The sequence below is a fragment of the Lytechinus pictus genome, chromosome 14 (assembly GCF_037042905.1).
Source record: "Lytechinus pictus isolate F3 Inbred chromosome 14, Lp3.0, whole genome shotgun sequence".
Taxonomy (NCBI): domain Eukaryota; kingdom Metazoa; phylum Echinodermata; class Echinoidea; order Temnopleuroida; family Toxopneustidae; genus Lytechinus; species Lytechinus pictus.
Window position 1 is genome coordinate 19,582,376 of NC_087258.1, and position 113,799 is coordinate 19,696,174.

Sequence of the window (113,799 nt, forward strand, 5' to 3'; positions counted from 1 at the left end):
ATTTGCCATATTGTAATTTTTATCTAAAGGCAACTTTTATTACTTCTGTTTAGGTTGTTATCAGAGTAATTGAAAATAAAAAGGGAAATAAAAATTCAACAAAAATAATCTTTAAAAAGTGGTTAAAATATATACCAGTGGACAACATGAAACTAATGTTCACAAGGGTTAAGTCCTGTACTATTTAAGAAACGAGACTTGCAGGTATATCGATTTCTTAGAGCAATCTAAAGAAAACTTTCTTAAATAATTAAATTCAAAGAAAAGCATTCCAGACAAATTATGACTAGACCATAATACATGGAGGACATTAAAACATATATTCATTTTCGAAATTCAGAAACAGCCTTTTTGCTCATGAACACGGTGAATGTACTGTGGAGTATAAAGGGGGAATCTCACTGAGAGGCGAATGATTGCAAAGGTAGTGAATTTGAGATTAGAGTTCGTAAAAGGTTGCAAAAGTTTCGTAAAATGTTGCAAGGAAGTTCGTTCAGTTTTCCTTCATTCCAAAAAAAAAATTCTTGTCGCAAAGAAATGTTGAACGTGTTCATTTATTTGCGAATGTATACTGAAGCCTCAATTTTAAGTTTTTTTAACGACCTTTCCCTTTAAACTGATATCCCATTTTGGGACCAGCATTTTATCAAGGTCTATAACAAAGAAAGTCGACCATGAAAACCTTTAAAAACGAATATTAAAACTATCTTGGAAATGTATCTGTAAGATGTTGAGTAATACGTATAACGGTGCGAAAACTTGATGGTATTTAAAAAATACTATTCGTAACATGAGCATTGTCGAAATGGTGCATACGACTCAACCAAATGCTACTGTCACATGAACGATACCGACTAAAAAACTTTTGCATTAGTATCAGTTGCAAACTATTGGTCAGTTTGGAGTCTGCTTCGTTGGTGTGATAGATCCATATCGAAGAAACTGAAAAGGAAAAAAAAAAATCAACAAACAAAGAAACAAAAAACAAACAAACAAACAAATAAATAAAGTGGAAAGCGATAGGGCGCCACCAGCTACCAGTATTCATTGGCATTGTTATTACGCAATCCTCTTGGTTTAAAATAGAGAAGCGAATGAAAAGGAAAAGACAGGAATTGCAAAATGTTAAAAGTTTGAAAGAAATTAGACAAGGAATAAGAAAAGTTATGACTTTTTGAAAGATGAGGTCATTAAGACGTAAATGTCAAATTTGCAATATTTCATATTTTGGGACTGTGAGTCAATTGTCCCGTTCTTGATAATATTAAGGAGTTTGTGGATATATTCCCCCAAGGTGATAAGGAAATTTACCATACATAGCATAGTGGTCCTTAAATAAAATAAGTATAACATTTTGAGTGATAGTTTGATAAAGATTTCGTTTTATTTTAATTCCCCATAGACTAAGAGAAAACAATTTGGTAAAACTTATAAAAAATATGACTTTTCGTATAGTTTGTCAAATTTTGTTCAAACATTCATGTAAGCCGTTTTTCTGATTTTGTGTAAAAAAACAAACTTTGCATTTTATGATTAATTACCTTTTTATATATTTAAGATATCCATGTATCTATAAGGCTACGTTAATAAGATAACTGTACAGTATAGTCAGCTGTATGCCATCATGAAGCAAATGGTCACGGAAACCTCACAGGTGGATCCAGAAAGAGGACATACTTTTATGTTTAACTGAAGATTTATTTCAAGTTAAAGGTATCCGTAGATAGTAGACGAGTCTAATGATATCGGAAGAAAGTATCAATTTGGTGGCGTTCCCTCCCCCCCTTCACCGATACAATCCATGCACCCTTTTCCCCGGATGCTTTCAAGTATCGGAAGGGTTGCCATGGTAACAGGAGCTCTTGGGTGCTAACAGAATGTGGTGATGATGAATGGGACAAGAAGTCTCTGGCGCCCACTCGGGAAGATGATAGGTCGAATCATAACAAATTTGTGCCATATTTTCACACCACTTTCCGACAACCGAATGTATACGCCAACGCAGTTTGAGGGATATTGTATTTGAGTTTAGCATCCAAGAAATCGTGCTTAAAATTTGATTTGCGCACATCTCCTGGTTTTACTCACATCTGCATACGGCTGCACACTCACACTCAATATTTTTACACAAATCCAAACCCAAATAAAGCCATTTCCAATAGTCTTGATTTCAACATATTTGTTACTTAATTTCTCATCTTTTTTATAAACTTACCGAAATTATTTTATATTTATCAATAAAAGTAAAATCTCAAAATGTACATGATTGTTTCCTTTTTGACACATTTGTGAGTTTAATTGTTTTTCTGCTTATCTGTTATGTATTGTAATGCGCAGTTGAGTATATCCAAATAGAAATTGCGGAATATAAATTTACAATTATTACTATTATTATTTAATTATTTTATATTTCTATCAATAAAAGTAAAATCTCAAAATGTACATGATTGTTTCCTTTTTGACACATTTGTGAGTTTAATTGTTTTTCTGCTTATCTGTTATGTATTGTAATGCGCAGCTGAGTATATCCAAATAGAAATTGCGCAATATAAATTTACAATTATTATTGTTATTATTATTATTTAATCATTTTATTATTGAAGGTTAAAGGGAAAGTCCGGGCTGAAAATACCTATTTATATTTAAATAAAATAGAGTAAAATTCACACACCAAATGCTGAAAATTTCATCAAAATCGGATGACAAATAAAAAAGTTATTGAATGTTAAAGTTTAGCAATTTTTTTGTGAAAAGAGTTATACGCACGTCGTCATGAATATTCATTAGGTGGGCTGATGGTGTCAGATCTGCAAATTCTCTTTTCTTATGTTGTTATTACATGAAATCATAACTGTTTCATTTGTTCATACATGTGTAAATGATGTGTTTCACTTATGATGAGACAAGTTGCAGCAATGATAACTAATGCACTAAATCAGTTGTCAATCTTATTCAGTAGCGTACCGTGACTCGGAGGAGACAAAGCATTGGGGGGGCAAAGCATTGTTCACAGACAATGCAGTGTCCCCCCAGTGCTTTGTCTCCTGCGGTTCACGGTACGCTACTGATCTTATTGTTTAGTTCTTGGTAGAAATTTAATAAATTAATAAAATACCAAAGAACAAGTGGGGAAATGACATCAGCCCACCTAATGAATATTCATGAAGACATGCCTAGAACTGTTTCACCGGAATAATGCAAATCTTTGAAATTCAATAACTTTTCTTATTTGTAATCCGATTTTGATCAAATTTTCAGCATTTTGCTCTGGGAATTATACTTTACTTATTGAAATATTAATATCTTCAGCCTGGAGCATCCCTTTAAGCATGATTTTATATTATCTACACGAATGTTTATTTTTTCAACTAAAACATCTCATAACCAAATTAATATTATCAGAACACATTACACTAATCACCCACACGAACGCACACCACACACACACACACACACAAAAGAAATCTACTAAGGCACACATACACACACACACCATCTCACACACGCGTCCCCTACATATTTCCCACGCACACACCCGACCACACTCGCTCACACACCCACACACATATTAATAGTGCAATCGGCTACAGGACCCGTTGAAATGAGAAGGTAGGATATATCCTACAGCCATTTATTATTCAGTTCTGGCATTTTAATACCCGTCTTTTACACATGGCTCGCGTTCGTTCGCTATTGTTTGACAGAGCTATAAATAGCTGCACGGTATTATACACGCGCTGAAGAATTTCCATACACGCAATTACCTTTTCTTATCGAAGATCAATAGACCTTGCTTATACAAACCAGTGATAAAATATTATTATCTTTTTTTTTTATGTAAGCCATATTTTGGCAAGCTCTCTCTCCCCCTCTCTCTCACAGTCATTCATTGCGCCTCTTCTCTTCTCATATTCCATTGCTTTAAATAAGCATACTTCCCCTTCTCTATCTTTAAACGCCCTCCCTCTCTCAGTCTCTCTCCACAAGTTCATCTCCAGCTATTTTCAGCTCATGCTTTATATGAAAAAAAAAATGCGCACGGAGTGTGGTGGTGGAATCCGCCACGGCAGCCCCCGTTAAAGGTGGCCGAGCTGTCGAGCACCGGCTATAAAAAGAAACATATCCCAGCGCAGTGCCTGGGCATATAGCTGTTGGCGTTGCCCCCTCATAGATCAAGTAGGAAGGTATAAGGTCTATTTTCGGATCCTGGGAAAATATAATCGAATGCAAAGCTGGCTGAACTGACGGATCTGCAGTGATTTTGTGCCTGCCGATCTTACCCGTTTTCGATGGTGGTGTGAGAAGTGTTACTTTCTATTTGTCGAACTATCGCTATATATACATATATATATATGTTTTTCTTCGCTGCATGAAGCCCCCTTTCTCATACAATAACAAACGGCACACTGCACGGGCGATCCGCCACAGTCGATTTCTAGAATCGGGATAATAACCTATCAGAACCCCGGGCAAGAACCATGGTAAGTTTTCCATTTATATTATATTCTGTAATGTATTAAGGCCCATACATTCACTTGGAAGTCATGAGGTATAACAAATTTAGTTGTCCTTTTTAATACGTTGTTAGTATAACGTTTTCCATGGATGCATGTCTTTCATATTTTGTAACTGAAATTCTGGGGTAAAAACACATTTTTATCTTATGGTAAACAGATGTGCAGGCGATCGTTTGTGTGGACATTCATAAGTAAGAATTATGTTTTCGTCATGAAAGTAAAACTAAAGGCCCATACATTTCTTTTTGAGGTGATGAGTTATTACAAATTTAATGGTCTTTTAAGTATTTGTTGGTAGGCCTGTGGTATACGGATGACGTGCAGGCAATCATTCGACATTAGCAGTGGCCCGGTGGCCCGGGGCAACCAAAAATGAGAGTCGGGCCACAAAAATTCTGTAAAAGTCAACACTTGGTGGCCCGGTTGGGCTACCAGAGTTTTGATAAATTCTGTTTTTTCTATTGGTTTAGGGCCACTAGATTTGCTTTACGGGCCACCAAAAAAATGAAATTGAGGGTTTTGGTGGACTGGTGGACCGATCGGGCCACCAAAAAATAAAGTTAGTGTGGAGCCTTCATTTTGGAGACATTCATAAAGAAAGAGTGATGCATCGGTTATGAAATTGAAACTACAGAGAGACCTGTCTACAGTGAGCACCCAAGGAAAACACAAAATGTGAACTTTACAGTCAGGTGACCGTTATAGACATGTTCTTATCATCTTTATAATCTGTCTTAATGGGAAACGATGGTAGTTGGTCACTATAGGCAGATGGTTGCTATAGAGAGGTGGCCACTAACACACTGCAAAAACTCCGGTGTTGATTTAACACCAGCCCGTAATCTATATATGTCCACACCAGAGAAGTATTGAAACAACACCAGTTTGGAATCAAACCGATGCTGTTTTAATACAAATTGGTGTAAATGGTGTTGTATAAACACCGATCTGGTGTTAGACCAAAACGAAACTGGTGTTGTTTAACACTTCTCTGGTGTGGACATATATACATGTAGATTCCGGGCTGGAGTTAAATCAACACAAGAGTTTTTGCAGTGCACTTACACAGAGTCCTCTGCATTTAAACACAGTATGATACCTTTATATTTAGCTATGCAGAATTAGACACCATGCATATTTACCATTTCGTAAACAGTGGAACCAGAAAATTTGGGTGCTATTTTATGAAAAACTCAAACTTGGGAGCTTCAAGTATGAATAAGGAAAAAAAGTGTATGCACTGACATCGCAATGGATTACATTGTCCATTGCTTAACCGATTTGAAAGTGCCTTTACTCTTAATTCTGTCTGTCATTGGAAGCCTCCCAGTTATGGCCGCCAAAAGGTATAGAGCCCTGGAGTTGGATTCTCTTGTTGCTGTCTATGAATTTAACAATACCAATGCAAATGATGGTGGTAAGATCATATTCATTATGAGTTTATAAAATTAGGAATGCCAACACTTTCAATTTATCCATTAAAGATTACCTCAATGAAAATATGTTCATGCCATTTGAAAACATATCACTGATTTTTACTTGGGGTGGGACGCGGTGGGAGTAGGTGCAGGAAACTCCGTTTGTTTTTATCGATGGTCAACTGCTGTAAGGTCATAAATGCTATTATCCTACTATCCTGGCTCCAAGGAAGACCAGGGCCCCGTCTTAAAAAGAGTTACGATTGATCCAATCAATCGCAACTATGGAAAGCCAGCACCGTCAACATCTAAAATACATGCTTGTTCAAAATATTTTCTAGAAATGATGTATTTTCATACATTCACTGTATTAGCAAATTTGAGCAAATTTCCTAAAGAAAAAATTATGACATTGATGGATTTCCATATACTTGATCAATCGTAACTCTTTGTAAGACGGGGCACAGCAGTAATAATATTGCAGCTGATTATAGATTACCAGCCGTATGATTTACTTACTCTATTATCCTTACTCCTTAGCAATTAATCTAGTGTGCACCCATTGCAAATATTATTTTGTGTCTGTGATACATAATTATATACGTGCCATTTTTCGAAACGGAACACAACAAAATAGTGGAAAAACGGCAACGTTTAATGGGCATCTAAGTGATTCGTAAAACTACAAGTAACATTACGATCTCTTTTCTAGTAAAGATATATTAATCCGAAACGCTTATAAAAACCTTACGATATCGGAATATTGGTATAATCAATTTAGAATATAGATGGCCACTTATTCATCATTTCTTCACCTTATATCAATCGGCATGTGTTGATTTCCCACATGAGAACAATAAACAAGAATACTCAGTGGCGTTCCCAAAGAATGTTCGATATCCCCTTATACGTTTATATTCATATATCTGGCAAATATCCTTTATTATCGTTATCTACATGAATGTGCATAAGATCGATAGGGACATTGCAAGAAATATTCCACTGAAAATGTTGATTACAAATTTGAAATTGAGGTATCAATCTTTACTACGACAGATAAATCTTATTATCTATTTTGCAGAGAAAGAAAGCAATCGATTGAAAAGTAAAAAATCAAGAATAATATAATGAACTATCATTGCCTTGTTGTTGATTTGCTAGTTGCGTTTATCGCCAAGTGAGTAAAACTAATGATATGATTTTTCTAGCAGAACATATTTTTTAAAATGATTTTTCTGGATTGTCTCTACTTGAAAACATCCAGTCCCTCCACTGAAAACAAAAATCAATCATTAAAACAGCGACGTGAGTGAACAAATGCTTACGTGTAATCAATAACCCAATCCGTGAACATTTCTAGCAAGAAATGTCAATATCGTATCGCGTTATGATTAAAGCATGTTTTTATAGCGTTATTACTCGTTTATTGATCAGATACTTAATATAGAAGTTCTAGGCTACATTTATTTGACATAATGATGACAATATTCAGTTATTCTTTATAATCAATGAAACATTATGGAAAGTGCATTAATGAAAGGAAAGATATAAGGAGGTATATTCACACGAGACAATCCCTTTCAAAATTTCAATTTGTGAAAGTGTGGCATTATTTGTGTAAATTCTAATCGATAGAATACTTTGAAGATATGTCTTTAACCCACACACGCGCACATCCACCGACACATACACAACCACCCACACCTTCACCCACTCACACACAGGCAGGGTGGTATGAAGAATCCTTGAAAAACACCATCTTTTCAAAGGTTAAATCGAGATTATGTAATTCAAAATTCCTTTAATCATCATCACTTAAAAATCATCTGCAGATAAAATTAAAAAAGTTTCAATCCTCGATAAAACACGGTGATACGATGATGATGGAGTGTATGTGTGTAAGTTAATATGATATATATATATATATATATATATATATATATATATATATATATATATATATATATATTTATCAAAATTAAACTGATATTGATAAGCCCTATGAACATGATATATGAGGTAACCCACTTTTTTGCCCTGCATTGAAGTTTACCAAACCCTAATCGATCGTTCCCTTCAGCATAAATCGCAAGGTCATTAATATACGCTACTATATGGACACTGTAGTGGTTGCTACGTTACATATACCTTTCCCACATACACCGTTACCGGGGAAGGGGGGTATTTATAGACGATATTCTTCATCCAGATTATTCTCCACAATTCGATAACCTTCGGCCATTATCATAATCATTATGACATTTGGGTAAATATCGCCGGTGTACGTTTCGAGACAGGCGAGGAGATATATGAGGAATGAATAAATATGAATGACTGTATAGATTCGACGAGAACGTATTTGCAATATTATTGTAACCCAATAGGCTTAGGGTAGACCTAATGTGGTTATAGATGAGAAAGTGAATCGGAGAGTGTGGGTGAAGAGAGACAAGAGAGGATGTGGAGAAAGACAGTGGGAGAGAGGGAAAGAGAGAGAGAAAGGGGGGATAGAGAAGGAGGGAGGGGGGAGAGTAAGGGTGCGTTTCTTGGGGGAGGGAGGGAGAGAGAACGATCGAGGGGAGGGTACTAGGGAGTGTGTGCGCATGCGTGATTGAAGAACTGTGGGTGTGTGTATATGAGAGAGAGATAGAGAAGGGATGGGACGTTGGCGACATAGGGGACTGAATCTCCATTTTTATTTCAGTCAACCCCTACTGGAAAGAACTTATTGTCCCATAGTGTGTGCCACAGTGTGTTCACACTTCACAGTGTGGAACACAATGTGAGATCACCTTCACACCGTAAAATTTGAGCATTTCAACAGTGTGAATCACATATGCACATAGTCGACTATGTGAACACGCTGTAAACAGTCGCACTGTCGAGGTGTCCACAGAGTGAAAATATCTGCACACGATTGAATTGATCATTTTAACAGTGTGAATAATATGTTCACATATTCCACACTGTGAACACACTGTGATCACACTGTGTGACACTGTGTTCTTTCCAGCGGGCATGTTATGAAATTTTTGACGAAAACGATACTCTTTTAAACTTCAAGAATTTATTTCATGTTATCCATGATTTGACCAGAGCTTCGTGAAATAAACATACATTTTTGTTTTCACCTGAAAGTTTGTAAGTTTGTTTGAGAATGACAAAAATAGAAATCTTTTCGAACAGAGAATAATGGACGCTTTGAAAAATTTAACAAGCTCATTACACTCTAATTACGTTATTTAGCTGAGTATTTCATAAATGCGATTTTTTAAAATGAAGTGTAATTTGTACCGTGTTTATTTCACACGAGGTTAAAAGGAAGACTTTTTTTTATCGCACTTTGGTCGAGAGCATATCATACTCAGACAATCCAGTATTCTTCCTAAAGATACCTTCGATTCATGCATTCAGTCAAGAGAGGAGTCCTCATTGACATCCTTCATATTAAGATACTTTTATGTGGACACAAACACACAAACACACGCACACTTGAACGTGAATATGCTTCTTCTTACGAATCCTTCTCTTAATTTTTTAAAGAAAACTTCCATAAACTAGAACAAATTATTTATCTTTATATTTTCACTTCCATTTAATGATGAGAGGGGGACAAGATTACGCTCCTGCATGCATATTTTATTTTATTTGATTTATTGGTTTCTTCTGCATTCATAACATTCGTACATGTATATAATACATTTTTCATTACATAACAAACATAATATATTGGTTGTTTTTTTTGCTTGGCATGAATCATTAAGAAAAAAAATGGATTAAATAAAAAGTCATTCTAAACAAATATTTTATTGATTGAAGGTTAGAAGAAATATTGTGAATTACACATTGTTTTCTATCTGACAAATAACTCTCAAACCATTATAATTCAATTCCTCTAACTCCATAATATTCTTCGAAGGCTTTGGCACCTGCCTGATTTGTCATGAAGGGTGTACACGATCAACGCAATGTATTAAAACGCCAGCAGCGTTAAACTAAAGAGCATCTGTGGGTGTATGATGTCCATATTAGTAATGCATAGATACAACAAATTTCAGATAGTATCATACATTTATTCTAAAAAATTTCCTATGTCGGGTACATTACATGAGCCGAATAAATGAGTCAAGGTCCCATCCTTACCCTACCGTAGTTAAATATATGTTAGTTATTTCAATCAGATTCGTTATTTTTTTGTTTTAGTGTTTGATGACTTGGCTTTTCAATAACTACACGACTTTACAAAACCCGAGATGATGGTCCCCTTTGTCGTCCGTGTCTGTGCCCGTGTTCATGTTACTGCCAATCACATGTCGATGCGGAATAAGATGTCCCAGATAATACAGTTTCCATGGCAATACATTCGTATAGGAGCCTATTTTCCTTGCGATGTTTACCTCATACAGATACATCTTCTGTACATAAATGAACTGCCTACAATTCGCAGTCAGTATTCGGTCGGATCATAAATGGAGCACCACCTTGAACAATGATTAAGCCGTTGCCTACAGAAACCTTGTGCTCCCTGCCTAAATCTAATCTTGTGAAACTTAGAAAAGTCGGCAACCAACGGGTTAAGCTTATCCTGCACTCTGTGATTTATGTTGTTGCCGACTACCAGCACTGTCTTGTGAGACCCCCATTTGTTTTAATCAAGGAAAGTACGATCGACTTTTGCGTGCTGAGTTTGGGCCGGTTGCCCCGGAAAAAAAGATCGAGTCTAGGTTGTCATTCGGAAAGTACTGATGCAGTCTGATGTACTGGTGCAGTCTCACCAACGAAACCGATTTACAAAACGATAGATGGTATGCCATGGGAAGTAACATGAAAGCTGTTTTCGGTCTGGAGACGGGGTCGCCGATGTGCACTGAACACACTAAGAAATAGGGGTTCAAATTTAAACCCTCGGGGTTGGTGCAATAGCAGCACCTCAAAAGGTGGTAATGAGTGCAATTTTGCTCATTTGTGTACCTTTAATGGTGCAATTCAGCTATATTACGCACCCTATAAGGTGCAGAAACGAACCATGTAACAAGGGTTCAAATTTGAACCTTTTTTAATGTCAAGTATTATACACCTTAAAAGGTTCAAATTTGCACCTTTTAGGATGCAAACGAGCATTTCTTGGTGCAGATAATGATAAAAGGGTTCATTTTTTCACCTTTTTCAACTTAGGGTGCAAGATTACACCCCTAAAGGTTGGTACAAGTGTTTTATTAAGTTGGTGTTAATAGAGGACCACACCCCGAGGTGTTAAAATTACACCCTAGACATTGAACATAACACCAAAGAGTGTAAATGTAACAACCAAAGGTGTTGTAATAACACCTGGAGGTGTTAAACTTACACTGTAAATTGAACACCGGTGTGAAATAACTGGTGTGGTCCTCAATGTACACCGGTTAACACCACAGTTTTTGCTATGTGAGTGTGTCATGAGAAGGAGGGTGTGGAAGGGGACAGATTATAGTCTACACACTCTAAACAAGATTATAGTCTACACACTCTAAACAAGATTGAACCCCCCCCCCCAATATTGTGTAGTATTGTGGGAGCGTGCATGTTTGTTGGGTAAAATTTTGTCTCATATTATGCAAAATGCTCGTTTTATGGGTAAATTTCAACAAAACTTTGGGTAAAATCTACACAATATTTGGTTTGAAACATGCACGATCCTTGTTTACCCAATATTGGCTAAACATTTTTTAGAGTGTAAAAATGAAAACACAGAATATTTTACAGAAAAATAGCAGAATCATAATGTTAATCATTATTACGGGAAATTTCCCGCAAAGTTACAGGATCACAAGTCTATTTTTAAAAAGGGGAACAGTTTTATTACAGGAAATTTATAAGGTTCCGTACATCATAAATAACAATTTTCTGCAATTTTACACCATGCTGTAAGATTAAACAGTGCAGTAAGATTGCACACTGAAAAACTCCGATGTTGATTTAACACCAGCCCGGAATCTATATGTCCACACCAGAGAAGTGTTAAACAACACCTGTTTCGTTTTGGACTAACACCAGAAAGGTGTTTATACAACATCAAATAGTATTAAAACAACATCGGTTTGATTCCAAACTGGTGTTGTTTCAATGCTGCTCTGGTGTGGACATTATAGATTCCGGGTCGGTGTTAAATCAACACCGGAGTTGTTGCAGTGCAGGTGTTCTCGAGACTCTGCTGCAGGAACTTTTTAGTTTTTGAGGTGAAAATTTTATAACAGTGTATCGTTGGTAAGTTCCAGGTATGAACCGTACAGCTTTAGTAGAAAGCAAAAAAGATTCCTGATATGGAGGTATCGTTGTGAAGTGGTTCAGTCACTCTTAGACCAATGGTCGATGGTTCGAATCCCACCCGACGCTAATGTCCTTTGGCAAGGCACTTATCCACGTTTGTCACTCTCCACCCAGATGCTAAATGGGTATCCGGTAGAATGTTGACGTCAATGTGATGAGATTGGTATGTGTGCACGATACATAAACGGTTGCCTGGCCAGGGTACTCCCCAGGGAGTGGAGATGGTGCACTGTATGTGTGGAATTGTGATGGGTCCTATGACCGCGATAATAATAATTACAATGTAAAGGTCTTAGAAACTCAACGTATGAAGCGCTATATAAATTATTATTTCCCTTCTTCTTCTTCTTATCATTATTATCATTATACATAAAAACCAATGTCCACATGCACTATTATCATACTTTAACCAACACGAACTTTAAATTTTCTTGAGAACCTGACAGCGATAGATCTTACATACTCATTCGCCAAAATGTCCCAAATAAACTTTTCCATTTGTCATGGTCTCGTGGTAAACCTCTCTTCCTGTATGCCAGAGGTTCGAATCCAAACAACGTACGTTGGCAAGTCTGATCATTGACATCTGCCATGATTGACCTTGAAATTCCTTGGTTTCATTTGTTGCGTACTGTATTCTAATGCCCTGTGGAATCAAAGCGTCTGTGCGTTACATAATTATGTTATCAACGTGTTGTTATTTATAATTTTATTGGCCTTTTTTGTTTTTGTACAGGTATGAGCCTTCTTTGATGCCCCTCATCAATGATGCAAGAGTTTAAAGGTATTGGCTCCTGACGTTTGCCGTTCCATGGTTCGGCTTTTCTCACCGTCCTTTCGACCGAGGTTTTACTAAGGCTCCGTTTTCCTATGGCACGGAATCAACTACATAACTGGACATAGCAAGAATGAATACATCGATGCTATAGAAAGTGACAGATAGCCAAGCAAGGCTGAGCAATTCATAATTTAGATTGAAGGAGACATAATGGAAGAGATACGAGGGCCTGTAAAATCCACTGTGAACCTTTCTGGAATCAGTGCGATGTCATGACATATGCTGTCGAAAGATCACTCGAGGTTTTTGGGGTATCGTACACGAATCACGTTGCGGCAGGACTTGCATCGCAGCCAAAGACAAGACATTCTTGAAGATACTGACATTACCAAGGTCAGGGAACGATAGCCTTTCGTCATGCCCGTGTCGACGAACTACCGTTTGATCACGCCTAGCACGACGGACGAAAACCTGCCGAGGATGGCCGACCCTCACTCGGCGGGGGAGGGCACGTGCGAAACCCTTCGCGCCCGGGAACGCAGCAAGCAGATTGACCGCTATCTTAGGAGGGAGAACACCCGCTTCAAGCATTACATGAGAAAAACTATGAGGCTCCTGTTAGTAGGTAAGACGAAGTTTGATTTACATTATGAAAAAAAGTATTACCATTTATTCATTGACCGCAGCAGCAGCAACAACACCACCAACAACAACAATAATAATAATAATAATTATAATAATTAATATGATAATTTCTACACTGCAAAAACTCCGGTATTGATTTAACACCAGCCCGGAATCTATATAATTATGTCCACACCAGAGAAGTGTTAAACAACACCAGTTTCGTTTTGGTCTAACACCAGAAAGGTGTTTATACAACACCAATTAGTATAAGAACAGCATCGGTTTGATTCCAAACTGGTGTTGTTTCATTACTTCTCTGGTGTGGACATATATAGATTCCGAGCTGGTGTTAAATCAACACCGGAGTTTTTGCAGTGTATCATTTTAATTGATTGATGTTATTTTCATAACTGTAATATGTAGAACATTTATATAGACACTTTATGGAAGAGAAGAGGGCTGTCGACATGCATGGTATCATTCATAATAGAATGATTTATTAAATTCCTATAGTGAAGTAGATTGATCATCTTCCAGCAGCCGATAAGCGTATGATGACCTTAGAATATGTCACGTACTTTGGTATATTTAGATATATTGACACTAGTGATATGGTTGTTTGCAGTCATCTATATATAACTCTCATCCTATCTTTTATAGCGCGACAAATATATATAACTTTTAAGAGAGATATCAAGTAATAATATTTCAAGCTGAAATGTGACAATTATTCCACGACATTGATTGAAGTCCGTGTGCATTTACATTTGTTCGGGTTAAGGGAACGTTGTGGCCCAGTCAGACTAGTCTCTGTACTTTGAAACAGAAGGTCGTGAGTTCGAGCCCCATCATCCATCACGTCATTTCCATCAGCAAGAAATTGATCCACACTGTGCTGCACTCAACCCAAGGGAGGTAAATTGCCTTGGGTGCCTGGTAGAAATGTATTACTGTAATTGAAACGCCGAGCGCGTAATTCACCTCGGCTAAAACTAGGATAATTTCTTGCAATGCGCTTATATTAGACGAAATACGAATAATCACATTGAATAGCTGAGAGGCCTCTCTCGAAAATTGGTGAAACAGGACAGTCTAAAATTCGGAGCTGACGAAAAATGCTTATATGTCGTTGGTACAGAGTCACGGACGACACTCCTGTTTTAATTCCCCGATTTTCGACAAAGACTTTGTCGTGAATGGCTTTTGACCATATATTCTCTACGTTCTAAAGAGCGTCTTTGTAATGGTTGCGAAAACTCCCCAATTTCAAAATAGCCTTCATCTTCTGTTGAATTGGCAACCAGTCAGAAAATGACTATTTTTATCACTGCTTTGATTTGGAGCCTTCTTTGTGAGGATGGAAACTTCTTTCCCGGATGTTGTGAGTAGCCTCCACTCAATTCACTCGGCATCTAATAGGTACATCGCATCAGACACACGGTCTTGTGTAAAGGCTACGTCTGAATCGTGTCGGTGCTATGTTCCGCCAAGCAATGAGGCCTACACACCGACGAGCACCGCACCATTTCTCCCTGATATGAATAACCCAAACCCCTTCAATAAAATAAGGAATATTCCCCTATATATATCTCCTTTTCTTTACCACGCGGCCATCCTCACCTCCACCATATTTGAAGGTTTCTTCACGTAACAGCAACTTCGGAACTCATTTAAAAGATCTTCAAGTAGCAACTCATAAAAGCGTATTGGAAGTACAGTTATTTGATAATAAAAACGTGGGGTTATGAGAGCCCTATGAAAAAGGGACTACCCCTTCTCGATAATTCCGACTCGGTACTTCGTTACCAGTATATTTAATAGCTAACACCCGCTTCATCACTTTATCTATTGCCCCGCAGCTGATCCGAAATGTCCCCGTGATTATTTAATGACTTTGGTAAATCTTCATATCAATGTGATATTTCCAAGTTGATGTTTTTGTCAAAGAATGTGATTGTTTCCATTCCCCATTTAATATTAACTCCCATTCGGCAATAGCTTTATTACACATGAGTACATAAATGTCGAAACTATGATTTTGAATTTATTCAGGTATAATGTAAAAGATATTTTCGTAATTTCATCTTCTATTTTCTTAGTTGACATTCCGGAACAAAAATAATTTATCAATACCTTTCTCAAATCTTGTGATTGGAGTACAGTCTCAGTTTTCTGAAAAATTCTTCTTCTCTATGGTTGGTCGGTTGGTATCATTGAAAGAGAAATGAAAGCTTGGGATCAAGTTATTTTTTGTGTGGAGGTGCCGTGGCCGAGTGGTCTAAGGCACCGACTAGATATTTGAAAGTCCGGGATTCGATCTCCGACCACAGCACCTATGCCCCTGAGCAAGGCATTTAATAGACAGTTATCTTTTATCCTGATTTCAAATAAATGAAAAAAATGCTTTATGCATTCTTGAAACTAGATGTGGACTTGTTTAAAAAAGTTAACTTGTGTAAAAACCGGAAAAATCAAAGAAACAAATCAACGAAGGTTTGATAAAAAAAGGACAAATAATAAATGAGTTATGCGAATTTGAATGTTGACTTCACTAATGATGTGAACATTCTCTTATTGGCAGTGCGACAAAATGTGCTGTGTCACAGTTTTACAACTCCCTCGTTATTTTTCTACATATTTTTTAAAACTTAAAATGCGACTTTTTTCCGTGTGTGCATAAAGCAGGTGTATTTTTTTTAATGGGAGGACATGTTTTATGGATTCCATAAAATATATCATGGGCAACTAGTTTGTACTACCACGAGAATGAGAAAAAATAGGTGCTTTGTATTATATTTTCGTTGTACAAGGGGGGGGGGTTATACTTCTGTGACAAATATTTAATTTTAAATGTTTACTTACAAGCTAACTCGATCAAATGGTTTCTTTCTCCTTGAAATTTCACAGACAGCATATAAATACAATAACACAAGTATGATAAACAGAATCATATAAACCTATTCAAATACAACAAAGAATAGAATAGACAATTCAACAAAATAACATTACTGGGATTTCCCTCTGAAGATAATCAGATTAACCTAACACGTGATACACAATTTTTTTTTCAACGGGGTCTATGGAACCCCGAGGACCTCCTGGATAGAGATATCTATGTCTCATGTTCCCCCTTTTGTTGCCTTTTTGTTTAATGGAAGACATGCTTGAGTTCTCAGGACCTTTATATCCATAATGTGAGGCTGAAATAATACGCAATTTTGGAAGAAAATACCTTTGAGTATAGTAGTGCAGACCGTTGATTGTAACCACTTCCCCGACTTGTTCTCCTTATTACGAGTTACAGGTTACTTGTTCCCATTATTGCGAGTCAAAGGTTACTTGTTCCCCTTATTGCGAGTAAAAAATTACTTGTTCCCCATATTACGAGTCAAAGGATACTTGATCTCATTATTGCGAGTCAAAGGTTTACTTGTTCCCCTTTTTGCGAGTCAAAGGAGCGAAGTTGGCTCAGTCGGTAAGCGTCTGCCCGTCGAACGAAAGATCGTGGGTTCGAGTCCACCCCGGGCGGATGACTGAAGCCAGTTCGTTGTGTGTAAACGTCTCTCCCCTGTTTCATAGATGCAGGCTATGTTACAGTGGAAAACACCCCGTCCCTCGGATAGGACGTTAAATGGAGGCCCCGTGTAGAGGAGAATCACCACCTTTACACGTTAAGAACCCACTGCACTATTCGAATAAGAGTAGGGGGAAACCCCGGTGTAGTGGTTCACCTGCATTCCCCAACCAGTTATCGGGAAGAGAGACCTGCGGGTCACAGTTCTGTGTGCGCGCCCTTGTAGGCGACCCAGATCGGCTGGCTCCTCCAATGCGCCTTCGAATGTCTTTGACAGATATATGGCGCTATACAAATGCTGTGCATCATCATCATCAAAGGTTACTTGTTCTCCTTTTTACGAGTCAAAGGTTACTTGTTCCCCATATTACGATTTGAAGGTTACTTGTTCCCCTTTTACGAGTTTAGGTTACTTGTTCTCATTTTTAGGAATTAAACTTTATTTGCTCCCCTTATTCATGTTATTACGAGTATAGGTTACTTGTTCTCATTTTTAGGACTTAAAGCTTGTTTGCTCCCCTTACAACGAGTTTAGGTTACTTGTTCCCATTATTACGAGTTAAAATTTTATTTGCTCCCGTTATTACGAGTTTAGGTTACTTGTTCCAATCATTATGAGTTAAAGTTTAGTTGATCCCCTTATAAAGAGTTTAGGTTGCCTGTTCCCATTATTTCAAGTTAAAATTTATTTGCTCCCCTCATTACAAGTTTAGGTCACTTGTTCCCATTATTACGAGTTAAAGTTTATTTGCTCCCCTTATTACAAGTTTAGGCTACTTGCATCTCATTATTAGAAATTTAAGCTTATTTGCCCCCCCCTTAAGAGTTTTGGCTACTTGTTCTCATTTTTAGGAATTAAAGTTTATTGGCTCCCCTTATTACGAGTTTCAGTTTCTTGTTCCCATTATTACGAGTTAAAGTTTGTTTGCTCCCCTTATTACGAGTTAAGGTTACTTGTTCCCATTATTACGAGTTAAAGTTTATTTGCTCCCCTCATTACGAGTTTTGGTCACTTGTTCCCATTATTACGAATTAAAGTTTATTTGCTCCCCTCATTACGAGTTTAGGTTATTTGTTCCCATTATTACGAGTTAAAGTTTATTTGCTCCCCTTATTACGAGTTTAGGTTAGTTGTACCCCTTATTACGAGTTAAAGATCAAATCTGTCCCGAACAGCAACTTGATTTGGATAGAAAGAAATCAACAACCATGGAAGCATGATCTTGTAGACTCATAGGCCCGTATTCTGAATCGGGTTTAATTCAAACTCTGGTTTTAAATTGTGGTTTAACTATGGAAAGCCAATTGTTACATAAATCTATAACAGTAGAGGTTCAATGTATCAGCTCATTTGACTCCCAAAACATTAGTAACGGCCTGGGAAGGATAAGTATGACAGTTGTCTTTACCATTAAAGAATTAGTAAAGAGCACAGTAAACATGAGAAGCATTCACTGTAGACAAAAGTTTGAAACGCTTGGCTTCCCATGATTATAGCACAGAATTAGACCATGGTCTAAGTTAAACCCGACTTCAGAATATGGGCCATAAGATACAGGTACTATTTTTTATTTGCGTTTCCCTCATACATGTTTAAAGATAGTTAAAAACGCTGTCCAAACAATTCGTCAGTTCTTCAAACGCTCATAACTTCGTGGTTGGAAAAAATATGCAACCCCCCAAAAAAACTGACGAATTCTTAAATATTTTTCACATTCTTCACTGACAGTAATCCATCATGATCCTTAAATATCGTAATCTTTCCAACGTTGATATGTTCATATACTTGCTATTTTTGTTTCATTATTGTGAGCCTCGTAAATTGATATCGAATCCTATTATCTCATCTTTCTAGGTGCCGGTGAATCTGGTAAAAGCACTATTGTCAAACAGATGAAGATTCTTCATAAAGGAGGATATAACGAAAGGTAATTTTCTCACTCATTCCAAATCTATCTTTTGTTCAGATTTGATATAAGCTGATTTTTAATTCGATATTATCTAAGATTCACAATATAAAATTTGAGACTCAGGGTACAAAAGCCAAGAGCCAAGATTAGAGAGCCATTCTCTAAAAGCTACTAGCCAAAATCCAAGAACGGAGATCCAGGATCCAAAAGTCAAGATCAAAGAGTCAAAAGGCACGTTCCAAGAGCCAAGATCCACGATCCGAGAGCCAAGAAACAAAATCCAAGAGCAAATGCTCAAGGTCCAAGATCCACGATCCGAGAGCCAAGAGACACGATCCAAGAGCGAATACCCAAGAGCTAAGATCTTCGATCCGAGAGCCAAGAGACTAGATACAAGAGCGAATACCCAAGAGCCAAGATCCATAAGACAAGATTCAAGATCCAAGAAATTAGATCCAAAAGATATGACCCAAGACATAAGATCAAAAAGATAAATCTAAGATACAACATCCAAGAGCAATGATTCGAAGAGCCTAGATCCACGATCTAGTAGAAAAGATCCAAGATCCTTTAGCCAAGAGCCAAGAGACCAGATCCACGATCTAAGATCCAAGAGAAAATATCCAAGAGCGAATACCCTAGAGCTAAGATCCAAGAGAGGAGATTCTAGATCCATAAGATAAGATCCAATAGACAAAATCCAAGAGAATACCCGAGAGCCAAGATCCAAGAGACAAGATTTAAGATCCAACCGATACGTTCTAAGAGAAAAGATCCAATAGCCAATAGCCAACTGCCAAGAACCAAGATCCCAGAGCCAAGTGACAAGATCCAAGAGCGAATATCCAAGAGACAATATTCAAGATCCAAGGATCAAGAGCCAAGAACCCAGAACCAAGAGACAAAACATGAATATCCAAGAGCCAAGATCCAAGAGTCAAGAGCCAAGAGAAAATCCAAAGTCTAAGATCCAAGAGCCAAGTTTCAAGGGAAAAGATCCAATAGTGACGACCCGAGGGTAAAGATCAACGATCTAAGATCCAAGAGACAAGAGTGAAGAGCCAAGGGCCAAGAAGCAAGATCACAGAGCCAAGACTAATATCCAAAATCCAATAGCCAAGAGCAAAATCCAAGAGCGGAGATCCAAGAGCCAAAATCTAAGAGCCAATTTCGAAGAGACAAGATCCAAAAGAATACACAAGAGCCAAGATCCAGGAAACGAGATATAAGATCCAAGAGATAAGGTCTAAGAGTCAATATCAATCTATTATACAATTATTATCCAAAACTCTAACCAGACGTTCGACTTATTCCTATATTTTCAATCAAAGTTATGATTATTGAGAAATTAGATTTCACACATCATCGATAATAATAATTTGTTTTAAAATTTTACAGTGAAAGACGGGAATTCATCCAAATCATCTTGGAAAATGTTCGAGAATCTATTATGGTAAGTTACCAATCTTAATATATGCTACATTAATTAACTATCTAGGTATTTTGGTAACTATACCAAGTAACTCTGAATTTGAATAGGTGCTCGGGCATGTTATACCATTGACATAATGAGCCACAATGCCCCTCCAAAATGACGCATCATTGATCTTTTTAGATTAAAAAATCTAGGTTTGTATTTGATCTTGACATAATGTCAAAGATATCATCATAAAATCATTTCTCCCTCTTCTACAGCAGGAAGAATTATGATGATAATGATATGTCAATTTAACAAAAACATATGACTCTGCAACAATGGCATTAGACAAAGCTTATCATGATACCATGGGATTGAATAAAACTGGATGTTGGATGTAAAAAAGTGAATAAATCTAGGTGCCATTTTCTAGCTTTGTGGTTCTTCATGTTTCACATCAGTCGTTCGTGCTTGCTTACGATGGTTTAGTTCTTTATTAACATGTCCTCACGTTCCAAACATGTGATTATGTGATCATAGTGTTTTAATTTGTTTTTATATCGAGCCATATTCAAACTAAATTTAGATTGTCATCTATATATATACCAGCATTTTTCTTTAAGGAATATTAATGTTGATGAAATGAAAAATACATATTTTGATGGTAACTGCTGGTAAATGTTTCATAGAACCCCTTAAAATACCCCACACATGTGTGCACTGCATAGTAATTAATTATAACAAGATGGGAGTAAAATTTATTGTCAATTTGTTTGATAAGTCATTATATTCAAATATCAATCTTCATTTTGTCCTTGTGGCTAATTTCTTTGAATAACTAAAAGATGACTTCGCTTTTATAAACTTCAACAGGTCAACAACATGCATAAACTGGAAATATTTCTTTTAGAATATTCGCTCCGAAAAATAATGCTACAAAATCATAAAGATGGCTTCAGTATAATTACACAGAGATGAAAAATAATTAGAAATCATATTGCACCTAAAAGCGGCCTCATATTTGCCGGATGCTTGCCGGTCTTGGAATTCTAAGAAATGCACATCACATGAATTAATAATAAGCAGTAAAACTTACCGAGTAAACACCTATTTTGATGAAGCTAGCGCAAATTATCAAATATGGAAACATGTTAATTTATATTCTAAGTCATACATTCCTATAAATTTTTAATCATTGGGGCAATTCCATAAAATGATTAACGTTTTTGTACATCCGACCCCCATTTTTCTCAAGTCTTACTTCACTTCATTAACTGACTAAGTCATGGTCATTTTGAGAGCATTACAGACTATCAAAAGAACCAGAAATCAGGGACAGAAAATTTCATGAAGGTCCCACATATAGGGGGTCGGACGTTCATATTTAATGGAATTGCCCATTGCTTATTATGATTATTATGTTAATGCTATTATCAGAGAAACAGACAGGGAAAAGAAGAATAAAGATAGATCCAACCGTGTAGTTTTTTATACACTCGTAAGGAAGGACACGGAGAGAAAAAGAGAAAGATCCATACATAATATACATAAACGATAAATAAAGGGAGAGAGGGGGGGGGGTGAGAAAAAGGTAAGAAAGAGAGAGCGCGAATGATTTTTTATATTTTTAATGTAGGCATATATATATACATGTATATATATACATGTATATATATATATATATATATATATATATATATATATATATAATCCTCGAGAGACACAGATATGGTACACAGAATTGAGACCGGGAGGGAGAGAGAGGGTATGAGAGGAAGAGAGTTTGGGGGGGGGGGGGAGAAAAGGAGAAAGAGGAACTGTCTATAACAGGTTGATAGATGGCATCGAGACGTTGCCATGACAACCACTAAATCGGCACAATACCGATTTGGGAATTTTCTCATACTTTAATGCCGAGACAGGGTGCTGAAAATAGCGGCAGGAAGGAAGCGCAAAAACCCCAGCTGCTATTAATAGCTCAGCATCTCTATAAGCGAATTATACTTAAGGGTATGCTGTTTAATGGCCTCGCGTGCGAATAGCAAGCCTACTGCCTGTCCAAAGCGATGTGTTTGGATACATTGAAAATGACACACAACCTTGTATAATGACTCTCGATCTTCATGCTAGTCGAAACCCTCTAGAACCCCCGGCTATAACCACACCTGAACATTATTAATGATGCGTATCTCGTATTTTTGTCGTATTTATAAAACCAAGGAATCACATACCTATTAATATTGAATTTCATTTAAAATGAAATCCCATTAATATCCTCACTCTGAATGTATTACAATAGATTACAAATCAATCTAAGCGCCTGTTTTAGGAACAAAACCAAAATTAAATTAACAATCGTAATCACTTAGATTGATTCCCTATTATATTGGATTTTAATCTCAATTTGGTCCCTAATTACACTGCAAGGGGCCCGTTTGCATAAAACTTTTTCCCTGAGAAAACTCGGGTTGTTTTTACCGGAGTTTCTGCCCTGTGTTAAAGTCAATGGCAGAAATCAAACTAACCTTAGTTTTCAGTTTTTACCAGAGTTTTCTCAGGTAAAAAAGTTTCATGCAACAGGCCCCAGGAGTAAAGAGCTGAATTCTGACAATTTTCAACTATGTTTACCCGAGCCGCGGTCTTACGAAGAGTAGCGATAAATTTCAAATTGAACTCAAACTGAGATAGATGATCGATTCATATGTCTTAACAACGAAGTTTGAGATCAATCTAGATTAAGGATTGATTCGAATCTATTGCAAGTGTTTGTAAGATATGCCCAGTGGCGGAGAGACATTATGAGAGGCATAATACAAAATTGTAATGTAAATATACAGTTTTTAATCAAGTGTGTCCCCCTTTTGAAAGTGAGGATTTTTTTTTTTGCTTGTCAAATTTTCATCGGGAAAAATGTGCCCCCCTTTTGGAAAATCCTGGAACTGCCCGTGATTTTTATATTCAATGATAGGACCTGGGTATCATTCGGTTATCAGTAGTAGATATGGACTTAGAAGATATACAAAGTAAGAGAATTGTTTACAATTCCATACAACGTTGTCTATTTTTTGTCTGTTTTTGTAGGTGTCCAACGATCAACAATAGACATTAATCATATGTAATTCCATTTAATCTAATATATTATATGTTATCATTTTCAGAGCTTGGTAAAAGCCATGCCCCGTCTCCAACCGCCTGTCGAGGTAAAAGACCCGGAAGTAATACCGTCGTTTGAGTTCATCCGGTCATGTGACCCACAGTGTGAAGTGTCGTCCGTAAGTGAACTTCATTTCGTTAATTTAATTTCGTTTATTTTCATTTCCAACACTGTAAAAAAAAGAAGAAAAAAGTTTGAATTATAAGCACGTTGTTAAAGCAGGTTACCCTAAAGATTGAATTTCTAAACAAGTTGTTTACAAAAGTTCAAACTTTAAAAAAGTTTAAACAACAATTGTTTAAAAGTCATTAGAGCTAGAGTTAGAGTGACGGACTTGAACAACCTGTTATTTTTTACAATGAATGATTACAATGTAACGTTTGGTTTTGTACATCTTGATAATAAACGTATGTATCAAAATTTTACGCACAATATAATAGTCAAGATTATCACACAATAGTAGGGGTTGGAAATGGAGGAGGCTGTTAAAAAATCGGGGCTTAAAACACTTTTGAGACACTTTTTGCAAGGTATCATCTGCGCATGTCACGTTTTTGGACTTTAAACATGTGTAAGCGTTTTAGGGCAAGTTCTTTGTATTGCAATGATATTTCATTTCGCCCTGTTTCAAACAGGAATTAATTAAAAGTAATATAATTAATCATGAATCAAAATTAACAAATATCAGTTTTATTCTGAACATTATCAGAATATATGCCAGCACGCATAAAAAGTATCATTCAATTGAAAATAATTAAAGTTTGATAACATATAAAGATTTTCCTTAATTTTAGAGAATCAATTCTAAACGATTTTATAATCCAAATGAATATCTATTTAGTTAACGAAAATTATTTGTTGTTATCCATGTCCCATAATTTGAAGAGGGAAGGCAGCATGCCATTTATAATGCAAATTTGAATTAGTTTGAGGTAGTTTTGAGGTAATCTTTGGTTTCTTTAAAAATCTCACCATTTACTCTTTTTAAGAGTGTGTATTCTGAATGTTAAATCGATATCTTGAATTTGATTGATTTATTCGCTTTCAAAAACAGTATGAAAATTCCATTCAATGTAATTATGTAACAATAGTAGCTGCCATAATCATTTCTGGCCTGCAAATACAATAAATTACAGATAAAGAAGATTGTGCAGAGATGTCGATAACCTTAAATTATCCTGTACGACTGCATAAGAAATGACTATAATCAGGTTTTTTTTAACGATAAGTTATTCATATTTTCAGGAGTTCCTTAGAAATACACAAAGGTTATGGAAAGATGATGGGCTACAGGATTGCTTATCGAGGGCTAACGAGTTCCAACTCTTAGACAGTGCCAATTAGTAAGTATTCATATTTTGATTTCCAACACCGCTTTTTCCTCTCAAATTTTTTTAGCAGTATCCATTCCTGAAAATAAAATCAGAAATTAAAACTGAGAAATTGTACTTTCATGTCTTAGAAATAAATCATTGATAAAACTTATTTCATACACTCTAAAATGAAAAGTTTAATCAATATTTGACAGGCTGGAGGAGTGACAATTTTTTAAAAACCAAAATGTTATATCCAACTTTCCATAAAGCTGTATCCAACATTTTTAGTGGTGTTTGGTCGAACCATTTAAAGCGGTAAATGCAACATTTAGAAAAGGTTTTCACTCCAAACTACTTTCAAATGTTGATTTAATATTTATTTTTGGAGTGTAATAGTGACATTGATATTTAAATTATTTTACAGTGAGCTAACATTTTAAAGGGACGGTCCAGGCTAGAGATATTTATATCTCAATAAATAGAGTAAAATTCACAAAGCAAAGTGCTGAAAAATTGATCAAAATCGGATGACAAATAACGAAGTTATTGAATTTTAAAGATTTGCATTAGTCCGGTGAAACAGTTCTAGGCGTATCGTTATGAATATTCATTAGGTTGGCTGATGATGTCATATCCCCACTTGTTCTTTTGTATTTTATCATATGAAATAAGGTTTATTCAAATTTTTTCTACCAAGAACTAAAAAATTTGATTGAAAACTGATTAAGTGCATTAGTTATTTACTGCCGCAAATTATTTCATCATAATGGAGACACATCATTTACACATCTATATGAAAAAATGAAACATTTATGATTTCATGTAATAATATACGAAAAAGGAAAGTGGGGATGGGACATCATAAGCCGACCTAATGAATATTCATGACGATGGGCATATATACTGTTTTCACAAAATATTGATAAACTTTAAAATTCAATAACTTCGTTATTTGTTATCCGATTTTGATGAAATTTTCATCATTTTGCTTTGTGAATTTTACTCTTTTTATTTAGATATAAATACTTTCAGCCGGGAACATCCCTTTAGGAATAGTATTTCAGACGCATTAGCGTCATTTATCATACAACAATATGCAATTGGCGCATTTATATTTGCCAGATGGGATTGGGTAGGAAAGGAAACGATATTCATTTTATTTTTTGATTGATTGGCCAATAGGCCCAATTACCTTTTATTTATATCCAGAAAGCATACAATGGTAAAACAATGCTTTAAAAACAAAACATTATAATGATGCTAACGGTAGGAATTAAACATGTTGAAATATCAAATATGTGTATTCTGCAATCTGCATAATATTCATACCCTGCTTTGAAATGAGTGAGACACGTGAAAAGAAAAAAAAAAAAGCCTTTTTCAAATATAGTAGACATTTCGTTCATTTTGTGTGTGGAGCGTTGTGGCCCAGTGGATTAGTCTTCTGACTTTGAAACAAAGGGTCGTGGGTTCAAATCCCAGCCATTATTATTATTTCGTTTAAATCAGTACGGTATTTATCACTCTGAACCCAGGTGAGGTAAATGGGTACCTGGCAGGAGTTTATTCTTTGAAATGCCACCGCGCTGTAAAAGGCTTTCGGCACTCAACCCAGGTGAGGTAAATGGGTACCTGGCAGGAGTTTATTCCTTGAAATGCCACCGCGCTGTAAAAGGCTTTCGGCACTCAACCCAGGTGAGGTAAATGGGTACCTGGCAGGAGTTTATTCCTTGAAATGCCACCGCGCTGTAAAAGGCTTTCAGCACTCGACCCAGGTGAGGTAAATGGGTACCTGGCAGGAGTTTATTCCTTGAAATGCCACCGCGCTGTAAAAGGCTTCGGGGCTAAAGCCAGGGAAATAATATCCGATTGAGCGCATTTGGCAGTGATTTGCGCCAAAAAGCATGTTGGTACTATCATTCTTACTATTATTATTTCGTTCAAATCAGTAGGGGAACCTACAAAAATGACATTTTTATAGGGAAAAATACAAATTTCAGCCAAAAAAGTAAAAAAGGGTGTGAAATAGATAAGTTTTTTTTACACACACACGTCTTTAAATATAATAAAGACATAAAAACAACATTGGTAGTCCAGGTATGGATCTTCATTCTTGTCATAGTCTTTTACATGATGGATGCATAAGAAATGTGTGGATGCGAAATTATCGCATTAAGTTCGGACTGGGTAAGTTGGGCCAGCCAACATGGGGCAAGTTGAGCGATGGCAAATTCTTATGGTAATGTAAATAAAAAAACGAACAAACCTTAAAAAGCCATCGATATGCAGGCAGAAAGGAGCAAATTTACATGACTGTTCTTTTCCTTTTAGAGGATGTTAGTATTTATAGAGAATTAGCGAGGAAAAAGATTTTAAATAAAAAATTGACATTCTGGTTTCCCCCCCACACATTTTGTACATATTTTTTGTTGCTCAACTTACCCCAGAAGGTGGCTCAACCTACCCCATAGATGGGGCAAGTTGAGCCATTTGACATCTCTTTTGTCAAAGGTGACAATGACTTCCAGTGTGGGGGTAGAAAGTTATAAATAGGTGAAAAAATATTTCTGAAGAATCAAATTTAAGGCAAGGTACTTATTTCTCCAAGATTATTAATCATATCAATTCTAACATGCAAAAAGCAAAAAGTGTCACAACTTACCCCGCTTTCCCCTACGGTATTTATTACTCTGAAATTGTTTTATGCAGTGTTGGGGGTAAATGTGTGTTCAGTGGGTATAAATGATAGCAAAAACTACAATTAATTGAATGGCTCGTGAAGATTTGCCCATGAAACATTATTTTTTTTCAAATATAAGTTACAAATTTACCCCCAAACATCTATGTTTACTTTCTGCACATTCTTTCACTCAATTCAATTCGTTTTATTTCATTTTCAACAGAACAAAGTAAAGGGATCGTATATAATTAGAATAACAATTGCAAATGAAACTTATACAACGAATATAAACTCGCCGTTAGGGTGTAAACCGCGTTTGGACGAAATGTACAATTATAAAATTTGTAAGAATTTGATGACACTAAATATGGGACTTTGAAAATTTGTTATGGATTTTACATGATCAAACCCAATTACGCTACCATGCTTTATTTAATAATATGAAAATAAAGTCTACTTTTGTCAATCCCAGATACGTAAGAATCGTCTACATTTTTCTAACACACAGTAGCTATATCCACTGTGTTTTTTTCGTTTTGTTAAACACAGTTCGTTAGGTTATATAAACTATTGTTTAATTTCAAAGCCTGTGCTCTTCGAGTAAATGACACGTGACGGTTTATCTAGGCAAGGTATCCTGAAATAATCATCCTTTATTGTTCTATAATTGCATTATGCATCCACATTGGAGATGCTGGTTCCGCGTTGTGATCTCGCGTTCAGCGCGTTCGAGTATTGAACAAAAGAGAGATGGAAAGTCGTTATGATTACCTATCTAGTGCGACTCTTATACTCAGGTGGTCTATTTTTGAAGTATTCTTTATTGCTATCTATGCTAAGCAGGTATTTTATAACAAACAAGTCTTTTTCGTGATGTATACGTAAAAATAGATGATTAAACTCTGACTATTGCACTGATTTTGCTTCGCACAATCTGCGCAATGTTTCCAAGAAAATGTCATGTTAAATGGAATATTAAAAAAATATTGATAGCTGCCTGGTTTTAATCCATTGTTTTTGTCAATGATTTCTTATATGTATATCTTTGTCATTATTCATCATTGATCATGTTTACGACATTCGACAAGGCTTCTATCCAAAGCAGGCCAATTGATTCAAACGGGTCAAGCACTTATATATATATATATATATAAATATGTATATATATATATAAAACGTAACTAATTAAACATGTTAAATGTAATCAATACGCCTACACAAAATATTTGTACTAACGTTTTAGGGTGTTACACAATTTTGCTTGTGTTGAATTAGTAATAGGGAATATGAAATACAGGTATAGATTGAAAATTATCATTATTATGATTATTTTGAAAGAAGAAGGATTAAAGAATTCAATTTTGAGACAAGAGGTTTGTAAATTTGTTGAAAATTTATGATATTGTTTTTAATGAAAAAATTAAATCCGTAAATATTTTTTTTTCATTTGCCACGAGAAAAGGACATTATTGGAAATTCTAAGGAGACATAATTATTATGTTTAACTCGGAAAGACAACATCTAGGAGTCAACTATATTCCATAGTAAAAATGACTCGCTTCCGAGTTACTTTGACTCGGAATTTAGTGATTTCTTATCTGATGCCACACCATTCTGAGTCTAAATCATTCGGAATCTGAGTCAGTTCAACTCAGAAAAGAGTCAACTCTTCGCTGGCGCAACTCCGAGTCAAATCTGACTCCCCCCAACAGAGTAAATATATCATTAATCCAAAGACGTACTTTCTGCACGTCTATACCCCATTCATCAATCAGATGTTCAGAGGGATATATAACGTGTTAGATCCAGGCACAATGATCAATACTCTGTGATCCAAAATAACGCAATTAGTTCATTCGGTCTGTGAGTGGTTTTGTCGGTGTAAAATCTATATATACAACTGGAAATTGGCAACAACAGGATGATGTTCAATTGATAACCACAAGTCAAATTCATTATAAAAATGATCACGAATTGCGCACAACTCAATTAATATATTTCTTTGAGTTTATCATTTCATATCCTTTCCAGTTTCCTGCCACATTACACAGTAAAAAAAATAGCACGTTGTTTAAGTCTGTCACTCTAACAACAAGTTGTTTAAACTGTTTTTGTAATTGTTTAATTTTTTTAAACATCTTTAAACAGTTGTAAAAAAGGTTTAAACAACTTGTTGTTAGAGTGACTGGCTTAAAATTTCAAACAGCGTTTTTACAGTGTAGAATAAATTTGCATGTGGATTGTGGGCTGTTATACAGGATCCTATCATGAAAATGAATCATTACAATACTCATACAGGAAACTTTAATATGTAAGAGATGGTCAAATAAAAAACAATAATTGGAAGCTTTAACCAACCTTAACAATATTTTTGTCATGGATGAAAGCTTATGAAAAATGTTGATAAGGTTTGTAGAATCTTGAATATTATCGTAATAGTATTTTGATTTGATTTTACTGTTTTCTTCTGCATTCATATCATTCGCATAATATATAATACATTTTTCCATAACATAACAAACATTATATATTAAAAACTGTTTTGGGGGCAAGAATAGTAGATACAAAATTTCGATAACTATCTATTTCTATTATTGACAAGAGTCTGGAAGAAATCTTCATGAATGCACATTCTTTTTTAATTGTTTTTTTTTCAGTTTTCTGGACAAAATTGAAGAAATCATGGAACCCGATTTCATCCCCTCAGACCAGGTATGTTTTGTCTAATATTATGTCACAGTCACACCTACGAAACCGACTCCAAACCGACCGATGGTATGTCATTGGTAATAACGTAATAGCTTTGATCGGTCAGGAGTCGGTTTCGGTAGTGTGATTGCAGCACAATTTCCCGGTCACACCAACATAACCGACTCCAAACCGACCGATGGTATGTCATTGGTAGTAACGTAATAGCTTTGATCAGTCTGAAGTCGGTTTCGCGGATGTGACTGCAGCACAATTTCCCGGTCACACCAACATAACCGACTCCAAACTGACCGATAGTATTTTATTGGTAATAACGTAATAGCTTTGATCGGTCTGGAGTCGGTTTCGGCAGTGTGACTGCAGCACAATTTTCGGTCACACCAACATAACCGACTCCAAACCGACCGATGGTATGTCATTGGTAATAACGTTATAGCTTTGATCGGTCACAAGGGGTTTCGGTAGGGTGACTGCAGCACAATTTCCCGGTCACACCAACATAACCGATTCCAAACCGACCGGTGGTATGTCATTGGTAATAACGTAATAGCTTTGATTGGTCTGGAATAAATCTCGGCAGTGTGACTGGAGGATATACTCTCTAAATGCGAAGGAGCTGATCTTGTCCATAATCACGATCCTCTCAGAGTTAGATGAGGCACCATTTTGTTTCTGTTCTTTTTATAGTAACTCCCTTAGGAACTCAGCAGGTCAGCTCTTTGCTGGTAAAAGCCGCCAAGCTGGTATATAACCAATTACCTAGGAAACATATTACGTCTAGTTTTTAATCAGTTATAGTGGCTGACCTTACAGAGGACATATATTACTCTCGGGCCTTTTTATCAGAGTGGAGACAATGGCAGAGTGGGGATTCGAACTCACAACCTTGCGATTATGAGGGATTGAGTCCAATGCTCTAACCACTAGACCACACGACCCTGATGGAACGAGACCACAAACCTTCAAGAGCGAACCCTTACCCATTTTGGAGTGAAAGTGTAAACAAAGATGCACACTTTCGCTCGAAAAAAGGCAAAAATTCACTCTTGAAAGACCGAAATCTCATTCCATCAGGACTGGCCCCTCGTTTCACTCTGAGAGGGTGCATCCAGCGATCAGACCAGCTCCTTTGCAATTAGAGACTACACATGCTTTTAGCAATATGCGTTATTCCTATTCTCATAATCAATCCATGGTTTACTCGAGACTAAACTCTAGTATTAGTCCCCAGTTCTATGGAGTGCTATAGTTTAACGATAAATGACAGTAGTGGTAACGACTTCAAAATTAATGAGTACATAATACAATGAAATGACGACACAAAGTTAGTGTCTATATGTGTAAATAAAAGTATGTGCAAAAGGGATTCTGGAAGAAAATATTTAATCGCATAGAATTTTAGCAAAAACAACTATAAAATGTAAGCGAGATTTGCGAATCACGCACTGATTACTGATATTATCAATTTTGTTTTTGTTTTTTTGTCACAGGACATTGTAAGAACAAGGAAGATGACAACGGGAGTGGTAGAAACGTGGTTTGACATCAATAACGTCACATTTCAGTAAGATTTTTTTTCAGGGCCTTTCCAAGGTAATTCCTTTCAAATGAGAGTTGCTGGAGATAATTTTCATTTTTTTAACATCTAGCCACAAGCCCCAGAGTTGGTAAAACAAGGAGAAAGGGCGACGCTATGGTATTCTGATGGGATGGGGGAGGGGGGGGGGAGACGATATGAAAGTAACGTCATACTAAATTTCTATATTTAGTTATAGAGGTGTTATAAAGTCACATGCCTAAATCTCTCATTTTGTACTCCTCTTTCCTCTTACTTTGTTTCACTCTCCTTTCCCCTTTTTTTCTCTTTCTCACTAACATAGGTGGAGGAGGCGGGGGGGGGGGGGGGAGTCACTGTATAGATATTAGTATTGGTATTGGACCAGAATGACATACCTTGGTTTTGAGGATTGGTGAATTGGACTACCAAACATGCAAACAACAAAATAGGCATACCAATTTTCTCAAATTCGCTGTACACACTACAGATCCCCTTATTTACCTTCTGTGAAAATATTTATACATATTCATCTTAATCTAAGGGAAGAAACCTACCTACCCATTTCACACTTCAATTATATTAATTTTCTTTTTATCGACAGCATGTTAGATGTAGGCGGACAGAGAGACGAGCGGAAAAAGTGGATTCAATGTTTTTCAGGTAACTCGTCTAAAGTTACATTTTGCCTCCACGGGCATTCAATGTAGTTTCAGAATAGATGACATTTTTCATTTCATATGGAAACCTAAATTGTACTTTGTAACAAGTTCCTCGTTAAGGAAATCCTCTTGATTACTCTACTGCCTAACTTTTGGGCACGTCCCAGAAAAAACAAGTGCTCCAATTCTAAAGGGAAGGGTTGACGAATATCAGGGAATGAAATTCGATTCAATGTACATGTAGTTTCAGAAAAGATGACATTTTTCATTTCATATCGAAACTTAAATTGTACTTTGTAACAAGTTCCTCGAGGAAATCCTCTTAATTACTCTATTGTCTAACTTTTGGGCACGTCCCAGAAAAAAACAACCAAGTGTTCAAATTCGAAAGGGAAGGGTTGACGAATACTAGGCTATGAAATTCAATAACGTAATCGAAGGTAAGAATGTTATAGCATTATTATCCCGAGCATTCAATTGTCATCACCGAGTGAAAGCTTTGTATATTAATGTAATTCCCATGATTATGCTTTTGTTTTTGTTTAATCCCTTAGATATAACTGCCTTAATCTTCGTGGTTGCCTGTAGTGGGTTTGATCTCTCACTTCGAGAAGACGACTCCAAGAACAGACTAGCAGAATCTCTTTCCCTCTACGAAAGATTATGGAAGAACAGGTAGATAAGCACCAAACACGTATCAATATGTTTTGGTCACTCAGCTATCATATTAAAAACCCCGATAAAGCCCATGTGACTGAAGATTTAGATATTCTATTCGAAAGACAGTTGTGGCCGCACATCACTTATTAGTTCCTGTCATTTCAGGGGGGTTCCCCTATTGACGTCATACCTAGAAATAAACTCACACAAAATCAATGATGCACATCTGAATACTTTTTATCAGATTGACATGAAGTGGGACTATCATCGCTTCAGATAGGTCCTTTTAAGTAGTGTCATTAGATCCTTTTTAGTATCTTATGGGGACTATTTTAGTTGCCCAAGAATACCTATCACCACTTGCTGCATGCATCCAAGTTAATGGCATTTATGAGGCGCCGAATATTCTCGGCCAAAGCTCAAGCCTGAAGGCGCTTGGTGGATTCAAAGAATTAATCCTGCCGGGTACCCATTCACCCCACCCGGGTTGGATGCAGCGCAATATGGTTAAATTTTATGCTGAAGGAAAACACGCCATGGTTGGGAATCGAACCAACGTCCCTCTGATTGAAAGAGGAGATTCGTATAAGTTTCACAATATTCTGGATTTCCCAGAAAAACTCTCAAATTCTCAGGAAAATCTCTCAAATTCTCAGGAAATGAACGATATTTCATCAACTCTTAATGGGAAGAGTATGAAATTGTCATTATTGACACGTTTTATCTTAATTTTATTAAATATTATTTTTAACACATGAACCTATGGAGACATAAAAGTAGTGTGTGACCTGAAATTCCCGTAACGTGTGCTCCAACGATAGACACCAGAGGGCGATCTTTCTCATAAACTGTATTTCCGCATTTAGAATATCCAAAAATAAATGCATACCAAATATAATTTATTGTTAGCCCCCCTTTTTTAATACAAAATTGCGTCTGAATTACCTCACGATAGCCCAATGACCCTAGAAGCGTTCAAAAAACGTACCCATGGTAGTTCTAATGACTGAGTTGAAAAACTAAACAAAGGCGATAATAATGTATCTCTGTCAAAAAAAATGAAGGAACTGACAAATAAATAGTACAGATTCGAATAATTTTATAAAGGAAATTAAAACATGAATGTGTTCGAATGATTGTGTTTAAAGGTAAATGCAAAATTTTGTCGAAGTCTGATCAGAGACTCATGTTAGTATATGCCGTGTTTAAGATTTTCGTGAAGACTGTCGTGAAGCAAATTGCCCTGTGAGAATTTTGTCATCAGACACAGAACATTTGCTTTAATTTAAATTTAATACAACATCAATTAATTCATGAATAAATTATATATGATCGTACGTATAATGTTTAAAGCTAACTGAAAAAATTGAAGTCACGGAGCATTTGCTTCATTATGGCTCGAATATTGGAACCCCAGCCGTCGTACATGCAAACCTGTTATACCGCGCTGTAAAATCGTGGTTTATTTTAAAATAGTTCTTCTAATTCATTGATTTTTATATTTTTTGTTTCAGATTTTTGAAAGAAACATCTGTCATCGTCTTTCTAAATAAACAAGATATCTTAGCAGATAAGATCAGGAGTGGAAGAACGAAAATGAGTTACTACTTTCCCGAATATGACGAATATACACCACCACGTAAGTCATGGTTTAACATGTTAAATAATTAATTTTATTTGTTAATTTATTTTTGTTTATTCACCTATCATCATTATGGAAATTATTAATATTATTGTTATCATCATCATCATCATCATCATCATCTTCATCATCATTATTAGTAGCACAAGTCAGCTGCGACCAGGACCTCGTTCTGTTGGCCTAATTCTTCAAGTGCCCAGTACCCGTCTGGAAACTTTCGGGAATAGTGCTTTTTCGTCGGTTGCTCCTCGTCTTTGGAATTCTTTATCAATCCAACCTCGTAATTGTAACAATATTGAGACCTTTAAATCTAAAATGAAGATTCATTGCATCTTTTTCCATCAACTTTTTACATATTTGGGAGCCGACGACTTTGATTTGTTTTTTCTCAACAGATAAGTGGCGCTATACAAATGCTGTTCATCATCATCATCATCATCATGCATGTATTATAATCATCGAATCATACTTGGAAAACTTGTGAAAGAAAACTGAAATGTTTTTCCTTCACTTTTTATTTTTGTCTAATAATAGCCACGATCGAGCCCGCAGAAGAGCAGTGTTGCTGTTTTGTGACGCAATCCATGCAGGAGAGACAGAGGAGAAAAGAATCGGGTATGTACTTAAAGATAAATGCCAGTTAAAGGTATATGTTTCTGGGATTCATGAGGGCGCTGTCGGACATTACGTATGCACTGCGGACGGCGCCAGCTGCGCATTGACACCACAACGTTGTACGACACTTACGCAGACGCGATATTCCGAATGCCCGAACTCTGACGATTCTCAGTCCCCGTACGCTTTTGCTGCTATTCATAAGATCGTGGCTGGTTGGCTCCGCCTTTTTCGGCTGAGTGAAGTGACGTCAGCAGATGTTTGTGTCAGCATCGATGTATAGCCAAAAGCAGCGCAGCGTATGTATATTGTTTAGGTCAGGCGTGCATTTGCCGCGCGTCTGGCTGCAAATTACGTCGATGATCTTCGTAATGAAGATGGCTGCGAGTACAACACCTAACAAACCGTCCAACAGCGGCCTCTTAAATCCCGGGAATGTTTACCAGTTCAAACTGAGATCACATAGAATCCGAAAAATGACTACCCGGATGTTTGTATGTATAAGTAAGAACAGAGCTATAATATCAATGGCTCTGAATAGAATGATCCATCCGTATCTTAAGTGTTTATATATTTAATCTTACATCTTGTGCAATGTATTTTGTTCTGATTTTTATACGGCGAATAAAACCAACCAAACCAACGAGCAAAGGGATTCTGGAAGAGATTGCTGACAAATTAGTAAAATGCGGCATTACATTCCAGCCATATGTCGGGATTTTTTCCAAGCAATGATAATACACTTTCCCACTTGTTACTATCTGTGTTGGCGATCTTCATTGTCTGTGATCATTTCACAAGGTTAAAAGTATGTAACTAAACTTAATCTAGATCTACGATGATATAGCGACATTTAACCTATTTCTTAATTTTCAATTACACAGGCATATCCCAGCATCATTTGCGCAGCGGCACGCGGCAGAAGACACAATCATAAATTCCATGGAGATATGCTGAATGCATGTATACGTAGTAAACCTACATGAAATACAATATCATTCCTCCCTGGAATAATGCCGATATTTCCAGTAAAATGTTTTTTTCCTTATGCTCCTGTGCATATTTTCTTGAGATTTTACATAATTTTTTTTACTGGACATTTTATAACTGCCTATAGAAGAGCGTTATTTAGTCTGTGCTAAATACATGTATACAGATATTTCAGAAATACTTATAGATCTTTTCACGTCGTTTTACAAAATAGAATTCGATGCTCCACACACTGTGAATGAAATTGCGCCATCATCGTTATAGGTGTCCCAACATCATTCACATCATTTTGGGCATAACACAAACTTCTGTAGGCCTTATCGAATCGAATAAAAATAATCATAATTCATGATTTTTTTTTACATAGCTATAAACGGCTTCAAATTGTCCAATGTAGGTTTACAGGGAAACAAAGTTTAGTATGAAATTTACATGTGTGAATAAGAAAATGAGGAAAACAGAATGGTGAACGTTTGAAAGAAATCTGACGAGGATTAAGAGAGTTACATGTATGGCTGGAATTCACTAATACTCTCTCAAATTGGCAATGTGATGACAAGTTGTGACAAGAGGGAGAGCAGCTTCAACATTTCCCATTTATCAGTAACTTGTGGTATTTTCCCAAATACTCGTCATCACGTGGTCGGTGATAAAATTATATAATATCGATATATAATTGTTTTATGTCATAAGAAAATAAATGAACATTCTGAGTAAAAACGTTTGAATAAAAAGAAAAGGCATCGAATAAATTAAAATAATTTGGAACCCTACATAACTAAATAGTACGTTAAACTGTGGTTAATACACATTTGCCAATTGTCATGTGAGGTGACCTTTTTTACATTATTTATTTACTGTTCCTTCAGACACAAAATAATGGATGAATAAACAACTTGTATAAAGTTAAAATCACGTTTAATGTTGAGATCTTTCCTACAATATTTTCTTTGGTTTGTACATGAATGTATTTGACACATATGGATAATGAAATGATCGCAAATAAAAAGAACTTAAGTTGGGCAAAATAAAGAAGTCTGGGTGTGACACGCTCCACTCGGCCTGTAGCAGTCAGTCCATGGCATTCGCAGCTGGCGTTGCTCCACTTGGCCCCGGTAGTCGGTCTCCTGGCCTCCAGAGATCCTCGACTTGGCCCTTGGTAGGTGGTCCTTCGGCCTCCGCAGATGGCGTTGCCCCTCAGATCAGACTTCAACGATTACGGACGAGATCGAGCCCTGAATATTGCCATGTATAGCATATCATGTCGATGGAGAACCGGGCGGCATCTGCGCTCGTAGTCTCGTCACCCACGTGGACTCCCTCAGATGACTTTTGCTGCCTAAACTGAGATCTATTGTCTATCTTAGCTTAAGGTGGTGCTCCACCGACATGATTCGTCAAAATTCATGTCATCATTGAGGGCTCGATCTCGTCTACTTCGTCGAAGCCACATCTCTCTGATCTGGGGGCTACTAATCAAGGGGCAACACTTTCTGCGGAGGCCGAGTGGAAGAGACATCGCAAGCTGCGGAGGCCAGGAAATGGACCGACCACCAGGGCCGAGTGGGGCATGTCAGGCCAGAAGAGATGATGGGGGCTCGAGTCCACTATTATTGTTAAGTTAATTTATAGTTTGTTATCAATATTCATGTATATTTTCATGCACAATTATTGTAAAACAAAATCAAAAGAAAACAACAGAATGATTGAAAAGATTTGATTAAATCTTTTAATAATTTAAAAGTTTTACGTATTCCTTATTGGTGTCAAGCATAAGTAGGTAAATAATAAAAAAAGTCAGTCCCACGTGACACCAATACAGGGCAAAGTTTGCTTGCCGATAAATGATTTTTTTTCTCATTTTTTGTATATAGCTTTTCCGGAACTAGGCATGATTCAAAGTCGTGAGTTCTTCAAAGCCAAAAGCTTTATTAAAGATAAATTCACAGTAAGTACACTAATATCTCATTCTTGGAAAACCACTAGATTTGCTGAATATATATGGTATGAAGTAGAGCAGACTTGATGATTAAGTTCATCATAATAATAAAAAAATCATGAAAGAAATGAAACAAATATAATGGAGGTATGCAAGGGAGTAGGCGCGGGGGGGGGGGGGGATGTACTGGGTGCACCTGCACCCCCCCCCCCCGCTGAGGCAGAGGAGTTCCGACACTGGCAAGCAAAACGAACATTTGTACCCCTTCTTTTGCTTTCAATAGCTGATTTTTCAAACTTTAGTTCCACCTCCCCAAGATGTGCACCTTCACACGCTCAAACCAGCCTACGCCCTTGGTATGAAGTTTTTCACAAAGAAAATGTACATTCCGATGAAGCAATATCTCCGTGGACCAACTCTGTGAGAATTCTAAAGGAATTCATTCCTCTCTCACAGTTGAGCTACAGGGCCATGTCTTACAAAGAGTCAATATCTAAAATGCATGTTTGTTCAAAATACTTTCTAGATAATTATGATGTATAATCATACATTCATCGTTCTCTTGAAATTTCAGTGTGATTCTCTTATATGGAGATTGTGCAAATTTTCTGTAGAAAAATAATATATGAAAAGGATGGATTTCCATAATGTTGATCAGATCAATCGTAGCGCTTTGTAAGACGGAGCATGTCTACCGACCAATAAAATCAGAGTTTCAGTGTTTGAATTTCGAAGTTTCATCTCTTAAAATAGATAAATTCTCTTTTCATGTTTCTGTATAAAATGATATGCAAGTTTACTTAATAACATACAAGATGTGTTTATAGCAATCACACTTTAATCTGTTATAATTATGCCATATTCCCCCTTTTCAGGAATTAAGTACGGTTCAAAACACTGCAATCAAGTTCCGGAAGTGCTGTTATCCCCACTACACATGCGCAGTGGATACCGAGAATATCAAGAAAGTCTTCCATTACTGCGAGGACATTATCCAAAGAGAAAATCTCAAGAAATATGAATTGCTTTAGCATCATATCAATTGGTGGACATGGACTGGGCACGGTACGTGGCTCAGTGGGAGAGCGTACACCTCATGAACGGTAGGTCGTGGGTTCAAATCCCAGGCCGAGTCATACCAAAGACTTTTAAAAATAGGACCTTCTGCATTCATGTCAGGCGTATGGGAACGGAGAAGGGTTATAATAACATAATGAACGGTAGGTCGTGGGTTCAAATCCCAGGCCGAGTCATACCAAAGACTTTTAAAGATAGGACCTTCTGCATTCATGTCAGGCGTACGTATGGGAACGGAGAAGGGTTATAATAACATTTATGTTATGCAGCGCCTGCTGGGAACTGTTCATTAGAGTATTGATTGTTAAAATAAATAAGAATAATAAATCAGTTTCGATGATGCAATCACATCATCTACACCTGTACCAGGGTCCCGTTGTTTAAAAGCTAGGAGCGAGTTTTTTTGCAATTGCAAAAGGGACGGATTCTAAAACATAGTAAATCTATTGAAAATGCCCGTCAAATCACAATGAACAGGTCGAGGTCTTTGTCGAAATGTGGTGGAAACGGGACAGCTGATCGTCGTAAAATTCTAAGCTGCGGAAAATTGCAAATATGTCGTTTTGTCGAGGGTCACGGACGACACTGTTATTTTAATGCACCGATTTTCGACAAAGTCTACTTTTCATATAGGACTTTTGACAATAGATTATCTAAGTTCCACTAAGCGTCTGTGAAGTGGTTGCGAAAACTCTTTATCATCATAGTACCTTTGCCATGCAATAGTTTAACTGCTATGATTACAATGCAAACAGCCAATAAGAATCCAGGATTTCCAGGACGATGGTACCACGATACTCTTTGGATGGCAATGTTTCCACGATAGTAATGCAACTGCCCCATGGTCGAACAAAACGATTGTGATATATCGAATGACGCATTACTTCTCTGTTTAACGTTGTTTCATCGCCGTGTCTGCGGTATACAGCGGACAGACAACCAGCTTTGACGGCAAAAGAACGATTCGCAGAACCAGCAACGCCTCGTTGTGCTTCATTGGCAAGAGTTTGCTGAACGTTAAACGCAGAAAGTAATATCTACTATTTTGTCGATTTTCGAGGACATGAAACTGCATTGGCATGAAAACAGTCAACTCAAGAGACAAATTAATTTCGATTTTGGAGACACCAAGAACATCCAACATCTACCAAAAAATTGATTTACACATTGATTTAAAAGGAACTTAAAGACTCGTAGAAAGTTGAACATTTATTATCTAACAGTAAACCAAGTATTCATTTCCCCCTCCAACTCCAGTGGACACGTCTGGAAATGCATAACGCATACTGAGAAGGGAAGGGGGGGGGGGAGGTAATGAATATTTATAACTTTATATTTTCAATTGAGCTTTATTACCCCCAAACTTCTGTCACGATTGTTTCAAGGGAAATAGATTTATTTCTAAATACTAGTAGGAAGACACGATATTTTGCTAGTTTATCGATTTAATACAAGGAATTAGCTCGCATGCCCTTGAACGCATTGAAGGAGCAAACCCGTCCACATTATTATAGAAGCCGTCTCGTAATAGGTTTATATTTTACATTCCAATTTTATGATTATTGATAGTCTGAATTTAATTTGTTTTCATTGCAACATATACGGTGCGTGGTATTCCTGGAAATATTCATGCAATGTTAAATTGTACGTTCAACCGAAAGGTTTCCAACAGCCCTATATACAGACAAGTCGAAGGCAGCCAGAACTTCACCGTTAATTCCAAATATGTAAATACTTCTACATCATTCGTAAAGTCAAATTTTTTTTCCGAAAGTCTGCTTTTTTGTATTAATTTATGAAAATCTAAAAGATTTAATCAACGTCGAACATGTAATGTATACAAAATTAAAGTTGCGCTCCGATTTCCCAACAGTGACCACGTACAGTATGGAAGATAATATAATGTACAGCGCGTCCCAATAAAATGTCCCTCTGATATGCGGCTAAATTACTTCAAAAAATAAAAAGTATTCTCAATGAAATGTATAGAATCAGGAAGCTCATACTTCTATTAAAATTTCATTGGTCTCGCTTCAGTGGTTTTGAATACACAGTATATTATGTAACAGTGGTGCTTTTCAGCCCATTCCAAGTTTGCATGTATGCAGCACTGCTGTGTACGTGTTCAGGGGCCCGTTGCAGAAAGAGTTGCAATCGATTGCAACTCTGAAAATCATGCGCAACTTCATTTTCAACCAATCAACAGCGCGCATTTGGGACTTGCAATTGATTTTTGGGTTTGCGTTTAAACGCAACTCTTTCTGCAACGGGCCCCTGCACTTATTAGCATATCAACCCCCTTTGAACATTCTGACCAAGGAATTCCCTGATCTGACCAGGGAAATCTCCATGATCTAACCAGGCTCATCAAATCAAAACCTTTCAATGTTCAGAAGGGCAAAATCAACATTTGACAGTCCATTTCATGTTTGATAACAGGAGATGCACAATGATTAGGACAACAGGGGCCCGTTACGGAAAGAGTTGCAATCAATCGCAACTCTAAAAATCAGGCGCAACTTGATTTTCAACCAATCAAAAGCGCGCATTTGGGACTTGCGATTGATTTTTTGCCTTGCGTTTAAACGCAACTCTTTCTGCAACGGGCCCCAGGTCATGTCTGTTTCATGCCTAATTCATGCCTAATACTTTTATTTATTTATACTAATATTTTTGTTTTCATTTCCTTTTTTTTGTTAATAAGCTACTGTGGTTAAGTTAATTCAATGTAACTTTTAAAAAAGAAAAAAAGCAAAATTTTTCTCTGGTAAAGTTCCTTTTCGCAAAGGGTGATTAACTTGTGAATTCCCCTTTATTTTAGCTTATTTTACTTATCCATCATTCACATTTTCTTTCCAAGATGGTGCACTGATTCTCCTTATCAATCATCAAACAAACTTAATTTTTATGTTTCTTGTCCTTCTGAACATGCCCAAGTTTATGATTTGATGAGCCTGGATATGATTAGGGAAATGTCTCTGCTCAGATCCTGGATGTAAAAATGGGGGTTAATATGCCATACACAATGCATATTTTGCATCAATGCTGCAAACTTGGAATGGGCTAAAATGCACCACTGTTACGTAACAGAGTGTGTAACCGCTGAAGCGCGACCAATGAAATTTTCATAGAAGACGGATCACGAGATGAGCTTTCCACTCATGAACATTTATTTGAGAATACTACCACATTTTTGAATTAATTCAGCCCTATGTCAGAGGGACATTTTTTTGGGACGCGCTGTATATAAGACAAGATGATATATATATATATATATATATACACGAGAATGCATTAAGTTCCAACGAAGTTGGACGTAACACTACGTCTTCTTCAGGGATAAAACGAGCAATGACAAAATATTGATACTTCATTATTTTGGTGGCCATGGTAACGTGCAGGTTGTCAAGAAATAAATGCATGGTAAATGTAATAGACCGTAAAACAAATAAGCGTAAGTGAGATAATAAATGTCACTATTGTGAGGAATAATTATCATGTCGTAATTACATCACTTAAGCTTGTTTACAGCCTATCGCGTTTACCATGCATTTTTTACACGCAGCCTTCACGTTACCCTGGCCTCCATAATCGTGAAAGCATCACTTATTCAATATTTTGTCATTGCTCTTTTATCGTGTATCCACAAAGAAGATGTGTTGTTACTAAGAAAATTTGAAAATTGTTGGAACTTAATGCATTTCCATTTCAAGGTGTACTCCTTGTCTTTTCTGTATCCAACACGCGTCTTAGCCGTTATATATATTTATGTAAACATAAGAAAAAATGCCCGTTTGATGAATCTTTAAATCGTTGTATATATATAAATGTATGTTAAAATATCAATATCTCCCTGCCTCTTTCATTGTTACGTATAACAGTGTTGTCAGGTCCAAGCTAAAGAGAATCCCCAAATTTGACCAAAAATCTCAAAATTTTAAAAATCTCAATAATTTCCAAATAAGTGAGGGCCATTATCATGGTTATTAATTTCCCCAAAACTAGTTAATGTGTGCTCGTTTGTGCACACTGCGACAGATTTTTTTATTTTTAAAGGTTTTGATGCAATGTAGATTGGCAACACTACCATTGTGTCGAACAACTACGTGTAAAGTTCAAGTTACTGAATTCATCGGTTGCATTGCGTAAGATATGCGCTGATGTACATTCTAAGGATTAACTATCTACAGTAGATCGTTTACTATTAGTGTTATGTTACTTTATCACCCGAAATTGACAAAAAATCCCAAAATTTATCTTAATTGTAAAAATTCCGAAATTTTAAATTCGGGGATGGAAATCCCCAAATTGCAACGCTGACGTATAACCTAATTCTGATAGCAATATTTATGAATAGTTTTCAAGGGCCTGACATATGATATGGTTAACTAATTTAATCCACGGATAACTAGCGAAAACAACGGTTTAGATTTATGGTTTAACTATATATGCACTGTAAAAAAAACCCTGATTTTACAGAAAAAAGAAGATTTTGCAGAAAGCAGTGACAGAATCATTCTGTAAATTCATAAAACAGGAATTTTCTGCAATTTAACAGAACAGGTCTGTTTAAAAAGGTTGTTTTATTTAAGGAAATTTGTAAGGTTCCATACACCAAATACAAATTTCCTATAATTTACATGATCTAATGTAAGATTACGCAATCTGGAAAGATTACAAGTGTTCTCGATACTCTGCTTTAGGAACTTCTTTTATTTTAAGGATAAATTTTCTAACAGTGTGGGAAGTGAAATGTGATAACCGTTTCTCCGCCATCAGTTTCGTTTCTGTATATTTAGTGGAGTAAAGTTTCACACTTTTATCAATTTTGGCATCCCATGACAAAAGACAACAACTCTGATTTTTTCTTTTCAACAATTGACCCCTTTTCTTGATTTTGTGATATTTTCTGTATGGTCTACATAATACCAAAGTAATTGGAGTCACAGATCTCTAAATCTAATTATAGACATTTCGAAAGCAATTATACTTTGTGCAATTATAGATGAAACAACGACACATTTTCGGCATTTACTAATGCAACTCATTTCACAGACTTAGGAAGTTGTACTTCTCTTTTTCATGGGACAGCATATTAATTAATGTAATCAATGACCATGGATGATCAGTGTATACCACTTATTTGAAAAAGCATAGCAATTGGTGATACAAATTAATCGAATATCTACTATACTACAAAGCCAAAACGCCGTTTAAAATGTTTATTCAACGCTATTTAACCTTACAATAGTTGTTTAACAGTGTAAACAACCATTCTTGATTTATTGATAATTAATTATCAAAAATTAAACGTTGTTGTTTAAGATTTGATACACTTGTTTAAACTGTATATACCACTACTATACGTTTCATAGTAAACAGCGTTGGTTAAAGATTTTACAGCGTGTTTACTGTGTAAGGATCAATTTGATTCAAATAATAAGATTACCATATCTGGAAACGGCGACGGAGATAAGAAGGAGAATGAGAAATTGGATGATAGTGAAGAAGAAGAAGAAGGAGGAGGATATTATATTTGCAAACCTAAAAAAAATAAAAATTAAAATAGGATAATCAACTGATAATTTCTATGTAGGCATTGCCTTATAATATATACGTAATGAAATACAATATATTTGTTTTATCACAATCGCGGGGGGGGGGGGGGGGGGTTCTGAAACGAACACCCTCATTATAATCATGTGGTTATTTTCTTTTACGCGGGCTTTGCTATTCTCGTAAATACATATACTGAACTGTGTGTTTTATCACGTAAGCCTAATACGTACATGCCATGAGGCATGCGGCGCCTCTCAACTATATTGTCGACTCCTGCAGAGTTTTCTTTTAATTTTGGTTGTGAATGAATAATTGAAATGATTTTAGTATATGTATTTTTTATCATGTTTACTGACAGTAAAGAAAGGTTGAAGTACTTTACAGGTGATAACTGAGAACGAAACAAAACTAGTCTAGTGCTGTGTAGCTGATTGGTACTATAATTTGAGCAAAAGTGGCAAGATTCTTGAGAATTATCAGATCATCGAATTACACAAACTTCAATGAAAAATGACTAGGTACTTGTTCAATTTTAACAAATATTTAAAGGAGAATTTCACCCTGACAATAAATAAAAGCGCGAAAAATGGAGATAAATAGAGTTTTCTTTAATGAAAATGAAAATCCGTCAAATGATAAAAGTCATTTTTTTCTTCAAAGTTTTGAATTTGTGACGTCACAGACGAGCTGCTTCTCCATATCGAGTGATATGAAATAAATTTCATTCATAAGTTTTATAAATTCACAAACATCATATTCTTTAATGGATTTTCCTCAAACCTTCACCAATATTTTTCTCTAATTTGCTGCTTCTATTAAAACAAACCTATCGTAATTGTGATTTACCCTTCAATATCTGGTGACACGATTAATTGCCAATTCGTCCACTGCCAACTCGTCCACTCACCACATGGTCTACCTTCATTTAGTCTAATGCCATTCTGTCCATCAACATTTCGTCTAACAACCACGAGGTCCAATCATCACTTCGTCCAATTAACCAGTTCGTCTATTACCATTTCGTCTAATAACTAGTTGGTCTAATACCCATTTTCTTTTAATTAATTTTGCATAATTAACACTTTAGTTTAATTAGACCAAATGGTATATGGACTAAATGGCTATTGGACCAACTGGTTATTATACGGGAATGGCATTAGACCATGTGGTGAGTGGACGAACTGATGGTGGACCAAATGATAGTAGACGAGTAGGCAATTGGACGAATCGGCATTAGACGAATTGGAAATAAACCGATGACAATGCCATAGCATAAATGAGATGTATTAAGAAGAACACTCGAGGAATGAGTATCGGTTGTCCATTTGTCGCATACTAATATACAGTAGGCTATATGAATGCGAACTTTTGAGAAAAGTCAAAATTACATGATTTAATAAAAAATCGATGAAAAGTGCGATGGAACTTGAATGGCAGAAATTGGGGATGTGATTCTCAAGTCATCGAGTATAATTTATCACAAGTATATGAATCTCTAGATTTGAGAAAAAAAGTTGAAATTCGTTGCTCTGAAAATTCGACAAATATAGAGATAGACTTGAATCGAAAAAATGGGAATTCGTTTGCCACGCTATTGCATACATGTACAGTATATGAACATCTAGTTTTGAGAAAAAATAACATTCTTTGGTTTGAAAGTTCGACGATGATTGACATCAAACTTGAATGAAAAAAAAAATTAACGCAATATTGTTCGCTGACGTGCAATGACTAGCTATAACAGTTACTATGGAACAACTGCCCTAAAAAGGGTAGAAATCTGGTGTAATGTACAGTTATTGGAGGATGTTTATGGCTATTTTCATGTCTATCTTATGAAACATCTCTGAAAGGACTGAAAAAGTAATGTTCAATTATATATATATATATATGCCTACATGGAGTAAATGTTAGAAATACATAATATATTCATACGTCATGCCTTCGAAAATAATTTCGCCATCACCAATATGACTGAAAGATAAAAATATCATAATTTGTATATGATAATGTTGATGGTATTATATATAGCTGAGTTTTTGAATATTTTCTACATGAGAGGTGAGAATTATACATGTATTATTTAAATAATTTTGCCTTGAATATCGGCTCTTAAAGTATTGTGTAGTTTTGCATATCACATTTTATATTAAATTAAATACAATGAATGAAATGGACCGTTCATGAGTGAGAAATAATTTGTGATGTAGTCACGTGATACGTGTCACATGATGAGGTTATTTATCAATTTATGTTCACTTGGTCTACAATCAGTCGGTCTACTTTTCAGATAGTCTAATACCACCCGACCTTAACCCATTCGGTCTACTATAAATTTGGTCTAATTTCCATTTTGGTCTATACTAGACCTAGTCGAATACCCACTTGGCCTTATTCTCAAATAGCATGATACCCATCTATAAATGATTTTGCACTTTGTCTAAAGAAAATTTGATTCATAAACGGTTTTGTATAGACAAAATGGTGCTAGACCAAGTTGAAATTAGGGTATTGCCTAACTGGAATGAGACGAAATGGGTATTGCCTAACTGGAATGAGACGAAATGGGCATTGCCTAACTGAACATTAGAGGAAATGGGCATTGCCTAACTTGAATTAGACGAAATGGGTATTGCATAACTTGAATTAGACGAAATGGGTATTGCATAACTGGATATTAGGCGAATTGGATATTGCCTAACTGGTTATTTGACGTATTGGGTATTGCCTAAACCCTAAATTGAAACTGGAATTAGACGAAATTGGTATTACCTAACTGGATATTAGAGGAAATGGGTATTGCCTAACAAAAATTAGAGGAAATGGGTATTGCCTCTCTGGAAAATGATGAAATTGGTATTGCCTAACTTGAATTAGACGAAATGGGCATTGCCTAACTGGACATTAGAGGAAATGGGTATTGCCTTACTTGAATTTGACGAAATGGGTATTGCATAACTTGAATTAGACGAACTGGGCATTGCCTTACTTGAATTAGACGAAGTGGGTATTTGCATAACTGGATATTAGACGAATTGGGTATTGCCTAACTTGTTATTTGACGTATTGGGTATTGCCTGAGCCCTAAATTGAAACTGGAATTAGACGAAATTGGTATTACCTAACTGGATATTAGAGGAAATGGGTATTGCCTAACTGGATATTAGATGAAATGGGTATGCCTGAATTGAATAAGACAAAATGGGTATTGCAAAACTTTAGACGAAATGGGTATTACCTAACAGAAATGAGACGAAATGGGTATTGCCTAACTGGAAAATGATGAAATTGGTACTGCCTAACTGGATATTAGATGAAATGGGTATGCCTGAATTGAATTAGACGAAATGGGTATTGCCTAACTGGAATAAGACGAAATGGGTATAGCATAACTTTAGACGAAATGGGTATTGCCTAACAGAAATTAGACGAAATGGGTATTGCCTAACTGGAAAATGATGAAATTGGTATTGCCTAACTGGCTAATAATAGATGAAATGGGTATGCCTGAATTGAATTAGACAAAATGGGTACTGCCTAACTGGAATTAGACCAAATGGGTATTGCCTAACTGGATATTAGACGAAATGGGTACTGCCTAACTGGAATTAGACCAAATGGGTATTGCCTAACTGGATATTAGATGAAATGGGTATGCCTAACTGGAATTAGACCAAATGGGTATTGCCTAACTGGATATTAGATGAAATGGGTATGCCTCAATTGAATTAGACGAAATGGGTATTACCTAACTGGATATTAGAGGAAATGGGTATTAACTAACTGGATATTAGAGGAAATGGGTATTTCCTAACATAAATTAGACGAAATGGGTATTGCCTGACTGGAAAAAATTATGACATTGGTATTGCCTAACTGGGAAATGATGAAATTGGTATCGTCTAACTGGATATTGGTTGAAATTGATGTTGCCTAATTAAAATTAGACAAAATGGGTATTGTCTAACTGGATATTAGACGAACTGTGTATATTGCCTAACCGGATAATAGACGAAATTGGTATTGCATAATCAAAGGGCTAAAAGGAAATTTAGATAAAATGTGATGAAATGTATGTAGACGTATACGAGGATTAGACCTAGTGGGAAAAGTTCAAACGGAAAGAAGACCAAGTGGGTTTTATAGACCAAGCGGGCTTAGTCCAATTGGAAATTTCCACGTTTATCGTAAATTCGAATGACCAGAGTGAGTGTGTGCGCTTTGGTGCTTTAGAGGGTGTGCGTGGGTTGGGACACATTGAGGGTGTGGGTACTGGTGTGTGTAGGTGTGACACATTGTGTTTATGGTATCGTGAGTGCAGTGGCGTAGCTAGGATTTTTTTCCTGGGGGGGGGGGGGGCACTGGGGGGTCCTTGCTTTTTCAGGGGGGGGGCACCATTTTTTCCGTTGTGTGTGTATGTGTCACAAGGGCGGATCTGACTCTCGCCAATAGGGGACGGGGCCCGAAATTATCTTCACCTATATTTCCCCCGATCAGTCACTTCTTAGTTTTATTCTTATAAAACAACATAAACATGAAATAATCTCACAAGCCTTATACAAGTGCGAGCGCGAAGCGCGAGCGATTTTTTTTGGTTACTTTCATGTATTTTGTCCTGAAAATGTAATATTCTGTGCAATGTTATGTGTGATCCTGAACAAGATTCGTATGCAACTAGATGGTTACTGCGAAGGCCAAGCGCGAGCAGAAATTTTTATTAACTGTTCTAGCATTATCGAAAAGGGACCTGTTAAGGACTGCTTACAGGTACCCACGAAGACGGTATATATTTAAATAATGCGAGCGCGAAGCGCGAGCAAATTTTTTTGACATTCCGACCTAAAAAATTGTCATTCTAAGCACTTTTTGTATTAATAAATGGGATAGGTATGTAACTAAACAATTGATGCGAGCGCGAAGCGCGAGAGGAAGAAAATTGAGATTTTAGACCTAAAAGCGGGACACTCTATTCATATTTTGTAAATCATAAATAGGATATAGTTAATTGGGTATCATTAATAATGCGATCGTGAAGCGTGAGCAGACAATTATTGATATTCTGATGTGAAACTGGATAATTTAAGTACATTTAATATAAAGAACATGCAGGCTATCGCGCATGTTTTAGATTTAGACCTATAATCTGGGCAGTCTGAATACATTTGTTTAATGGAACATTATGAAATACACGTAGACAATAGGAACTTGGCAAATCAAACAATTTGACCTCGCAGCATGAGCTTAAAAATGCTGATATGTAGACTATAAAAGGGACATTATACAGCTAGAACACTTAAATTTGTTAATGAAAAAAAATTGATGAGAGCTCGATGTCCGAGCTAAAATATATTTTGTATATTGACTTCAAAACTTGCTCCATATCAGCCTATTGAGCAAGATATGAATTTCATCGAACAGGCAATTCTGGCGCGAAGCGCAAGCAAACGTTTTATATAGTAACGTGAAAGATTTGGGTTTTTTTTGCAAGTCTTCCCTTCACATTATTTCATTCACTCGTCTTCCTCCTTTTATTTTCCTCTTCTTTTTTTCTTCGGTCTTTCTTCTTCTTTTCCTTTTTTTTTCTTCTTTCTCCTTTTTTTTTGCTCTGCAAATTTTTTTCAGGGGGGGGGGGGGGGCACCTGGGGGGGCACACCAAATCTCAGGGGGGGCACGTGCCCCCCAGGCCCCCCCGTAGCTACGCCACTGCGTGAGTGGGTGCTAGGCGTGGGTGAGGACACATTGTGCATAAGTGTGTTTGTCTGGGGTACCGTATGCGAGTGGTGGTGTGTGCAGATGAGGACGCATTATGTGTGTGTGGGTGCTGGTGTAAGCAGGTGGGACACATTGTGTGTGTGTAGGTACCGTGGCCGAGGCGCCTGACCATACATTGAATGTCCGGGTTTCGATTCCCGGCCGCGACATCTATGCCCATGAGCTCGACAATGCTCTTTCATCCCGCATTCAAATAAATGGAAAGACTATACGCATCCTTGGTAACTAGGTGTGCACTTGTTAAAAAAAAAAAAAGGTGGTATCTTTGTTGATGCTTGGGTGGAGTTGGGACGCGTTGAGTGTGTATGGTATTGTGTGTTGATGCTTGGGTGTGTGCGGGTGGGTGTGTATGTCCGCTCGCTTCTATACATAAGTGTAAAATGTGTGCGTCGACAAAGACCTTCTTTCTTGGTTACACACGTTGTTGGTGGGAGGGAAAGTCCTTCAATTGATATCGATTATTCATTTGAAGGAACATAAATGGGTTGCCATTGCCTCAACCCTTAACCCTACAATCCTATTACAACACACACACACACACACCCTCACACACATATATATATATACATTTAATGGACATACTGAAGCTTTTGACATGCACTCATCACAGCCTGTTCATTCATGCGATTTCCTCCGATGAGTGCATGTCGAAAGACTTCTGTGTGTCCGTTTATTTATTTATTTATTGTTTTTTTTTGCCAAAAGTAATATCTTATGCAAAATATTTGAATATAGAATATCATACTGTCTATCATTAAAAAAAGTTGTATGAACACCGAATAATTTATATTGGTGTTTTTTTTTAATAATGCATATTATAAAAATGATTCTAAATTGTAATGAAAGACATATCGATTGAAATAATGGGTTACGATTTCATACCGAGTGATGTACATTGTGTAAATATGGAACGCTAATTCCTTATTTCTAGATTTTTATTTGAAATAAAAACGAGTCGAGAAAAAAATTGAGATAAATCTCCTTACAAATAAGATAATGTAACAATGTAAGTCTGACAGATACTAAAGGAAAGACTACGATAATTATATAAAAATGCAATGATTTAACAGGTACGAAAGTCATTTAAACATTCAAAATATTTATGAAAAATGTTGGGGGAACAGCAGCCCAATCATCAGAGTTTCCTAGCCATTTTATTTCTACGAATACTTAGAATATTTCCCTCTTTTTATGATTTAATGAATTGATAATTAGGAATTAAACATTCATTGTAACCCTCTTAACATCAATGGACAAGCTGAATCATTTTGCAAAGCAGTTAGGTCAGACGACCTCTTCAAGTCATGCCCTCAATACACAACGGCTCCAAATTAGCTCAATGGTACGTAATTACCAGAATTATGATCTCGTATTATTGGCGATCTCCATTTTCTCGATTTTTTAGAAATAGGATTACAGGAAAATGCCAAACGTCGTGTCAAACCTAATACGAACATCTTACTGACCCATTATCACTAAATCTCTTATTTGTAAAATCAGAACAATTTTATAATCCCCCAGTCATAAAATTGCGGAAGTTACTAAAGTAGTTCGGAGTGATGACGTCGTAGATGAAGATTTTTCCGCTCTTGGTAAAAAAAGAGGCGCACATAAATTCGCCGAATCGCGGCCGTGTCAACGTGAGGCACGTGCACCCTGCAGAATTTGATGATGACGATCGCACGGCCAATCAACATGATCAAACTCATCAGCGTGCGTGAGTGCTTACAACTTCACAACAAACAATTAAGCACTTTATCCTTGGCTAGACATAGCGCCAATATCTCTTGCGTGGGATCAATCACGCTCATTACCTCGATGCACAGTCAGTCGAAATAAGCCAAGCTCGAAATGCTCTCTCGTATTTAATCATCGATTGCTTATTTTATTCTGATATGAAGTTATCACCGGGTCATTCGCCTCTGCTACCAGTTGTTCGCTGATTTTATATTGTATTGGCGTTTGTGCACGATCTCTCCTGACATGGCAGTTGAGAATATATCCGCCTCCCCTACGACATTTGAGAAAGATGTGGACGTGGAAAGAATGGATATTATCAACGCCTCCATCATCATTGCAATCGCAGTCATTGTCAACATCACAAATTTCCTAACTCTACTGGTAGTGCACTCTTACAAGTACGTGTTTAATCCAAACATCCTAATTGGTGGTATAGCCCTGGTGAATTATGCCTCGACACTTTCATTATGCCCTCTCATCGCCTACGCGTATCTAGCCGAAAAACCACTGCCCAGTTTCATCTGTGGTCTCTTCCAAGCATGTTGGACCTTCTACCAGTTAATGTCAACTTCCATATGTACCCTGATGGTCGTTGATCGCTACCTTGCCATACGAAAACCCATCCTGTACAGGACACGACTCAGCGGTGCTTTTATCAAATATATCGTGGTGTGTGTATTACTGGCTTCCATTCTTTTGTCCTTTACACCTTTCGCCAAAGTCTTAGCAGAAAATACCATTGTTGAACTCGACTCGGAAGGGTCCAGGACTAAACGTTGCATCGGATTACACTACCAGTACTTCCGCGTCCATGGGATTCTGATATTGTCAATTAACGGCGTGCTTCTACTCTTGGGCATGTTTTGTTACATTAGCTTCTTGCTTGGTGTCCGGAATTTTGTGAATCGCTGGCTTGTGAGGTTCTCGAACCAAAACGCATCCCCGGTAGAACCTCCGGTTGTTGAAGCCTCCTCCTGCTGGTGCCGTTGTGTCAAGGAACAACCGCAGAAGTCGCTTTCCAAGGAGCAATTGGTGGAACGAACTCTACATCTTATGAAGAGTCTCCACGTGAAACGGTGCACAAGGATCTCGAAGACAATCGCAGTGTCAGCAGGGATCTACTTCTTGCCATGGTTCATTTCACAGGTAAGATGATTTTGAAACAACCCTATACCGACTTTCTTTTCATCAAAACAAAGATGAAAACAAATATGACAAATGGTAACTCCGCCATGTCCACGTTACAGACATGACACTTTAGGGGGTGTAGGAACAAATATTTGCAATCAATTGCAAAGTTAATTTGCAAATTAACAAGTGATAGATCAATTATGATTGAAGCAAATCACTTGATGCTTGTTGATGCACAAGCAGACCAGCAATCAATTGCACGTTTGTGATTATTGGAAAGGCTTGTTGTTGATTCTAGTAGCTAACATTGACTTGCAATTGCAAGTTTCTCGCAGCGTCCCATCTGACAGATCTTATCTTGTTGGAGCACTGATAGCAGAGTATTTATGTCACTACCCTCCACTAATAAAAAGACTGTGAAGAAACTCATCACATGTGAACAAGATCTCTTGAATCTCTAGGACTGGACAGTACACGATGAACATATTGATCTTCCATTTTTTTAAATATCTTGAGAGTATATCGGGTATTTTCATTTTACCCACCTGTAGTGTTAATCTTTCTCACTTTTACTGTGTAATTGTTGTGATTGTATTTTGTATTGTACTTGTATTTGTGTTGCCCATGTTATACACTTGCTCTATCTGCAAAAATAATGTGAATGACACAACTGATACTGTTAGCTGTAATATATGTGAGTCCATCGCACACATCACTTGTCTAAATAAAGTAGGACTCAGTATCAATACATATTCACCATGTCCATCTTTCTATAACATTGAAAATGAAGAATAATTTGTATGTGCAGTTTCATGTTCCTCATGCTTACCTTTACAAAGTCGACATTTTGAGGATCTAGAGATATCCTCTTCTTCTCTACTTGACGAGTCGAATTTTGGTGAAGCTTTCAGGAATGACAACAGCTTTAAATGCTACTCAATTGACTATTTTAATAATATATGTAGAACATCTAACTAGAACTCTTCATCCTTGTCTATATTCTATATGAATGTCCATTGCTTAGCCGAGAAATTCCCCTATTGCATGAATTTAATACAGAGTTTATCACACAATTTTCAAATAAATGGTTTCACAGAAATCTGGTTCAAGAGCTTTGTTTTCGCTTTGTATAATATTTCTCATTACTCTTTTTTTACAAGAATATAGACCACAAAGGCGAGGTAGAGGGGTTTGTTTTTGTGTATATGTATGTGATACATACACGTGACGATCTGAATTTTAGTTCTGGAAAAAAAATCATACTTTATTTGTAGAAATATTGTTGACACGACTTATGCTCCTGCGACAATTGCTCCGGTTTTAATATCTCAGAGGGCATAGGGAAAGAGTTAGGATTGTAATATAGTTTTTTATTCAGAATAATGTGAAGATGAGGATTAGGGTTTATTGAGTTTTGGAGATTAGGTTTTATGTTTGGCTTAACGTGCAGATTTTCCATCGGAGCAATTGTCGCCGGAGCACATGTCATGGAACCTTAATATTATCAGGTACACGTGAACAGACTTCGTGTATTATAGGGATCATATATCGCGCCCCCGACTGTAACCCAGATATTTTTATTAATTATTTACAACAATGTCTATGCCATATAACCCTAGAACATAGACCAATCTATATCATGGGTGATTTTAATTTCTAATTACTCAGACCTCATCATGCATCCACTCAAACCTTTAATGATACACTTGCATCTTTCTCATTCGGGTCGCTTATGAACGCGTGTATCAGCCACTTCAATTTCAAGCATCGACAATATTTTTGTCAATCTCTAATAAAAAATCAAACAATGGTGTTTTATACTCCGATATACCTGACCATTTTCCTTTATTACATATTCCAGAATCTAAATTACAAAATCAACCCAAAACAAAACTTCAAAAACGAAATTTATCAATTGTCAACCTTATCACTTTTCAGCAATTTCGAGCATGCACGACTGGTCTGGTATTTTTGAAATTGAAGACCCAAATGAAGCGTACATTATTTTTCTTTGCAATTTTCAGGAGCTATAAAATAAATATTTGCCCCCTCAGATTGTTGTAAATCGTAAATGTCCACGACAACCGTGAATTACGAGAGGCATTATTAAATCAATTAATAAAAAGAAGGAATTATACCTCAAATTTCTTTAAAAAAAAGCCAACCACCCTGAAACGGTCAAAGTATGTATCTTACCGAAACAGATTAAACTCACTTATTAGAGTCAGTAAGCGACAATAATATCATAATGCATTAAATAGTGCATGTGGAAACACAGCAAAGACTTGAAAAAAATCAAACCATGCACTAAACAAAATTCAGGTTCACATGTTGTTAGTTATGTACAATGTAATGGTGATATAACCCAGGATAAAAAAAATGGATTATTCAATATACACTTTCAGAATATTGGTCCAGAACTTAATAAAAATATTCCAATCCCCGAAATTTTTTAATGATTATTTAAATATGTATTTGCCCAACTCAATATTCCTTTCCCTTACTAGCCCCAGCGAAATAATTCAACATGTGAAAAGCATGAAGAATAGCAATTCAAGTGGTTTTGATGATATATCGTCAAAAGTCATAAAGCATGTATTTTTCCATAGCCAATCCATTATGTTATATTTTCAATCAGTGTTTAAAGAAAGGTATTTTCCCTATCAATTGAAAGTCTCTAAAATTATTCAAATTTTCAAAAAGGGTGACAAATACGAAATAAATAACAACAGACCAATCTCTATCCTGCCATTTCCCCCAAAAATTAGATGCTTATTACTTATTTATGAAATACTATCTCTCTTTATTGAAAAAAATTGTTATTACATCCGAGCCAATTTGGTTTTCGTAAAAATAATTCCATTGAACATGCACTTTTATATGTCATAAATAAAATATATGTCGGATGACTTGAAAAAAAGGAACTTTGTACAAACTTTTTTTATTGATCTCTCCAAGGCATTCGACACCCTTGATTTCGACATCATGACAAAAAAAAAAAAAATGTATTACTGTATGGTATTCGAGGTACCGCCCTAAAATAAAAAGCTATCTTAAAGGGCGAGGACAATTCACTAGTGTGTGTTGATACTTATTATTCCTCCCCTCTATTAACTGTTAAGCGCAGAATTCCGCAAGGGTCAATCCTTGGCCCATTGTATTTTCTTTTATATGTGAACGATATTGCTAGTTTTCAACACATTGTGACACTGTTTTATATACTGATGACACAAACTTAATAAACAAATATTCTGCAAAACTCACAGAAGATATTAACATTAATCTTGCCAATTTATTAGGATGGTTTCAAGCTAATAAACTCTCTATTAATATAAAAAAAAATTAATGTATTTGGGCCTTCATCAAGAATTAATAAAAATAATGATAATAATTCGAATCCTATTGAGTCAATTCTATTAAATTTCTTGGTGTGATTATTGACCAGAACTTAAAGGGGAATGAAACCTTTGGAACAAGTGGGCTTATGTGGAAAGGGGAAAAATAAAGAATAAGATCAAAGAAAGTTTGAGAAAAATCAGACAAATAATGAGAAAGTTATGAGCATTTGAATATTGCGATCACTAATGCTATGGAGATCCTCATATTGGCAATGCGACGAAGGTGAGTGATGTCTCATGTGAACAACTTTCCCTGTGATGGACGATAAAGTACCCTCAAAATGTCTCTTTTTCCTCTTTCTTCTTATGGTGATACAAACTCTTTATCTATAATGTATTCTTTGAAAGTCTGTATTAAATGTCCTCTTATAGAAGGAATATATGATCTACGATAGAAATGATAAAAAAGGCAGTTTAAGTGAAATATATACAAAAGTAATGGGACAGTTGTTCACATGTGACATCACACATCTTTGTCGCACTGCCAACTGGAGGATCTCCATTACAATAATGATCTGAACGTCAAATGGTCATAACTTTGTTATTATTTATTCCATTTTTCTCAAACGTTCGTTGGACTGTTTATTTTATTTTTCTGTTTTCACACAAGCTCTCTAGTTTCAAAGGTTAATTTTCCTTTAAATTGGAAAAGTCACAAAGACAGTCTTAATCAAGTTTTGTCAAGATTGTAGTATAATATATTAATTGTCGCATGTATTACCTTTAAAAACACTTCATGTACTGTATATATAATACTTTGTTTTTGCCATACTTAAATTATGGAAACATATTATGGGGCAGAGCATCTTCCACAGCTTTGAACCTCTCACGCATGCAGATTTCCGTGCGCACACACCCCCTCTATTTAAACAGCTAAATATTTTACGACTTCATGACATTGTTAAATACCAAACGCAGTGGCGGATCCAAAAATAAAAGAAAAGTAAAAGAAAGAAAAGGCGCCGCTTAAAAAATAAAAATAAAGGAAAGAAAAGAAAAGGCGCCGCTAAAAATAATTATACTCTGGTATAATATTAGCAACAGTAAAGGAAAGACTATCCCCCAGCAAAGCACAATCATATCATCTTCCTTATCTTTTAACTACCCTTTTCCCAACAACTTCGCCGGTTAAAAATAATCAGCAGTGCAATGCCTGCGTATAACTGGCGCCAATCAAGAATAATCAGCGCCACCTCAATCTAAATCGGCGCCGGACAAGAATAATCAGCGCCATTTGGTTATAAATCGGCGCCAGTCAAGAAAAATTGGCACTGCCAGAGTCTTAACCGGCGCCGATCAAGGATAATCAGCGCCACCTAAATCTAAATCGGCACCGGACAAGAACAATCGGCGCCATCTGATTATAAATCGGCGCCGGTAAAGAAAAATCAGCGCTGCCTGAGTTCTTAACCGACGCCGATCAAGGATAATCAGCGCCACCTAAATCTAAATCGGGGCCGGACAAGAATAATCAGCGCCATCTGGTTATAAATCAGCGCTGCCAGAGTCTTAACCGGCGCCGATCAAGAATAATCAGGTCCACCTAAATCTAAATCGGCGCTGGACAAGAATAATCGGCGCCATTTAGTCATAAATCGCATCGGCGCCGGTCAAGAATAATCAGCGTCCCCTGGTTCCAATAAATAGGCGCCGGTAGAATAATGAAGAAGGGCCTATTGCCAACCAAATCTAGATCGGCGCCGGTCAAGAATGATCAGCGGCACCTGATGGTTATACATTTTATTGTTGAATGGTCATAACGAATAACAAAGCTTATCGCATGCACTTACAGAGTGGACTGGGGCGGGGCAGTTGCCCACAGATGTCATGAAATCTTTAATTTGTTATTTAAAAAATCCCAGAATCATACAAAAGTGTAGAGCAAAACCTTTGATTTTGATCTTATTTTCCAATGCTTTGATAAAAAAAGGTCAGACGGTTGCTAATACCGGGAGTGTATAATTACGCAACCAGACGTATATTCGTTAGACCTTAAACCACTAAATATCATTTTCAATGTATAAATACAGTTTGTCAATACCTTTGTTTTAACGTTTAAATGTTTACGCCACAGAATTTGATTTATTTTCATCTTCCATTAAGTTAAATATTATTCATCTGATCACTCAGGAAGAAGTTAAAAACAAAGATAACGATACCTGTAAAACTGGAGAACTATTTCCAAAGCTCTGTCTTGAAGGATCTCTTTCTGAATTCAGGTCATAAGCATTATATCCAGTTTCATCAAAGTAATTAGATAAAAATTACTCATCATTACAAATTGCATTAGATTTAGTGAAAAGCATCACAATATACAGTGCGTCCCAGAAAAAACGAAACCGAGATTAAACGATGATTTATCATAACTTATTCACAAATGCAATAGACAAATGACCTACCATTTAAAGCTCAGAATCTCCTCTTTCAGCTGATATTACTTAGATTATTCCTCATTCACGCATGAGTGAGCAAAAACAATTTGAAGAAATTTTACCAAAAACTCATTTGGCGGGGGGTATCTGAATTTCAAAAAGAAAATCACATGCCTAAAAAGTTCTATATCTGCTCTTTTATTTGATACCTTAATCACATAAAATGGCAAAATTGCAATTGGTCTATGATTGCATATCAAATTAATTTCCCTTTTCTTAAACAATTGACAAATTTTTGAACTTTTCCATTCATCTGGATAAAATCCCTCGTTGAATGACATATATATCAATTTTGTTATTTGAGGGGTTATTTCTGTTTTAGCATATTTAGGTTGTGAACTACTAATGTCATTTCAGTTGTGAACTACTAATGTCATCAACACCAGTTGATTTATTGGTGACTAATTTCGATAAAAGATCAGCTATGACATCTTTTTTAACTTCTTCAAAATCAAATTCATAAATATTTTATGAAATATGACAAGTCTTTTCTACAAGCTCACATTGATTAATAGCATATGTACATGACATCAGGGTATCCATTTGTGTATGTAGTTGTTTTGTGCTGGGTTTGTGTGGACCTAAGGAATGTCTCCTTTTATTATATACTTGCATATTTTTGTCCAGTCTCTCTTGCTCATCTTTTCTACTTTGGAGTTCAATTTAGTCTTCACTTCTCTCCTATATTTCACTTTCCCTTTTATTTCCTTTTACGTCCACCTCTTCTCTTTACTTGACCCATTTTTCAGCCTCTTTCTTCAACCCTGTGTTCTTTTCTTTTATCTATAGCTATTTTTGTATTCAGGCTTCCTGGCCTTCAGACCTCTAGGCCTTTTTAGGTGTGCCTCACAAGCCTTTCATTATTTTTAATACATATTTCTATTTTCCTTTTCACTGTAATGATCAGTTAACATGTATTATATTTTACCTCAATGCATTATGGAACATCTACATATTATGTGATGAGCTACTCTACATTGTTATCTTTGAACTGTTTATACTGTATTCAGTGGCGGACCGTGACCAGGAGGAGACAATGATTTGGAGCGGCACTGTATTGTTTGTGAACAAAGCTGTGCCCCTCCAATGCTTTGTCTCCTCCGGGTCACGGTCCGCCACTGACTGTATTTATGTTGTTTTTCAAGAGCCTTTTTAATCAGCTTGTGAAATAAATATGAATTGAATTGACACTTTCAAAGACTAACACACCTTAATTTACAGTATTCAAACAGTTCTTACCGACTATCAAAAAGCAGAGTTTATCAGACACATTTCCACATTCAGTGACATTCGTCTGTAGACACGCACACTCACTCTCTCACGCACACACTCACCCACATACTTTGAAAAAAAAAACCCGAACCACATGCATTTGTTGGTATCAATTATGCATGTAGCAAGATAAAAGCGCCATGCCGATAAAAACACCTTGCTCAAGGGCTGTGCCAGGCATCGTACCCTGGACTACCATGGTTGGGCGCCTTAAACCGCTCGGTCACGGCACATCGGGACACAACTGGGCTCACACCTCCGCACATACACCCCACACACCAAAACCCACACACAAAAACAACAAATCGACACGCACACACACACACGCAAGACCAAAACCCATTGCTCATCCCTCACATACACCCATCTCACTCTCATCCGCTTGACCTTAAACACTCTTCAGGTACTCCTGCAAAAAGACAACCAATACTGTTAGCAGGGATCTGATTGTGGAAATCGAGGGTAAAATGAACACAAAAACCCATTCCACTTTCGTTTTAACGATCTGGGGGGCGTTTCATGAAAGGACTTGTCGGATGAAAATATTGATGAAACGCTCCCCAGGTCAGGAAAACGGTAAATAACTCATCACTTGCGGCGATCGGGGGGGGGGGGAGGGGTTGGGAGGCGACGTGCCCCTCTTTGATTTGAAAATTGTGTACATCAATCTATGGGAGATGGCCGTCCTGACCCCCCCACCCGATGGACCAAAAATTTTACGAAATCACTGCCGAAGTATAAACTGATCGTATTGGATTTACAAAAGGAGGTCACGTAAAGGGTGTGTCATTGTTTATTTCATTTGATGTCTTTTCATGTCTAAAAACAAATATTATTTAAGTAACATAGTATGCATTTTATGACAATGTAAAACATTAATATTAAATCGCTCAAAATGATTTCATTAAAATCGGTTGCCCAAAAGAGGTTTATCTGTAATTGGCTATGACGATAAGGCATTTCAGGGTCAATGGCAAACCTTTTTCAGATAAATAGTTAATATTTGAAAAGAATCACCACTTTAGTCTAGGATAGAAGGGATCGAACCTTGTTTTTTTATATATACAATGTTTTTTGATGGTTTCTTGTCAATTCGAGGGTGCTGATTCCGAATCTGAATGATGCCACTCGTGTAACTTTGAGCATTTTCTGCAAATTGGCAAAATCCAATATGGCCGCCAAAATATCCAAATTACCCATGAAAATCATAAAATTGTCCACACATTGGCTATAAAGTACATGCAATTGTGCTGCCGGAGTGAAATAATATCTGAAAAATTTATTTTTGTCAAAATACTTATTTTCTTGATATCAAAATGGCCGCCATCATAGACCCCTGTACAACATGAATGGGGAAAATTAATTTTTACAAACTTGAGCACTGAAAATGCAAGTAATTATAATCTATGAGTGAAGCAATGTCTGAAAACATGATTGCTAACGATATATATAATTTGTTATGTCAGTTATGTGATAAATCCTGTATTTTGATATTCAAAATGGCCTCCAAAAGCCCTAACAATATTATGTACAATGTGAATGGTGACAAAACAATCACAAGAGTGAGCACTAAAATGCATTTTGTTAAGATAAACGAGTGGAATACTGACTAAAAACATTATTAACGAAATTTATTATTTAACATGCCATGTATGTGATAAACCCTGTATTTTGATATTTAATATGGCCGCCAAAGGCCCTAGAATTATGATTTACGATGTGAGAGAGGACAAAAACAATCACAATGTGAGCACTAAAACGCATTTTTTTGTGGTAAATTAGTGGGATACTGTCTTCAAATATAATTTGCAACGAAATATATTATTAAGGGTTTCATATTTGTGTTAAATATTGCATTTTCACTATCAAAATGGCCACCAAAAGACATTGACTGTATTATGTACAATCGATCTGGGAAACCAATTTTCACAGGAGTCAGCACCATAACATGCATATAATTGTAATTTAAGAGTAAAATATTGTCTGAAAACATAATTTTTAACAAGATATATCATTCATTCTGCCATGTAGGTGATAAATAATGTATTTTGAAAGTCAAAATGGCCGCTACAGGCCCTAACGGTAGGCCTATTATGTACTTTGTGAATGGGAACATATAATTTTAACAGAATTTGGCTTTGCTTGACTAAAATGGTGTTGCATGTATGGGTGAAAATATGATTTCTAACCAAATAGATCATTTCTTATGTTATTTGGGTGATAAATGCTATATTCAAAATTCAAAATGGCTGCAATATGTTTTTTTTTTTGGAAATTATCTTTCCCCATTCAAATTTTACATATTAAGATAAGGGACTATGAAGGCGGCCATTTTTCATTTTTAAAAGGCAGCATTCATCACCTTTATGACACAAGCTATGATATATTTCGTTAGAAATCATTGGGTTTAGACAATACTTAACACTTATATCAAAATTAAGCCATTTTCGTAGTAGAAATTCTGTCAAAATTAGCTGTCCCCAGTTACAATGTACATACTACTTTTGGCTATTACATCAATTTTGAATTTTAAAGTAAGGCCTTTATTACCTTCTTAACCATTATGTGATGTATTTAGTCAGAAATCATGTTCAAGACCAAATTTTACCTATACATCACATAATTACGTGCGTTTTTGGTTCTCATTCTGGTGATTATTAGTTTCCCTATACGCATGTTACAGAATTTATAAGGGCTTGTGCGGCCGTTTTGAAAGTCGAAATACAGTATTTATCACCTACATGGGAGAGGAAATGTTATATTTATAAAAAAAATCACGTTTTCAAACAATATTTTCCTTATACAACAGAATTATATGGATTTCATAGTCAGGCAAATCCTAATTCTTTCAAAAGTAATTGTCCCCATTCACATTGTAGATAATACTGTAAGGGCCCATAGGGGCCATTTTGAATTTTATAATACAGCATTTATCTCATACATGAAAAAGGAAATGATATGTTTCGCTAGAAAACATGTTTTTAGACAATATTTCACTCGTAGATTACAATTACATTCATTTTACTGTTTTTAATCTTGTGAAAATTAGTTTCTTCATTCGCTTTGTTCATAATACAGATAGGGCCTATGGCAGCCATTTTGAATGTCAAAATGCAGCATAATTACCGAAATTGCAAGGGAAATTATATGTTTCGTTAGAAATCCTTGTTGTCAGACAGTGTTTCACCAATATTTCGCAGTTATTGGCATTTTAAAGTCAAACAAATTCAAAGGTTTTGAAAATTATTTGTCCCCTTTTATAATGGGTCTATGACAGTCATTTTGAATATCATAATACAGCATTTATCACATTAGATAGTATACAAATGACATAGTTTTGTTAATAGTCATGTTTTCAGACAGTAGTCCACTCGCAGGTCACAATCACATGCAATAATAGTGCTCTTGTTAAAAAAAAAATCCCCATTCATATTCCACATAATAAGGTATACAGGGGTTATGGCGGCCATTTTGAATATCAATAAAATAAATATTTTATCAAATATCGCTTTTACAACGGGTATTTCACTTCTGCACAACAACTACATGCATTTTATAGCTAATGTGTGGGCAATTCTATGATTTTCATGGGTAATTTGCATTTTTTGGCGGCCATATTGGATTTTGCCAATTTGCGGAAAATGCTCAAGGTTACAAGAGTGGCATCATTCAGATTCGGAATCAGCACCCTCGAATTGACAAGAAACCATCAAAAATCATTGTATATCTAAAAAAACAAGGTTCGACCCCTTCTCTATGGGGCCTATCCTGGACTACTTTATATAGGCTGCATTAGGAGAAACGAAATGGACAATTTTTACTTTGAATTTTTGAGAGAATTTGTGGATTATTTCTAATTAAAAAAAATAAATACAAATCATGTATGAAAGTCAATGTTGCCTCAATATTTTAACCCTGAGGGATAAAGATTTGATAATGGCGACTTCAGAGTCCCAATGAAGATCTCTAAATTCTATCATATCTGTTACAGCAGAATATCCTACTTATGAAATAAAAGGCAGAATCCATTCTTACATGAAATTTTTTTTCGACTATTGTCGATAAAATGTCAAGGTCGTTAGTCTTTTTGCATTAAACAATATCTTGTCACCCGTATCGTATCACAGCTACAATCAGAACCATACTGGAGGTTTAACGTGTTTACGGTAATAAAGCTCATCGACGAATTATATCTGAGTGCCAAAATAGCTCTCACGCATGACAAACAGAATGAACATGTATATCACTTTGTGCCAGCCCAAAAGTATTTTTAAAGGACAAGTCCACCCCCCAAAAAAATAAGTGTAAAGAAAGTTATGGCATTTAAAAGTTTCGCTTGATTTTCACAAAACAGTTATCATGGTTATAATTATGCTTTGTAGATAAAGGTGGAAATATCTTAACGTGGACAAGGTTTACGGTTCACCATGTGTAATATGAAGAAGGGAAGGAATACAGGCAGAAAGATTGAAATTGAAAGACGTTTCGGGCAGGTTGACTGAAGACGGACATTCAACCTGCCCGAAACATCGAGTAACCTCTCTTCACTTAAACCTGCTACTACTCAAACCATCGCTACTCAAGCCATATTCAGCTCATCTCATCTGTTTTACATTCCTTTTCAGGACCTCACTCACTTTCAAGAAAAGAATACTTCTAATTTTCTCTGTTCATTCTATCTCGTCTTCCGATTTCAATCTTTCTGCCTGTATTTCCTTCCCTTCTTCATATTACACATGGTGAACCGTAAACCTTCTCCACGTTACAAACTCCACCATGCAAACCTACAAAGATCATCTGGAAATGTCTCATTGACTACATATCTTATAAAGTGTAGATGCTTTATCGACTGTAGGTGTCAAAGTGTAGATGTTTTATCGACAGTAGATGTTAAAGTGTAGATGTATTTTCGACTGTAGATGCAAAGTGGAGATGTTTTATCGATTAGAGATGTTAGAATGTAGATGTTTCATAGACTGTAGATGCAAAGTGGAGATGTTTTATCAACTGTAGATGTTAGAATGTAGATGTTTCATAGACTATAGATGCAAAGTGGAGATGTTTTATCAACTGTAGATGCTAGAGTGCAAATGCTTTATCCATTGTGGCCGTTAAAGTGTTGATGTTTTATCTACTCTAAAGGTTACATTGAAGATGTTTTATCGACTCTAGATTTTAAAGTATAGATGTTTCTTCGACTGTATGTGTCAAAGTGTAAATGTTTTATCGACTAGAGATGTTAAAGTGTAGATGTTTCTTCGACTGTACGTGTCAAAGTGTAGATGTTTTATCGACTGAAGATGTTAACGTGTAGTTGTTTTATCGACTGAAGACGTTAATGTGTAGATGTTTGATCTATTGAAGATACTAAAGTGTAGATGTTCTATCGACTATAGATCTTAAAGTGTAGATGAAACAATTAGTGGGACTTTTATGAATAAAAACTTTACTAATCGAATGACGGAATGTTTTGATTAAATTGGCTATACACCTTAATATTATTAAAACAAAACCAATCGTACGCATAGTTACCAAGAATGATAATAGCATATGTGCCGTGGCTGGGGATCGAACCTCGGACTTCATATGTCTACTCAGACCACTTGACCACGGCACCTCCACGCTTCACTTCTACGACAATGACATTTTTCAACATCATTGGGTTTCTCTGCCTGACTCTGTATATCTTGTTAATGGAAAAAGAAGTCATTGAAACGACAGCTTCCTCTCTCATATTTTCATTAAAGACATCCTTTCAGTAGGACAGGCCTAAGGGTAAGAAAACACCTCTGATGAATTAAGGCCCCTCTGGCCCTAAACGTGTCTAAGGAAACGAAAAACAGCGATAAGTTACCTTCCACGGTTCCCCCCCTGTTTATGAATTCTTCCCCGATGGAACGCTTCGCCATCCATGCAAATCAAGGAATTCATTTCATTAAACAGTGTATCAAAAGCGCTTTGTAAAAAAAAAGAAGATTTTTTAATTGCCTGAAGTAATTATCGGAAATTATTATCCGTGAAAGTAAACGCATACAATACTAACAAACGCATAATCCCAAGATACACACACGAACAGTTCCTAAATAATTATAGTCTTGTATTTAACTAATAATGTTGCTCATCAATTTGTTATACTAACGCCATTATCTTGCTATTAGTTTTATTGTGATCATTCCACAAAACCGTATCCCCCGCTCAACCTATCACTTTTTTGTTGGTTTTAAATAAGAATAATATGTCCATTTATATAGCGCAGTTACTACGTGCATATACACAACTGCGCTTTCATACTTGACTCCCACATACACCCACGCGCGCACAAACGCACCCCAGTCACTGCGACACACGTTAAAAACACGCACGCAGCAACATACACACGCATACCCTAACGCACATCTAACGCATACCCACACACACGCAATCTGAATGTAGCTATGCGCAATCATGCCATGACGATGAAAGCTCCTATGTTATGATCTGAATCGTTTTGATTATCGTAATTGCAGCAGCTCCGGCTATTATTGTGATAGCGAGGTGAAGGCCAATCCCTGCCAATCAAATAAACAATGCGAACAAATCAAAAATCGATTTACCTATAGAATATTAAGCAATTATATGCCTATACCATTCTGGGGGAAACCAATAATAATCATGAAAAACCGCAATTACTCAAGAAAATATTGTATGTATCTGCATCAACTGTTGCAGTAGATAGAGTATAATTAGTTTTCTGAAAAAAAATCAAAATACTATTTTCCCCTTGTAAAAAATATTATTTACGTATGCATCCCAATTTTTTTTAAAGGGCTTGATTAATTTTCCACGCAATTAGTATCTTTTAACGGTACACACACCATCCACATGATAACACAGAATAATGTACTTGGACATTGCTCAAGATAATAATTATAAAATAATAATATAGAATTTGTATAGCGCACGTATCCACCTTGCTAGGTGCTCAAGGCGCTCCTATATTACACCGGCTAAGCTAGTCTACAGATTCTGGTGCGCACAGCTTTTTGAGGAACTACTTCCTGCCATTTACCTCACCTGGGTCGAGTGCAGCACAGTCTGGATAAATTTCTTGCTGAAGAAAAACACGCTATGAGTAGGATTCGAACCCACGACCCTCTGTTTGAAAGGCGAGAGTCAGAACCACTAGACCACGACGCATCCAGGAAGAAAGTATGAAATCGAAATATTGCAAATTCCAACTCAGTTACCTAAATAAAGTGTCCGACTGGAATGGATTATCGTTTCGAAACAATAATCATAAATCATATATTTTCGACATCGGATTCGCTGCGATAATTCAATTGGGATATATGGAGTTGCTTTTATTTGATTTTACGACGGAATAATACGATTTCTTGCCATATAAATTACTTTCGTGATAATTGTACATAGAGCCTAAACAGAGGCGGATCCAAGATTTTCCAAATAAAGAAGCTTTTCTCAACAAAATGAAAAATATTTCATTTCATTTCATTTATTGTTTTCCGTTTCACAATGTTGTAAATAATATAAATAACATAACAATGAAAAGTAAAGAATATTACAAAACATGATTTAATATGATCATAGATTTGATGAACACAATATTACACTTGCTCATATGATTTTTGTAATTTAGAGTAAAACGGAGGGGCTTGCCAAATAAAGCAAAGCTTGTATGAAAGGCAAGCCCCTAAACTTAGTTTCTTTACATAATTTACACACACAGGACAAAATAAGTTCGGAACAATAATAGTAATAATTGTCTATACATAAAAACAAATATTGATAATAGTACAATAGGAGGAAGGGGTTTATATTGTTCCAAGAAAAAAAATCCCAGCAAAAAAATCTTCACTTGCAGTACGCATGACATATTCCCCTAAAATATTTTGGTTGCCTCTTAAGGGGGGGGGGGGGGCTAGGGCCGGATGTGCCCCTAGCTAGATACGCCACAGGGCCTAAATTAGTCACAGTATGAACCACTATAATGTACCACTACCACTCAATAAACCACATGTTGTACTTACTTCTATAAATGCACCTTATTTCATGTGTTTTATAGAAAAAAAGGTATAATCATTTAAAAGCGTTTTGGAAAGAGGTACAATGTGTTTTGACTGGCGTTTCTTCTTTATTATTGTAGAGGAATTTCGGTTCATACCCAAGATTTATTTCAGGTATGTTGATTGTTAATTCGACGATCATTCAAATTGATGATGAAAATATGTCAGTATTTTGACCAAAAACGAAATGGGTCATCCACCCTGGTCGTGTATCTCCATTTCTAATTGATTTGTACAGTTACCATGGTTACCTGAGTAAGTTTTGGTGGAAAGTCTACGCAAACCTAATCACGCTCCATGATTTGTAAAACGTCCATGTTACTTGCGAGGATATGAAATTAAAAGTACGTTGCCAGGCAATGTGGGAAGGCAAAATAACATTGCTTATGCATGGGCGTGTTTATGGTCGATATCATTGAAATTATAATAAGCTGTCTTATTTTTCGGAGAAAATTACAACTTTACTTAATACAAGTTTCATGACACTTTGTGTACAAAGGCCTATCTAGATTTCACTACAAAGACAATGCATTGTTTGCATGGACATCATAATGACCAGGCTACAAGTAGGGAGTGTTCGCACCGTGACGCAGATCAAATCCATGAACACAGTAAATATATTGAACAATGCCGTCAAATGGGAAAATACAACCTGGAGGTCTTACTAGTAGTCGAACGTTGGTGAACCGAAACTGTAGTTTCGTCCTAAAGTTTCGGAGCTGACGAAACTTTGCAAATTGTTTATTTTTCCTGCATGAGCTCAGGACGTAACTGCTGTTTTAATTCACCAATGATATTTTCGACAAAGACTTCTTGGTTATTCTTTGCTATGAAGGGCACTTGACAATAAATTTTCTACGTTCTTGGAACCGTTTTGCGGTGTGGTGTGCAAACTCCCACACTGCAAAAACTCCGGTGTTGATTAACATCAGCCCGGAATCTATATATGTCCACACCAGAGAAGTGTTAAACAACACCAGTTTCGTTTTGGTCGAACACCAGATAGGTGTTTATATAACACCAATCAGTATCAAAACATCATCGGTTTGATTCCAAACTGGTGTTGTTTCAATACTTCGGTGGTATGGACATATATAGATTCCGGGCTGGTGTTAAATCAACACCGGAGTTTTTGCAGTACATGACCTATAGGTGAGCACTCTGCGTGATATTGATAGAATTTATCGTGAACATTAATGATGATGCAGTAAAATTCCTTAATTAAATATCACATCACATTCAGCAAATTGCAGTTTATCATGACTTAATCAAATATCATGTGCAACATTGCATAACATTAAGAACCAGTCCCTGCAACACATCTGGTTAGCCGACAGGTTAAAATGACATCACAATAAGATAATACGTTATTACATAACTGTTTGATGTAATAAAATATACCCTAATATTGTGCTATAAGCCCCGCTTCCAATTTGAATTTGTGATAAGTTATAGATTCAGGTTTCAGGATAAGAATTGATATACAGGATTCGGGTTATTAGGGTTAAGACTAAACCCTACACTGCAAAAACTTTGGTGTTGATTTAACACCGGCCCGGAATATATATATGTCCACAACAGACAAGTGTTAAACAACACCAGTTTCGTTTTGGTCTAACACCAGATAGGTGTTCATATAACACCAATTAGTATTAAAACAGCATCGGTTTGATTCCAAACTGGTGTTGTTTCAATACTTCTCTGGCGTGGACATATATAGATTCCGGGCTGGTGTTAAATAAAAAACCCGAGTTTTTGCAGTGTAATCTTAATAACCATAATCCTTAATCTGGGTAAGGATTAATGTTAGTTTCATGGAATAAGGCGGGGCTCATATCACGAGTTAGGCCTACATACCGAAAAGTCAAGGAACAAAATGCAACAGTACTTTCCATTCTATTTGCTATAGACAACATAGCCTTTTCTTATATCTATTTCTGAGGGACATAGTGCTTTTTATCGCCCCGAGAACCATCGGAGCTGCCAGATGTTGCAGCGATGCTGTGGAGGAAATCAATAATGTCCATGGGAAATCTTTCACGGTCCAACGGGGAACCTGCCCGCCACATGCAGTGGAGTACTAGCTATTGCAGCTGTCGTCTTCAAATTACCCCCAGGGAAATGCATCCCCCTTAAGAATCGCCCTGTACTTTCTATATTATAAAGACAACATTTGATGCGCTCTAGATGCGAAATTTCGTTTTGATTATGATGCTTCATTTCATTCTCCTTGGGGATTCACTAGTAGAAACTATAACCATCGGTGACTTTTGTATATCGTGAGTGGTCGGGAGCCGGTGATGCGAGTGGTGCTTTCCAAGTAAGGAAAAGGACAGATCCCGAGAACCCTGACAAGTAGGCGATGCCTGTCAATGCAGTGACGTCAAACGAACACGTGACAGTGCTCACCACCTTTCTTCAAATGTGAAGAAATTATGTTTTTGAAAATTGCATACATTTTCCCTGGTTTTTAAAATAATAAGCTATAAACAATACGGAAAATGTGTCACGTTTTTACAGGCATAGCTTTGATTTACAAGCACTGAACAGGAGATCGCCAACATGGAAAATATATGACCCTCCTCGGTTAAGATGGCTTTTTGTTTTGCATCTTAAAGGGGAATCCAACCCAAATAAAAACTTGTTTTTATAAGGAAAAGAAAAATCAGACAAGTTGATAGGTGAAAGTTTGAACAATATTGGACAAACAACAAGAAAGTTATGCATTTTTAAAAGTTGTAAATGTTGGGAATCACTATACCCATAGAGACTTGAAATTGGCCGCATATGGGATGTCATAGTGATGTAAGGCAAGGACTACTCTTCCATGTACTCCAATACATATTATGGCTAAAATGTGAATTTTCCCAAAAGTTTTATTTCAAATTATATTTTTCTTTCATGAGGACATACAACAATATACTACCTGGGTTATATTTAGATTACTGCCCCAGGGGAATGGGTACTTAGGAGAAAACCACAAATCCCTGATAATAAAGTACATGGCCTATGGGAAAGTTGTCCTTGCCCCTTGCCATAATTTACTTACCCAGTTGCCAATTTGAAATCTACATAGTATTAGTGATCTCAATTTTAAAGCAGCTATAACTTTCTTATTGCTTGTCCGATTTCTTTCAAACTTTCACCATTCTGTTTAATTTACTTTTCTCCCTCCCAACACAACATTTTATGGCCAAGGCTAGATTCCCCTTTAAATGTTCGTAGTCGTATGTTATGGTAAATAGGTATGGGGGCGTCGTGGTCTAGTGGTTAAGACTCTCGTCTTTCATTCTGTAGGACGTGGGTTCGATTCCAAGCCATTGCGTGTTTTCCTTTAGCAAGAAATTTACCCACATTGTGCTGCACTCAACCCAGGTGAGGTAAATAGGTACTGGCAGGAAGTAATTCCTCAAAAAGCTGTGCGGACCGGAATCGGTAGACTAGCTTAGCCGGGGTAATATAGGAGCGCCTTGAGCACCTAGAAAGGTGGATACCTGCGATATACAAATCCTATATTATTATTAATTCTAAATAGCATCGACGAAGCCTTTTCTTTTAAAATGTCCGAAAGCATGCATGGTATGCAAGACATTTTTTTTCTAAGGCGCTGGTGGTGGGGAGAGGTGGCAAAATGTGTAAAATATTCATAAAGCAAGAAAGACAATGGTTGATACAAAATTATTTTTCTAGATAAATCTGGAAATGACAATAAAGCTGTCAACCAACACGATATGCGCATAAAAACGAAGTTGAAGAAAACACAATCATGAAATATGAAACAGATTAGACGCGACGTTAAAGAATAAACTGCAGTATACAGCGTCAATCCCGCTATTATACGAGCATTATTTCATGATTATGACGTCATAATTACAGTTACCATGGCAACACATCTATTATTCCTATTAAACTATCAAGGACATGAAGGTTTGCGTATGAAGAGCCCCATGAAAATCGTTCACTCACCTCTGTTTAATCCTTCTTTGTTGTTTAATAACCCCTGCCGATTCTAAATGCAAGGCAGTCTTCTTTCACTGGCGTTAGTAATCATGTTGCTATGGCTATACTGTCTTGGTGTTAAGGCGCCCGCCTGTAAACCGAGCTAAGTGGGGGAGGGTGTTACAAAGTGGTGTCGAGGTTCGAGAATCGAGCCCTGGTCACGTCTTTCGGATGATGAAGTTAAAAGTCGGTCCCACAAATCAATAATCGAATAATGATACATGTGTGAACAAAAACTCATTCACACGCCGGTTGTGAAATGGTTGTGAATGGTGAATAACGACCTGTCCAGAAAACAAATGGAATAGTATCTAAAACCAGCCCATATATATGTTTAAACTAGGAAGATTAATACCTTGGTCACATTTGCTCTACGGCGGCCGTACGGCGAGTCGAAAACGCCGTTTTTTACCAACTACATACAGGTGGTTTGAATTAAAATTGATAAAACGGCTGTTTTCGACTCGCCGTAGAGCAAATGTGACCAAGGTATAAGATTCGATTTAACAGTCTTTACCAAGAGAGGTCAACGATCTCCCGTAACATCACTTTTATGATTCATTTCATCAATTTGGCAGCCATGATATTAATTCATACTGAACGAAATGTTTGCTTTATGAAATCCGATCATCGCATTCCGGTTTGCCTGCACACCATTTATGGTATGTACCTTTTCCATATTATACATGAAATAATTAAAAACAAATATTAAACCCAAAAGACTCCCAAGAGGATTTTTTTTTAAATGGTATGTGCCTTTGTGATGTGACTCTGTGACACCTTTTTTTTCATTTTGCGCACATTAGTTCCTGAAATTGATTATTTATTATGTATTTCACGCTATGAAACATTTACTCTTTTAAAATGATTTTTTTTCACACTTTTCGCCTTGAAGAGGGGCACGTACACAGTGCAGACAAGATAATTGGGTGAATTGTATCCAACGAACATTTATATGCCCCCCAAAGGAATTTGGCATCTCATTTTGATACCCTCGAAGGGTAGCAATATTAGGCCCTCCTACCTTTTACCCAACGACCCCAATTTCATTTAAAGGCGAAAAATTACATTTTCTGTTTGATTTTCGCGCTCACATTATTGATCTAGGATACCTAATTACTCATTCTTTTCATGACAAATCATGAATAGAGTGACCCGTTTTAAAATCTAAATCTCTTTTTTTCCGCTCACGCTTCGCGCTCGCATTGTGTAGTTATATGCCTATCCTGCCCATGATTACAAAGTATGCTTATAATTTCCATTTTATAGGTTGGAATGTCAAAAATTTTCACCTCACGCTTCGCGCTAATTTCCATGAAGACTATGCCCTTTTAGTATAATATCCATTTGGTCTAAAACCCATTGGTGTAATAAGTGTATACGGGTTTAGTTGAATGGTTGATTAACCAAATTTTAATTTGCCAAAGTAAAAAAAAGATAGGTAGATGAAATGGAAATTAATGCAAGTGGGTATTAGACTATAAAATGAGAACAATACTAAGCATGTTACATGGACCATTAAGACCAAGTGCAGTATAGATGGAAGGGCAATTATACCAAAGTAATATTACTGGTGTACATGTGGGAGTGGGGCTTGGGGGCCATGACCGCCCCCCATTCTTCCCGACCAAGAAAAAATAAAACAAAAAGAAAGCAAAGGAAAGAGAAGGGTGAAATAAGATATTATTTTCGGAATATAATGTCAAGCTCTATCACAAAATTATACTTTTTGTGATGAAATATGTCAAATATTTTTGCTCGCTCGCTTTCCTCGCAACTTTGTTAAAATTTTGCCCAATACAGCATGTCTGGCCCCCCTCAGAATTTTTGGTTCATAACGCCACTGATTGATTTAGTTTACCCCACATGTCATTGGACTATCTGAGATTTAGATCAATTGCTCGAATATATACCGAGTGAATATTAACCGATTCAGACACCATAATGTAAAGAGTCATCGCAGGAAAAAGAAATCCTCAAGCACAAACTCCAGACCTGTATGCTTCTCATAATAATCTCTTTAACAAAATGCATATCAGCAAGACAATACGTATTGAAATTCATCTGCTATCATTTTTCTTAAAGTAATTTAATTTCAAGAAAGGTATTCGTAAATGCCCTTCGGCCATGTATACCTTTGTCTTTTATTTCTCACTTCCCTTACTCTATTTTCCTATGTGTATTCTGTCAATTTTAGAAGCGGGAATGGTTGGTTTTGCCATTCTTTAATTACGTCGGACAGTTCCGCGCGTTGATTATTGGATCGTTACTTTGCCTAAAGCCAAAATATTAAAAATTCAATAAAAGTATAGTACCCTCTGCGTAAGAGTGACACACATTTTTTCTATGAAGGTTTTCCATAAAGCGGTTCATATAGTTCAATGTAGTGTCCTCCTTCTTAAAAGGAGGGGGGGGGGGGAAAGATTTTCCCTATCTGCGTTCAAAGTAAAAAACAATTGTCTCACTATAGCCTGGTGTCTGTAACCATACTTTTACCAAACATGTTTTTTTTTTCTTTTCATAACTTGGAAAATCTCAGGAAAATGGGTCGGGGCCCAGACAGCAAAGCATTTGTTTTTTATCTGGGATATCTGGGGGTTGATCTAAAAATACGAATAGCTTTATAGACGCATGTCATAACAAAGGTGTAGGCTGGGTGTACACCCTCCCGCTGAGGCAGAAGAGTTCCGACACTGACAAGCAAAATGGAATTTGTACCCCTTCTTCTCCTGTCAACAGCTGATATTCCAAACTTAAGTTCCTCCCCCAGGATGTGCACCACCCCATGCTCAAACCAGCCTACGCCCTTGCACAGAGAGTAAACAAAAATAAAAACCATTCTGATTTAAAGGGCACATACCGTAAGTCATAATTTGGTAGGACCTGACAATATTGAAAATTGCATATCATCGGTCGGCTTGGAGTCAGTTTGAAACTTTTTGCTGACATGACGGCAGCATTACAAACGTAACACAGTACTACGTAGCAATCAAAATATGATAAATACTAAATACTAAAAAAATATATAAAGATTTTTTTTTTTCAAAATAACTTACATGTTGGAAAGTTAAATGCGTCCAAACAACAGAGGCGTTTTTTTTTGGTTTCCTATAAAGATTAACTTGCTTCCATTTTGACAAATTTCTTCATTTTTTGTAAACATGATTTTCGTAAAGAATATCAATATGTACAAGCTGTGTTTATAGAAGAAGGCGTAAGTCCCTACAGACGCAGACGTTTGCAACGGGATACGCCTGTAGAAAATAATTAGCGCGGAGGGAAGAAGGAATGGAACCGAGAGAGGAAGAAGTGAGCGGGAAGGCGGGCAAGAATTAATAAGGAAATCACACCATGGATCCATGATCATAGTTACAAAACAATGCTCGGCGTGTTGGATCAGCTGGTAGAGCGTTCACCTCACAACCGGGAGGTCAGGGGAGCGTTTCATGAAAGGACTTGTCAGATGTTTTATCCGACAGTTACTATGATAACAGTCAGTGGCGGACCGTGACCCGGATGAGACAAAGCATTGGAGGGGCACAGCATTGTTCACAAACAATACAGTGCCCCTCCAATGCTTTGTCTCCTCCGGGTCACAGTCCGCCACTGATAACAGTGTCTCTCAGCCAATCATAATCAAGGAAAGTTGTCAGACCTGACAACTTGTCGGATGAATATGTTGATGAAACGCTCCCCAGGAGTTCAAACCCCGGTCGCGTCAGACCAAAAGACTTTAAAAGATGGGAGTTGCTGCTACCCTGTTTGGCATTCAACGATTAATAGATCAACGTCGATCTGGCGCTGCACAGCGGCTGCTGTGCCAACGATCAAATTGAGCAAATGAATTTTCGGAGTATTTCTGTTTCAGAATTAAATTTCTAACAATAAAATGTTAATTTTAATTTTTCGTGTTAAAGCTTTTTTCTTTCTTCAAAATAACGAACAATAACATAACAACAAACCCCCCAACCCATTAAAAACAGAATTTCCAAACAAAAATGACAAAAATGACCCTGGACAAATATAAAAAGATATACAGGTAAATGCAAACCTCATTTGAACCAAATTTTCACTATGGTGATATTGATTCAATTATTCGTTCGTTTTGTCTTCACGATTGTATGAAATGCCATATAAATTCCATCTTTCATTGTATTCCATCGAATATACTTCCTATCATCCGACTCAAATCGCATTACCCTCGCCAAGGTCGAGGAAAAAGAGCATTTTCCTTCTCTTTCTCTCAAAATAGTTTGCCTCTCAATCTCTTATCACCATGGCAACCGTATATTATACAGACCTCATTCTGTCAGTGCTTGCCAAAATAGAGCGATGATTCTTTCTAATAACAATTTTGAGTAGAATGGGCTCTATTTATATTGTTTTGAATCCTTTCAAATTTATCACGGACATTTAAAAGTGCATGAAAGTTGTTTATTTTTAACCCTCTTTTTCTTTCACTATATCACGCAATTTCACCCCAACGATTGGACCTTGATCTTAAAAAATTGTCATTTGATTAGACAGTCATGAATACTAATCTTCTACGACCGCGTTTTGAACTTGATTGATGCGGAAATCATGAGTGAATGAAACTGATGTATTTACTGTTTGATAATGGGAATTAAACGTAAGTTGTTGTTGGTTAAACTTGATTTGTTCTGTTGTTGCGTCACTGTGTGTCGGTGTATGTGGGTATGTGGGTGCGGGTGTGCATCTGATTGTAAATGTGTTTACATGTTTTATGTGCGTGTATGAGTGTGGGTGTGTGTGTGTGGGTATGCGTGCTTTTCAAGAGTTGTGTGTATATGCATGTGTGCTATTTAACGGGGGTCTGTAATACTTTATTCTGTTTATATATATTTAGAAGCTTTAATCAAAAATTTCTACTTAATATATTTTCAAACCAATAATATAAATCATAAACAGCCCTCACCAAATTTAAATGCATTTAGAAATGAACAGAATTCTGTACTGCTCGTAGTTTATTTCAACGGTCTTGCAAACCGTTCATATTCAATCGGTTTGAAGAATAAGCAATCACTTCTACATGCACGACATGTCAGAGCACTTTACATAATTCGAAAGAAGAGTCGAAGAGGGGGGACGGTATTGAATCGGCGGATCGATCATCAACTTTACTCAGTAAGGACAAATCGATAAGGCAGCTACTCTATCAATTAATTAATCACTTGCTTTACCATGTTAATGGCCTTTGCTCAGCCAGCCATAGCATTTCCCTTCCTTTCCGAGCTGTGGACATGATGGAATCAACCTCACAGGGCGACTCGTTTTTTAATATCATTTTAACCATTAAAGCATTCTATAGGATGATATATTCATAGGATGATGTATGATATATGAAATATGAAGCTTAATTTTCATATCCGTGCATGGTCAGTCACTTTGTTCCACACTAAATTGATGTTACTGAGTAATTATCCTTGCTGAATTCAAGCCTGAATGTTGCTAACCTGGAACTTGCACTTTTCACGCGATTCGGGACATACGTATACATGTACTAAATGATAATAGTAAAATTTGTTAGTACACGCATACCACCAAAATGTCTCTTTGAGTGGGAATCCAGATCAGAGATTGAGTTTGGGTTATGTACAATATATAGGACCGTATTCTGTAATTCAAACCAAAGTACTTCTGATCGACGATCGAACTAGCACTTTGTAACTAATATTTTATCTTGATCGAATGGGTGTCAAATATTATGAAACAAGTGGAATGCCTCTGGCGGTCTCACCTGCATCACGCGATTCAATATAGCAGCAGTGCTGACTTTGAAAACTACTATAAAATAATTATAATGATACAATACTACGTTCATTGACATTTCACCTTGATCATGTGACTTAAAACTTGTCAGTGATACTTGATTACCCCTATATCCACATTTTATACCCTATATCTATAAACTTTGAAAGTTATGCCAGCAATCTAATAATTACCTCTAAAATGGCCAAATTTCAATGACCTTAAATGACCTTTGACTTTGGTCGAGTGACCTGAAACTCGCATGAGATTTTAGTGATACTTGATGATTCTTATGTCCAAGTTTTATGAACTAGACCAATTTACTTAAAAAGTTATGGTAATTCAATAAATACCCCCAACATGGCCAAAGTCCATTGACCTTTGACCTTGGTCATGTGACCTGAACTCGCACAAGATGTTCAGTGATACTTGGTTACTCTTATGTCCATGTTTTATGAACTAAACCAGTACACTTACAGAGATATGATGGTAATTCAACAAATATCCCCAACATGGCCAAAGTTCATTGACCTTAAATGACCTTTGACATTGGTCATGTGACCCGAAACTAGGACGGGATGTTCAAAGATACTTGATTACTCTTATGTCAAAGTTTCATGAATCAGATCCATAAACTTTCAAAGTTATGATGGTAATTCAACAGATACCCCCCCCCTACATGGCGAAAGTTCATTGACCTTTGACCTTGGTCATGTGACCTGAAATTCACACAGGATGTTTAGTGATACTTGATTACTCTTATGTCCAAGTTTTATGAACTAGAGTCATAAATTTGAAAGTTTATTGGTCTAGTTACTAGACCAATAAACTTTCAAATTTATGATGGTAATTCAACAAATACCCCCAACTTTGCCAAAGTTCATTGACCATAAATGACATATGACCTTGGTCATGTGACTTGAAACTCAAGCAGGATGTTTAGTAATTCTTGATTAACCTTATGTCGAAGTTTCATGAACTATGTTGATATATTTTATAAGTTATGATGACATTTCAAAAACTTAATCTTAGGTTAAGATTTTGATGTTGATTTCCCCAACATGGTCTAAGTTCATTGACCCTAAATGACATTTGACCTTAGTCATGTGACCTGAAATTTGGGCAGGATGTTCAGTAATACTTGATTTACCTTATGACTAAGTTTCATGAACTAGGTCTATATACTTTTTAAGTTATGCTGTCATTTCAAAACCTTAACCTTAAGATTTGGTGTTGACGCCGCCGCCGCCGTCGGAAAAGCGGCGCCTATAGTCTCACTCTGCTATGCAGGTGAGACAAAAATGATATTTGCTTTCCATTTCCCACTGCGGTTTGTGTTGTACCTCAGGAGTTAAACAATTAAAAAAAATCATAACAATAAGATAAAGACGAGGGATTTGAGTGACAGATGACAAAAGGTTAGCTTGCAAGTAGCCGCCCCAACATCAACATCGAATACTTTCTTTATAGCTAAGACGTTTTATTTCAATCTTTTAACTTTCTGTCATTCCCAGGTTTGCGTTTTCTACGAGCTCCTCACCGGAAGCTACCTCCCTCTTCTCGATTACGTCATCATCCGGGTCATCCTGGCGTCATCCATTCTGAACCCCATCGTATACGTCACATTCTCCCAGACCTACCGCTACGGATACCAGCGCGTCCTGGTCAAACCCCTCCGTATGTGTGGGTACGAATGGCGGTCGAGGAAACCGCTGGGACTCACAGGTAATTACACACAGCAAAAACCATGATGTTAATTGGTGTATATATTCAGTCAGTTTACCAATTTACTCCGGTGTTCAATTTGGTGTAAGTTTAACACCTATGAGTGTTATCACAAGTTCGCAACACCTTTTGCTGTTACTTTGACACTCGTAGGTGTTCGGCAGTCATTTAAGTCCGGTGTTATTTTAAAACACCTTTGAGGGCTGTCAAAACACCCTTGGTTGTTATTTTTACACCCTTTGGCGTTCTTTTCAATACATGGGGGTTTAGTGTAAAACCCAGTGTCAATTTTTTTTATATACAGTGCAATGGTGTATTTAATGGCAGCTTTACAATGGAGGTAGGCTCCTATGATTTTCAAGAATTAGAAAAAAGCGGAGAAAAAAGATGAAAAAGTGAAGAAAAAAAAAGAAACTAGAAGAGAAGCAATAAAACAAAAGATGTAGGTCATGTTACTCTGTACCTTGATATTCAACTGAGAAAATAATAACTTTCGGTCGTCTTATTTCTTCTCAAATACCATGGCGCTGACCAAGTATATACGCCCAGGAAATCTATTTTGTCGGTTGGAATATGTTTCTATCAACACTTAATTTGAAAATTATATGTAAAACATAATTGGAATTGTTTATATCAGCAGCTGAAGTTTCGATCTAATCAGAATAAAATCTGGTAGGTTACACGTTCATCTCGTAATCTGACATGAAGTCGTAGCTTTATCTGGTCAAAGATGAGTAAAAAATGATAAAAAACAAGTCTAGGGGGGGGGGGGGCCACAAATGGCGTATGGGGAAAGTTAAAAACAAATTGATACAAAGATCGTATTTGCGGTAGATTCTAAAATAATATTTAGAAAATACTATCATATTTTATCTTTCTCCTTTCATTTTCTCTGTTTTTTCTTATCGTGATTTTTTTAAATTTTATTTATTATCATTATTATTATTGTTTTTTGGGGGACCCAAAGCCCCTATCTGTACACCAGAGTCAAAGATGACGCATATATCTTAAGATTAAGGACCCACATATCAACCTTATCATTCCCAAAAGTATTAAATCAAGCTAGGAGGAAAGTACAGCGATTGCCCTGACCATTTGAAAGAATTTGAAAAGAATGCGAATCAATCTGAGTGAGGGGGTTAACCGTCCTCTCCGGAACAGCCTTAATGCCCAATGTGACCCCCCGTTGAGAGATGCTTGGATTTGAACCATTAATGGTACGGAATTCCAGTTACAACGATAGAGTTAATTTAAGATGATGTGTATAGTTATTATGGAATAGTCCTTGAAGTTTTGATAATTTGTTATTATAGTAACCATATTCACATCTAACTTAGATCGGCAGTGCAGTAAGTGCCAATGAGCAGTCGGTGCCAACCATTCATAGGCAATATTACGCAATAGGTAAAATGAACATGCGGTCACGTGTACACACTTAACGATGGCATGACCGTAGCATAATTTTTTCGGGGAGGGTGGCAAGGTGCGTAAACATTTGAAAATGAAGGAGCGAAGCAGCCATGCTTGTCATGGGAGCGCTTTTGCATTTTCTAAAGTAAAATTAAAGGATTTCGTGTACACTTTTGGTGATTTTTGTGAAAAATTTTCGGTAAACAATTAAAGTTTTCAAAATTTTCTGGGGTGGGGGCACTCCCCGGCCTCCGCTGTGTACGGCCATGGACCGATTAAGGAACATGTGCTCCCCCAACTTAATGACTTAAAAAAAAGATTTCTAACACTTCGGGTGCTAAAACATCACGTAATGTGCTGCATTGCTACATTGAGCATCCAATGTGCTACTTTAAACACCACGGGTGCTAAAAAGGAAAGCACCTGAAGTGAAGCACTTTCTTTTTAAAGTGTACATTGTCAAATTACAATCATATTCGAAAAGCTAATTTAAACGCTTGTTGGAACTACATAAATGTTTCTTCTTAGAACATCTGTTATTTTCATCAGACTCATACTGCTTTTCTTTTTATTTATATACTCATTAAATCGATTTGGGGGAACTGCCAGAGGCGTGGTATATACCATGCTAGGATTTTTATTGATCAGACATTGTCTGTAAACTCATCTCTCACGGAAAATATAGAACGTTGAACAAAAATAAAGACAGAAACATCTGAAATAGGTTCATTTCTGGTCTGCTATTCCCATGATACTTGCCCCAGGATATTTCCATTCGAAATAAACAAATCGAATGCTTCTACTTATGGACAAGGATGGGGGCTTTGATCACTATTACTTTTTTGCCATGTAGTTTCTCTTTCTCTATTTCTTTTGTATCCCTTTTCACTTTCCCTTCTTCTTCAGTTTCTTCTTCTCCTGTTTTTTTCCATTACACTTCTCTTTTCCTCCTTTTCGTTCTTCTATTCACATGCACCGTTGCCTTTTTCTTCATCTTCACTTCTCCTCTTTCTTCTTCTACTTCTTCTTCTCCTTTTCTTTTTCTTCTCTTTCTCATCTTCGTCTTTCTCTTTCTTATTCTCCTTCCCCCATCTTCTTTTCCTTCCTCTTACAAAGTCTTGATTTTGATTGTAATATGCTATTAGAATTAAATGAAAATAATGTGACATATCCACATATTTCCAGGTGATATCAAACGGATCACTGCGATATCCTTGTGTCCTACTTCTATCGGGAAAGGAAAAGAAGATTTGAATACAGTATATACGGGTCAAAAGTTTACAATTTGCATTCATATAGTCAGGTATTATTCAGTGCAATTGAAGCCTTTATAGAATTTTTTTTTTTACAGTGAAGAGTTCAACAACAACAACAACAACAACAATGTATACAACGCACAAATTCACTACTTTCAGTCCCAATGGGAATACAGACATCATTAAATATGAGAAATGTATTTTGTCTACTTCAGACCCGAAGGAAATCGATGAAGTTTAGAGATATTATGGAAAGAAAACAAATAAAGGAAAGAAATTGAATTTGACTGCAGATAAAATCCTTGTTTATTTGTTTGTTCTCATTTTGTGTAGGGAGTGAAATGCAAAAGATTTCTCACCGAATGGCTCTGGAAGAATGGGAGAGTCCCGGTTTGGTACGCCGGCAGTACAGCAAACGACGCATTAAGAAAAAGATCACCCGAATGCACCACGTTTACACGGTCAGCGAAAAAAACGGAAATGGCTATATCGACGGAAAGTGTGATGACGACCGTGCAGGGAGACGGAGGCGGTATCGGAAGAACACTTCAATTGATGCGTCACGAGGAGCAGGCATCACTAGTGCGTCAGTAAAAGTAGCGCGGCGCAGACGGAACACTGGCCAGGAAAATCGCGGGCATGCTAAAGGCCCTTTCAAAAATGGGGACACAACCTTCGTCCAGCAGCAGATGGACTTCCCTGCATCGTCTCAAGTCCTGTCCAAGGACGAGAATGGGTCCGCGGTGTTATGTCAGAACTTGAGGGTGATCGGCTCTTTCCGTCAAACGGTTCGCAAGGATAGCAAATCGGCACCGTGTGAAGTGTTTCCTCTAGAATGCTCGGAATACGCATCAACCGGAAATGACGATATTCAAGTACAATCCAAAGATCCTTTGCCTCAACCAAAGAGGTATCTTCCGCAAACTCTGCAGGCACTTGCAGCATCGGCTGTTGAACTGGAAAAGTGTCAAACAAAAGGGCAGATAACAGTTTCTGAAGCATCACCTCCGGTGAGGGAGCGCGAGGATTGTGTTAGTATTCATGGTTCGAATGGGACGAGCGTTCTCCAGCCATTCGACAATTCAGCCGGGACCAACGCTCAAGGTCATGTCTCTATCCACTTAGAAGTGATCGAATATGTGAATAGAAACGAGATGAAACACAAAAATGGATCGCTTGTGAGCACAATTCGTAGGTGTCAACTGAAGGACAAATCACAGAAGACAACAGATGATGGGCAAACTGGACCATCGTTTGTCTTTTCCTTAAGGGAAAACCGCTTTCTACCAGAACAAATTCACCAGGAAAGCATCGACACCTTTTCCTATGAAAATGGTGAAGACACTTCATCAAACTCCATTTTAACAAATGATGTAACGAATGGGGCTTTCGCTCCGATGCAAACTTCTGCAGACGTCTCTGAGAAAAATCAAGAATCTTCTCATACCTTGAGGGCTACCAAAGAACGACCGAAGAGGACAAGCGAGATCTTGCGCGAAAGTTCACGATATAGTGATGACATTGCTAAACTGAATGATTTGATGCTTCAGGACTACAGTAGGAAGATGCACAAAACAACTCCAGTGAACTCCTTAGTATCGAGTAAAGGAAGTTCCCCAAACAATCATGAAACAGAAAACAAATGAACTGATTTCAAATGGTAATAAATTTGGTGTTCCATCCTGCTGAGAAGGAGATATGCAAGACTAAACTTTGCCCGGTACAGATTGCAAATGTTCGAATAATACATGTCACAGGAAGTAGTTAAAGCGAAAAGAATTGGAATATTCAGGCATATGTATTTCCATTATGCCATACATGTGTTTATTTATTTGCTCAATCATTATTATTTTATTTATTTATTTGTTGTTATTGTTATTATTAGTATCATAATTTTTTTTTTGGGGGGTAACAATACCCAAATTCTGTTGGCAAGAAATGATCGACATATTCGGCTAACATATTGATATCTCCAACCATGGAGAGGTAATCGATAGTCGGGGGGGGGGGGGGGTGAAGCGGTTGTGTCTTCTGCGCCATGGACACTATATCGTTGGATCACCGGGACGGGGAGGGAGAAATTATTGTCAATCTACTTCAGAAATGCTGAAATATCAATTGATTTAAGTGTTAGATTCTGAGTTTATATGCCCGTTATCTATATTTGCTTTACGTATACAATGTGTATTCTTTATCAAATAAGAGGAAGTATTTTGTTTTTGTTTGTCGGACTAAAATTCGTAATTCTAAATTTGTAATAAAGGGATCTTTCTCAAAGTAAATTTTACCCTGGTTTGTAAAAATTGTCATTGTACGGGGGGGGGGGGGGTTCATGAATTTTGTGTGTGTAAAGTTGAGTATGACCATGGACCTATCCACAGAGGATTATCTATTGTTATTGGGGGTGCTGTGACAACGCTCAGCACCCCCAGTAACAATAGAATAATCCTCCGTGGATAGGTCCATGAGTATGACTGTACAAACGAATGGGATATGACAAGTTAGTAGAGCCAAATTGTAAGGCAAAGTTTTTGAGATGTCGAGCAAAGTATGACTGTTTTAAAACATAATCTCATTATCACCACCATTTATCAACTTAGGAGACAGTTTTTCAGCCTGGATTTATCGACATTAACAATATCGACAATCTGCACACTTCACCTTCGACTAAAGGCGACCCCACACCTTACGATTGGTCTGCGACCAGATTTCAGAATAAAATGTAGTAGAATTTGATGCTAATATTGAGACTTGGAATATCTTACTGTGTAATGTTCGAAATCATCGTACGAATACCTATATTCAAATCTGGGACTATGCTCTCATCCTTAATAGAATAAAAGCGAATTTAATATCTAGTCGTAATGACGTCATAGCAGTCGTACGATTGGCTACGATTTGAAACTAATTGGGCCTTTACTCCAAAATAAAGGTTTGCAATCTTTCAAAATGGTTATATTATTATTCTTTCAATTAATTTTAACCTCAAATAAAATGATATGTTCCATTCACATTTTCAGAAAATTAGCAAAATGCTATTTGTTCCAAAATCGGGTCGCGAACAGTCGTAAGGTGTGCGGTGGCCTTAATGCAACTGAAGTATGTGAAATGGTCGGAAAACGTAATATGTTAGCCTTTCATATCCCAGTCTTTTGTAACGTCCGAACATCATTTACGAAACGGTCAAGGGATGATTTCTTTAGGTTCTTTAATATTTTCAAGGTCTAAGTTCTTGAACAAGTTTATTTTGTTTTTACATCGAAATAAATACAAACAAACACACAAACGAGCATGGCGCGCCGATTTTATAGGGGCACAATTCCACAAGACGTCTACATTGCAAAAATCGTCAAAATGCAATGCCGTTTTCGGGGAATTAGCTCTTATAAGAGAAAAGTTTTATTCAGGAATGCAATGAATATGATATAATTCAAGGATGGACGTCTGAGACTGAAAGACAACATAGGTGTTACGGGACTGTTAATAAATGGACTAAGGAGGAGAGGAGGGGGGGGGGGGTTGAGACGAAAGCGGGAAATAGATCGATGGTGGCTGAGAGATATGGCAAAGGTATAAAAAGCAAGAAAAATTGATTTTTCATTTTTCATTTCGTTTATTTATTCCAAATTCTCATTAAAAAAACATACAACATACAAATCAAAGAATACACTATATACAAATAAAGATACAAAAATAGAAATACATTTAACAAGAGAATAATTGAGAATGTGAGGGAGCCAGCATAGGCCAATGCATGGCCTTTATAAGGCTGGGCTCCAGAGACCATAAAATAATCATAATAATTGTAGAAGAGAGAGAGAGAGAGAGATAATGTACGGGTGGATGATCATGATGATAAGGCAATTACAACTTATTTTCAGATTTATTTATAGGCATCAATAAGGCATTTTTTATTGCTGTTTTTGAAAGAGGCAAGAGATGAGAGAGGAGACAGTGAGGGACAGAAGACAAAGAGGGAGGGAGGGAGGGGGGGCATGGAGGGGGAGGGAGAGAGAACCAGGTAGAGTGATAGACAGACCTGTTGCCCCTGAGACATCAAAGAGATATCGCTCCGCGATCTACGGAGGATTCAAGAACAGAGAAATTGTATTATCAAAAGCCCTTCAAGACAAAGAACCAAGAAGTCTTTGTCGAAAATTGGTGAATAAAAAACAGCAGGTACGTCCTTGACTCTGGACAAACGACATTCTTGCAATTTTTCGTCAGCTCCAAAACCCTGGGTCCGAAACTTAAGACGAAACGTATGTTCCGGTAAAAAAAAAAATCGAAAAAAAAAGACCTCCCAGCTGATCTATGTCATTTGACGGGTATTTTAATACATTTACTGTGTTCTTGAAACATCCGTACGTCGCGGAGTGCAAACTCACTATAACCACGATCTAGATCAACTACCCCAAAGAATACAGCCCTCTTCGGCTCTGAATTGCTACTGGGTCTACAACCACTTCGTCTACTTTCCATTTTTTTCAAGGTTTAATCCTCGTTCGTCTTTTAACTATTCGTGTACTTACCATTTGGTCTCATGGAAATCGAGCCCATTTTTCATTTTATCTGATTTCGATTTGCACTACAATTTTTAGTCTAATATCCACTTTGTCGCCACAATGTTATGTTATGAGATGAACTGTTTATTGAAACAAATTTTAATTTGACAAGATAAAAATCAAGTAGACGGGGTTGGAATTTATAGACCATGTGGGCATGAAACTAAATATCAGTTTAGTCCATGTCATGAGTCTTTGACCAAGTGATGGTTGGACCAACTAAGTTGATAGTACTCCATCTGGTTTTGTCCAACGGTGGTGGTAGACGATCTCCGTAGTGGACCACCTACTTGTACACAAAGTGGAAATTTTTACAGGCATCAAAGTTAAAGGGGTACTCTGGCTTGAAAATATTTATATCTCAATAAATAGAGTAATATTCACAGAGCAAAATGCTGAAAATTTGATAAAAATCTGATATTAGATAGCGAAGTTATTGAATTTTAAAGTTTATCAATAAAGCGAGGTTATTGAATTCTAAAGTTTATCAAACACTATCCGTATAGGATAACAACTCTCAAGTACAGATATATACCTCTGGACTAAATCCTACAGATTTGTACCTCTTGGGACAGGTACCCCAAGATAACTACCCTGTGGGACAGGTAACCCAAGATAACTACCCTGTGGGACAGGTACCCCAAGATAACTACCCTGTGGGACAGGTAACCCAAGATAACTGCCCTGGGAGACAGGTACCCCGGGATAACTACCATGTGGGACAGGTACCCCAATATAACTAACCTGTGGGACAGGTACCCCAAGATAACTAACCTGTGGGACAGGTATCCCCAGATAACTACCCTGTGGGACAGGTACTCCAGATATCTACCCCGTGGGACAGGTACCCCCAGATAACTACCCCGTGGGACAGGTACCCCCAGTTAACTACCCTGTGGGACAGGTACCCCATGATAACTACCCTGTGGGACAGGTACCCCAAGATAACTGCCCTGTGGGACAGGTACTCCAAGATAACTGCCCTGTGATACAGGTACCCCAGGATAACTACCCTGTGGGACAGGTACCCCAAGATAACTGCCCTGTGAGACAGGTACCCCAAGATAACTACGCTGTGGGACAGGTCCCCCAAGATAACTGCCCTGTGAGACAGGTACCCCAAGATAACTACCCTGTGGGACAGGTACCACAAGATAACTGCCCTGTGGGACAGGTACCCCATGATAACTGCCCTGTGAAACAGGTACCCCAAGATAACTGCCCTGTGGGACACGTACCCCATGATAACTACCCTGTGGGACAGGTACCCCATGATAACTGCCCTGTGAGACAGGTACCCCAAGATAACTGCCCTGTGGGACAGGTGCCCCATGATAACTACCCTGTGGGACAGGTACCCCATGATAACTACCCTGTGGGACAGGTACCCCATGATAACTACCCTGTGGGACAGGTACCCCATGATAACTGCCCTGTGGGACAGGTACCCCAGGATAACTACCCTGTGGGACAGGTATCCCCAGATAACTACCCTGTGAGACAGGTACCCCATGATAACTGCCCTGTGGGACAGGTATCCCCAGATAACTACCCTGTGGGACAGGTACACCATGATAACTACCCTGTGGGACAGGTATCCCCAGATAACTACCCTGTGGGACAGGTACCCCATGATATCTACCCCGTGGGACAGGTACCCCCAGATAACTACCCCGTGGGACAGGTACCCCCAGATAACTACCCTGTGGGAATGGTACCCCATGATAACTACCCTGTGGGACAGGTACCCCAAGATAACTGCCCTGTGGGACAGGTACTCCAAGATAACTGCCCTGTGAGACAGGTACCCCAGGATAACTACCCTATGGGACAGGTACCCCAAGATAACTACCCTGTGGGACAGGTACCCCAAGATGACTGCCCTGTGAGACAGGTACCCCAAGATAACTACCCTGTGGGACAGGTACCCCAAGATAACTGCCCTGTGAGACAGGTACCCCAAGATAACTACGCTGTGGGACAGGTACCCCTAGATAACTGCCCTGTGAGACAGGTACCCCAAGATAACTACCCTGTGGGACAGGTACCCCAAGATAACTGCCCTGTGGGACAGGTACCCCATGATAACTGCCCTGTGAGACAGGTACCCCAAGATAACTAACCTGTGGGACACGTACCCCATGATAACTACCCTGTGGGACAGGTACCCCATGATAACTGCCCTGTGAGACAGGTACCCCAAGATAACTGCCCTGTGGGACAGGTGCCCCATGATAACTACCCTGTGGGACAGGTACCCCATGATAACTGCCCTGTGGGACAGGTACCCCAGGATAACTGCCCTGTGGGACAGGTACCCCAGGATAACTGCCCTGTGGGACAGGTATCCCCAGATAACTACCCTGTGAGACAGGTACCCCATGATAACTGCCCTGTGGGACAGATATCCCCAGATAACTACCCTGTGGGACAGGTACCCCATGATAACTACCCTGTGGGACAGGTATCCCCATGATAACTACCCTGTGGGACAGGTACCCCAAGATAACTGCCCTGTGGGACAGGTCTCCCCAGATAACTACCCTGTGGGACAGGTATCCCCAGATAACTACCCTATGGGACAGGTATCCCCATGATAACTGCCCTGTGGGACAGATACCCCCAGATAACTACCCTGTGGGACAGGTATCCCCATGATAACTGCCCTGTGGGACAGGTACCCCCAGATAACTACCCTGTGAGACAGGTACCCCATGATAACTGCCCGGTGGGACAGGTATCCCCAGATAACTACCCTGTGGGACAGGTACACCATGATAACTACCCTGTTGGACAGGTATCCCCAGATAACTACCCTGTGGTACAGGTGCCCCATGATAACTACCCTGTGGGACAGGTACCCCATGATAACTACCCTGTAAGACAGGTACCCCATGATAACTGCCCTGTGGGACAGGTACCCCATGATAACTTCCCTGTTGGACAGGTACCTCCAGATAACTACCCTGTGAGACAGGTACCCCGTGATAACTGCCCTGTGGGACAGATACCCCCAGATAACTACCCTGTGGGACAGGTACCCCATGATAACTACCCTGTGGGACAGGTATCCCCAGATAACTACCCTGTGGGACAGGTACCCCATGATAACTGCCCTGTGGGACAGGTATCCCCAGATAACTACCCTGTGGGACAGGTATCCTCAGATAACTACCCTGTGGGACAGGTACCCCATGATAACTACCCTGTGGGACAGGTACCCCAAGATAACTGCCCTGTGGGACAGGTACCCCATGATAACTGCCCTGTGGGACAGGTACCCCAGGATAACTACCCTGTGGGACAGGTATCCCCAGATAACTACCCTGTGAGACAGGTACCCCATGATAACTGCCCTGTGGGACAGGTATCCCCAGATAACTACCCTGTGGGACAGGTACACCATGATAACTACCCTGTGGGACAGGTATCCCCAGATAACTACCCTGTGGGACAGGTACCCCATGATATCTACCCCGTGGGACAGGTACCCCCAGATAACTACCCCGTGGGACAGGTACCCCCAGATAACTACCCTGTGGGAATGGTACCCCATGATAACTACCCTGTGGGACAGGTACCCCAAGATAACTGCCCTGTGGGACAGGTACTCCAAGATAACTGCCCTGTGAGACAGGTACCCCAGGATAACTACCCTGTGGGACAGGTACCCCAAGATAACTACCCTGTGGGACAGGTACCCCAAGATGACTGCCCTGTGAGACAGGTACCCCAAGATAACTACCCTGTGGGACAGGTACCCCAAGATAACTGCCCTGTGAGACAGGTACCCCAAGATAACTACGCTGTGGGACAGGTACCCCTAGATAACTGCCCTGTGAGACAGGTACCCCAAGATAACTACCCTGTGGGACAGGTACCCCAAGATAACTGCCCTGTGGGACAGGTACCCCATGATAACTGCCCTGTGAGACAGGTACCCCAAGATAACTAACCTGTGGGACACGTACCCCATGATAACTACCCTGTGGGACAGGTACCCCATGATAACTGCCCTGTGAGACAGGTACCCCAAGATAACTGCCCTGTGGGACAGGTGCCCCATGATAACTACCCTGTGGGACAGGTACCCCATGATAACTGCCCTGTGGGACAGGTACCCCAGGATAACTACCCTGTGGGACAGGTACCCCAGGATAACTGCCCTGTGGGACAGGTATCCCCAGATAACTACCCTGTGAGACAGGTACCCCATGATAACTGCCCTGTGGGACAGATATCCCCAGATAACTACCCTGTGGGACAGGTACCCCATGATAACTACCCTGTGGGACAGGTATCCCCATGATAACTACCCTGTGGGACAGGTACCCCAAGATAACTGCCCTGTGGGACAGGTCTCCCCAGATAACTACCCTGTGGGACAGGTATCCCCAGATAACTACCCTATGGGACAGGTATCCCCATGATAACTGCCCTGTGGGACAGATACCCCCAGATAACTACCCTGTGGGACAGGTATCCCCATGATAACTGCCCTGTGGGACAGGTACCCCCAGATAACTACCCTGTGAGACAGGTACCCCATGATAACTGCCCGGTGGGACAGGTATCCCCAGATAACTACCCTGTGGGACAGGTACACCATGATAACTACCCTGTTGGACAGGTATCCCCAGATAACTACCCTGTGGTACAGGTGCCCCATGATAACTACCCTGTGGGACAGGTACCCCATGATAACTACCCTGTAAGACAGGTACCCCATGATAACTGCCCTGTGGGACAGGTACCCCATGATAACTTCCCTGTTGGACAGGTACCTCCAGATAACTACCCTGTGAGACAGGTACCCCGTGATAACTGCCCTGTGGGACAGATACCCCCAGATAACTACCCTGTGGGACAGGTACCCCATGATAACTACCCTGTGGGACAGGTATCCCCAGATAACTACCCTGTGGGACAGGTACCCCATGATAACTGCCCTGTGGGACAGGTATCCCCAGATAACTACCCTGTGGGACAGGTATCCTCAGATAACTACCCTGTGGGACAGGTACCCCATGATAACTACCCTGTGGGACAGGTACCCCAAGATAACTGCCCTGTGGGACAGGTACCCCATGATAACTGCCCTGTGGGACAGGTACCCCCAGATAACTACCCTGTGGACAAATAACCCCAGATTTCTAACTACCCTGTGGGACAGGTAACCCAAGAGAACTGCCCTGTGGGACAGGTACCCCATGATAACTGCCCTGTGAGACAGGTACTCCAAGATAACTGCCCTGTAGGACAGTTACCCCCAGATAACTACCCTGTGGGACAGGTACCCCATGATAACTACCCTGTGGGACAAATACCCCCAGATAACTACCCTGTGAGACAGGTACCCCATGATAACTACCCTGTGGGACAGGTACCCCATGATAACTGCCCTGTGGGACAGGTATCCCCATGATAACTGCCCTGTGGGACAGGTACCCCATGATAACTGCCCTGTGAGACAGGTACCCCAAGATAACTACCCTGTGGGACAGGTACCCCAAGATAACTGCCCTGTGGGACAGGTACCCCATGATAACTGCCCTGTGAGACAGGTACCCCAAGATAACTAACCTGTGGGACACGTACCCCATGATAACTACCCTGTGGGACAGGTACCCCATGATAACTGCCCTGTGAGACAGGTACCCCAAGATAACTGCCCTGTGGGACAGGTGCCCCATGATAACTACCCTGTGGGACAGGTACCCCATGATAACTGCCCTGTGGGACAGGTACCCCAGGATAACTGCCCTGTGGGACAGGTACCCCAGGATAACTGCCCTGTGGGACAGGTATCCCCAGATAACTACCCTGTGAGACAGGTACCCCATGATAACTGCCCTGTGGGACAGATATCCCCAGATAACTACCCTGTGGGACAGGTATCCCCATGATAACTACCCTGTGGGACAGGTACCCCAAGATAACTGCCCTGTGGGACAGGTCTCCCCAGATAACTACCCTGTGGGACAGGTATCCCCAGATAACTACCCTATGGGACAGGTATCCCCATGATAACTGCCCTGTGGGACAGATACCCCCAGATAACTACCCTGTGGGACAGGTATCCCCATGATAACTGCCCTGTGGGACAGGTACCCCCAGATAACTACCCTGTGAGACAGGTACCCCATGATAACTGCCCGGTGGGACAGGTATCCCCAGATAACTACCCTGTGGGACAGGTACACCATGATAACTACCCTGTTGGACAGGTATCCCCAGATAACTACCCTGTGGTACAGGTGCCCCATGATAACTACCCTGTGGGACAGGTACCCCATGATAACTACCCTGTAAGACAGGTACCCCATGATAACTGCCCTGTGGGACAGGTACCCCATGATAACTTCCCTGTTGGACAGGTACCTCCAGATAACTACCCTGTGAGACAGGTACCCCGTGATAACTGCCCTGTGGGACAGATACCCCCAGATAACTACCCTGTGGGACAGATACCCCCAGATAACTACCCTGTGGGACAGGTACCCCATGATAACTACCCTGTGGGACAGGTATCCCCAGATAACTACCCTGTGGGACAGGTACCCCATGATAACTGCCCTGTGGGACAGGTATCCCCAGATAACTACCCTGTGGGACAGGTATCCTCAGATAACTACCCTGTGGGACAGGTACCCCATGATAACTACCCTGTGGGACAGGTACCCCAAGATAACTGCCCTGTGGGACAGGTACCCCATGATAACTGCCCTGTGGGACAGGTACCCCCAGATAACTACCCTGTGGACAAATAACCCCAGATTTCTAACTACCCTGTGGGACAGGTAACCCAAGAGAACTGCCCTGTGGGACAGGTACCCCATGATAACTGCCCTGTGAGACAGGTACTCCAAGATAACTGCCCTGTAGGACAGTTACCCCCAGATAACTACCCTGTGGGACAGGTACCCCATGATAACTACCCTGTGGGACAAATACCCCCAGATAACTACCCTGTGAGACAGGTACCCCATGATAACTACCCTGTGGGACAGGTACCCCATGATAACTGCCCTGTGGGACAGGTATCCCCATGATAACTGCCCTGTGGGACAGGTATCCCCAGATAACTACCCTGTGGGACAGGTACCCCATGATAACTACCCTGTGGGACAGATACCCCAAGATAACTACCCTGTGAGACAGGTACCCCAAGATAACTGCCCTGTGGGACAGGTACCCCATGATAACTACCCTGTGGGACAGGTATCCCCAGATAACTGCCCTGTGGGACAGGTACCCCCAGATAACTACCCCGTGTTACAGTTACCCCCAAATAACTACCCGGTGGACAGATACCTCCAGATAACTACCCTGAGGGACAGATACCCCCAGATAACTAACTACCATGTTGGAAAGGTATCCCCAGATAACTACCCTGTGGGACATGTACCCCCAAATAACACAAAATACCCAGTCAATCACCCCAAAAGTTCAAGGATTTACTCCTAAAGGATAGTTAGCCAATGTCGTAGTTGTCAGGGTGGGGGTACGTTGTCTGGAGGGCGATTTTTCTAATCTAGGGAGATAGTTGAATGGGCTTGAGATTTATCCTAGGGGAGTTCATCATTGGGTCCACGAACCGCTTACCATTTTTAATATTAATATAATATTTTTTATAATTTTAATAAGGTCAATATAACTTGGCTAAGTACTTTATATTCCTTCTGAGATAAACTGTAGTTCATATTTAATTGATGAAAACTGACAATTTCATATGGGATTTTCCTAATTACTACTCCCCTATCTTTCTCCAACACACACACAAACACACACTCTCTCTCTCATCCCTCACTTTATCCTTATCTCTCTATTTTTTTATCTTTCTCTCTCTAATTCTCTTTTCTCCTATTTCTCCGTAGGATAACAAATTATTGAGGGGGGAGGGGTGGGCCTTGGCTCCTCTCTAGATACAATGGGGGAAGGGTTCAGTTTTGCTAACATCGTTTAATCGCGGGGCTGGCACAAACAACGGAAATCTGACTGCGGAAGGCTTGCCACGGGGAAGACTTGGGAAACTTGGAAAGGTAAACAGACGCAGGAAACAAGCCTATAGCCAAGGCCTATAGACGCTGGAAACCTCGATATGAATTTAATTAAGTCCCTATAATGACCCATATGTATGAATATGAGAATTCCCCAATAGAGGTCCAGATTAATTAGAGTATAGATAATAGGTCTTGCTAGATATAAATTTTCTTAATAATTATTTTGGGCGAGCGACCTGAAGTAAATAGTCTAGGAATCAATCTCTTCGTATATATCGACGCCGGAATTAACAGACGTGGAAACGAATGTCGAGACTGGGAAGCTGGAAATAGAAGTTTTCTCTTAACAAGCTAGACGCCGGTTAGATTTGGAAAATTCTTATACTTGGATGCCCAAAATACAAGTTTAATAAATAGTCCTTATATTCCTCTAATAACAAAAATATCTTAGAGCTTATTTGTAAATATTAGACATTGTTTACCTGTAACAGTGGCGAGTCAAGTAAAGTACATGTATATATATTTATGCAATTTGAATAATAAAGTGCACCATTATTTTTCTTTTTGCCATTGAAACTAAAATCTGAGTCACAAACCCCTGTGTCTTTTTTTGCTGTGTACCCCCGTAGTCATATATTTTGACGAAACGACCCTTGATTGCAAATAATCTATAGCGAGCCGCTCTAGCATTTTCTTCCACTCTTTTTACTATAATAATTCTCTTGGAAACTGCATGCTCGGAAGATATTGAGATAGACAAGAATGGAAATAGAGAAAAGCTCAGGTGATCCACCAAAGACTGAACACCATCCTGACGTAGAGATCGGAATGGAAGAAATAAGCGAGAGCGGCGGCCGCTACAAAACTTTAAATCTTTAAAAGATGAATACAATTGCTTTCTTTACCGTTATAACAGAGGAAAGATCCTATTAAACTGACGAACAGCAATCAGGGTAAACAACAAAAGTTCAAAAAGCTTCCCATAACATTTAAGTTAAGTTGGAGTTCAGAAAACGGACCATAGAATGTATCGCAGTATTCTTCACTGGACTACGCTTACTCTTTCTTACATTCAAATTCCAATTTGGAGTACTCCTTCAACTCCTCCACTCTCGGCAACGTGACCAATATATAATAACAAAATTAAACTCAAGAAAAGAAAACAATTTCAAGTTCCTTCTGTCAATACAGTGTATATGAATATATTTATTCTATAAACTCACATGAGTACTGATGTAAGGTTTTTACTATCCATATTCAATATCTTCATCATGATTATCAACATCATCCCCCAAAAACAGTTTGTGGCAAATTACAATGGTTTTTGTAGTACATAATTTACTCACAATAAATATAATATATACATACATGTACAGATATATGTATAGTAATTACTAATGTTATAAACATTATGAATTATAAACATCTGAACACTGTAAAAATATCAAATTACATTATTTTTCCACTAATGCTTAGCTTATTGAGAATGGCAAAATGTGTGCGTGATTTAAAAAACTTATGAATTACTAAACAGCAAAAATACAAAGTAAAACAAATTATATACGTTCATCAAATCACATGACACAATTACAGCAACTTTCAACAATCATAACATTAATTTGTTATTACACTCTAAAAACAGTCTAGTCAAATAATTAACTACATTTCCCTGTCAAGTATAATTGACTTGAAAATCAGTCAATTTCCAGTTAATTAGCTCCCTTTTACTATGTCTGTCATCGATGAATAACTAAGGGCCTTTTCACACGTGAATCTTGAATCATTGTAATGATGATTGCAATTTGTCTTTAGAATCATCGGACCTTTCACACGGAAAATTTGTACCGCAATTTGAGTGAAACTTAACTGGAATTCACCTCCGGAGTAGAATTTGAATTCGTGATTGTGATTAGCGTTCGTGATTCTTGTTTGATTTCACACGTGCTAAAAATTTGTCATTAGCCTTACTTTTCACTGGAATCATTCAAATTACAATTTTTTTCTACCGTGTGAAAGGGCAGTTAGTCCCAGTGCAAAAGTTATGTTTGACAGGTTTCCTTTAATGCGCTCAGGGAACAAGCGTGATCGCTTATTGGCCAATTCCTATAGCTGTGTGCGCTGGGCAAAGCTAGCTAGCTGGGCCTGGGCTAGAATATTTGATTTATTCGTTTGATGGATAATTTTGTGAGGCAAATGCTGTTGGAATGAGGGATGAAGGAGTTGACAGACATTTTCAAGTGTAAGTTTAAACTGCATTAGGTCTTCCATGTAGTGCAGTTTTTCACCTGCATGTGGTCGGACCTGACAAGTATTTTGAATTTGAAGAGAATTAAAAAAAGATATCCAAATATTTTTTATGATTTTGTTGATAAATCGCGGTAACTCGATATGACCAAAATATTGTCGATGAATTTTTTTTTTGGACAAACAAGTTCTGCTTTATATTGTTATAAATTTACACCAACTCGGAATTCCTGATTAAAGTTGGGACCCAAATGCCTGCTTTTCATGAACAAGCACAGATGAAAACCTTACTTTCATTTCCCCTTTCCCTATAATCTCACAGAATTGCAGCTCATTAATAATGAATTTTCAGACTCGGTGATATACCATATTATATTTTGCTGGCAAAAACAAACTAATATTGACATCAAATATTGACTAGCACTAGTAGAGAAAATGTATGCTTGGAGAGGACAGGTATCTGTCTTGTTATTTTGCAACATAATTATTGCGGATGTAACAAGTAGTATATTAGTGTTTTATAATTCAAGTGGGCCTATATTACAAGACTACACTGATGGGAAAGGTGCATTATTGCCAGTGAACCATATGGAAAATAGTGTACATTCTCTATGGGAGACAAAATGTCCCATACATGTACATTACTTGTCCTTATTTCATTTTATTTAGAGACTGTGATTAGATGGTTTTGCCATGTAACATTAAACTTGCCTTTGAGATACTTGAGTGCTATGAATTTCATCACACTGAATTACAAGTTGTCAAATACAAGTTGTCAAGTATCGATAACAACCAACTGGGGACTGTCCTCTGTTGTGTGCTTGGAATGTGCGTGTATGATTTAGGTTTGAACCTGGATGTATCTTTAACAATTCAAAAGAGGACTGTTATTGGGTGTATCGATAACACACATCCTCTAATGTATGCTTGGAATGTGTGTAAGGTTGGAACTTGGATATGCAGTACATTTATCTTGTACAATTCAACTGAGGACTGTCCTCTGTTGATCTCTCAGACGATGTCTTCATAAATGCTGATTTTTTTTTTAAATGAGCGGGTCGAGGGATCCTTTTCTGGTCAGATATGGATTGCCAGATATATATCCTATCCACTGGTTATTCGACCCCCGAATTTCATCCTTATTTTTTATGAATTTTTTGAAAGTGCCAATTTTACACGCGATCGAGTCTATGGGAGATGAATTAGGCCTGTGATACCTATAATCCAAAATAGGGGAAAATTTCAGTTTTCAGTATGTCGATGAAATATGCACTAAAACTTGTCAATAATAATTACTTTTCACTAATATTCATATTTCAATCATGATGTGATGCAGTAAAGAGGCTGAATTGGGCTATGCAGGTAACTGTAGTCTGCTGCTTGTATGTGGATAGGCAAAACTTGTGTGTGTTGTAAGTTACATCCATATCTACCGACGATTATGCTGTGCTAGCTGTGTTATTCTAGTTCGATCGTTACCAGCTATAGAGTTAGGTATATCGAGTGATAACTTGCGAAAAGATGGCTGTTGCAGTTGGAAGAGGAATGACGAGGAGTGAATTGAAGAATCTGACAGAAGACGAATGGTGTAAACTTTATGGGGATTATAGGCATAACTTGTGTGTGTTGTAAGTTACATCCATATCTACCGACGATTATGCTGTGCTAGCTGTGTTATTCTAGTTCGATCGTTACCAGCTATAGAGTTAGGTATATCGAGTGATAACTTGCGAAAAGATGGCTGTTGCAGTTGGAGAGGAATGACGAGTGAATTGAAGAATCTGACAGAAGACGAATGGTGTAAACTTTATGGGGATTATAGGCATAACTTGTGTGTGTTGTAAGTTACATCCATATCTACCGACGATTATGCTGTGCTAGCTGTGTTATTCCAGTTCGAACGTTACCAGCTATAGAGTTAGGTATATCGAGTGATAACTTGTGAAAAGATGGCTGTTGAAGAGGAATGACGAGTGAATTGAAGAATCTGACAGAAGACGAATGGTGTAAACTTTATGGGGATTATAGGCATAACTTGTGTGTGTTGTAAGTTACATCCATATCTACCAACGATTATGCTGTGCTAGCTGTGTTATTCTAGTTCGATCGTTACCAGCTAAGTTAGGTATATCTAGTGATAACTTGTGAAAAGATGGCTGTTGCAGTTGGAAGAGGAATGGCGAGGAGTGAATTGAAGAATCTGAAAGAAGACGAATGGTTTAAACTTTATGGGGATTATAGGCATAACTTGTGTGTGTTGTAAGTTACATCCATATCTACCGACGATTATGCTGTGCTAGCTGTGTTGTTCTAGTTCGAACGTTACCAGCTATAGAGTTAGGTATATCGAGTGGTAACTTGCGAAAAGATGGCTGTTGCAGTTGGAAGAGGAATGGCGAGTGAATTGAAGAATCTGACAGAAGACGAATGGTGTAAACTTTATGGGGATTATAGGCATAACTTGTGTGTGTTGTAAGTTACATCCATATCTACCGACGATTATGCTGTGCTAGCTGTGTTATTCTAGTTCGATCGTTACCAGCTATAGAGTTAGGTATATCGAGTGGTAACTTGCGAAAAGATGGCTGTTGCAGTTGGAAGAGGAATGACGAGGAGTGAATTGAAGAATCTGACAGAAGACGAATGGTGTAGACATTATGGGGAGAAGATTAGAGAGAAGCACAGTGGGTCTGAGGGGGACCAAATATCTCAGTGTTGGATTTTCCATTGGAGGAGCAAGAAAGGCTCAAAATACAAGTGTATGGATAGGCAAGACTGTGCGCGCAGCAAACAGGGTGGCCTATATGATCAGTATTGCCGGGTCTTGGTCCTTGCCATCTGAGCTTGAAGTGTCCCATTTGTGCTGTGAGCCTGCTTGTGTTAGACCAGCACATTTGGTACTTGAAAGCCATGAAGAAAACAAGTCTCGACGAAATTGCAATTCTTTGCAAAGATGTCTTGGGCACGGAACCAGACCATTATGTATCTTTAAAGTTTAACTTAGATCCATTAACTTAGTAAAAAAAGTTAGTATTGCTCCTTCCTTAGACTAGGTTCCCCCAGCCCAATAAGGTAGGCTTATGGTAGGCTGCAACTTTAGGCATAACTCTGTTTTATGTTACAATTATCTAGTACAACTTCATGTGTTTATAGGCCTGATCTAAATCTAGACCGAATTGACCGTGGGCTAGATACCTAGAAGTTATAGGCCAAATAAGAGTTAGATTAGGTCAAGATCCAGATCTATCCAGTCTCCATGGTCTAAAGTTAGGTCCATAAGAAGGTAGACTAGACCAGGTCTAACTTAGCAAAACAATTGCCTGTAAAAAAGTCAGGGAGAGCCTAATCACTATCACTCTCACTTATAGTGTTCAACAGGGTTCTATCATAGTTATGATCTATTGTCTTGTTCCAACTGTCCTTTCATATAGCATTCTTTCGAGTTTATGTCCATTCGCTTCCTCTCGTATAGTCTGAACCTATACAGGCGATGAAGAGCTCTTGCACGCTTGACATGAATCCTCTTTGATCTGTCCCTCCAATAATCCCGTCTTTTCTGCATCTCTTTCAGTCTCTTCACGACTCTGGGACTTGTGAGACAGTCGAACCTTTGCTGCAGCAGTCTAGGATAGGATGGATGCCCCTGCTCCGTTATTGGTTAAGATAATAGCAGAATGGTCTCTACCTTCTTATGCATCGTCTGAAACCATCTGCTGTAACCAAATCAAGGCTTCTTAGCACAACTCAGAAATACGAGTCGATGAATAGTGCATTTAGCACCACTTATCCAAAACATACTAAAACCTTTACCAGGAACTATGAAGGTAGAGACCATGCATAAGAACAGTCTGTATTCATTGTCGATCAACAAAGGTATTATATAATGGTACATGGGCACATTCTTTTCGTACAAAGAACTGTTACAAAGCTATTAATCGCTTTCAACATGTTGTTGATCCTACGGTACCAGAAAACGATGATGATCCATTGGCTAAAGTCCGGTATTTGATCGATCACATTAATTCAACGTGTGAACAGGTTTACCAGCCATTCCAAAACTTGGCGATTGATGAATGAATGGTATGTGCCAAGGGACGTTTTCGATTCCGCATGTTTATTCGGGACAAGCCAACCAAGTTTGGTTTTAAGTTGTGAATTTTAGCACAATCTAAAAACGGTTATACTTAATACAAGTTCGATGTCTATGCAGGTAGAAGAGTCATAGGGAAGTTGCAACACGGGTTTGCCTTTTAAGTTTTTACAAAATTTGTGTAGGGCTAGAGTGTCAAGGATATCATTTGTACTTCGATAATTTTTACACCACAGTGGGTCTTCTTCAAGAACTAAAGCATGAGGGATATTGGCATGTGGTACAGCCCTTGCAACCATTATGCACAATGGATGCGATGCTTCTATTCACTCCCTGCCACAGAGATGTCTCAAGGAATATTGTGAATACCTTCTTCTTGAAGGAGTGGGTAACTTGTGAAAAGATGGCTGTTGCAGTTGGAAGAGGAATGACGAGGAGTGAATTAAAGAATCTGACAGAAGACGAATGGTGTAGACATTATGGGGAGAAGATTAGAGAGAAGCACAGTGGGTCTGAGGGGACCAAATATCTCAGTGTTGGATTTTCCATTGGAGGCGCAAGAAAGGCTCAAAATACAAGTGTATGGATAGGCAAGACTGTGCGCGCAGCAAACAGGGGGGCCTATATGACCAGTATTGCCGGGTCTTGGTCCTTGCCATCTGAGCTTGAAGTGTACAATTTGTGCTGTGAGCCTGCTTGTGTTAGACCAGCACATTTGGTACTTGAAAGCCATGAAGAAAACATGTCTCGAAGGAATTGCAATTCTTTGCAAAGATGGCATGTGGTACAGCCCTTGCAACCTTTATGCACAATGGATGCGATGCTTCTATTCACTCCATGCCACAGATTGTCTCAAGGAATATTGTGAATACCTTCTTCTTGAAGGAGTGGGTAAAAAAATATTATGGGAATTGTTATGTACTATTGAAGAATCTATAAATAGAAGTGCCAGCTGTAATGTACAGTAATCTACATGCCATCCAATGACAATAGATGGATACCTGAATGGAATACCATTGACTATAAGAAGAATGTCTCTACTCAGAACTTCCAAGCAACTTCACCACTTAGCAGCCAAGCAGAGAACACCTACCTAAAGTCTCAGGTTAAGCATTCATGTTCATGTGTACTTAAGATATAATAGGAATAACCAGAGATTATTCCTGTTATTCATTTGAACCGGAGATAATGGAGGCAATATGAAGAGCAACATTTGCCCTTTCTTTGTCCAACACGTGGAGAATCAGAAGAAGATGCATGAAAGACATAGAAAAGAGGTGCTGTGAGATATTTTGCCTTATATTACAGACATCACAAGGCATTTTTACTGTTCACTCCAAATTACTGGTCAACATGGAGAAGATATTCCTGCCTTCTCCCAATCAATGTCAACAGGAATCAATGGATACGGCTGGCAGCAGAAAAAAGGGAAGGGAGAGGTATTGATCCTTGATTCCATGTCCAACAAGGTAACAAGGGACTTCTATTTTGAAAAGTTCAGGTAATGTTTCCGCCTTTAATAACTGTCTTTATTTTTCATATTTAATTTCTGTGCTTCGAATACTATCCTATTAATCTCTTGATTCCACGTATATAAAATGACAATGAATGATACACTACCAAATTTTGATCTCCTTTAAGGTGAAGTTCAGAGATTTTGTTCTCGAAAAGTAAACTTTCTGAGGATTAACCAACGTGAGAAATTCATGATGCAGCGTATATTAGGCTGGGGGTGATGACGCCCCTGAGCATATAAAGTGAAGTACATGTAGATGGAGCATTCCAGCCTGCAACTTTTGAAGAAAATGAAGATGCAGCATCCCACTCTGACAGTCAGGAATAGGAAAATTCAGCAAAACAAGTAAGGAGTTAAACGCACTGGAGCACGGAATGCAAAAAGAAAACATAAATATTCCCTGAAATTCATATTGGGAGAAGCCAGCAAAAAGCTTCCAGGTTATTAAAGAAGTGGACAAATTTTTGAAAAAGAATCCCACTTTTCCAATCAGAGACTGGATGGTCATAAGGAGATGCATATTTTAACAGGAAAATCACTGAGAGTAGGAGTATGGCTTGCAGCTTCATCTGTCTTTGAAAGCACGACATTCAACTTAATCACAGCAAAGACATGTGGATTCATGATTACCAAGCATCAGATTGCCGAACTGAATAAAGAAGGCCAGATTCAGGAACGTCAAATGCAGTTGCAAAGACAGAAAATGCTTTCTCAAGAATAATGGCAGTCGATCTGAAGATCTTTTAAAGATTGAGCTGTCGCCATTTCCTCAAAGAAACAACTTCAGTAGACAAAACAATTGCAAAGTTTGCAGTGGCTTTAAATTCTGCCTCTTCTTGATTTATTCAATAAGAAAAAAAATCTTTATACAGGTGTTCTGTTTATCACCTTGAGCTTATTAAAAGGAATACAATAAAGAAATAAGTCCCTTCACAGGTGTTCATCTATTTTCTTGTACTTATTTCAACATTTAGTTACAGGTCGGCATTCTGTCTGAAATTATTTGATTTCCTTATTTAGGTTTTACTTCCCTTTTCAGTTTTTGCCAAGGAACGTGGGGCCATGGCAACTCCACCAAGGAATAGCCAACCTATTCTTTACTTTGGAACCGTTTTTTGACAAAGACATGATGAACCACATAATGAGGGAGACAAACCGATATGCGGAGGCCTTGTTGGCAGATGAGTCAGTCATCGATTGGATCGAAAACCACCCACACTCCAGATTCAAGAAGTGGCCCGAAAATGGGGTAACTGCGGCACTTATCAGGAAATATCTTGGCTTGAGTCTGAATACGGGGCTAGTACGGAAGAAGAGCTTGGCACACTATTGGTCAACGCAGCCTAGTCAACCCACACCATTTTTCAATTCTGTTATGCCATTATTGCTATATGTTCTCATCAACAGAATGATTCATGTAAATGACAATGCTACCGAAGGGCAGAGAGGCGAAGAGGGGTTTGACCCATGGCATAAGGTGAGACCAGTACAGGACAGACTCAACGATACCCTCAAGAGGCATTATGTCCCCACACAAAACATCAGCATCGCCCAGTCGATGATCGGAATGAAAAAACGTATTGTGTACATTCAGTACTTACCAAACAAGCTTCATGTCAAGTTTGGTATAAAATAGTTCACGTTGTGTTGTGTGGGCAGGTATGCTACTGGCATGGTATTAGTCATCACTGGGGGAACCTTCTTTAATATGTCTCCTCACCTAAATCTTTTAACTTCTGAATGAAAAAGAATTTCTTTCATATAAATATTGTACAAATACGTTGTTGATATCATTTGTCCATCAGTTCCTATTCCTAAGGGTGGTGCATGTGGCATATTTCTCAATATATTAAGCAAAATATATGAACTTCTAAAGGAAGCTTACACCCACAGCAAGCACTTATCTCTTGATCCCAAATACTGTCCATTGTGTTGATTGCATCCCTTATTCCCTAAACAGCTTTAGGAAGCTGAGTCCCATAAGAACCTGCCTATTTATAATTAACTTTTCAAGGGTCACAGAAATGTACATACTACATGTAGTATCATTCACTGTGCCGATTTCTTTTCTTTCTGTTTTTTTTTTTAAATCTTCATATACATCACATCTACCAGCAAAGAACAAGTGCCAGCAATTAAAAGAAGGGACAGCTAGTCACAGGTTGACCCTTAAGAGGCAGATGACAGCGCCAAAATGCATGCCCTTCTCTTCCAGTGCCAAGGATCGGCCTGGGACTTTTGGGTATTTTTGTTTTCGGGTACCCGTGGCAATTTTCGGGCGGGTACCCGAAATTCATGTCGCATGAAATAAGACTGGTGGAAAAATCCCATAGGTGACGTCATCCAGCCACTGCGCCGCAAGCAAACTTATGAATGAAAATATAGTAAGCATGCGCAGTGCAAGCCTCCCGTGCCCCACGCAGTATTCCATCAAAACAAGTCTGCAATACTCTGTCACCTCGTACCAAAATCGACCTAGAATTCCACTTTCTTATATTTCATATTAATTATGAAAGGTATTCTCAGAGAATCTGTTTTCTTACCGATATCACACAGGTAAGCAAATTTTGATTACTTCTTGCTTTTCCGTCAAAATCTTACGAAGTAGCGTCGATATTACATCATGTTCGTGAGTTTGTAGAATCTATCACTACATGCACAAAGTCAATTGATTTCCGGGTAGTTTCGGAGCGCCGAATGCGCCAGCCAATCACGATCGGGTTACCATAAGTTATATCGCTAATCAGAACCGCAATGCATCACGGGATCGAAAGGGGGGCCGTTAGCTAGCTCTGCAAGTGCGCAGAGCTAGCTAACGGCCCCCTTTTCGATCCCATGATGCATTGCGATTCTGATTAGCGATAAACCTTATTTTGGGTTATGATGAACTGAAAATGGTAACACGAACGTGGTTGGCTGGCGCTTCGTATGCTCAAGCTGCAATTAAGCAACATGGCGACGATCGAACAATCTCAGTCACATCATCACTTGAAAAACTTGTATATTTATGGATATTTCGAGGTTAATTGGTGAGATTCAAAATGAGACTTGTGTACTTTTGTGATGAGTTATAATCATGTCTTACACTACGCACTACGCAAATACGTAGCAATTTTCGGGTATCGGGTATTGATTTTTCTACCCGGGTACCCGATGAATCCGGGCGGGAACCGGATACCCGGGTTTTAGTCCCAGCCCTAGCCAAGGAGATTGAGCACACTAGAAGTTCCAAAGCATCTATTCTGTCACCTCTGTGCCTGTCTTTGTAGGCAATGCTACAATAATTATTTACAGGGGTCAACACTCTACAAGCATTCGCTTCTTAGATCTTTATGTTAATGATAACGCTTTATGGGTCATCAGGGTCTCTCCGTCCGCCGCCGCACCCACATCTCTCAACGCCTCCCAGATGATGTTGACCAGAAGGTGACAAATTTTCAGAGATTCGTAATCAAGATGCATCGTCAGCATGACTACCCTCTTTCTAGGATCGGCAATGCTGACCAAACTCCTCTGACGTTTGACATCCCACGCCACATCACCGTGGCTGCCAAGGGGTCGAAGTCTGTCAACATCACAACAACGGGAGATGAAAAGGATCGATTTACCGTGATGCTTTCCTGCACCGCGGATGGAAGAAAGTTACAGCCATACGTAATTTTCAAAAGGAAGACTCTGCCAAAAGACAAGTTCCCCACTGGCATCTTGAAAGATGAAAGATTTGTTGAAGATTGGGTCAAGTGTGTTTGGGGAAGCCGTGCAACGAGTCTCACCAAGCGACGCAGTCTTGTAGTTCTAGACGCGTTCCTGTGCCACAAGACGGAGGGAGTGAAGACGACGATGCGGCGATCATACCTGGAGGTATGACCTCGATTCTCCAACCTCTAGATGTTCGTGGAGGGAGTCCACAATTTCACCAAGACGGGCCGGCAGTGGAAGGCAGATCTTCCAACTATCTGCACCTGGATCCTGGACGCAAATTTCGACAGTAATTAATTACTGCTTATTTAGAGTTGAAAAGCTAGGGGAAAAAAATGTGGCGCAAGTAAGGAACGTGCCGATTTGAATGGGTGATTTTCCCGGTAATGTTCAGGTCTTTTTTTTTTTTAAGTCCAAAAGTCGGGATGGGATGTGCCTTATAAACGCGTGCGCCATATACACAAACTTTATGGTATTTCAATATATTGTATCTGGTTTGAATCATAAATATTCAAACATCAATGTAATTCCTCTTGAATTTATCATAAAGCAATATACCCTACATAAATTAAATCATGTATGCTCATTGGTTTAAATAGCATCATGTGACCAGACCTATTCTCACTATTCTGTGATGTTGAAAATGAAACGCCCACTGAAGAAAAATTGCTGTGACGTCAATGAGGGAATAGTGCACTATTCCATAATTGACGTCACAGATCGTGACGGCGCAGGTGTAGCATGTTTTTATGCCCAGGCAGTGAAAACGCCCGGAAATGCTAAGACGGAAAAAAAATGTCGTTCAGGCATTTCCGTCCGCCCGGACGTAAAAAACGTTTTTGCCCGCTGAAAATGTCTGTTTCCGGAAATTATGTCCGCATATATTTTTTTCAGCGACTGGAGTACAGGCTACGATTTTTTTTTGGCAACTGGAGTACAGGCTACGATTTTTATGGGCGACTGGATCGGAAGCTATGATTATTTAGGGTGTCTGAATCACAGGCTATCTGGTAATGGTGTCCGTGGAGTGCTTGCGAGAAAGTAAGTCAATCATATGTTGTTTGAAGGTTTGCATGGTGGCATGTACAATCGCTGATGTGGTTTACGCTACACCATGTGGAGTATTATAGAAAACCGTGGATAGAAGAAAAAAGAAAAAGAAATGGATAGGAAAGAAAGTGGAAATTTGAGAGTTATCTTACTTGAATGTAGTCCTGAAAAGGACTGTAAACCAGAAGAGATTGATGAGTTGAAACAGCTTGAGTAGTAGGATGGATGAGGAGATGCTGGCTTGAGTCGGCGAGTAGAGATGATGAGCAGAAGCAGCCATGGGATCACCTCTCTCACCAATCATCGTTCACATCTTTATGGAACAATTCGAGCACCAAGCACTCAAGACTGCCAACAAACCTCCCTCACTCTGGCTCCGCTACGTCGACGACACCTTTGTCATCTGGCCGCACAGCACACCTGACCTTCACCAGTTTCTTAACCACCTCAACCACCAGCACCCCAGCATCAAGTTCACCATGGAGACCCAATGTGACAACTCAATTCCTTTTCTAGACGTTCTCATCACCAAGACACCCTCTGGATTCCCGTCTCACCAAGTGTACCGGAAACCCACCCACACCGACCGCTACCTCAACTTCCACTCGCACCACCACCAATCAGTCTCCGACACTCTCATCAGACGAGCTCACCAACTTAGCGACAAGGCACACCTTCAGCAGGAACTCAAGCACGTCACCCATGCACTCACCACGATCAACCAATACCCCAGAAGAAGGATCAACACTCAACCTTCCCGTCATCAACCCAGCACCAATAGCACCGCAAACCCATCCAAAACCAAGCCTATCGCCACCATAGTACTTCCCTACATCGGCAAGACTTCACACCGACTACAACGTATCCTCCACTCTGCCAACATCCTCGTCAGACACCAATCCTCTCGCAAGCTACACTCCATCCTTCACTCTCACAAGGACAAGCACCCACCCAACAAGCAACCAGGCGTCTACAAGATCCCCTGCGACTGCGGCAAAGTCTACATCGGGGAAACCAGGCGAGACTTCGACACCAGACTCAAGGAATACAAGACCCACCACCGACGCAGCGACTGGGACAGATCTGCCATCGTCAAGCACGCACAACAAGAAAATCACCGCATAGACTGGGACAAGAGCCACCTCATGACCAACATCCGTCACTGGAATACCAGAAGGGTTCGGGAAGCCATCGAGATACACCAACACAACACTGTACCTCAAGACCCTGGCCTCCACATCAACAGCATCTGGCACCCAATCCTACGTCACCACCCAGCTTCCAACCAATCCACAACCAACTCCACAAGCAACCCGCCGCCCACCGTCACTCTACCAAGCAAACCTACCCAGCACAACAGTCAAAGTGCACCACCTACCCAACCAGCGACTTCGCCGACGCACACACCACCGCCACCTACACCTCGCTGTAACCTCCGCCGACCAACATGCAGAGCGCCACCACTGATCAATCTACTATGCCGCCGACAAACACACGCCGCCGCAACTCACCCTGCCGACACCACGTCCGCATACCACCGCCCACTTGTTCCCGCCAAAACCGCTGACTCACGCACAGAGCGCCACCTACGTGCTTTCCCCCACGTCCGCACCTACTCCAAAAGTACCGCCGCACGCCGAGCGAACACTCACTCCTGAAGACGGACAGTCAACCTGCCCGAAACGTTGAGTCTCTCTACTGCTTCTGCTCATCAACTCTACTCGCCGACTCAAGCCAGCAACTCCTCATCCATCCTACTACTCAAGCTGTTTCAACTCATCAATCTCTTCTGATTTACAATCCTTTTCCGGACTACATTCAAGAAAGATTACTCTACTCTCAAATTTCCACTTTTTTGCATATCCATTTCTTTTTCTTCTTCTTCCATCCACTGTTTTCTATAATACTCCACATGGTGTACGGTAAACCATTAAAGTCAATCATATTTTTTTCCAGATATTTGCTACTATATTTGTAAATTACAATCCACTGTTTCTCGTAGGAGTTTTCTCCATCATGATATTCTAGTTGATTTAGTTTTTATTCTAGATTGATATGCAAGTACCTCGTGTTACTTGTTGCGTGTGAATGACTAGTTTGCCTTGGGTCCCACTTATGTGGTTGGCTATAGTATAGTATAGAATCGTTGAATCGCACATGCTCTGAGTCTCTGATTGATCACAAACAGTCCACCAGCACCACATGTTTTCAAGTCATGGGCTTGCTAACGTTAGATCTTCTGCATCATGTCTGAATTGGAGGAGTACGGGGATCTGGTAGAATGTATTTACAAATACATCATTCACGGATCATACCCACATGGTGCCTGGCCTAATTTGAAAAGGCATATAAGGCGGCAGGCGAAGAGGTACGAAATCAGCGACAGCGGAGAAGGCGAAGCCATCCATTATCGGCATAAGAAATTTTGATTGCTGCCCGTTATAAAAAGCAGGGAGGAGCAGCAGGCCATTCTCATGACCTTGCACAATGTGTCTGGTTGTAAGTGATTCATGTAATTTGCTCTAACAACGGGCCTTGGCTAAATAGTGCTAGACAGCTGGCGGCCGTCTGTTTTGAGGAGTTTTTTACCATTTTAAATTTGTCTTTATTTTCTCCTCACACATAGACGTTTCGCGATCGTGCAGCCGCCATTAGGGGGTTAACAATGCAAATCCCCCCCCTCCGGCTGAATGTTTGTGTAGTTTATCAAGTTTCATAATTGTCAAATCAATTTTTCACTCAGTAGGTTTGCTATTTTAGTTTAAATCAGTGCATAAAGATAAAGAATAATCACACATAAGCTACTTCAAGTCCTATTATAATTATTTAATGACATCCTTTTCTTATTCTGTTCTGAGTATTTTTTGTGGGGACACATATTTTCTATATTTATCTTTACTTTACAGATGAAACCTATCATGTGCAGAAGACGCAACCACCATCCGAAGCACTTAGACAAGCTGGAAACATCACGTACAAAACTTTTTTATACCATTACAACATGAATTTTCATACCGTTTATGTTAAAGGCAATAGTTGCTTTCAGCATTTTCTGTTTTTTAATCCGTTTCTTATTGTAAAGATGGGCTAACCTGTGACAGACAATTGTTTTACAGTCCACAGTACGTACTATGTAAAACCACAGTTATTACTGGATTTAGCATGATGGATATTTGAAGAAAAAAAATTGGCATGATAATCCAAGTATTAAGAACAATGAGTCTCCCATACAAGACAACAACAAAGAAAAGAATAGTAAGTGCTCATCTTTAGAATACGTAGGATCGAGCAGCCGGCCGTTCAACTACTACTAGTGCAGTGCTATCCATACTTCCGTAAACATTCGCTGAATCGTTGTTGAGTGGGCATAATATCTCGAAATAGATCTACATTGTTTGAAAGTTACGGTTAGTTTAACTCCGTTATGGGTATGGACACAATGGAAGGGGAAGGTGTAAAACCCTACTCTTTTGAACCGAAATACACGGCAGAAGAAATTCTAGAGAGGCGACGCCGACGGCAAAGACAAAATGACGGCAGTGGTAATGGCAGTGCACCACCATCCTCACCGGCTCCAGATCCAGAGGGTGATCGACTTGCCACTAACGACTGGTGTTTTTGTGATGAATGCACACCAATGGAAACTGTGTTGCAATCTCGATGTTGTGTGGAGCCTGCAAACTGTCGAAAACATTTGAATGAAAGCATACCATGCATTACAGCCCACGCGGACTTCGTGAAAGTTTGCCTTGAAAAGGCAGTCCTGCGAACAGCACTGGTTGCTCAACTTGATATGAGATGTCAGGAACATAACGGCTGAGCTTGAAAATGAGTAGGTCTAACTGTTAACTTCTCAATCTTTTTTTCAACATGTATTCTAGGGTTTGTAGGCAAATGGCAATGTTTGGGTGGTGCCAGCTACTGAGCTAGATATAAAAACTTGTCAAATGGGGTAGAATCTACATGAATGTACATGTAGATCTAGACTCTAAGAGATCTATTATTGATTGTGGATCAGATCATTGAATTCACATATTAGTAATGAATGATTTCTTCAGTGATTCAAATTGTTTTGGTCATATGTGAAGGTGACATGGCCGAGTGATCTAAGGCGCCGGACTAGCACATGAAGGTCTGGAGTTCGATCCCTGGCCACACTAATGCCCTCGAACAAAGCATTTATTCAACTGTGTTCTTTTATCATACCTTATAATAGTTGGAAATGCTATCTGCATTGTTTGAAACAATGTGTGTGTATTTGTTTTTTTTTAGTTTGGGTTTTTTTTTTCCAAAGGAAAAGTGCAAGGAAATAAAAAGGAAAAGCAAGGAAATAAAGTATTGAAAAGTGCCAGGAACCACATTAACTGTGGAATTAATCAGTGTTTGTGTTGCGGTTAACGCAAAAATAGGAGGTAAATTGCATACAGTTGTAATTTTTAAATATAAATCAGTACATGTACACTATCAACCTACGATATTCCCATACATGATATGATTTTAGTTGCATTTTTTTTTCTTTGGTTGCAGCAAACAAAAATTTCTTCTGCCTTTGGCTTCAAGTATTAAGCTGTACATGTAGATGTAGGCTGACTTCTTATTTATTGAAATGTCTTTTTCTCTAACCACCCCCCCCCCCCATCTACAGGTCGTATAGGTATTGTGGTTACAGAATGTTCACCTATTGGATTCATGGAGTTCTAGGGCGACGTGTGAGGAGAGTGATTCCAGCTTGCTCTGTCCAACTGATTAGAGACACTTTCCCTTCAGCTGATGGACGTTATGTTGAATTTCGCTTTGTACAGGAAGGAGAAGTTGAAGTAGTGCCAGAAGAATATGAAATATAAACAGTATTGCATCTACATGTATGAACCAAAAAAACTTATTTAGAATTGTGTATCGTAGACTTAATAAAATCACATTCATCCTCCATCATATATTTTCCTTCCTATCTCTTATAGCTCCCACATGTCTTAAAACATCTATCCGCTGTCAATAAAGGAGAAATACAGGAAGTTGGTAGATTGTATGAATTCACTTGATTACACACACACACTAAATTAAATTAAGGATACCTTTTTACCCTTAACATACTGGGTAGATTTGGTAATTGCTAAGGCTAGATGTTGTTTATTCATTTGATATTAAACCATATTCTGACTGGGCGAAACAAGAGGAGATTTTGATGGGGGGGGGGACCCCCTGATATCTTGGCCGAGGATGGTCTGATGACCATGAAATTTTGTACATACGTTGTTGCACATTAATGGGTTTAACTGTTTTTGGTCTTCAAAAAAATATGTGATGCTATTCTCAAGAAATAACTTGAATTTTGATATTGTATGTTTATGTGAAACTAGGACTGAAACATTTCTGAATCACTTGTTCATGAAGGGTCTAAATATAATTATAAAGAAAAAAACATCATGAACAGAGAAGAGGAATTTCACTAGAGTGACTGGCCATTCACAACCACGCCACTTCAGATTTATGATGGACCGTGACACAGTAATTGGTCACTTCAAAGGATTGAAGGGCCAGGAATGGCAACCTCTCATGGGTG

At 38.3% G+C, this 113,799-nt stretch overlaps 6 protein-coding genes across 6 annotated transcripts; all 6 read left to right on the plus strand.

The window, feature by feature from the left end:
• The first annotated feature begins 3,878 nt into the window (after positions 1-3,878).
• Positions 3,879-40,695, plus strand: LOC129276510 (guanine nucleotide-binding protein G(s) subunit alpha-like). The gene is made up of 14 exons (XM_064109575.1): positions 3,879-4,481; positions 12,978-13,644; positions 19,076-19,148; positions 20,529-20,583; positions 23,706-23,819; positions 24,947-25,044; positions 30,355-30,409; positions 31,897-31,970; positions 32,566-32,624; positions 33,178-33,298; positions 34,798-34,922; positions 35,460-35,540; positions 38,405-38,478; positions 39,345-40,695. The coding sequence occupies exons 2-14, from the start codon at positions 13,437-13,439 to the stop codon at positions 39,498-39,500; spliced, it is 1,293 nt and encodes a 430-aa protein (XP_063965645.1). The 5' UTR covers positions 3,879-4,481; positions 12,978-13,436; the 3' UTR covers positions 39,501-40,695.
• Positions 40,696-52,860: 12,165 nt separating this feature from the next.
• On the plus strand, positions 52,861-85,351 carry LOC129275736 (uncharacterized). The gene is made up of 3 exons (XM_064109147.1): positions 52,861-53,763; positions 80,157-80,406; positions 83,406-85,351. The coding sequence occupies exons 1-3, from the start codon at positions 52,861-52,863 to the stop codon at positions 84,716-84,718; spliced, it is 2,466 nt and encodes an 821-aa protein (XP_063965217.1). The 3' UTR covers positions 84,719-85,351.
• A 1,282-nt stretch (positions 85,352-86,633) lies between these two features.
• LOC135156586 (adhesive plaque matrix protein-like) lies at positions 86,634-90,113 on the plus strand. The gene is made up of 4 exons (XM_064109148.1): positions 86,634-86,642; positions 88,144-88,302; positions 88,482-89,711; positions 89,802-90,113. The coding sequence occupies exons 1-4, from the start codon at positions 86,634-86,636 to the stop codon at positions 90,111-90,113; spliced, it is 1,710 nt and encodes a 569-aa protein (XP_063965218.1).
• Positions 90,114-90,230: 117 nt separating this feature from the next.
• LOC135156587 (adhesive plaque matrix protein-like) lies at positions 90,231-91,946 on the plus strand. The gene is made up of 2 exons (XM_064109150.1): positions 90,231-91,544; positions 91,635-91,946. The coding sequence occupies exons 1-2, from the start codon at positions 90,231-90,233 to the stop codon at positions 91,944-91,946; spliced, it is 1,626 nt and encodes a 541-aa protein (XP_063965220.1).
• Positions 91,947-92,063: 117 nt separating this feature from the next.
• Positions 92,064-93,543, plus strand: LOC135156588 (uncharacterized). Its single transcript, XM_064109151.1, has 3 exons — positions 92,064-92,747; positions 92,811-93,050; positions 93,262-93,543. The coding sequence occupies exons 1-3, from the start codon at positions 92,064-92,066 to the stop codon at positions 93,541-93,543; spliced, it is 1,206 nt and encodes a 401-aa protein (XP_063965221.1).
• Positions 93,544-108,517: 14,974 nt separating this feature from the next.
• On the plus strand, positions 108,518-109,897 carry LOC129275734 (uncharacterized). The gene has a single exon (XM_054912222.2). It carries the CDS (start codon positions 108,518-108,520, stop codon positions 109,895-109,897), a length of 1,380 nt encoding a protein of 459 aa, XP_054768197.2.
• The last annotated feature ends 3,902 nt before the right edge of the window (positions 109,898-113,799 follow it).

Excerpts from the sequence above, each read along its gene's own strand:
- LOC135156588 (XM_064109151.1), top strand. The coding sequence starts at position 92,064 with ATGATAACTGCCCTGTGGGACAGATACCCCCAGATAACTACCCTGTGG. Across the intron at positions 92,748-92,810 it reads ATAACTGCCCTGTGGGACAG|GTAACCCAAGAGAACTGCCC; the intron begins GTACCCCCAGAT and ends CCTGTGGGACAG. Across the intron at positions 93,051-93,261 it reads ATAACTGCCCTGTGGGACAG|GTACCCCATGATAACTGCCC; the intron begins GTATCCCCATGA and ends CCTGTGGGACAG.
- LOC129276510 (XM_064109575.1), top strand. The coding sequence starts at position 13,437 with ATGCCCGTGTCGACGAACTACCGTTTGATCACGCCTAGCACGACGGAC. Across the intron at positions 19,149-20,528 it reads AAAGGAGGATATAACGAAAG|TGAAAGACGGGAATTCATCC; the intron begins GTAATTTTCTCA and ends AAAATTTTACAG. Across the intron at positions 35,541-38,404 it reads ACAGAGGAGAAAAGAATCGG|CTTTTCCGGAACTAGGCATG; the intron begins GTATGTACTTAA and ends TTTTGTATATAG.
- LOC129275736 (XM_064109147.1), top strand. The coding sequence starts at position 52,861 with ATGGCAGTTGAGAATATATCCGCCTCCCCTACGACATTTGAGAAAGAT. Across the intron at positions 53,764-80,156 it reads TGCCATGGTTCATTTCACAG|ACGTTTTATTTCAATCTTTT; the intron begins GTAAGATGATTT and ends TTTATAGCTAAG. Across the intron at positions 80,407-83,405 it reads GAAACCGCTGGGACTCACAG|GGAGTGAAATGCAAAAGATT; the intron begins GTAATTACACAC and ends CATTTTGTGTAG.
- LOC129275734 (XM_054912222.2), top strand. The coding sequence starts at position 108,518 with ATGGGATCACCTCTCTCACCAATCATCGTTCACATCTTTATGGAACAA.
- LOC135156586 (XM_064109148.1), top strand. Across the intron at positions 88,303-88,481 it reads ATAACTACCCTGTGGGACAG|GTACCCCCAGATAACTACCC; the intron begins GTAACCCAAGAT and ends CCCGTGGGACAG. Across the intron at positions 89,712-89,801 it reads ATAACTGCCCTGTGGGACAG|GTACCCCATGATAACTGCCC; the intron begins GTACCCCATGAT and ends CCTGTGGGACAG.
- LOC135156587 (XM_064109150.1), top strand. The coding sequence starts at position 90,231 with ATGATAACTGCCCTGTGGGACAGATACCCCCAGATAACTACCCTGTGG. Across the intron at positions 91,545-91,634 it reads ATAACTGCCCTGTGGGACAG|GTACCCCATGATAACTGCCC; the intron begins GTACCCCATGAT and ends CCTGTGGGACAG.